The sequence below is a fragment of the Macrotis lagotis genome, chromosome 7, assembly GCF_037893015.1.
Source record: "Macrotis lagotis isolate mMagLag1 chromosome 7, bilby.v1.9.chrom.fasta, whole genome shotgun sequence".
NCBI lineage: Eukaryota > Metazoa > Chordata > Mammalia > Peramelemorphia > Peramelidae > Macrotis > Macrotis lagotis.
Window position 1 is genome coordinate 86584402 of NC_133664.1, and position 144179 is coordinate 86728580.

Here is a 144179-nt window from a genome sequence, read left to right on the forward strand (position 1 = left end):
ACTTCTCTTTACACAATTCCACTTATCATCTCTGGGCATTTTGTTGTTAGGGGTTTTTTGTTGTTTTTTTTTTAGGTTTTTGCAAGGCAAATGGGGTTAAGTGGCTTGCCCAAGGCCACACAGCCAGGTCATTATTAAGTGTCTGAGACCAGATTTGAACCCAGGTACTCCTGACTCCAAGGCCAGTGCTTTATCCACTACGCCACCTAGCTGCCCCCCCATCTCTGGGCATTTTGACCATTGTGCCCTTGGCCTAGAATTCTCTCTCAAGTGATCTTGGTCTTTTGACTTCCTTAGCTTCCTTCAAACCCTGCTAAAACCTCATCTTCCACAAGGCTTTTCCCAGTCCCCCTTAATGCTGGTGCCTTCCCTCTGCTGATTATCTCCAATCTATCCTTGACACATCTTTGTATATGGTTATTTGTACCTTGTCTCCCCCATTAGACTATGAGCTCCTCAAGAGCATGGATTGCCTTCTGCCTTTCTTTGTATCTGCAGTGTTTAGCATATTGACTAGTGCACAGTAAGTTTTTTAATAAATATTTATTGACTGACAGTTCAAACTGAAAGGTTCAGGAGTGGAAGTAATAATACTGTGAAGCTGGGAAGATGGCTTGGGGCTTACAAATGGTCTTCCACATGAAAGGGAACACAATTGTAGTCTACAGGCAATGGAGTTGAGAGACCTTAAGTCCCGTTGCGCTCACTTACAGGCTGTATGACTTCCTGTAGTCTATTAACCCTTCTGGAGCCTCAATTCACACATCTGTAAGATTCACAGAACACTTTTGTTACCTCCTTCCATAGGGTTGTGAGGAAAGGATTTTGAGTAAGATTGTCCCCCCTCATCTTTTCCCTTCTTTCCTTTAGACCCAAGATTGGGGTGACTCTTTTGCCCATTGACAACATGGGAGGCTTCCTAGGGAAAGGGAATGTATATTCTCCATATTTAGTATATGTCAGAATTAAAAAGAACAGGTGTTTTATGCATGTTTGTTGAGTGAATCCACAGTTCTCTTAGACTCCAAAGTATTTCCAGAAATTTTATTTCAAGCATCTGTGAAATGAGTACTCCCATAAGTCTTGACTAAGGGTAGAGAATGATACTACCAGAGGAGGCCCAATATATGGGTGCTCTAGTTTACCAGAGTATCACTATGGAAGCAAAACAACTCTGCCCAACAGATCCTTAGTTATTTACCAATATATTTTCTGAACTGACTAGAAGACATGATTACACCTCTTTAACCCAACAGGTGTTAAAAGAAAACATAAAGGGCAGCTAGGTGGTACAGTGGATAGAGCACCAGCCCTGGAGTCATGAGGCTCTGAGTTCAAATCTGACCTCAGACACTTTAAAAAAAAGTACCTAGACATATGACCTTGGCCAAGTCACTTAATCCCATTACCTTGCAAGAAAAAGGAGACAATATTTTTAGTGGTCTAGAAAAGAGCTTGGAAATAGTTTTTCCTGACAGAGTTTGGGTAAAAGGAAGATAAAGGGGGCAGTGCCAAAGGCCAATCTAATCAATGACTAGAAATCACTTAAACTGTGATCAAAGATCTGATTGAGGTTCTCTGCAAAATACCCATTTCTACACTTTTGAGGACATGTTTTCCTTCTCAGTCTCATTTTTTTTTAAAGTTCCAAAATTTATAAAATAACTACGTTTTACGGGAAAATAGCTTTGAAATACTTCATACCCCTGATCATTTCAGGATTCCAGAAAAATGATGATGAAACATACTTCCCACCTATTGTCAAAGAGGTGCCAGACTAGGGTGAAGGTTGAGACAAACATTTTCTGAAAAGATCAACGTATGAATCTATTTTGCTTGACTATACTTGTTACAAGGAAGAAGATTTTCTTAATTTTAATTTTAGTGAGAGAAGTAAATAGGGGTGTCAGGAATCAGAAAAGATATTAATGAGACATTATAAACTACTTGGATGAGAGCCAAAGGAAGTTCAGAAATAAGATAAATAGAATAGTGTTCGAATTTCAATATGTTAAATTTATTACATACTTCTCAAGGGCTATACATAATAGAGATGTGTAGCTTCCTAACCAATTTTTTTCCTGTCATTTGAAAATGGAAATGATTATGCTTGTTGGCTTCTGTCAAGGTCATTTTAAGAGAGAAAAGCCTCTTTCAATTTTGCCTCAATGGAAATGGAAAAGAAAAGGGATTTTTCCCATACCTTCATCAGCAGAGATGGGGAAACAAGTGAGACTAGACTTGCTTGAGAATCCAGACATGGAGAAAACCCCCAGAAGGGCTAGATCTTTTTTTTTTGTGGGTGGATTTCAAGGCAATGGGTTTAAGTGACTTGCCCAAGGTCACACAGCTAGGATATTTTTATTAAGTGTATGAGGCATTCTGGTGCTCTATCCACTGTGCCACCTAGCTGCCCAAAGGACTAGATCTTTACCCCCTCCAATGCCTAAACCATATTCTTCCCGGCATGCTCCTTTAATCAATGACAGAAAACCACAGAGAGGAGAGTTGAGCCAGAGCTCCAAGAGTCTCATTTCAGATCATTTCATGAATGCATTGACTTCATTCAATCCATCCATTAGAAACTCCTAATAGGCAGGGACAATATTATATCTGTTATTACATTTCTGGTATTTCTAACACAGAAAGGTTGTAATAATAAACGCTTGCTAAATTAAATTGAAATTCCTGCTTCCCTGAGTTTTTTTGACCACCTCCCACTCTTCATCCCTATCAGGGTTCCCACATCAGCTGGAAAAAAACATATCCTTAGCTGCCCCATTCATTATTATTTTGCACTAACATTCTTCTACAGCTGCTCTCTTCCCTGATTTAATCCTCTCTGGTCTTCCAGTCCCACCATCTGCTTAGCTATATAATCACTGGTCCGGCACGGCTCCAATTGGGCCCCTAGCCTTTGATACCAGTTGCTATTTTATCCTCTGATCTCGCGGTTTCCTCTGTCTGCAAGCTGCATCTTTCATCTCCTCTCTTCACACCCACCCACTCCTAGCTAGTCTCTCCTCTGTCTTCTCCCTAGTCTTAGCTACTCTGCTTGGGTCTAGTCCCTGTTAGCACAGCTTTATTATCTATTCTCCCCATCACCCAGCAAAAACAAAATTAACACAGAAAATGTGCACTGATGTTTCATCTTTAGTGAACAACACCAGGGTGTTGGAAACTGGAATAGATCACAGCATCAGGGCTGAACTTTTAGCTCTTTCTATTTGTAAGTTTTCATTCTTTCGATCAGAGGTTCATAACCTTTTTTTGCTCTTTTACAGACCCCTTTGGCAGTCTAGACAACCCCTGCTCAGAAAGAGACAAAGAAAATGTTTTAAATATTGACTCCCTCTTGGAAAGACTTGCCTGAATTGAGGCTGAGTGAAGTGAGCAGAACCAGAACACTGTACACACTAAGAGCAACACTGGGTGAAGATCAACTATGATGGACTTAGATCTTCTCAACAATAGTGACAAAGACAATTCCAAAATCTGGAAAAATGCCATCCCTATTCAGAGAAAGAACTATGGAATCTGAATGCTAACTTTAAAAATTTTGTTTCTTTCTCAACAACTTTTTTCCTTTTTTAAAAATTCCTTTTCACATTACTAATATGGAAATGTTTTAAAATATTCCTCCCCTGAAATTTATCCGTTAACCCCAGGTTAAGAACTACTACTTTAGAGGATGTTTAAGGGTAAAACTACTATTTCCCAGAGAATGCCTAAAATGGGTATCTAAAGTGTCCCTCTGGCTCTCAACAGTCCTTATTTAGGGTTAAGGCTACATCCTCAGTACATATCTGGGAATTCTGTCATTAACACAATGAGATCAGAAAAGGTTTCCTATATATGGTGTCATGAGTTAATCCTTGAAAGAAGGGGGTTTGGGGGCGGCCCTGGATCCCACCTGACACTTAATAATTACCTAGCTGTGTGGCCTTGGGCAAGCCACTTAACCCCATTTGCCTTGCAAAAATATTAAAAAAGAAAAAAAAGAATAGCTTGGAGGCAGAGGTCTTGGAGTGGAGGAGAGCTAGGAACTGAAAAGTCAGGGGATGTTAAAGACTGAGATTCAGGCATTGAACTTAAGGGGAAACTGAAGAGTGACCTAGAGATTCACAAATGTTATCAATGAGGATGTATTAACACCTTGTATTAGGGAGCATGAGAAGATTTCCAGACTTGGAAAGGTTCGAGAGATTTGATGTCTCCAGGGAAAAATTAGGTTTTAATGATAATCAGAAGATGGAAGAAACATAGAGATCTAGAATGAAAGGGAGTTGATGGGATTCTGGGGGCACAGTGGAAAGGTAAGGCAAAGAATTATAGCTACTCAGAGATGACCAAAAGGGAGGAGTGTGTATGTGGAGAGATAGCAGGGGGAAGAAAAAGGTTTATCCACTCCCTCTGATAACCATAGATAAAAGATGTCAGCAATGAGAACAATGCCTCAGTTGTCCTACCCTAGTCATAGATTGGGTTAGCAAAGTTGTCAAAACCAGCTGTCAGTGTCATTTATACTCAACATTTTCCTTGTGAAATGAGGAAGATGTTTGCTTTGTTTCTGGGACTTATTCCAGTGCCTACCTCATCCCTACCCCCCCACCCCAATAAAGTATCCCTGTATTTTTTATACTAACAATTGAAAATGCTGTCAGATCCACTTGGAACACCGATTTCTCCAATGTCCCTCTTCCACCCATCCCTTCTCCCCCAAAAAGACAAAACAATGAAGAGAACTGCTTTTATTTTTAAATATTAGTAACACAGCACAAACAATTTAGTGGTACTTATATCAAGTGACCGACAGAAGGGCTATGCTAAAATCTTAATGTTTCACATATGTAGTACCTAAAATATCCTGCATGTGAAGTAAAGAAATCTTAATGTTTATTACGGTTACAGTTTTCATGATAAGCATAAATACTACGTCACCCCAGGGTTCTAAATTAACCTAACCTTCCCCTCCCACCCCCCACCCCCCCAAATGAAAGGCCCTTTGAAACATGATTTTTAACAATCATTTCATACAAGCAGAGACTACATTTGTATTCTGGCTTCTGAAGCTCCGTCTGTTGTTACAGCACACAGAATGGGCTGCATTTTACCAAAGAGAGCTGAGCCTTCACCAGGGGTTAGGTGGAAGCTGCTGGCTCCGGCCCCACCCCAGTCACATTAAAGGTTTCACAATGACTACATCTCTCGAAGACACAAAAGAACAAACCAGTGTGACCCAGAGGCCCTGGTGTTAAGAAGGAAAGAGGAATTCACTGCCAAGGAACATGCAAGGAATCAAGTTAAGGCAATACAAGGATTCTAGTCAGTGCTCAAAGGAAAAAAAAAAAGGTTAAGGAGCAATAAGGTCATGCAAATGAAATAATTACAGGAAGCTGGAAACTGATCCTGCCAGATTCAAAAGAAATGATTTTTTTTTTAGATGAAGAGAACGTTTGCAAACTGAAAGTCAGCTCGGCCTATTCATTCAGGATAGCAGATGTCGCTTTAAACTAGCTTATTCCTTCCCCTCATCATGACCCGACATGAGAAGAGTCAAACTATCACTGTGGAACAAGGATTATTGGGGCAGAAACCTGTACATTCACTGAAAGAGAATCTCATAAATACAATAAAATAAAGAAGAGATTCTCTATCACCACTACCCCCAGAAGGACAGAATTTTAAAAATAGAATTTGGAAGGTTTGGAGAGTTTAGGAATTAAAGTCATAATGAATGTAAGGAATGAATGATTTTACCTCTGAGGTGATTCACTACTCATCTGGCAGTACCTAGGAGAAGACAAAGCCAGGCCCAGCAATATCCAGGCCCAGGCCTGGTTATCTTCTACAGAAGAGGAAGTACCTTCATCATGATTCAATGTCCAACTCACAGTATTATAGTTTTCTTAAATTATGCAATCTTTAATTATCTCACTAAGTAAGTAGCATATTTTCTACCTCCGTTAGGAAAAAAGGGTCACTTGGCAGATCCTTCAAGAGCCCATACCTGCCACTGGTTAGGTTCATCAGGACCTGGGCTAGCAGGGTTCTGGTGCAGCCATCTGTATGAGAATTGTATGGATGAAAAGAATGAGATGGACATGTAACAGGAGGACTCCGAGGAAAACCCTGGCGAGGGTGGCACTTTGCCCCCCTCGGGGGAAGGACACAAGGTAAAAACATCTACAATCTTCCAAATCGCCAACACATCACACATCACCAAACCACCAATCACTAACCTGGCAGTCTTCTCACCTGCCTAATACCTGACAACCCGTTATGAAAATGTCTGTAGTCTCAAGAGAAACCGTGATAGTGCAATTTTAGTACAATATTAAAACACGAGCTGTCTTCTGCCTAACAATGTGTACAACCAAAACAATACACACACACAGAGATGTGTTCAAATGTTATAGGATCAGGTGATGAGAAGGTACTGGTGCGTCTGACAAGTCCGATCTAATGGTTCCCTTTGGTCGACTTCTTCTTCTTCTGCTCTTCTCTTTGTTTCTGTTTCTTCCTCTTGCCACCTTCTTTGTGTCCTGAGGAGATATGGCTTGTCAAACACTGTTCAGATATTAACTGCATTTCCTCTTTAAGAGGCAAATAAGTTCTATAAACCCCACTTAAAACACACATACAAATGGGCATCTTTGCTTGCAAAATGACCACCTTTAAAACCTATGGACACTGGGGTGATCTGGGGAAGCCCCTGTGGAGGGGTGTGGGGAGGATGAGCTAGGACCCTTTGACTCTGCAGGGAAGGATGCATGCACTGGCCCCTTGCTGGGTCCTTATGTCTGCATGACCAGGGGATATGAATGAGTCCCTCCCAATGGAGTCAGAGCCCATATACCGGGCAGCAGACCAGGAGGTTCCCTTGATCAATCCAACTGCATCTAAAGCAAACCTAATTCAGATTTTTTAAAAAAAATATAGATTGAAGAAAACCTCTTAACATCCAGAAGAAACCATGCAGAGATCTTCAAAGTCCTTCAGTATTTGACAAAGAGGCTACCTATTAATCCATCTCTATCTCCTATCAATTCTCCTATCCTCTTCTTCAAATCTGGGGAACTTCAACCACCTCCCTGGTAACCTGATATGTTATTTCTCCAAGGTTTGCAGAAGACCAAACTGATTTTGTGGCCTTAGGATGTTTTCCATTAGAGCTAGAATCCTTCACTTTCCTAGTCTACCATGTTCCAAGTCAGGAGCTGCCTGCCTACAAGCCAAAGAAGAGATGTTTTGGTTCTGGACAACATGGTCACATGCACTTATTCTAGTCAAAGGGTCAAGGCACACTGGCCTGCATCCTGTGGTCACTCTGGAAGATGGAAAATGTGCAGAGGTTGAAAAATAGGGTTTGGCAAATGGATAGGACTCATGCTAAAGAGCAATAATTCCATCTGAATTTCTCGTAGACATGTAAAACCAGTATTAACACAGAGCCACTACAAGCCTGCACTTTACAAAGCAAAGGTCTCTGGATCCACTGATATATAACACAAAAACAGAAGTAACCCCCCATTAAAATGTAATAAATACTAGATTCCAGATGGCTGAAGTCGATGGACCATCAATTTTCACAACCAACCTCTAAAAGTGGAATGATACAGAATGTCTTGAGAATGAATGCTCAATTAAGAGTGATCCTATATCACTTAACTTTTGGTTCGTTTTAGTTTGGGGGGCGGGAATGAGGCTGCAGAGACCCCCCCATCTCACAACCTAAGGCTGAGGCATCTTTCTTATGACTAAAGACCAACACAGGACATCCACCTAATTATTTCTGCACCACAGCTTGCTGAAGTTGGCTTTTCCAGGTTAAATACAAGTTATCTATCCACTTGGCTTACAGCCTTGGTTGAGGTTTAAGTTTTTTACTTAAGACCAACCAGTAGCCTCCTAAATAGTCAGCTTATCCGGGGCTCAACATTCCGAATTATTGATTATACTTCCTTCACTCTCCACATTGGGGTTAGTCTTCAGAAGCGATACTCTAAGTATAAAACAACAATCTTCAGGACAGGATCTACTCCCATCCAATTTTATGCTGTTGCCGTACCTTATTTTATTGGGGCCACTTAGAATTCTGAAAAAAATTCAAAACTCTCCACATGGTCCTTTCCACAGCACAATGAAAAGATGGCTCGAAAAATATTCTGACTATTCAATAGGCCAAGGGGTTTCTTTGGAGATCCCCATGAGTCTGAAAATGAAGGGAATTTTCTTTCCACTTCCCTACCAAGATCCCACCATTGCTTGGTCAGGAGTAGATGGAGACTAAATGCCAAAGCTTTGCCTGCAGTTGGTTCATTCCAAGATTGAGAGCCGATCTGGGTTGATCTCCTCCCACAAATAAGGATGGACGGCAGAACTAGCTGAGGCAGAGAGCTTGTTTGGGAAAGAAAGCGTTGGTCCCTCAGCTCGTCCTATGTGGGCCATGGAAATGGAGTGGAGACGGATGATTCCAGTCCTCTTAAATTTACATCCCAGTCATTCCAGAAGCACGTTATGAAGCGGACATCATAGCATGAAGCAAGTTTTGCCTAATTCACTTACCATCATGACAGAGAACAAATTTTTGCTTTGGTTTAGCTCCCCTGCTCAACCAATCTAAGAAGTCCTTCCTTGTGGCAGCCTCTCCCACCCTTTGGGGGTTTCTACCTGAAAGTCCTAAGAAGTCTACACTAGACTTCAAAACTGTTTTAGTACTGTTACTCCTTTCAGCTCCCTTATGTGTATAGTCTTCTCCAATTGGAAAGAACATAAGATCCCTGAGGCAGGGACTGTCTTTTGTTTTCATATCCCCAAATGGCCTGACACTGGGTAGGCACAGAACAAATAATTTTTTTCTTCATTTCTGGTCTAGCTTTAACCTAATTCAGGAACCCAGGGTCCTGATTCCAGTCCTGACTTTTCTTCTTCTGTGACCATGATCAAGTCACACTCTCTTTGAGCCTCAGTTATATCAAAAAAGGGGATTTGTTAATAATTTTACTACTTATTCTCCACATTGTTGTTTTCATAAAAGTGACCTTAAAAGTATCCAAGGACATTATCATCTAAGGTGGTCTGGGAACCCCAAGTTATCTCAAACTTACCCTGGTTCTGGGATATGTGGGAATTAGATCAGTTGGGGTGATGGGGGGGAAGAGAAGGGCAAGAAAAGATACAGTTCAAGTAGCAAAAATCATCAGTTGAGTACCAAATGTGCAAATGCTGAATGTACGTAAATTCAGCTTGAACCTTTCTATTTTTTCCCCTTAGGCTTCTGGGGGGGGGGGCGACAAAATCTTACTAGATATTAGGTCCTGGATTCTTACTGGGGGGAAAAAATACCAATGAACTAAAGGCCCTCAAGGGTGTAAACTAGGCCCTTTAATGGATATAGAAAATGTTTATTTAAAATGGTTAGTACCTGTGGAAAGGAGCTGTCATCAAGGGAGGCACATTTGGGGGTATTAGTTTAGAGTCTTAATCTGTCACTTTGTTCTGGGTCATGAAACATGAAGAAATGAAATTTATCAAAACGACAAGCTAAGGATACAAAGGACTTCTAATAGATTAGAGTAAAAAATCCTACACATAGTTAACTAGGGGCTCAATGAATTAAGGCTAATATCAAGAAACAGAAGAGAAATGGAGATGTTAAATGACTGCATCCCTTGGCTTTCTGACTTATTTTGGCTCCAATTTAAAGGGGAAAAAGATGGAAATGAGGATGGCTTTACTCCAGCAGATTCAAATTTACATACAATGGCAAAAACAAAACAAGCAAACAAAAAATGCAACTACTTAATCTACCATTAATTGACAGATTCTCAAGAAATTTCATTTATTTTTCACTAAGGTTGTGGCACTTGGAGCTTCAAGGAAATTAAAACAAAAAAAAATACTCCTATATCATCCCAGTGACTAGGAAAGGAGGCATAATGCCTCAGTCATCCACTACCTTCAGTTGTCAATTCTCAATGCAAATATGACAACTAAATGGTTGGAGAAGGCTTGGCAGACATTGGAAGCAAAACTGGCATCAAGTGAATTAACCTCCATGAAAAAGGCCATGGGGCCATTTGCATCCAAGTGGGGGCAAAACTTGAAGGGTCGGGGAAAGAGCTGGCAGGAAGCTAGGAAAAAAAGAAAAATGGCATCTATCAAGTAGGTAGAAGATCACTTGCAAAAAGGGGGCAGGTCTCCATTTGGAGTTTTCTTGGTAGAGATGCTGAAGTGGTTTGCCATTTTCTTCTCCAACTAATTTTACAGATGAGAAACCTAAAGCAAATAACTATGCCCAGGGTCACAATTAATATCTGAGGATATAGCTGAACTCAGATCTTCCTGAGTCCAAGTCACTTGTATCCACTGTACCCCACCTAGCTCCCCCATATTGTTAAGGGGAGGATTTCAGATACTAGAACACTAGGAACTTTAAAGGATCATAGATCAAGGGCTAGAAGAAATCTACATTATCAAATCCCATCATTTTATAGATGAGTAAACTGAGGCTCAGGGAGTTGAATCAACTTGCTCACAGTCACATTAGGAAGTTGGTATCAGAAATGAGACACCAACCTAAGCTCTCCCCAGACTCTCTTCACTGTACCAGCCCTTCAGGTTGGCATTACTAGCTTGTATGGCATCACTAGCTTCTCACTCCCTTCACAAGCACATAATCTACACATAGCCAACAAAAAGAAGCTGGAAAAATGTACTACTGGGGCATTTCCACCCCTCCTCCCATACATTCACATCTTGTTCACATTCTGCTCAGTCTAAGTTTTCTCTTCAATTGCTTAAAAGAATAAAACTTATTGCATACATTAAACCACCTCTGTAATCTGAGTTTATAACAACCAAATCCCACTATAAAGTTTTTACATTCCACCCCTTTCAAACTCCACTGGAGTATTTTAAAGGACACAGAGAAAAGAGACTACAAACCCAGGTCTTCTACCACCATGATGCCTTGGGAGAAGCCAGCTTAAACACTTACTGATAAAAGGTTATCTTCCCTAAGGTTTAGTTTGGCACACTTTCTCTACCTTGTGGAGGGTCAAGAGAGAGGTAGAGGAAGCAGGAGGAGAGGCTTAAATTGCAAACTGTACCCATAATACTCTAATGCTCTAATTAAAATTTTTTTTAACAAACTAGTAAGGGATCCAGCTTTCATGGAAGTTTTCTTTGTGGATTTTTTAAAGGCTTTAACTCTTAGCTGAAAACTAGAAATAATCAAATTCACAGATGTTAATCTAGTTGTATTAAGAGGAATGGTTTTGAGGAAGACAAGCTGAAAGTGAGGTTAACTATGAATGATTAGTTTGACAAGCTCCATGCTAAATGCAGTGTTGATCATCACAATAACAGAAAACACTCAGCAGCATTCATGGGCAAGTTAAGTGGTTTCTTTAAAAAATAAAAATAAAAATAAAAAAAGCACACAACCCTTTTCAATATGAAAACTTCTCAACCACATTCATTTTCCAAAGGACTCAAGAGACTTCCTTTATAAGGTTCTCTTTTCCTCCAAAGACCTGAAACATAGTTGGGATTTGTCAGAATCCAATGAAGCCAAAGTTCATTCCTCTCCATGATATGTGCTCTGTGAAATGAATTCCCTTTCCAAGATAAGCTATTAAGTTTTAAGTAACACAATCACTTTGGCCATTTGGAACAATGCAGCTGAATTTTAAAGTTTCAAATGGAGATTAAATGTAAAATAATATAGTCGGCAACAAGGCAAAGGACCAATGGGTCAAAACTACACTGGGCTGTATCATTCTATCATCTTTACAACATAGTCCATACTATTGGCACAATAAAATTCTCCCTTCAACCAGAAGCCAAAGCAGGACTTACAAAAGAATTCTTTATAAGAGTCCTTTGATTTTCATCCTCGAGGAAATTAACTGGTACTAGCTAAACTGTGATTTTTCATGAGAACACAGCAACATTTAAAACACAGAATAATGGATCACAAGTGAGAGACTTTTACGAGTGCATATTATACATACATACATACATACATACATGTGCTGAATAGTTAAATGATTTCACAGTCAGATTTCTGGGTATCCTATTAGGCTGGGTGATATGAACTCTGATATCAAAGTTGTCTTGCTTAACTCCTAGTCATCAAATTGCTGAAGCATGAACATACCTGTACTTTTCTCTTAGGGAATTCTTTAGACCCCTCTTACATCACTTTTCAGGACCTAATATCTAAGTTTTAACAAATTTCAGGTCTCTATATAAAAAAAAGCTCCCTTCAAAGGCATACTCTTTCCCCAATGAGATTTTCACAATGGAAAACGAAATACTTCCCAAGAAATTGTTTGATCAAGTGAGAACAAATTAATATGAAATTGAAATAAAGTATTTCTTAAACACCCTCCACTAAAGTCCTTTTTTGAGTCTTTGATGTGATATGGAGAACCCAAGGGTTTTCAAGGTCTTATCAACTGAGCACAAGTTGTAGGCAGAGAGGCCACAAAAGATCTTCACCCCAAGGCTGGTTATAATAGGGGAATTTTGAGGTGGGGAGGTCATTACCCATCAATTAAAGTGTCATCTTAATTGGTAGAGGAAAGAGACACATCAAGGGCACCCCCCCCTTCTCCCTGCCCATGGAAAGCTAAGAGTTGGAAAACAAAGCATTGCCATCTCACTCAACAAGGAAAAGACTGATCAGGAGAGGATTTAAAATGATGAGAAAACCAACACACTGGAGGGAGGGGATTAAACTTGTACGTTCAACACTACTGTACTACCAATGGCAGAATTTTGAAAAAGCAATGAAATCAAGAAGGAAATGGTTATTTAACCTATTTCTGCCCCATTGGTGACTGAGGGTTCAGACAGCTGATGGCATAGTGAATACAGAACTAGACCTGAAGTCAGGAAGATCCAAAATTCAAGTTCCTCCTCAGAAGCCTATTGGCCATAGGACCCTGGACAAATCTCAGTCTCAAGTTTCCTCAACTGTAAAACAGGGACAATAGATCAGAGTTTGTTGTGAGGATTAAATGAGATAATCTTTGTAAAATAGCGTCAGATGCGCCTGGCTCTCATTTTGTAAATGCACAGTCCCTTTCTAGTGTAGCAGATACTTTTATTAAAGATTAACTCCTTTCTGACCAGAGGCCTGCCTAAGTGAGGCAGTTCTTCAAATTATTAAAGAGAACTTCAGAGTGTACACCAAATTCTCCATAGGATCTGGCTAGTCAATGACCAAAGGTATTTGCTCCAGATCCCCATGCCTTTGTCCAGTATGCCCATGCTACACAATTTCAGCCCAGCTTCCAAAAACATCACCTCCTCCTTCTTCCCGAACCCTCCCCAGCCAGTTACCAACTCGGGAAAGTTTCTAAACCCATTCAATTTAGAACTGAATTTATTCTGCATTCACACATGCTCCCCAATTGCCTCGATTTTTCATCCAATTACACAGGAAAGGGCTGATGCCTCTAAATTACCCATCTGCTTTTGCTGGCAACTCTCCATCTAGAAGCTAGTTTGGTTTGTGCATTGCCGTTGGTGGTTGCGCCCAACCCGATGAAAGCTTCATTAGAGAACTCTTGACTCCAGGTGGAGGAAGTGGGTCACAGGACCAGGGAATTTAAATTTCCTGAAGGGCTCATCTAGGCCTTTTTTACAGATGAGGAAACAAAGTGACTGGCCCAAGGTCACCCAAATAACATTTGCAGAGTGGGGTCCACCTCCTTTGTTCTCATTCTTTTTGTTTTTAACCAGGCCAGAGCATGACTGGGATCATTTACTATCTTTTCGTTTGAATTAGAGGGTCTAAAATCATAGGTTTGGAGACAGAAAAGACCTTCATCAGTTAACTAAGCCCATAGGTGAGAAAACAGAGGTAAGTTCAATGGCTTGTCCAAGGTTGGCCTTGTAATTAGAAGGTGAGCCAGTAATGGAATGCAGGGCTCTTCTCCCATTTGTCCATCATGTTGTTTTCCCATTTCATAAACATCAAAGTATGGTACCCTGTTTTATCATGGGGGCATGAGAACCTCAAGAGACTTAAGGTTCTTTATAAAATGAAGTCCTCCAAACAGCAGGGACAAGAACATAATCCCTTGTTTCCCAGATCAGAGCTTTTGATCGTTTCCTTTTAAAAAGTAGAAGATCTTCCCCTCAAATTCTTACTATTGAACACTGGGGGACTGGAGGAGAAGGGGAATAAATCTGGAAAAAGATTCTCCCACAAGACATGTTAATGCTTCTTTTTTTCTGTGAGCAAAGTCTGAGCTCCCACCTTAAGCAAACTGAACAGAGGGCATTTTATCAGCATACCTCCACAATAGACTCGTGTGGCCATGTGATCTCAAGATGACTAACTCTCTCACTTACCTAAATTTATGAACAAAGGGCAAGAAGAGGCGTGGACAATGCAAAATGATCATTTATGCTCAGTTTTGGGAATACTGAGATTCAGTTGGTTGGTGACACACCCTTATGCACACATGCACACCAAGCCTATGTCTGCATCTAGACCCCATCAACTCCTAATGGGTTAGCGGTGGAGGGATAAAGGTAGAGGCAGCTGTCGTTAACCATGACTATAATTGGCCAAGATGGAACCAATTTGCCCTCTCCATGGACAGCTTTGAAATTCTAAATCTTAGATCACAAATTCCTCCTTAATTGATGATTAGGAGATCCCAGGACTGGATCTGGAAGGAGCCCTAAGAGGCCCGATTATTTGACTCCTTCATTTTACAGATGACTAAACTGGGGCCAGGGAAGGTTAAGTGAGTTGTCCCAGGTCACACAGGCTAAAAAAGAGCAAAGTTAAAACAAGGACCCACGTCTGACTTCACATCTAGCTCTCTTACTACTAGACCATTTTTGGTGATATTCTGTTGGCCATCCTTTCTGGCTTCCAAAGTACACGTGTCCAGGGATGGGGAGGTGCTGTGCACCTGAGGGGGGTTGAAGGGGCAAGTGGGTTCAGTAACAGCTGCAGACTTCAACTGGGACACACACACACATACACAGACATACAGACAGCCACATACACAATCTCAGGCTTCATGTTCACTCATGAAAGAGCATTCAGCTTAGCACAATCCTTTCTGCAGGGGAGTGTGGGGAACTGAGGGGAAAGATGGGGTTGAAGAGAACAGGATGACTGCTACAGCGACCGTGGAGAGGAAATAGATGCAACACATCTTTGGCACTTAAGAGACTTCCCACTTTACTAGGGCACGAGGGTATGTATCCTCTAGCTTATTACTAACACCAGGAAAAGGCACGAGAGTGTTTTTTCGTATTTACAGAGTTCTCTACCTGCTCTACCTGTATGGAGCCCACCAGACCTTCAATGTGAAACATGCCTGAAACACAAGAATCCTCTTCCATTTCCATAGTTCTGGGTTATGGGCCCAGCATGTGTATCAGGGATGAGTTAGTCAGAACCAGAGAATTCAGTTATTATTAGCTGTTGTAGGCTGGGGCTGGGGTGTTTAAAAGGAAGCAGCCCCTTGCCATTATATCTAGCACCTTCTGTCCTGGAGGCACAATACACTTCACACACACAAAAGGAACCATACAGCACCCCCCTGGTTTAGAAGGGGTGGGGGGAACTTGGAGGTTGGGAGATTAGGAGTTACTTGAAAGGATGTCTGTCTCCTGAGTTGGAAACCTAAAGCCTGCCACCTAGTACTCTGCTGCTTTGCCCATGGGGGCATCTCCCCTAAAATCCCCCCAAGCCCCAGGCATGCTCTGCCAGCTCAGGTCAGAACACAGCAGCACTTGGTGTCATCCTTATCCTTGTCCTTGTCCTTGTCGTTTTGGTCTGACCGAGGGTTTTCCTCTTTTGGGGGAGGCTCTATGCCAGCCTTTTTCTCATTTTCACAGGTAGGGGACTCTGGGAGGATGGTCTGCTTCTTACCAGTAACAGTGGTAGGTTGTTTTGGTTTGGGGGAAGGAAGAGAAGGGGCTTTCTTATCAACCTCTTTTTCCACACCTGCTATGAGTACGGGGGACTCCCAGGTGCTGACCCGAGGTTTATCCTGCTCCTCATCCTCAGAAATGCTTTGAGGTTTGGAGGAAGCAGGCCGATTCATCTTCTGAGACCGGGCACTGTTCTGGAAAGGCAGGGCAGTCTGTCCTCTGCGGCTGCACTCCTCTGCAAAGGCAGCTTCATCTTCCACACCTGAAAGAGGGTACAAATGCAAAAGGGACATAAGCAAGGTATTTTAGAAAATGGCAGCCAAGAGCATGCTACATGGTTCACCCTTTAATCCCAAGAAAGAACAAGATACCTAATGTTTGCTTTGAAAATTTTGAAGCAAAAAGCTTGGCCATGGCCCTTTCCAATTAGAAATTAGAAAGAGCTATCTTTCATTATTCACAATCCCATCGACTTCTCATTTCGGTTCAGGAAGAAGTACGACGTGGATGTGCCATGAAAACTCAATCCTGGACATTCCTGTCACTGATTTGTCTAATGGTCTCGCTACTGCAAGTTCAACAGACCAAACCATTCTCTAGAGCGATCTTGTTCAAGATTTTTAAAGAATCCTAAGTGACCAGACTTCAGAAAAGCCTAAAAAAACTTGCATGAACTGATGCTGAGTGAAGTGTACACAGTAACACCAACATCATGAGATGATGAGGATGGATGAAGACCCTCTCAGCAGTTCAGTGACCAAGGTAATCTTGTGAAATCTGTTCTGGAAAATGCCACCAACATCCAAAGAAAAACCTTTGATGAAGAGCAAAGTATATTATATTTACATTTTTAAAAAGTTTTTTTTATTTTTTTTTCTTTCTTTCTCACGTTCTAATTCTTCTTTTACAACACGGCTAATATGGAAATACGTCACATGCAATTGTAAAATACAATCTAATCTAAAAAAAAAAAGTTAAGAAAAACCTTGTTTCTGAGGCAGACTGCCCTAAACAAATTCAACCCTCACCATGCAGGGAAAAAAGAAAAGGCAAGAGATTGAGTTAAAGATTTCATTTCCAGAAAGCTTTTTCCTCTAGAATCAGTGCAAGAAGCTGCTGAGGCCTGAAGGTACTTGCCACCAACAATCCCTCACCTAACATGAAGCTATACCGTGATAGAGATGGTGACCTAATGGAACAGTTAACAAAATTCCACCATCTCCTTCCTGAATGATTCCAAAAGGGAAGCAGTGTTTTTTCAGAGATTCCAACCGTATTTGCACTGAACATCTGAGTCTCTCTGCCACCTCCTCCCTTGGAATATGAAGACTTATCATTCAGGAAGTAGACATTTCTGACTTATTTTGCTAAGTTGTGTCTTTTTTTTTAAAATAGTTTTTCTAAAATGAGAGTGGGGGAAAAAACTTTGAATGCTGGGTGGTTAGTAAAAACAAAATATGGGACTGACTGTGAGTAGTTGCAGAATGATTTCAATTTAAATTCTCCCAAACTGCTTAGACTGGACTTTTGTCAGATGACAGAGGCATAAATGAGATCTGGAAGAAATCCATTCATAATTTAATAATCCAATAATTCACTGTGTTGCTCCATTGTCCAACTGAGCATATTCTGTAGCTGTCCACGCTTGGAATGCTTTCCCCCCGCTTCATCTCCTTCTCTTCCATCAAGTCTCAGCTAAAAATCCCAACTTTTGCTAGTCCTTTAATCCTCCTTAATTTTTGATGCCTTCCCCCTGAGACTGCCCCCCCCTTTGTCCCAACTACATTTTGTGTATATAAAGTTGTTTGCTTGTTGTCTCATCCCTCCATTAAGATTGTGACCTCCTTGAAAGCAGGAACTTTTTGGCATTCCCTGTATCTCTTAGCATAGTGCTGAGCCATACCGGGCTTAATAAATAAAATAAATTTTAGAAGGGTCATCTCTAGTCGTCCTGATCTATGACCCAGATGGCACTAGAGGAGAAAGTGAGGCTGGTGCCCCTCCCACCATCCATGTGCTTGTCATGGCATCACCTCCCTGATGTCATGGTCTTCTAAAAGACAAACAAGGTCAGGATACTTAGGAGTACAAAGCTTGGCATAGTCACTCATCACTGTATCACAAGATAAATACCAACGGACCACGGAGTGTGATTTTATGGGATTACAACGTGTTCTAAGAAGCATTCCCGACTATGTTCCCCTGCAAGATCAATCACCCCCTTGTCATCCTGACCATTGTGCTGTCGTCCATCCTTGGTTCCAGAAGCTAATAAAAAGAAGATATTTTGAGTTTCCATGATGGGACTCACATGGATAAGAAGTCTTTAGTTTTTTGTCCTTCACCATTGAATCTAGGTATAAAGACTTGGGTTTAAAATTTTAAGTTCTAAATTTACAGGCCTTTGGAAAAGACTGTCTTTCCATTTTCATCAAGATTCCTGAGTTGGATGGGATTTCAGAGGCCAACAAGTTCTCTGAAACATGACTAAAATATAATTGGCTAGGGGCGGCTAGGTGGTGCAGTGGATGGAGCACCGGCCCTGGAGTCATCAGGAGGACCTGAGTTCAAATCCGGCCTCAGACACTTAATAATTACCTAGCTGTGTGGCCTTGGGCAAGCCATTTAACCCCATTGCCTTGCAAAAAAATCTAAAAAAAATCATTGGCTAAATTTATGCTAGTTTTTTTTTTTGCCAACAAGAGTTCTGATGAACTATCCTGTAGCAAATAATAATAATAAATGAAATCTGGTAATAACAAAATGTTTTCTGGACTTTCTCATTTCCCATAGTGGGGAATGGTTGAAAGTCTCTTCCCTCTGGTATCAGAGATAAATGAGTATAGGCTATAATGAATCTTCTGGGATTTTATGAAATGATTTCATCACTAAGCTGAAATTTAGGAATTTTAGCCTCAAATTTGATTGTGAGGACAGTGAGGATGGGCATGCAATTCTTTTTTCACTTAAGGGAATTCCAGGTCTAGTCATCACCTAGTCACTCCCCTTCATTCATCTCCTTTATAAAATCCCTCTAAACAGACAATAATTTAAGTCAATAATACCGGTTTGTTTACACAGCACTTCCTAAGATGGTGATTTCACAAGCGCAGTCTCAAGATTTCATTTTGTATTCTTTATGTGAGACAGCCTCCACATACCCCTATCTTCCCACCCAAGCTCTCCTCTTCTCCCAAAAGACATAGAACTGTTACTCTTGTAGGTATGAATACTGGAGTCCTTTGGCTCTGCAACTGCCCTATCCATACACCAAGAGGCCAGACAGGAGCAATTGGGCAATCAATTCTCCCATTCATAGCATGTGATTACAAATTGAAACATGAAAATTTTTGATTTTAAAAATCACAGAGTCTGTGATACAAAGCTGGAAGGAACCTGCGAAGTCATCTAATCAAAACTCCTTTTTCAAGGAGGTTGTGATATGCTCACAATCATACAAGGTGGAATGTGAAATCCCAGCCCTTTAAATCTACATTTATTACATTTGCTACAGGATAGTTCATCAGAATTCTTGTTGGCAAAAACCAACCTAGCATAATGCCCTTTCCGCTGTGAATATTACAACATTTAGGGCTGGAAGGACAGTAGAGATTAGCCTCGGATAGTCTAATGTCCCATTCGCTGTAGTGATGAGGAAATCAAATCCCAGAGGAAAGAAATGACTTCCCTAATGGACTCACTACTAGTTAGTGACAGTCCTGCTCCTGGAACCCAGATCTAACTCCCAGTCCAATATGCACCTAGTAAACTAAGAAAACTTTTGATTTGACTTAAAGTAGTAAGACTGATTTCTGATAAGAGTAGATTCTACCTAATAAAAGAAGAATCACTTCATTCTCAGGTCCTTAATTTCCATGTTTCTAAAACAAGATGGTCTCTTCTACCTCTCAAATTCTTAGATTCTGTATAATTACAGGTTAAAAAAACAAAACGAAGCAAAGGCCTGATAATAGGACTAGTCAATGGCTTCAAAGAAATATGGCAGAAATTTGAATCTTTGACAAGACAAAACCTAACTGGGTTAAGGGAAAAACTGGTCAGAGCTCAGAATCTCCAAATGATTCAGCCGAAGGAGGAGTTTCCCCCACTAAAGCTGAGCTGGCAACTAGAAACTGGTTTTCCCTCCTCTGGGGTTTCTGTGGTATGATGCAGCAAGCTGTAAAATTCCAAAATGTTCTGCCTGCAGGGTGAGGTAAAGTCTAATATTGAACACAGACAGCAAACAAAAGTGCTAACCTGGATTTCTTGTCTACTTCCTTGTGAAAGGGAGTGGGGAAAATATACAGAAAAGGATGATGGTACATTAGGCACATCCTGGTGAAAAAACCCTCAAAAAACCCCTCATTGTGAAACTGAACCAGAGACAAGGTAGGAAGGGGATTTTGGTGACCAGGTTTCTGCAGGCTCACCTGGCTGAGTCCTTTGATCTATGTGGTTTACCTGAAATGAGTCCGTTGCCAGTCAACATAACAGAACAGAGTTGCTAATCACAGACACCCAAAGACAAACCCCCTTTGGCTTCAAACATGTAACCCCTAGCCAACCATTTAGCTTCTTTCTACCTTGGTAAGGAAAAGGTTTTCCCACTTCAAAAAAAAAAATATATAGGGTATGGATCCTGGAACTGGAATGTTTGAAAATTAACTAGTCTACCTTCCTGCCTTTGGGCAGAACCACACCCAAGCCAAGTCAGACATGTGAGGAGCTCATGGACTCACGTAAGTACATAAATTTAAAATATACTTATTAATGTGTAAGATTTAGCAGTTTTTAAAGCTTTTCGCTATGTGACATTTTGCCTTTTGAGAGTAATACAGAGAAAGTATTTCAAGATACTTTCAGTACTAGGAAACAGAAGCAATGTTCTCCACGAGGCTGACTGCAGAATTGGGTTGACACAGCCACAAGAACCGGCACCATAGTCAAGGGTATTTCTACTCACTATGCTGTGTCACCCTGAGATCAACCAGTGGAGGAAAATGAATGAAGGATGGGAAATCAGAGGGCTTGGAGTCTGGTCAATTCATTTTACTTAATTCTAAGACTGTCTCCTTAGCTTTCACCGATCATTTTTTTTTTGCAAGGTTTTGAGTTTTATATTTTTCCCTCCCTCCCTCCCTTCTCCCCCCCATACAAAGCATTCTTATGTGGTTTATATGTATAACCATAACTAAACATAGATCAATATTGATTGTGTGAAAGAATCAAATCCAAATGGAAGAAAAAACATTATAGGAAAAAATGACAATACATAAGAACTTTTAAAAATTGAAAACAGTAAACTTTGGTCTGCATTTAACCTCCAAAGTTCCTTCTCGGATATGGATGGTTCTCTTTGATTATTGTTCAGTCTCCTTATTTAAAATAAGAAAGCTGGATAAAATGACCTTTAGGACCCCTTCTTGCTCCAAATCTACAATACTAAGAGGGTGAACCCATAGTCATTGTTAAAAAAAAAAGCATTTTGAATGTGACTTTCAGTACATATATCACTAAATGTTTCTAAGCTGTCACTTCTGCATGAAATCTTTTTTCCCTTCACTTTTAGTTTTTAATTTATTATTTACTTTTAATACTTTTTTTTAAATTATGAGTTTCAAACTCTCTCCTCCAGTCCCTCCCCTACCCAATGAAAAGGTGAGCTATACATATATCAATTATACACCCACATAAAATCTTAGAGAGCTAAAAAGTGATCTCAAAGGCAATCTAATCCAACCCCTATTCAAATCATGAAGCATCTTATACTGCAATCACTAAAAGCGATACCTGAACAACACCTAAAGTTGATCTGGAAATCACTACAACTAGTCAGACCACCCCACTGTCAGATTTTCTTTAATTATCTGCAAGTCTTTCTTTTCTTTATGCTGACTCAAAGAAACTACTTCCTATAATTTCTAATGACTGATCCCGGTCCTGTCCTTTATAGTTAAATAGAATAAATAAATCTAATCCCCCCCCCCATTAAAATCCTTCAAATACCTGAAGACTGAGTATCTTTTCTCCTTTAAAGTATCTCTTCTTCAGGCAAAATATTTCCATTTCCTTTGAATGAGCTTCTTATGATATGGTTTCTAGACACCATCTTGGTCACTCCTTCTCTCCATGTGCTTCAATTTATCACTAATCCCATTAAAAGTGATTTTCAGATTTGGACACAATATTTCCAGACAGTCTGGACTGGAAGGGTTCAGCAAGGTTATCATGACTTCCTTCATTCTAGATAAAGTACACCTATTAATCCAAGATTACTCTGGTTTTTTTGGATTGCCTACAATTAACTATGTTGTAGCCACCACACTAGAAATCCCACTACTGACTTCTTCACATGGATTGTTTCCTGATATCCTTCTTCCTTACACTCCCACCTATGTGCCACAGCCTCTTTAAAATTTTCATTATCATTTCCAGCCCAATAAGCATTAAGAAGATGAGTTTTGAATTTCTCTCATCTACCATACTAGCCATCAATGTATGGTATGCACCAGTAATATCCTTCCATAGTTTTTTTTTTTTTCAGAATTTTTTTCTGTAAGGGTCTTCCCTACTATTTGTTTCAGCAGATACTTCAAACAGTTTGTTGAATTCAGAAGCAGACTTAATATTCAACTAAGCAAAACCACATTCCATGGGACAGTTGGGTGGTGCAGTGGACAACACCCAGCCCTAGAGTCAGGAGGACTTGAGTTCAAATCTGACCTCAGAAACTTAATAATTGCCTAAGTGTGTGGGCAAGTCATTTAACCCCATTGCCTTAAATAAAATTTAAAATAAAAAAATACACATTCCACCTTGAACACATTCTACCTTTTGGGGCTTTCCTATTGAACCTGCATTAATTTTTTTCACTTTACTATGTCTGTTGGGCTCTGATTCACAAATATTATATAGGTAAAACTTTTTATCACATTTAACTCCTAGTATCCTGTAGAAAATCAAGGACAAATCACCAATCTCACTTCATTATCCATTCAACATTTCCAAACTATGTTTACTGGGCTGGCAGGATGGACAAACCTAAGGAAGGAAATGGAAGGCAACTGAAAAATGAGGATTAAGAATCCAAAATGCTTTGTTACTATTGAAAATTGCATTTTATTACTCTGCTCTGATCTGGATAAAAGGAATGATTTCCCAAGTAAAATTAGGGTCTGATGAAAAAAAGTTAAGAGCAGAAAAAAAAAAACTTTTTGAAAGAAAATAAAAATACATGCCCCATCATTAGAAATCATTATTACAAAACTACAATACCTAATTCACAGATGGACTGTGAAGTAAAACAGAATGAGTTCTAAATTTGGAGACTAAAAAGTCAGATTTGAATATAATTTCTACCATTTACTAGATACCTTAATTTATACAAGCCAATTAGCCAATCTGAGCTTTGGTTTCCTGATGTGGTATTAACATTTGTAATGGTTTAGCTCACAGTAAGATGATTATGGGAAGATCTGTGTAAACTTAAAAGCACTATCCAAATAGAAGCTATTATCATTCATGCCAATATCCAGTAGGTAGCACTGGGGACAAAGTCAATAAGCACTTAATAAACATGTTCCTTTTAACTTTTTTTCCAGCATTTTCTTTTTTTTAAATGTATTTTATTTTTTCCAATTACATGCAAAGATAAGCTTTCAACTTTCATCTTTAAGTTTTTTGTCAACTCAAATTTTTATTATCCTCTCAATTTTTAGTCTTCTTCGAGAGATTATCCATTTGAGTGGTCTTGCATCCCATCTCCCCACATCCCAGCAGAGAGTAAGTACCTTAAAAGATGGGACTATTTTAATCATGTCTTTGTATTCCCTATGCCTAAAGTACTGCCTTGAACATAGACAGCACAGTGGGCAGAACACTGAACTAGTTGTCAGGAAGTCCTGAGTTCAAATCCTGTTGCAGATGCTTTCTAGGTATGCAACCCTTAGGTAAGCCACTTATTCACCCACAATCCCAATTTCCTCATCTGTAAAATGGAGATAACATTTGTAAAGCCCTTTACAAACTTTAAAATGTTATATATAAAGTGTACAGTATTGCTCCTGTTAATGTGTATGTTAAATTGAATCACTAGACCCTGAGAACCAAATCAAACAAGAAAACAACTTCTGCCTTCAAAAAGATGATACTCTCAAAATATAACATATACCCTCATAGACAGGATAATATGAAGAAGAGCATGCTAATCAATCAATCAATCAATCAAGAATTGCCCTGGTTAGTCAGGGGCTAGATACTTTCTCTAAAAACCTATCAAGTCAGGTTTCTTGGGAAGGTGGTACCTGGATGCTGCCTTAGAGGATTCTGAGAAGCAAATTCAAGGGAAAATGTTCATTCCAGGGTCAAGTGAGGTTCTACAATGCCGACAGCCCCACAAAAGTCCAGGACACAGTCTCTAAGCCCACCCCAGGAGTTTCAGCCACTGGACAGGTCTATGACTTGATGACCTTTTAGCCAACAGATGGATGGGGGCTGGGCCAGAGGGGCATCTAAGAACGTGAACACTATAAATTTGTTTTTAATGAGTGTGATGTGGCTACCCACTAATCGTTCCCCACCTGCTGCCACCCACTCTCGAGGAAGCTTTTCGTTTGGACCACTTTCTGACACAGTGAAAGCATCTGTGTTTTGAGTCACAGAGCCACAGGCCCTGGCCATCTGCCACACTACAGGCTCAGAAGAGCCCGGCCCATTCCCAATTCCCCATGACTGCGGATTGCTTCCAATGCTTCCTGAAACCTTACAGGGGAAGGAAAGGGAATCAGGGTGAGGGAATGTGATCTGAGGGGATCGGGGGAACATTTCATTACTTTTGTCCTCTGGTTTTTGAGGGGTTGGGGGTGTTGGACTAGAATCTCTAAGGCTCGTCTCATTTTCAAAAGAAGCAACTGATTGTGTCAGGACCACAAGCACCAAAATTTCCCAAATTATCAACAACTCTTGAGACATTCAATAGTTGGGATGTGGGGAGGAAGGGTGGAAGGGCATGCAACCAAACCAGTCATTTTACGTGTGCAAGGAACCCTTATCAAGTAGAAGCCCTTACCCAATGAAGACCTGCTCTACAACAGCCCAGAGACCCACAGATAGTGTCAACTTGGGGTTGAACCCCAGATCTTACTAACTTGAGGCAATCCACTAACTAAACTGAGCCATCTTTCACCTGGACTGCTGTTGGAGATGATCAGTCCCGGAATGCCATTATATCCTGAAATGTGTAAATCCCCCATTTTTCAAATCTGGTCATTTTCTCTCATCTTTGGATAATCATAATAACAGTTGACATTTTTAAGTCACTTTAAGGCTTTGCAGACTTTATGAACTCACTTGATCCTCACAAAAACCCTTTGAAATCTATATTATCATCCCCTTCTACAGCTGAGGAAAATGAGACTGAGAAAGGGGCACACAGTCAGTAAAAAGAAACCTCTTTAGGACATGGAAAGAAGAGCTTAGATTTTTAAAGGGAGCTTTAGAGAAGTCCGGCTAGCTGGCCAGCCCCTGAGTCAGGGCTGAAATTACTTTCTCTCACAGAAGCATTTACTTCAAAGTCCACAGGTGAAGCCTATGTATTACAGATTTTTTTGAAGCTTGGGAAGCAAAGACTCAGAGGTGAGTGACAAAGGGATCTGGGTAAACCCACCCAGGGTTCTCCTGTAACTTCATTTTCTCTCTCCAAAAAAAGTGATGGCCACGGAAGGACCGACTTTGGGTATGACCCTGAAATGACTCAGCAAACTCCACATAGAGGGACTGGACTCAGAAACACGGATGGCCAAGGTTAAGTTATTCCCCATCTTGGCATTGCCTAAGGCTGCTTCTGTCCTCCCAAACCTGTTCTTCAGTTCTGAAAAGGTCAAAGACCAGACTGGAGGTGGGGAAGACAGATTGGTAAGAGAGTTAAGGGAAGCTATTCTGCATGGTTGAAACTAGAGCACAACCAAGCCCTTCTCTCACCTTTATTTCTCCAGCCTGGAAAATTAATGTGGATGGGGAGGTAGGGGACTTTGATCTAGAAGTGACCTTAGAGCTTATCTGGTGCAACCCTGCATTTTATAAATGAGGAAACTGAGGCATCTGAGGTATTTAGCAACTGGTTGGTTACTGGGAAGAGAAAATGTGTCTTAAAAGTAAAAAAAAAATGTCCTGTGAACCCTCTGTCCACCGGCTCCAGATTTGTAAAAACAAACCCACACAACAGCAAGGCTGGAGACCGGTGCCTGGCCTGCCCCGTGGAGCTGCCATCTGATACACGAGGACCATGCATCAGGCTCTTGGCTGGGCAGACCAGTTCCTCAATGCCCTTCCAGTCCTCTCACAGAATCACTTATAGACTCGATCTCCTTTTGGGAAAAGCAGTAATGGGCATAAAACCATTTTAAGTACACAGGTAATGGTTATATTGGACACTTAACTGAATATTAGCTTTCTAATCTATTATGTGGGAGTAGTGGAGTATAATGCACAATTACAGAACAAATTATTTACCTCTGGACTCTCAATCTGCCCAGATCCATATAGCCTGAACCTAACAAAAGTCACCAGCAAGATACCCTGGGCTAAGAAGTTCCAAAATGAAGAGATACAGGCATGTGTTCTCCCAAGGATGGCCATGCAGGTTGACAAGGTAAAGTAAGGCATCAACTGGGAACAAGGCGGGGGCCCCTTTTGCCACTCCCACACTTAACGAAAGGATGAACTGCAAAAGTAATATTCAAATTGGAACTCAGCTTTGCTTATAGCCATCAACTCTCATGCTAGATAATGGAGCAGGGTTTGCCCCAAATCCCCAGTGGAGAAGGGAGTCTCATGCCAGAAGTGCTTCTTCTTTTGTTTAAGCCCAGGGGTTGGCTGTTCCATCTCATCCACTTTCAGGCTTTGGGGGAAATGAAAATTAGGCTTTCCCAATCCGATCAGAAGGAAGATGGGAAGGGGCAGAAAACGGACCACTGCCCAACAGCAGAGATATTAAATAGGTTTCAGAGGGCAACTGAACCAGATTAAAAAGTAATTTAGAAATAGTTGACAAAAATAAATGAAAACGGCGGTGGCTGCACTTATACCAGAATTTCACAACACAAAGCTGAAGTATGTATGGCACTAAAAATTCACTTTAAAAAAGCTCTGGAGATATTTTTTTTTGGTTGGGGGAAGGGTGGCACGGAGGAGGAAGAGGAGTGGATTTCTCCTCCAGTGAAGAATGGAGGAAAAAAAAACTATCCTGTACACTATTTTTCCGAGTTATTTACCAGCAGAGGGCAATCTTGTATATGAAGAGCTCAAAGCAAGTAAAACTGCTCCCAATATTGCTAAGGAGTATTCTTTTCAAGATGTTTGTTGGCTGTTAGAGACTTCACCTGTTTGCAGTAGCTTAGACAAAATGCTTAACAAAACAGGTCCAGGAATCTGATGAAGAGCTTCTTGTAAAACTGCATCTACAAGGGGGAGATCCTGGTCTACCTTTTTTGGCCAACTCTTGCAGAGGTGACTAAATGCAATCTTTTTTTTTTTTCTGACTACATGAAAAACAGTTTTAAAACCTAGAATGCCATGGCCTGGGAAGGTACTTGCTCCTCCTGTCTACCCATCCCTGCTGCTGTTAGCATGGACTCTCTATGGGAAGAAGGCAATGTTTCACTCTTTGCATCCCAAGTGTCTAACATCCTGCCTTTATGGCCATACTCTCCTTGACCTTCAATGAGAGGGTTACAGGGCAGCTACTTTTAAGGCCCAATGACAGACTGGAAAGATTTTGTTGAATATTTTCTTAAAACTCAACCCACTCTCTCTCTCTGTGGCCCTCAGGGCAAAGTTGTGGCTATCAGAGGAAGGAAAAGAGTCTGTATAGTTCTCTTTCCACAGAAACTCCTCATTTAACTGCCAAATAAGACTTTGTTCTTTACTTTTCTCTGTATTCAAAGACACCAGCAGATTTATGCCATTTTAGGCCGATTAAATTTATCACCCTCCTGTGTTGAAAACCAGTTTTAAAAGAGTCAAAGTTTAATGGTAAGAGAGGAAGTAGACTGCAAATGGATGTTTGAAATTTCCAGAAAACACTAGCAAAAAGGGAAAATACAAAATATTCAAATTGGAACCCACCTATATATTTATAAAGCTCTCATGTGCTCTAATAGGTCTTTTGTACAATAGGGTTGTTATAAAAAAAATCAAACATGAGAACTTGTATAGTGATTTGCAAACCTTAAATATGTATATGTATATATATATATTTGTATGTGTATGTATAGGCTAGCTATTATGTGAATATGATTGAACCTTGAACCATAAAGTCTAAATAGAGTCATAGTTTTCCTAGTAAAGGAGATGAACTTTGCCTCTATCTAGCCACATACTTCACCAGTTGTCCTTGGGACCGGAAGTATACATTTATTAGGCAGTTAGAGAAATGAATGGGGAAGAGAACCCAGGAGATGTCTTCAGTGATCCAAGTTAATAATTAACAATTCCATCTTTTATATAGCTTATTAGAGATTTTATTTCTGCCTAGCAAAATATACATGGTTCATTTCTGCATGTCTGAAATTGCAATGTGTGGTAGAAGAGGTTAAAGGAAAGATTAATATTTTCAGAACAGAAGAGTTATATTTATATAGAGGCAGCAACATTAGTTGGTACAATGCCAGACTTAAACATATACTTGTTACAGATATGGTTAACAGTTTGAATCACTCTCCCCAAAACATAACTCTAAGTAGCAACAAATATTTAGCCTTGAAAGAGGTTTAGGACTGTACCCCTACCCTCAGCATTATAATCGAGGACACCCTCCAACCATTTCTCTTCTCTGCTCACCATGTAAAGTGACTTCAGTATTGGAACCCTTTAATCCTGGAAAGTTTGGGCTTTTGACAGCAGTTTTTTGCCTTGAGATAATTCACAACCTTCTTTCAAGAATTTAACCTCAAAACAGACATTCAGGTTGTAAGTTCACCTTCTCTGGAGCAGAGGTTCCGTTTTTATACTCGGTAACAATAAGATGTGCCACTTAGATCAACCATAAAAATTAGCAGAGGCCTGAATGTTGGGGGGGGGGGGGAAGGAAGGGGGAATGGTGGAAAAAATGAGCTCTAATAAAAACTGACAACCTACCACAGGTTGAGGACAAACACAAACATTTGTGTAATGATAGAGGTTTAGCAAGGTTAAAGAACAATTTAGTACCATTAACAATCAAACACTCCTAGAGAATGGGGAAATAAATAGCCTTTTTTAAATGAGTGACAGTGCCCTTTTAAAGATAGATCGCCTCTGCAAATAGGCATCTAGAGTAAGTAGAGTTGGTCAAAATTAGGAGTGGTCAAAGGTTTACTGGACCTGATATATAAAATGCTAGGTTTAACCAGCTAAAGTTCACCCCCCCCCAAATAAAGAGGAAGGTCAACTATCAAATATTCATGGAATTCTACTTTTTGTGCTAGTCCAAGAACTGAAAACAAAGTCAGTGTAAAACAACCGGGGAATAATTGAATGAACTGGGGTCCATGAAACACAACGGAATATTTTTTTGTAAAATAGGAATGAGGTAGCCCAGTGGCCCAACAGACAAAGCCAGTGGACTTCCGAGCCAGTAAGACTCGAGACTGAACCCTGCCTCAGATACTATAAGACCAAGCAAGTCACAATGTGCCTCAATCCTCATCTGTAAAATGGGAATAATAGTAGCAACCACTTCACAAGTTTGTTGTGAGGATCAAATTACTTAACATATAAAAAGCATTTTGCAGACCTCATAAAAATATGTAAAACATCTCATCTACAGAACAAACAGCTACACAAATGCTATTATTATTATTAGTTATTATTCAAAGAAATAGGACATAAGTATGAACTCATGAAGAGGGTAATCAATCAACAAGCAGTTACTAATATGAGAGAGGCATTGTACTAGGCGCTGGGGCTGCAAAAAGATAAAAACGACGAGCAGAATCAGAACCACACTGAAACAAGCTCAACTTAAAAAGTGAGAAACCAAGAATAGACCAGGGGAAGAGATGGAGGGGACAACTAGAACAAAATGCTGTGCACACAGGCAGGTTGCATTCACTTGTCAGTTGTTTTTGTTACACATATTCATTAATTTTGGGGCTAAGAGAGTACATCTCCAGAAATCATTTTGATATAAAAACAAAACAACTAAAAAAAAAGTATGGAAGGGAAATTAGTTTGTCACTTGCTAAGAATTAGATTTTGTGGATTTATTTTGGAATTCATGACCATATTAAGCTTTTAAGCAACAGAATACTATCTATTAAGCCTTTGAGGGATGTGCTAATCCCATGATGACTAATGTTCTGGCTTTTTCCAGCATTTCCTTAAATATTAGTCACCTTCATGCATCGATGCAAGGAAAAGTTAATTTCAAATCCATTATATAACAGTGTATTTATTTAACACATTTAACTTTTCAAAGGCCAGTAAAAGTTCTGGGAGGTAGGAGAGCTTTGCTCACTATTAATAGACTCAAAACTGCTGTTTCAAATACCATAAGTTGGCAAAGACACACTATCAAACAGAATTTTCTTGGTTTAATTTAAGGATGGTAAAAAAAGCTAAGATTGATCTAATGCAACCTGCAAAATGTTATATCATTTCATTAAAAAAAATCACCATGATAATCATTACAGTCTTATAACATATCACCAACTACTATCATCCCCATTGTATATGTAAACTGAGTCAGAAAGGGATGATGCAACTTATTCAGTCATATTACTAGAAGGTGGCAGAATTAAAGAATCAATCATTTATTTCATTAAAAAAAATCACCATGATAATCATTAGTCTTATAACATATCACCAACTACTATCATCCCCATTGTATATGTAAACTGAGTCACAAAGGGATGATGCAACTTTTTCAGTCACATTACTAGAAGGTGGCAGAATTAAAGAATCAAACCCAATCCTGGCTCCAAATATAATATTCAGAATTCAAATATGTATAGGATCATCAATTCATAAAATCAGAGATCTCAGAAGTCTGGTTCAACTCTTTCATTTTTACAGATGAGTTAATCAGACCAGAGAGATTAAGTTGATCTGCTCAAAATTACAGGTCTGAAGAGGCAGAACTGGAATTTGAACCCAGGTTCTATGAAGGCAGAATTTGGTTAATGCTACATAATTATCTGAATAGATTTGGACTTTCATTTGGTTTAGTTTAATGAAAACAATTTAGAACCACTTTCTCATAATCCTAAAAAAGCACACAACAGCAGTTTCACCAAATTAGGATAAGCTTCAGTAAGTCCCCAGTAGTCTTGCTTATGAACCAAAAGGCAGATGACTATCGTTAAATCCTGGGCATCTCCATATAAGCAATTCCAAACATTTCAAAAATGTTTTAGTTCTCAAATACTGCATTTCTGATGAGGACTCTTACTACCAAATGAATCCACCAACACCGCAAAACTCCACAGAGAATCAAGTTATTAAGCTTCACAAATCCAAGCTGTCCCAATTTTCTTAGACTCAAAAAGAACATCAAATGTTCTTGAATTTTGTTAAAAAATGCCAACTTTGCAAACTTGGATAAAAATTAGTCAAGCACCTTTCCGGATGGCTAACCCTAAAGAAGCAACATCGAAATAAAAGGTCAAATAATTTAAAAAAAATAAAACAAGACCAAAATCTGCCAGTATCCTCTTGGGCTAAAAAAGACTGAAATCATTCAGAAGCTATTCTTGGAATGTAATGGCAGCTGTTACACTTACACCATCAACTCACATGCCTCTGTTCTTTCCCAAACTGGAGAAGTCCTCAGGCCATGAAGGAGCTCAGTTGATAAAACACAAATCAAAACATGAACCCAACTGCTCTTTTCCTTAAATACAAATTGAGTAGCTTTGACCAAATATGAACCGCTTCCCAAGGAATGTGGAGAAGACTGCTCTCTTGTTCCACACTAGTTCCAGCATCGCCTGCCACCTGAACACCAATTTTCATGACCGCTCCATTCCAGGGTATTTGCCCACGGAGATTTCACTAAGTGTTTGACCAGTCTTTGGTGGGACCTCATCGGGTGGGTAGGAGACATATACTCATCCCCATTAGCCAGGGCACAAACCCAAATGGTGACGCTAATCATTGCCATTCTTAGAGCTTTGGCTCTCATCTAGGCCAATCTCTCCTTTTCACAGATGAAAATATGGAGGCTCCAATGGTTCATGAAGTAACTTGGAGAGGCATTATAGTACAAGAATGTTTTCCAAGCATGCAAAGACCTATGTTTAAATGGGCAAATCATCTAAATTCCCTGGGCTTGGTTGTTTGACTATAAACTAAGACTCCTTGCACCTCATGGGGTTGTTGGTTAGAAAGCAACATCAACTACAAAATGCTAAAAGAGCCACAGAGGATCACCTAAAGTCACAGAACTCCTGCCAGAGCTGGGATTCAAACTCCCATCTCTGGACATCTAGGAGGGCTCTTTTCTCTATTCCACACAGGCCGATTCTTTACAAATCCCTTTCTAAAACTAAAGTCCAATGGAAAACCAAGGTTTTAACTCAAGCCAAAAGAGAAAAACCAAGTTTTCCCTTTGGTGACTGCACTATCCATGCAATACAAGAGACCAAAAATACCAAAGACTCAACAACATTGAGCTATCCAGGCCAGGCTTGGGGAGAGGGGAGCAGCTACCATTTGACAGGTTCTCTAACAAACACTTAGAGCATCATAGGAACAAACATTTATAGCCAGAAGGGACCTGAGAAGCCTTCTACCGCAACCCCTTAATTTTACAGTTGATGTATAATCAATGTTTTTTTACTAAGTGTCTGAGGTCAGATACTCCTGACTCTAGGGCTGGTACTTTATCCACTGTACCACTAAGCTGCCCCTGTATAATCAATATGAAAATTGTTTGCTTTCTTAATGGGGTGAGGGGGACAGGGAGAAAGGGAGAAAATTTGGAACTGTTTTAAAACAAACATTAAGAATTGTTTTTACATGTAACTAGGGGAAAAAATTAAAAACAAATTTTGCAGCTGAGGAAACTGACACAAGGGAAGGTTCAGTGACTCCCCTGAGGTCAGGCTTCCGCGGCAGAATTCCAACTTGGGTCTTCAGATCGTACTCAGTTTAGCTACACATCCCTTAAAGGGGTTGAGAGCAAATATCTCTGGCCAAGGCACCAGTGGGGAGGATCAAGAGGGGACAGAATCCCTCAAAAAATACCAAAGTAGACAAATAGTAAACTGAGGTTTATGATCTTGGGCAAGTCACTTTACCCAGCCCTGCCTGAAATGTGTTTTCTCCCCCGCCACACTCTCAAATTAGAAAGTTGATCTAAATGCTCTTAAGGTCTGTTCTCTAAAGGAGAGCCAGAGTTGGTTTGAAGAAGCCCGTTGTTCTCTCACTCAGACCTCCGGAAATGATATGCCCGCAGGGAACTGAGACTTTTCATCTGGCTTACTAGTGGCTTTCAACACATTACAGCACAGCCCTTTGCCAGCACTGCCAGTTCACCCTGTTCCTCCCCTTCTTACAAGTTAATTTTGTCTGGTGATTCAGTTGCCACCCATTAGGACTTGGGCAGTTCAGGGTGGAAAACGGAGGCTGGAAGGGAAGAAATGCCAACCTCAGCAACAGCCCTGCCCTTCTACCTACCCTCCCCGGAGGACTACTTCATGGGATAGGGCCTGGCTGTGCAGACTGACTGGGGTGGGGGTGAACAATTTGGCTATTTGAACTCCAGGTTCTTCAAATGTGGATCCAGAGGAATGATTCACGCCAAAACAAATCTCTGCAAATAAAAGCACATATTGACGATAACTAAAAATAGATATGTAAACCTATTCACCCCAAATTAGCTCACAGGGCCTCCTGCTCCATCAGTCCTCTGCTATCATGCTGGAAACCAAACTGGTGATTTAACTATGAGATGCTGTAATGCTGTGCACAAGAGTGGTTTTCATAATTTTTAAAAGAAATTATGAGACAGCTGAAACAAATCTGTAAAAGATACTGTACAGGCTAATAACAAAACTAAGCAGGGACATTTTAAAGTTTCATTTCTTCAAGTGTTAGCTGCTCTGTCAGCATGGATGTTGCCCACAGAGGCTGGTTCTTTTTTTTGGGTTTATGAGATCGACCTTTCATTCAAGATCTATCCCCGCGCAGGAAACTCTGGACAAATTAACCCAAAGCAAGAAAACATCAGCATGCCCCTCAAAGAACACAAAAAGGGTACTTTCAAAGGTTACTTGTGGGGACAAACATTGCACATTAAATGCTCATTGCTGATTCATTTTCATAAGGGGAGAAATACTACCACACCTACTACATTGGGTCATTTGAAGGGAATGAATGCCTCCTGGAAACTAAAGGCTATCTGCTAAAGATTTTCCTTGGATTAGCAGGGAGGCAATTATGTTTAGAAGATACAATGAAAAATCTGCAGCCGGTGTTCTCTCCAGAGGCTTGTCACCATGGAAAAAGTGTGTGTGTATGTGTGTGTGTCTATGTGTAAGGGGTTGGGGGGGAACTGGGGACCTGCTCCTCCTGATATTAAGAAGCTCATAGTCCCAAGATAACTAAAGCAATTTCAGGATCCCAGTCCAACTACTGCTGTTGCTCCATATCGATATATCGTCTACTTGCATGAGATCTGAGTTGTGTTCTTAAAGGTCCCTTGACTGTGGATTGAAACTCAAAAATAATCCAGAAAAAACATCTAACCACGTAAAGGTTTTTTTCACTTGATGTTACAATAACTTCAAAGGGACTAACTGGGAAACCATGGAAGTATATGGATGCCACAATAAACATCATAGATGATTAAAAATTGCTCACAACTATCAATGAATCCTATTTTACATCAAACACTTTTTTGTGCTGTCACTGGTTTGTTTTGGTAGGATACTAAATGGTGTCCTATTCATGATTCTTTTTCTAAGGGAGTTTCAACTCAAAAGTTAGGATAGGTCACGTGCAAACTCTTTTTTTTGAAGGGGGTGGTAATAAAAGAGAGGTTTGGAGAGAGCTGTTGGTGGGTTTTTCTATTCATTTGATTTTCCTATGATAAAAGTTAAGACAGCATTAATCTACTCAGGAACCACATTGATTTGATTTTTCCTGGAAAAAAAAATAGCAATCTCTCTCTTTTAACACAATCAGAAGCAACTTAAGTTTTATTGTTTGGCCTTAGTTAAGCATCTCCCCCAGGGGGAGATCTAGATACCATTGTTTCTTAGTGAGGGGGGAGCAAGACTCAGGCAGAGTGTAAATGCCAATTCAAACTGGAAAGGCTTCCAGTCCCGATGGTGATGGTACTTTCATTAGAGAACCAGGCTAAAATCACCAAGGTTACCCCCAGGTTGGCTGTGAGGTGATGAATTTTTCAATCACAGCAATTCTCAAAGATCACCTACTGAATGATAAGAGAAGGGCTACAGCTCTACATTTGTGCACACTCCTACACATACTGCAGATCCAAACAAAGCACAATCCATTGGGCCATGTGTCTAAAAAACATCATTGGTCAACTCATACATTTCTGTATTTCATGCCTGGAAATATGGTAACTGATGTGTTAAAAATGTTTTCTTCAAGTTTAACCAGTGCTTGAGAAATTTCATTTGAATCTTTCAGTCTTGTGAATCCAATGGGTATATTCTCCCCCATTTTCCGGATGAGGAAAATGAAGCCAAGAAAGTGACTTGCCCATGATCACAGTTATTAAGGATCAGAGGAAGAATATGAACACAGATCTTCCTGTCCAGTTCAGCATTCCATTCAATGTTAACACAATGCACATGTTGGCTTAACTCTTAGCACATTAGAAAGTAAGAACTGGGGAAAGCTAGGTGGTGCAGTGGATAGAGTGGATAGCACCAACCCTGAAGTCAAATCCGGCCTCAGATACTTATTAATTACCTAGCTGTATGACTTTGGGCAAGTCACTTCATCCCATTGCCATGCCAAACACAAACACACAAGATAAATAAAGATAGGGGTTGAATACAATACTTTTATTAAAAAACACTAGAAAGTATAGGAATAAAATGGAGCTTTCCTTAAAAAATCTGTGACGTGGATAAACTAGAACCTTTTCCAATAAAAGTAGACATGAAAACAGGGTGTCCATTGTCATTATTATTCAATATTGTACTAGAAGTATTAGCTATAACAAAAACAAGTTAAAGGAATAAACATGGAGAAACAAAAGTATTACTCTGCAGAAGATGATGAACCCCAGAGAGTCAATTAAAAAAGCTAATCAAAACAATGAACTTCAGTAAATTGTAAAATAATAAACCACAAAACCCATCAATTTCTGCAAGAGACTTAAAATAACCACACACTACAGAATACTTGAGCAACTACCTGCGAAGACACAAGAAGTCAATAAACAATTAAAAAATAAGCTTCACAAAAAAGAAAAATCTAAAGTATCAGAGAAATAGCAATTGCTCACAGGTAGACAAAGCCAATATAATAATATTAATACTGTCTAAATGATTACTTTATTCAGTACCATACCAATCAAGCTACCAAAGAATTACTTTATGGAACTAGAAAAAATAACAAAATTCATCTAGAAGGAACAGGATCAAGGGAATTAAAAAAAAAGTGAAGGGAGTCTAGCAATACCAGATCTCAAACCATACTTCCAAGCAATAATCATTAAAACAATTAGATACTGGATAAGAAAGAGTTCCTGTTTTCAATGGAACCAAATTAGGTTCAAATTATACTTAAGTAAATATGATCACAAAGATGCAAGCTATTGGACAAAAACCACTGGGAAATCTGAACATGATAGAAACTAGGCAAAGACAATCAAAATCTCAAACCATAACTCAAAAGACAAAAACATCACAAATTAGGTAGCATAGAAAAATTACCTGTCAGATCCTAAGGTTAGGAAAAGAATTCATGACCAAATAAAAGATAATAAAGAGGTTCATAGGAGGCAAAATGGACAATTTTGATTAAATAAAATTTCAAAAGCTTTCTTTAAAAACCAATGCAACGGGGTGGCTAAGTGGCATAGTGGATAAAGCACAGGCCCTGGAGTCAGGACTACCTGGGTTCAAATCCGGTCTCAGACACTTATTAATTACCTAGCTGTGTGGCCTTGGGCAAGCCACTTCAGGGCAAGCCACTGTTTGCCCTGAAAAAAAAATGCAACCAAAATTAGAAGAAAACAGGAAAGAAGCAAGAGGATCATTTTTGCAGCAAGTTTCTGATAAAGGTCTCACTTCTCATTCAAATTTATAGGGAACTGAGGCAAATTTAATAGAATGAGTCATTCCAATTGATAAGTAATCAAGGGATTTGAACAGCTTTCAGAGGAAGAAATCAAAGCTATCAATAGTCATATGAAAAATGCTCTGAATCACTAATAATTAGAATAACACAAATTAAAACAACTCTTGAGGTGTACTACCTCAAACCTATCATACTGGCTAAGATGACAGAAAAGGAAAATTTAAAAAGTTGGAGGGGATGTGGGGAAAAATACGTACATTAATGCACTCTGATTGGAATTGTGGTCTGGTCCAATCATTCTGAAGAACAATTTGGAAATATGTAGCAAAAGCTGTAAAATTATGCATAACCTTTGACTCAGCAATACCACTACTAGACCAATACTCCAAAAAAGATCAAAGGAAAAGGAAACCTAAGTACAAAAGGATTGATAGCAGGTTTTTAGAAGCAGCAAAGAATTGGAAACTATGGGGATGTCCATCAATTGGAGAATGGCTAAATATTAATGCCATAAAATTGTGGTGGGAGTAGTAAATGTGCTGTGAGATTAATGCAGAAAAACCTAGAAAGACCTGTATGAACTGATTCAAAGTGAAGTAAGCAGAAGCAAGAGAACAACTTATATAGTAACAGCAATATCATACAGATGAACAATTGTGAAAAACCACAATTCAAAAGGATTCATAATGGAAAATGTCATCCACCTTCAAATAGGGAACTGATAAGACTTAGGATAAAGACTAAAGCATTCCCCCCCCCCCCCCACTTTCTGTTTCTTGTTTGTTTTTCTGGAACATGACTAATACAGAAATGTTCTGAATGACTTCACTTGTATAACAGGTATAGTAAATCTCATCTTTATGAGTGGGAGGGCAGAAGGGCTAGAGAATTCGAAATTGAAAACAAAAAGTGAATTTGTATTTTTACGAAAGTTTTCTTAAGAACCATTTGGAATCATAAAATTAAATATAAAAATTCTCAAAAACAGATTATTAGAGTCCCTTAACAAGGTGGCTCAGAGAATAATTTTGGCCTGGAGTCAAGACCCGAGTTTAAAATCTTCCTCCATTATTTTAACTTCTGAGCAGCCTTGTGGCAAAGTTGGTTAATCATTGTCTGGCTTTGTTTTCTCAAACGTCGTTCATTTTTTTAAATTTTTATTTACTTAAAGTAATGGGGCTAAGTGACTTGCACAAGGCCACACAAGTAATTACTCAAGTCCTCCTGACTCTGGGGCCAGTGCTCTATGCACTGCACCACCTAGCTGTCCCTTTCTCAAATGTCTAAAGGAAATCCTAATTTTACCTACCTGGCAGGGTTGTCCTGAAACAGCCTGATACATGTTAGGTGCTTAACACTTGCTCACTTTCCCTTCCCCTCTTCACCTGCAAACTGTGAGACAGTTGGTCAATCATTTAGTTTCTTAATTCTAAATTTCTTCATAGGTCAGTGAGTATGGACTAAGTATTGTATTTATAATTTCAGTTTGGAGAATCTTCTAATGAAGAAAATCCATTTCCCATTGGAAGTCTGAACTTTCTCAGAAACTTGCCTGAAGTCACACATTAGATAAAATTTGATTCTTCCCAGCTGCAAAGCTAGTTCTAGCCACCACACCCCACACTTCCTCTCTAAAATGAAGACATGAATTACATCACCAGATTTATGGTAAAGGTACATAAAATGCCAATCCATTTTTTAAAGGTGAAAAGGTCCCTAAGTTATTATTCCTAAAGTTACTGGTTATTTGTAAGAAATAGTCAAAGGATTAGGCAGAGAATAAAATTGAGTGTTGATGGGCTGATGATGGTCAAGGAACATCAATCCTGACCTTGTATATGTAATGAGACATTACCTTTCCCTGGCAATGTCCCATCCTTGGTTCCTCTACCCCAGAAGTGTTAAACACAAACTCAATAGTGTTGGCAGTGCTCCAGTGTTTCCAAACCAGATTAAAATGTAATTGGCAAATATATAACAAAATAAATCAAAATGCATTTTTGACACCACTGTCAAGGAAAAATCCTAACCTCTTCACACTTCTAGTACATACATTATATATTTTTTTCAAGTCACTTTCACACATTATCTGGACCAACTTCCACAATAATCCTATCTGCTCTAAAACAAGACAGTAATTAGGATGAGACTAAAGCATTTTCCACTACTTAGCATTCCAAAATCTTAGGCAAAGCAACTTCTGAAGTCTCTAATACCATCATCATAGCAAATGCTAACATTTGGAGGATTAAAGTTTGCAAAAGCACTTTAAATCTCTCATGCTATCCTCAAAACCACCCTGTTATAGGGATTACTCAACTTGCTCAAGGTCACTTGGCTGGTATCTGAGGTCAGTTTTGAACTTGGGTCTTCCTCACCCAGGACCAGCATCCTACCCCCTGGGACTCTAGCTACCTTAGTTACTTTGGTCCAGGGCTGAGCTTTGCTACACTTAACTCAAAAGATTATTCCCTACTTCCTGGGGCAAAATGATTAAATCACTTTCCAAAGAAAGAGAATCTGCCCTCAGGCATACATAACAATCTGAATTTAAAACACATGCAAAATTTAACTAGATCAATACACACACACACACACATACACACACACCATGGAAACAATGTAAAGACTAACAAGACTGCCTTGGGGGGGGGGGAGAATGAAGTGAGATTTGGGGAAAATTGTTGCAAAATTCAAAATAAATAATTAAATCATACTCATCCTCTAAGACCCAGCGCAAACCTTACCTTTTCCTCTTTAAACTTTCCCTAAAAACTACCAATAATTTCACCATTTCAAAAGTTTGTATGGTACGTCACATACTTTCCTATTCATATTTTTAGACATCATTTACCCAATTACACAGTAATCTTCCAAAGGGTAGAATTTTTTAAACTGTAGAGGAATGGAAGAATTTGGTTAAGTGTCAGATAAAAAAGGAGGGAAGATCATGTAACTTGCTGAAATTATTAAAGATTTCCTTGAAAAACAATCTATAAAACTCCAAAACAGGTATCGCTAATAGAATGCTTCCAAAAATGTTGCTGAAAATATCAAAAATTTCTTGTTTTATTGCCATTTTATGATGGATACCATGCTATCTGCCAGCAAGTAAGGAGACCACAAACAAGAGTACAGCAAGTGAAAAACATCATGTAATGGAAAGCATGTAATTTGGCAGCTAAAGAGCTAGGTTCAAATCTTGTCTCAAAACATTTTATCTAATAGCTCCGAGACTACAGAAAATTCATAACTGCTCAAAAGTCCTTTCCGTGCCTGTAAAATGTAGATGATCCTTGCACTACCTATGAAAGGAAACTTCCATTATCTGAATCACATGATCATAGTAGGAAGTTATATATGTAACAGCAGAATACAAATTTGAATTAATCATCTAAATGGGAGGTGGAAAAAGGGTAGGTTAAATTGTTTTTCAAACATCTTGAGGCTCAGAAAAGATTGCCTTCTTTGAGTGACAGCTCAATCCCTGAAGGAGAAAGGGATTTTGAATTTTATCTCAAAAGGCTGAGTCTTGGGAGCTTTCAAGGAGGATTACAAAGGACCTGAAAGGCAATGAGCAATAGAAGCATTTTAATCATTTAGCTACAAAATAAATGGTCTGAAATGTTTGAAGAGGATTGTCCAGAAAATATTGTGAAATAGATATTGAAAATACCTAGATTTGTCATATTGAGAAGAGTAGATTATAGGTAATTGAATAAATGTCTTTGCTAATCATTCTGAGTCAAGAAATTCTTCCATGACTTGGCTAATCAAGGTTTATCACAAAGTTCCTCTTATTAAGGATTTGTTTTTATGCCATGTTTCTTTTCCCTCTGATTTAAGTGAGACTTTATTTTTACTCCCATATACCCCAGATGGATCTTTTCTTACCCCAACTGACGTTTTATAATTTCAAGTAAGGGGGAAATAACTTCAACAAACTTACAAACAACCCTTAACACCCTGAGCAAGTCACAATGCCTTTTTAATTTCAAGCTTTTTCATCTGTAAAATGAGAGAGCTGAATTAGATGATCTGGCTGGTCAGTTTTTTAAGTTACTAAATTCCTTGGCCACTTCAGTCTTAATTGTTCCAGACAACTGTTGTCAGAAAAGTTATTATGGTCTTTGGGCACTAATTAAAAGCATACATGCTGATTAAAAAGACACCAAACAGACTGCTGCAATGGGAATTCTCAATGACTCCCCAGCAGCAGAGTTAGAAGTAGTCACTCAGGTTACTTATTCTCAAGGGTCAAGGAAAAAGTATGACTAAACAGGGCTCACTGAAGAGCACCAGAGAAGTAGCTGTCACTTCTAGGAGTAGAATCCAGCGAAGCAGACTCTTAACTTAGGTTTTGTTTTTGCAAGGCAATGGGGTTAAGTGACTTGTCCAAGGTCACACAGCTAGATAATTATTAAGTGTCTGAGGTCAAATTTAAACTCAGGTTCTCCTGACTCCAGGGCCAGTGCTCTATCCACTGCACCACCTGGGTGCCTGACACTTTACTTCTTAGAACAATTCAATTCACCTCCCATCATTCAGAACCCTTCTTCCTTTTGGTTAAACAAGGAATCCAGCCTACAGAATAACTAGCATCTTCTCCAGCTATAAAATCCAAACAGTATAAGAATCAATTAATGTAATATTTCCTATCCAACTTTCCTTCCTAACAATGTATCTTTTAATTAGGCTGTATTTCACAAGGAACATATGCAATCCAGAACTCATCCTCTTCCTAAAACTCACCTCTCTAATTTCTACAGATTAATAAATTTTTTCCAGGCTCCCGGGTCCAAAGCCTTTCACGTCATGTTGGATGCAACTCTTGATTCACTCCAGTTTCTATAATGTACAACCTTCTCTCCACTGCCATCTCCATACTTCAAGTCCTTATCTCCTCTTACCCAGTCTACAGTATCAGAGCTTTGTAACTGCTCTCCCAGTGCCAATTTTCACATTCTGCCACTGATTTTCCTTAAGGACAAGCTTACTTTATGACTCCCTATGGTAAGGCCCATCATTTAAAACTCTTACAACCCCAGGTCCAACCTACCTTTCCATCCTCAATATGCAAAATTCCAGTCAATCTGGCTTCTTTGCTGTTCCTCAAACATGAAAATTCATTTCTCAATTACATATCTGTGCATGGTCACCCTTATGCCACTTTCGACACACATTTGGACCCTCCTTACCTCAGTCTCATTAACTAGAAATTTTCTCCAACCCCTAAGTGTTCTTTCTCCAACACTGCTCTTTAAGATCCTTACATACCAACATGCTTTCTTTCACTGCAGGGGAAGCTCCTCACTTGAGGACAGGGAATTGTTTTTTTGTATGGCAGTACAGAGCATGATTGACACAGAAGAATTTATGTTTGCTGATTAGTGGAATCAGAACTGGGATCTGGGTCAAGTTTTTCTACTGACTAATTTGAATGACCTATGTCAACAACTTCATCCCACTGACCATCAATTCCTCACACCTACAAAGAGCCAGTATTAAACTAGATCTCTAAAGGTGCCTCCTCCTACTTCTAAAATTCTACAGTCTAACAATGTGCTGTCATAATGACTTGGCGATAGCCAAGTCACATAATCTCTCAGCTCACCAACTGATTCTCTAAGAAGTATATCAAAGTTGGTAGTATTTGCTCCTTATACTAATGAAATCAAACATAAAAGAATTCTTTTTTTCAAAATAAAGAGGGTTATGACTCAGTATCAAACTATATGACACAACCATAAAAATCTAAAATCAGCTATGGGTAGTCCAAGCACGATTAAGTGGAAATTAATGCATAAATCATGACATAAAAAACACTAATCATTTGCCTCAAATTTAATTTTCTGGGGAAAAAAATTGATCCTCCACAAAATTCATTTTATTCCTCAATGGTCTCCAATACTATATAAAAAAACATTTCTTATTTTCAAGAGACTTTGTATTGTAGACTTTTAATCTTTGGCAACATTTTCAGTTATACTATTGAAGTATTTCTTGCCCTCTTTCTTGTATGGATTTAGTATTTCAAAGAAATTGTCTCTATTTCCAGAAATGCAGACTTAGTATACTTAGAATTTGGAGGTCGGTTTTAAAAGAACTTCTGAAATAATAAAGTGCACTGTTTATTCTAAAGATCTTATGCTATCACAATAGTTCAAATTCAAAGAGATAATAGAGAAGCGGGACTGAAAGAGCCTCTGTTTTATTAACTTTTCCACTAAAGTCTTTTGACTCCCAAAACATTTTACATGAACATACAAGACATGTCAGCAAACATGAAGCATACTGACACTTAATTCTCCCACTTAATAGTAGTGAAATCTATAAATAAACCAGAACAATTTTAGGTGATAAGCGCCAAACTCAAAGAACCTTCTGTATGTACCATATAACCATTGAATATTTGATCTCAGTAGTGAGTTTTTAAAATGTACCAATGTGAACATAACTATCATGACTCTCACCTACCTTTCCATTCAAAATTTAACATTACTGCCCTTCACACTCTCCATTCCATTTTGTTCCCCTCAAAATAACATGGACATACACTTTCTACAAGAAGCCTGTCTTAATACTGGGACTTGCCTTCCCAATTCTCATTTCTTTCTCTCTCAAAATTATTCCTGACATGACATTTATCAGTGGTCCTAGGATGGAGTGCTTAATAAATGCTAATAAAAGTTTAACTCTTGGGAGTTAATGAATGTCCCCCTTTAAAGGGGACATCCCTGGGAGGGGATAAGTTTACTCACAGCTCAATATACATTCAGACCTTTGTAATCAGCTTCACAAAAAAGTTCCTTACATTGCTTTAGGTAGAGGCTATTTTTGACTAGCAAAATCTTAACAATCACCACCAACCTTACTTATGAGGTTTGGTTCCAAAAAACAAAAAAAAAATAAAAAATCCACCAACCCCTCCATGAAAAAAATGTCACTATAGAAGAGACTAAAAGGAATTATGTGGAAGAACTAAAAGCATTTCCACAAAAGCAGCTGTGAAAACATGCTAGATACTAATTGCTGGTTAAGTATATAATTTTGAATTCTAGAACAATTCCTTCAGAAAAAATACTTAGCTACACACATAATTTTGTTAAAGATTTTTTAAGTCATTATTTTATAATCACTTTTCTGATAAGAGATAAATCTATATACAGAAGTAGTATTCCTTTTCTTTCTGGATTTTCTTCCCCTACATTGGGGGGAAAAATTTATTTATCAGAAAAAATGTTATGCAAAGATACAAGACCCAAAATAGATCTGTGCTTCTCCCATCTTTCCTTTGATCTAATTCAACAATTATTATATTAAATACCTTCAGGAGATTAAAAAAAAGGGTAATATTTTATTCACCTTATTCCAAGAAGGAACTTACGATGGAAGGAACTTAGAAATTAGATGAGAAAGGAGAAGGCAGAGGAAAGCAATAATATAGCAAGACAGAAATGACCAGATAATGAAAGGTGTATACTTCATGCTCGTAAGACCAGCTTGTATCAGATTTATCTTCTTAGCAAAAATTTAACGCAAAAAAGCTGAACCCTAATCTCTAAAACAGAGTCAAGAAAACTGAAGCACACTTAAAGCAATTTGTTCCCATTTTAAAAGAAATATAGGATACATCTATTTTTAAAGATGGTGGAAAAAAGGGAAATTTTTAAAATTCTCCTAATCTACATCTTCCCTAATTATGCTGAGGGTACTGCCATCCTTGCAATTACCCAGGTTTACAAACTTGAGAGTCATTTTCACCTCCTCCCATTCCTTCACCTAAATATGCCATTTATTCAGTAGCTGTCTTGTCAAATTCAAATCATCTCTCATGTCTGTCCTGTTCTCTCCAATCATAGGACCCACCATACCTTAGTGCAAGATCTCAGTGCCTGGACTACTGTAAAAACATGACCTCCTAATTAATTAGCTAAGCCTGCCCTCTCACCAATATTCCCCCACTCAAAATTCTTCCAACTACCTTTAGAATAAAACAAAACTCATTTCACAATTAAGGATTTAAATCTACCTTTCTTATCTTAAAATCTACTAATCCATATTTCTTTACTATAGTTTTCTCCTCCTTCAGGCACTTAAGTCCAGCCAAATTGGCCTTCTTGAAAATCTTCATATAGAACATATTCACACAATTTTCATCTGTGCCTTTGCCAGGCAATCATATCCTCATTTCTTCATCAGAATCCTTACCTTCCTTCAAAAATACATCTTTTATTTCCCTTCTAAATATTTTCCTGACTCTCCCAGTTCTGCCTATTCAAAAATAAAATTACTTTGGACTTATTTTGTACACATTCCACATACGAAGTAGAAAAAAAAATTTTTATTCCTAGTACAACATAGTCCCTCCATAAATGCTTAAACTTAATTGAGCTATACATATAATCCTCAAGTTCTGCTAACTCCAATTTTTAGTACTGAACTGACTATATATTAAGTAATCAGTTTTGTCAGCTTGCTTCCAGATACTTTGATGATCTTCAAACGTCATCCATATTACCTTTCTCCCCCATGTCGTCTCATCTCATACAATTTTTGCTTGAGTTCCAACTCCTGGCCAATCCTCACTGGGGTATTTACTCTAGATCTCATGGCTATTACTGGAGCACATGGTCCAAGTACCAACCCCTCCTCAACACTTCAATGAATTAAGTATTTGTTGAACCCTTACAAAGCACTACACACTACATGTCTAGGACAGAAAAAGAAAATAGTCCCCTGCTATCAAGCAACTCATGTTAATGGAGGAAACAACCCATAAAGAAGATTTCTGCACCACATGAGATGGAAAGATCTCACAGTTCACAAGGTGGAACAAAGCAGATACTAACAACATCTCTTCTTTGATGTCATTTCCTAAGGTAAAAATACTATCAATTACAATGCTGAAACATATGACAGTGCCAAGGGCTTTAGGGACAAAACTTTCTTTTGGGGGAATCTTCAAAACTGTGGTTGTAATATCTTTGAAGTTTCAAGGCTGTATCTCCAAGGGCTTGTTAACCAGGTTGATGGCAGAGGACCAAAGGCTCTTTGAGATAAGAGTCTGGGGTATGACTTTATTAAGTCTTAAATGAGATAGTGGTAGCCAAGGTGGCTGTAGTGGTTCAACATGCCAGAACCAATGAAAGGGTTTTTTTTTTAATAGCTGCTTTTTATGAACAATTTATTGCTTCTTCTGAATAAATGTTAGTATCAGACTGCAGCATACTTCTTTCTACCATCTGCTTCTTCAGTGACTGTGTTATTTCCTTGTCACTATCATAGAACATCGCTATGGGGGAAAAAGGGTTTTGGGGGGTTTTGTTCACCAGTCTTTTGTTTCACACAGATGTCAGCAGTCCCTAAACATACTGCACAAATAACTAAAGCCCACACTTCAATTCTAAGACTAGCTGGTGATTTGCAATGTCTGTCCAAGAAGTATCTATTACAATTGGTGTAGTTCTACGGGCTATCCACTTCCTCACTGCTTAGTTAAGACAAATTCATTTGAATGATTATGGAACTTTGGAAAGAGAGGGGGAATGGCTGGTGAGCATTAGTACAATGGCATCCATAAACAATCATCTGAAGGATTTCCTCAACCAAGTCGCAATCATTTGGAATCTACACTGGATTTTTCCCATGACTTATGCCTGGTTTTGACAGAATCACCCGGGCTGGATGCCAAACAAAATCCAATATTGCTGATTTTTTCAAACAATTTGGTCTTTGAGAGATGTATTCATGGAAAAGCTCTCTTTCTTTTGCATTTTTTCATTCAACTGACTACCGAAGATAAAACCTATTATAGAATAATACCATTTTCAAAAGTTCCCCATTCTCCTACCTTCATCATACATGTCCTGAAAGAAATGCAGATAGGAATTTGTAGAAGTGAGAAAGGAGACAAGAATTTTGTGGATTGCTCATATTTTTGGCATCATACTGTGGCATCTTATTCAGGACGGGCCTGTTTTGTATATGATCCTCTTCGTGTCCTTTTCTTTCATGCCAGTTTTCATTTTTCATGTGGCAAACTACAAATGTGGCAACTTTCTTACATCATAACAAATTTTAACATCCCCATCTCTCCCTAACTACTTGACTAATAAATATTGCTGAACTTATTCTTTTAGTTTAATATGGGATAATTGTAAAGACAGACAAGAGGGGAAATACAAGGAGAAAACTAGCTAATATCAAAATAATTGTTAATTAAAATCTATTTTTAAAAAACTATTTTGGTAAATCATTTGAATTTTTAGAAACACAGATATCAAATTAGTTTTCCTATGTAACAAAAGTAACCAAATTCTAACTTCTGAGAGGCAGTTTGTAAGGTTTATAAATTTTACGCTTCCTTAGACTGAAATCAAGAACTTTCCCAGTCAACCATGGCAAGCTATTTTCACTCTCATCCCTTAATTTTCCCTTCATTTATTATTCAAAGATGATACTATAGAGTTAGTGCTGTACTTGTAATCAGTGAAACAAGTTCAAATCCTACACCCAAATATTTTTTAGCTTACTATGTGGATCATGGGCAAAGCAACTCCTCAGCCTCAGTTCCTTCACCTGTGGTATAGGGATTATAGTATTGCCCTCAGGATTTTTGAGGAGCTTAAAAGACTACATAAGGGGCAGCTAGGTGGTGCGGTGGCCCTAGAGTCAGGAGGACCAAGAGTTCAAATCTGACCTCAGACACTTAACCAAGAGAAAGTCTAAGTCTAAGTGGAAAGATTATAGAGAAGGTTCCACTTTAAATGATAAAAAGAAAAAAAGACATTTAAAAAACCCCTAATCCTATAAGATAAATAAACCACTATCTACCCAAACCCCTCCACATCTATCTTTTAATGCAACAGGAATGAAAGTAATTACTGTGTAGTATTTTAGTATCTGCAAAGCACTTGTTCCATTGTTTGCTCATTGAAACTACCTCTGCAAAAAGGTTTTAATATGACAACAAATTTTATAGATAAGGAAACCAAAGTCAAGACAGGATGAGTGACTTGACAGGGCCTCCAAGATGCTTTTTCAGAAGTATTTGAACTCAGGACCTACCTGACTCCAAGTTCAACTTTACTCACTCCTCCATCTAGCTCCCATTTAGAAGACTCCTTTCAAGAATTCCAATCAATCCATCCCTAGCTATCCCTTTTCCTTGTAAATTAACTATAGAAGTACACTCAACATTACACTCAACATTACAGAAGTCTTTTCTCTCATTGTCAAGATTGCTTTGGTGAAAGAAATAGCTGTCTACAGGCTATTTTATTTCTGACTCATAGATTGGGGAACATAGAGAAATCAAAGATTTGGAAAAATCATAGATGGTCCAATTCTTATTTGACAGATGAGAAAACCGAGGTTCAGGGGAATATCCACAATGACAAGTTAGAGTCATGATGTGAGCATGGACTTTTTTCTTTTGAGGAGAGGGAATAGACTAGGGGGCTAAAGAGGACTAACGTCACACAACTGAACCAGTACCTTCGATGGTTTTGAATAAACTCCAACTATCAGTACAGATAGGCATCCCTACTCTCAAAATTACACAGTTAAATTTACAAGTGATCTGCTTTAAGTCACAGTCAGGGGAAGCTAGGTGGAATAGCAGACAGATCACTGGCCCTGGAGTCAAGAGGACCTGGGTTCAAATTCAGCCAGACACTTAATACTGTATGACCTTGGGCAAGTCACTTAACCACAGTGCCTTGCCAAAAAAAAAAACCCACAGTCAATTCCAAGAGACAAGAATGAAGTCCAGGTCTCCCTGACTGACTCGGTTTTATACTTTGTCACATGCAGCCATACCTCAGGAGCTCAATTTGGAACCTATGACTAATCCATCTTTCCCTTTCAAAACAATCATTTCATTTCTGATGATATAACTTTACACCATTTCTCCTGAAAATGTTCTCATTTATGTGTGGCAACCTACTCATAACCTTTGATTAACATTTCTCTTCAATTATTTGAAAACTACAAAATGCTGCCTCATATCACCATAAGAGTTACGGTATTAAAAAATACAGATTGACTGGTAGTCTAGACAACAGATAAGAAAAAAAGCCAAGTGGATGAAGCCTATGTGGATATTAAATTTTTAATGAAAGTCTTCACAATGTTCTAGAAGTTGATAAAAATAGACCTATCTGTAGTAGTTAAAGAGACACAGTCTTTAAAGTGACAACCTGCTCTGCCAAATCAAGTTTTCTTTTTAGTTGTGCTAAAATTAAGCAGTTTAATTACCTATATCATTCAGACAACTGTGTATAAACCTGGTAATTCACACTTACAGTTAGGATGCAATGATATAGATTCTCATAAAATTTTTGTAGATATTAAAAAAGTAGGTATAACAGCCAGTAGTCAATTTCTGAATAAGGTTCAAAATTTCCATACTACAGGTGACATGAGAATCAATGCTTCTAACCCCTCAAAAACACTACCTTCCAGCCATACTTTCATATGTATTTGAACTAGTCCAACAACTTCTATTTAACAGTTGCTTTTCCTCAACTTTTAGCTTCAAAATACAGTACATTCAGGACACAAATATGGTAGGTCCAGTTGACACTGACTTTAGTGGTCAAAAATTTGCAACAAAAATCTCAGCTAAAATCTTTAAAAACTCCAAGGGATTTAAATTGTCAGCTTAGTCTCCTGTGACAATCTCTAAATGTCACTGCTTTCACTGGTTTGATGTTTTATTAAGTACATCTGCCCATACTCTTCTATATTCTACTGATTTCAGAGAAGTGCATATTTTAAACAAGTAAAGTTTGGCTGCTACATCTTTCTGCTTTGACAAGAGGATCAAGTATTTACTCATAGATAATTTCTAGGATATTATAGTCTCCTCTCTATGGCAACTGATTCATACCAATTAAATTTCCTTAGAAAAATGGAAGTAGGATATTTCAATGTACATTCTTCATTCATTTCTCACTTCAGTATCCAAGATAAATTCAGATTAACATCATATTTTTATTACTTTGTCTTGCAATAATTTGCTCTTAACAAGTTAATGTATCAAACATTCAGTTGACTAGGGAACAACTCCCACATTACTTATGAGTCATGTCATATCTCTTAAAACACGATTGATTTCCTTTGTATTTTGGTGCTCCCCATGGCTAATGCCTCCCACTTCTGTTCTCAAAATGATTTTCCATGATAAAATGTTGTGAGGCTTCTATGTAATTCAAGTCTTTGGCCTTTCTGACTGCTTAATCCTCTACCATAGTTTCCAACTTGGGGGGAATTCTCTTCCCTATGCACTCAAGTCATAAAGAATCAAGACAATATGCTGATTTAACTTGGAGATCTATACCTCTTTTTCCTTTGAGAAAGCTATAGTAATGTATATTTTCATTCATAGCAAGACTTTCGCCAAAAAAAAAAAAGTAACATTAATTCTAGAATGAAATGACCAAATATCACTTTAAGTTTTCTAGCTGGTTTTTGGACATGTTAATAAAACCAATTCAAGCCAACTCCTTTTATTTCCCTAAAAACCTATACAATATCCTTCTATTAAGCTTTAAACTTCACTCCTCCTAAGTTGCATTCATGCCTCACTTTTTTTTTAGTAGAATGTCCATTTATAGGTCATTAGACAAGGATTTCATCAATATACAAAGAGCAAAACTGATTTTCTTAGTACACTGTGCCTCTGGCATTCTGACATACCATCACTGCAGGAAAAAGTTGATATGGGACTGAGGATCATTTTTTATTTTTTCACTATTATTCTTCTAGGACTAATGAAATATTTTCTTTAACAAGCTATAGTTGTGACTGTATATAAGTATCTAATTGTTACGATCTATCCATAGTATCTCATTAATTCTATTTTTATTTGCATTTAAATATATTTTAACATGTTTCTTCTTATTTGGAACACACAAATAGAAAACCATTCGTGATGCATATAGTACCCAAGTGATCTATAAAACACTGAACTATTATTCCTTAATTTTTAAACATATTTTCCAATTTCCCCCCCTTAATACCACCTTTACAATGACAACACCAAGTACCATTATGTTAATTTCGCTAAGTATCAATATGTTAATTTATCTTGAGTGGCTTTATCAAGTTCACCCTAGGTTTTTTTTAACCTCATATCATTTTTACAACCAATATTGGGGTCTGTAGCCCATAATTATTTTTAGCAAGGGTCATTTACAATATGTACTTCAATTGACCAATAAAATGCTTCTTGTTCCTACTGGATATGGGATAAAATTATCTCCGCCAATTTCTTTGTTACTCCAAGAAGAGCTTATTAGTCATTTAATTACAACTTTCCTTTCACTTTTAGCTTCATTTACATCAGGAAAAATGATATACAATTACACAAAAAGGAGGTCTACTTCTTGGTCATTGAACAAGGGTCTCAATTTGGAATGCTATCAGTCAACAATGTTAATAAGAGAGCTTAGAAATTATGTAATGCTTATTACTTCCTTCTTTCTAGCCCTTTCTGCCTCTTTATAAATAATGAGATGGGGCAGAGGGTAAGATTGGAGGTTATTTTTATAAGCCTCTTCATATTTAACCTCCACTTAATCCTAGGAATGCATATATCATCTTTAACTAGGAGCATATTCAAAGCCCAAGGCATAAGAAACCTCACAGTTTGTGTCCCACTTACATACACAACCTTTTGAGAAGCCAGGGACAACCTCTTCTCACAATGAGAGACTGTAGGACAATTTGGGGTAGGGGTGGAACTGGGAGGAAGGGAGGAAAAAATTAGAAAAAAAGAACAGAGGAAAAAGAAGAGGATGTTAGTGATGAGTGTTTCACAAAATCATCTTTGACATCAACTACTTCTAAAATAATGAAAATTGTTTTGAATTCCTTCAGTTGAGAAACCACAAGAATTTGATAAAACAAATAAAATGAACAAAACTTAATGCAAAATTTTTCAGGTTTTAGTTTACCAAGTTTCATACATTTTACATTCATGATAATTTCTTTGGTTCTCAACAGAAAATGCACATTTAGTCCTGTTAGGGTAAAGTCTATATTTGGAAAACAAGACTACCTTGTAGAATATATTTATACATCATAATTCAGAATGTGCCTATTTCTTTCTAGTAAAGCTGTAAGAATTTCCTGAAAATTTCATTATCGGAGATCTTCTTTATTCATGTTTCTTACAAACAGCAACAGATTCACAAATTCAACATCTACCATGTTGTTGGCTCCTTTGAACTGCCTTTCAAGTAGATATATTCTCTTCTGCCATGAGTGGCAGAATACAGATTTCTCCAGAAAATCTATCCTGCCTCCCTCATCATGTTCATTCGTTGATACCAACTCCTCCTCCTTTTAAGTGCAGATCTGACTGCAAGCCCCCGTCTAAACAGGTAATATGGTTTCCACCTAACAACAAAAACCATACTTTCAATACAGTCTTCTTTCTAACTATCCTTTGTCTTCCCTTCTTTGAACATATTGGCCTTCCATGTTATATGTCCAATGACACCATCTGTCTTCTCCATTTTGATCACTTCTTTGACTTGCTCAGATAAAGAAACAAGTTATCAACAAGAGTCCTAATTTCATATCTATAACTCATCAATTCCCCCATGTGATGATAATCTGTTATTCCATCTTTCCTATTGACTTATTTCTCCAAAGCTCATTATAAATATCAAATGAAATTCTACTTGCTATTAGGTTTATGGTTTTCCCAAAACTGAATATACCTATCTGGCTTCCTAATTCAACTTCCTTAACCACCATGAATTGCATCTTTCCTCAACCTCAGCCAATCAAAACAATGGATTCAAATTATCACTTAAAATTATGCTAACTACATAGTCTTGAACTATGAAATTCACCACTCTAATCATAACACTTCCCTCTCATCCCTACCTAACTCAATCTCATGAAGCTCTTACCGTCATAAATTAGAATCTTTTCATGAACCAAGTCTAAATCTTCTCTTCTTGACCTTTGACAGACTCAGCTTACAGTTTCAATTTGGCTCTAACCATTACAGATCTTTTCCATATAAGTCCTAAAACTCTCAGCAGAACATGTCATATAATTAATTGTGAAAACAGACTACTTTTTAATGTGTACTCTCCCTCCTTTCAGGAGCTTTTCTCCTTAAACATTCCATTTCTATAGTTTAATCTCCTGATGCAATGACTTCTTTCCTGCAGTTGGCAAACAAATCCGAGACCTCCCACATCCCTAAAGTTCTCTATTTGACCCTGTCATCACTCACTGGAGATGTTTATTTTTTTCTTTCACCTCCTACTCACTGTTCAATGCCTTATAATTTAAAATCTCTTGATTGCTAAATCTAATTTTACTTGACTGTTCTATAGTTAAGATTCTAGGTCAATGCTATGCTCGAATTCTGCTTCCTATTCTGTCTAATCCTACATATTTTATCTCTTTTTCCTGAATGATCTGCTTACTAAGCATAAGTAGTTATTTTTAAAAATTGCTCTGGGGTAGCTAGGTGGAGTCAGGAGGACTTCAAGTTCAAATCCAACCTCAGACAGTAAATAATTACCTAGCTAAGTAACCTTAGGCAAGTCACTTAACAAGAAATTGCTCCTAGGCCATTTCTTCTTTCCTCTGTATAATCAGGGACCTCATCAGCTCTCATGGGTCCCATTTACCAGTTCTATCCAGTTTGATTCCCAAATCGTGTGTGTATGTATGTATGTATGTATGTATGTATATATACACACACACACACACACACACACACACACACACACACACAACTATAATCATTCTCAATTCCAGTCTTACATTATCTATCTGCTGGGCAACTCCATCAGGATTTTCTAATAAGGAACTACTACTTTATATTATCTCTACTGTTACTAAGTCCACCAGATGGCTATGAAGAAGAAAGTGGGAGTAATGACTTAAATCCAACTCACTTGCATGTCATGGCATTACCTTTCTGATGTCATAGTGGTCTTTCAGAACAAACAACAGAATTCTTCAAAGCATTCATTTGCAACAACAGAATCTAAGACTTTCCCTTCTTCCTCATTCACAAAAAAAAAAAACCTAATCATTCTGTCTTCAACATCTTTATAGTCGCCTCAAAAATGTCACATCACAAGTTCAGGAGCTGAATGGAATTAACATTCAGCATAATAAAAGAGATTCCAAACTGGTTTCCCCAGTGGGATAGAAAAAGCAAGGAGGACACAGTCCATTCCCCTTTGGTGCTTCTCTGGGTATAAGGGTTTCTCCTTCCATCAGACCTCAAGTTTATCTCTCTGCAACTTCTTCCACTTGCAAGCCCTCTGGGCAATGCATCTCATACATGACAGTTCTCAGATACTTAGACACATATAAAGACAGTTGTCAGGTCTCCCGATTATTTTCCCCTCAAAGTTAAACCATCCCTTCACCTAGTCACCTACTTTCAACAGGATTATCTTTCTTTCCAATATTCTCCCTGAAGTTTTCAGCTGTGGTACACAAAGAGGAGACAAACTTCCAAACCGTAAATGGAAGTTGTTTAGCTTCACAATGCACACGCAAAAATCACACAATCACACAATTTCTTTCCCTGCAACAGCAAACAGATTCTGGGCCGATACTGAGGTTCCGGTTTTCTAACACAGTCAAATCTTTAGGAGGTAAACATATTTAATCCTACCTCACCCATCTCCTACTGCTGAAGGTGACGTTTTTGGGATCAACTGCTAAAATGACAGTTTTCCCCTATGTTTGATGATGATGATGATGTTGATGATGATGGATGATGAGGAAGATGGCAGTATTAAGGATCAATGCCACAGTTCACATTTATAGAAAGCACTCTGTGGGTTAAGCACTGTGCCACAACAACCTACAAGTTAGGTGATGTTACCATCCCCATTCTAAAGTGGAGGACTCTGAAGCAAACCTGACTTCAGTGATCTGACTCTGATCCTCCTGACTTGCTCAGGCTATGGAGTCAGAACATTTCATATTTGAAATCAATTTCAGGGCCTACCTGCCCTTTTATCAATGAAGCTTTCTCTCCCAGCTGTGGTCACCTGAAATTTGGATAAGCATTTCTCACTTTGTCTATTTCTCAGTCAAGTATTTGAAGTCCTTGATAATATGGTTCTCACTTATTCTGAAAGGCTACCCATCTCTAACTCCCTCACCTCAATCTCTTTCTTAGAAACTGTCCCTGATTTCACATTTAAGAACCAGCTTCTATAGGAAGCCCTCTCCTGAGCTCCATGGGTCTTAGTGATCTTATTTTTGATGTTGCTTAATATTTACTTATATTTTGTGTTTTATTTCCCTTCCCAAGAGAATATAAACTCTTTGAGGATTACTGTTTTTACCTTTCTGGGGTCCAAATTCTCCCAAGTACCTAAGCAGGTGCTAAAGAAAAAAACACTTGAACTGAGTTGTTCTCATTTAATTTCTGTAAAAATAATAACTATATATCAATACTATATTAAGCACAATGTTTACCACTCTAATGAGTGTATATACCATATACAAAATCTTAATTCTTATCATGAAGATAAATAAGTTTTAAGATTAGGTTAGTCTTAAAAGTTAAATATTTAATTGGGTCCTGCTTATGGATGAAAAAATAACCAAGCTCAGAGGAGATACTTCAGTTTAGGTAACTATTTTAAAATAATTTGAAAGAGATGCAATTTATCACCATCTCAAGGAATATTTTAGCTCTTAATGAACTAGGTTCTTCCAAGTTTAATGGCATCATTTTACCTGATGTCATCATTTTGTCAATTAAAGACACAATGCATTTCACTAACCAGTTAATAGTAGATTTTGGTGTTATGCTATTTTACTTCTATTAAGTACAAGAAAAAATAAATTATTTAAATATAAGACAAAGCTTGAAATTAAACCTCACCATAATATCTTACCATTTAACAAATGGTGAGAGACATAAAACAAAAGATATGACACGTTTATATCAAGCTTTATTTCTCTAAAGAAATTATCAAACTTGGAAAGATAATCCCAACACTTGTTCAAACCATGACTGCTAGTAAATTTCATTAAGGCCTTTCGTTTTTATCATACAAGAGTCATAAAACCTATAATCATGCTATCGTAATATCCAAGTTCATAAAATCTAAAGGTATTTTAAAGCCTAACAAAACAAGAAAACTGTATCTCATATCTATGCTAACAGAATTTTTTTTAAATGACTTAAGAAAATCAAATATTTACTTTGGTTGAAAAGTTTACTCAGATGGTATACAGCTGCTAATATATAAAGGAAGGACATGAGGAAACATGCCCCCCCCCCAGATTATGCTATAATAAGTTTATGAGTGTAATTTTAGTTAATAAAAGATTTCCAAGTTCTCTTTCTGTTTTGAAATTCATTAACATTTGGCCTTGCTATGGAATTATTTTTCCTGTGGCAATTATGCTACACAGAGAGCCAAGAACAAAAATAATGGAAATAAAAGTCAGACCATATTGCAAGGCTAAGTTAATCTTGGAAGTGACTATACTAAACAACTGATTTAATAAATCTTCTATAGCCAGAATTTGCCAGGGATATCTATATCACAATAATGTAACAAACATTCAAAATTATCTAAGAATGAAAATATAACTCAGACAAGTGACTTAATGAAATTTGAGACCTTACTTGACTAATAAGCTTTTTTTTAAAGATTTTTTGCAAGGCAATGGGGTTAAGTGTCTTGCCCAAGGCCACACAGCTAGGTAATTATTAAGTGTCTGAGGCCTAATAAGCTTTTAATGAATATATAAAGCAACTGACAAGATTTTCTTGAACATGTCACTTGGAAAGTAATAAAAGAGGAATGAGAAACAGGTTGAAGAAAATTGTACTATAACATAGACCATGAACCAAAGTAAGAATGTAGCTGTGATATTTATGAAACAACAACCAAGAATATAAGCAATCAATCATTATTAGAAAGGCAAGTTAAGAAAAAGTAAAATTACTCAAATATACATTAAGAAATTCAACTTTGTGATATTTCCTCACAAAACTTTAAATCTAATAAATTTAACCTAGAGTTAACAGAGCAAGTTAACTGTTATGAAATAAATTACAAAAAATAATCAAAATTCAATCATCAATATTGTTCAAAAATGTTTAAAATAAGTATTTTAATAAATTTGTGTTCTTAAATTATGAGACCCCATGTTTTCTCTTTAGAATATATTTCAATTAAGAAAATACCTCACCAAAGAATGAGTTGAAACCAAAAATCTTAACTTTCCTGACTTCCTCACTAACATATTCATTTCATCAGTGTATGTATAAAACTTTAGGTTCAAAGGACAAGACCAAATTTAAAGTACTTATATAAATGAGTAACTCTTTAAATCTGTATTATCTAAACTGATATATATCACTCTGGCTACAAAAATGACCAAGATTTACAATTTCTGACTGAAATTAGTTCTAAAAAGTTGCTTTTCCATCACTAAGAGACACTTACCTTCTTTCTGAAAATGAAGGATGCTGAAATGCTATTCTTACAAAAACATATGTATAGAATATCATGCAACAAAAATGTATTAAAAACATTTTGCTTTAGTTTAACCATTTTTGAGAACAAGATGTCTTCCAACACCTAACTGTAAACTTAATAACATATTTACACAGATGCCTTGTCAATCACTTTAACTATATTATGTTTCAATAAAATTTTATCTATCATATTTTCAAGTATTCAAAAAATGTAATCTAAAAATAGCATTAAAAAAGACGCTAGGTTTAAGTAATTGAAGTCAGCTCCTATTTTTTCCAGCTACTTACAGTGTGCCTGGGTTAGTTTTTTTATTTTTTTTCATCATGTATCAAGATTAGTTTAGCTTGGGGAAGTTTCATTTATTTGGACATTCCCTAACATTTCACAAAATAATTTAAAGTAGATTATGGTAGTTTAGGTGCAATAAAAATTCTGGTAGTTTATAATCCTGCTTTATGTAAAAATATTACCAAGATTGATAACTTAATATAACTTTACAAATCACTTTACCCATTTTCAAATCATCCCCAAGGACTTAACCATGCAAAGTGTCTTTAATTGTGTGCTTTCACAACAATTTTTTATTTCATAAAGCACACACATGCATGCACACGTGTCCGCGCACATACACGCACACAATTACACACACACTCTCTCTCTCTCTGTGCCATAAAATCAATCTTTCTCTTGAAAAAAGATATATGACAATTGAAATGTTTACTGAAGTGCTAAGAGTTACCCTACAAAGGTATGGGAAACTACATATATTTTGCAATGGTAAAAAGAAAATATATGCATATATAAGAAAGATCCATATATCCACCAACAAAAAGAAATTGAAATACTAATAAAGCAAAACTGGCTCCCCAGGTACCCAAAACACACACAGACACAAGAAGGCTACAAATCCCATTCATGAAAGAATGCACCACAAACATTAGCATTTATTCATTTTCTTTTTTTTTTTTAGCAAATGACAAAGACCCAGTTTACCAGATTTACTTTTTTTTTTGCCTAGGCTTAACATTACATATTTAAACAATTGTCAAAACTTACTAAGTTTTGCAGCATTCATGCACAACTAGAAAACATCCTTAATTTATTTCAAACCAGAAATGTATTACCATTAACGTATTAATACCTTTTACTACTAAATACTTTTAAAAAAATTGAAATTAAAAAAAAAAAGATTCATCCTGGAAATGTTAACTTCACAGCAGACTTAAACTACTACTTGGCTCACATTTCAAACAAAATGGAAAAGCAAGATTCATGCTGGTGTTAGTGTACATTTTGCCCTAGCACTACTGAAGGATCACTGTTCACCTTGGATTAATTTTAATAAAAAGCAAAGTGCATACAGAAATTTACAACAATTTTTAAAGACAAAAAAATGGTCCTATTAATGTGGTCCCAACAATAAACTCAAAAGTCTATGACAAATAGGTGCTTCGATGAGCCGTTTATAAATACTTTAGATTAAGTACAATTATACTGAAAGAGTTCTTTTGAAATCTTCAAAAAAATGTTCCTGTTAATCCTCAAATGGTGCTTGTAATAGCTTAATATTTCTGTTAAATGCGTGCGTTGAATTACTTGTTATCCAAGCGTAGCAGCTGCTCCTTACCATTTATTGTTAAGGACTTTAACTGGCCATCTTCTTCAACTTCTACTCTTTCTTGACCATTCTCAACAGTTCTGTAGGACAAAATTCATTTAAAAACCTTTTTGGAGTATGTTTATTAATGGATATAACTACAACATAAAAACATATAAGAAAACTAATCCCCATCCTCATGTGACTGCATACAAGCTGAAGGAACAACAATTGGAAGCCAAGCTTTCTGCCATGAAGTTTGTTAGCTATCTCCTTTACCTATTTGACTCAACTAAACTCAACTAAACAAGCACCTACAAAGATAATCTCAATCAAAAGAGATCAGTAATTTTACCTTTCTAAAAAGTATAGAAATTATTCCACAAATTAAGTACAAGAGATTCAAACTACAGTAAATCACATCAAGAAAATACTTTTAAAAAGGGAAAAAAGCCCTTAATAATTATGAACCTTTTCAAAAAAACATAGGAACTCAAAGCCAACCAATTTTTATGGTTTGAGACTTAATCCAAAAATTTTTATTTTTCATTTTGAAAATGAACGTCTGTACACAAATCTAACAAAATAGCAACAAATCATTTGTCATTCAATCCACAAGATAGTATTTAAAATACCACTGTACCTCTTTGTAGTGATCTTTCTGCCATTTACTATTTTAGTTGTAGTTGATATGGATTTGAAGTTACCCATCCCACTACCACCAAATGATGTAGAAGAGAACGAAGTAAGGCCTCCATGGCCCACAGAACCGAATGAAGTAAATCCTGTATTTAAAAAAAAAGGTATTAGTACAAATTTAAAATGCTATTTCTAGTAAATATTTTAACAACTCAAAAGTCAAAATGAGAATTATATAAAATTCAATGCACCCCATGTAAAAGGACTGAACTAAGTCATTTAACAATATAGCTGTCTTTTTGATTATTAAAAATAGAGAACCAACTGTGCTAGTCAAAATCATGTGATTAGGACATAGGGTTGAAAGGAATCTGAGAATATGGGTCATATTTTTACTTATAAAAAGTATTTTACAAGTTTGACATCTGGATGAGTGGAAAGGTTCCCAACTGATAGGTTCCGGGAGTATATTCTGGGTTGTGAATCAGCACCATCATCATTTTCTTCTCCCTACACATTAGGCTATAATCCTAACTAATTTTGTCCAAATATTTCAGGTATCATTGAAAAAGATATTCAGAAAATCTATGTGTAAATTACACTTTTTATAACTCATATGGTTCTGTTAGCTCTAACTATAACTATTAAGGTAAGGAGATTGTGCTTCAATTCTTATTCAGCTCAAAATATACAAAGGAATGAACAAATTAATAATTTTAGAATTTTTCAGTTTATTCTTGGACACTTAATTCAAACTGTTAATATGAAAACTATCATCATCATTTTCCTTCCATGACTTTACAAGTTTCTAGAAATCACTTTTCAGGAGAAAATGTCCAAAATTTTCAATCTTCACTATCAAAACCTATACCAGGATAGGTCTCCTCTTGTCTAATTCCAAGGGCAAGGTTCACACTATTACTATTGTACACCAGTTATATAAACATTAACAAGATTTTATTATCTCAAGACAACGGAAAAATTTATTGACTTTAGTCAAGACACAAAAAATGTTTTGTAAAAAAGAAAAATTTGCATTCTAAACCTACATTATTCTATTAACATGTAGACTCTAGGAGCATCTTAAAAGATCAAAGAATAGGCAGGAATAATAGGCAAAAGAATACAAAAGTACTAACAGCCAGATCAAATCAATCAGAGTTTAGGATGAAAGGTTTAAACAGGAAACTGAGTAAACTTGGAGGCAAAGTGGAAAGTAAGGGACCTTGATTTTTTTTTCTTTTCACAAAACTAAGCAAAAAAGATCAGTTTTCTTGTTTGGTATGGGTCATGCATAATTCTACTCCCCCCCAAAAAATAGGGACCAAAATTCTATCATCCCAGAGAACATGATAAGCAAGCTGATCAACAAAAATAATCATCCTTGAAATATACTTTGTAAATTGTTTTTTAGAGCATTACTTAAGTGTTTCTAAGATTGTAAATACCTGTATCAAATGATGAAAGTCCACTTCCAAAACCTGGAAATCCACCAAAGGCAGAAAAAAAGGGTCCTGCACCTCTGCTTCTGTTTCCACGAGTCCCTCTGCGACTTCCAAAAAAGTCCTCAAATGGGTCTTCTAGGAACAAATACATAGTTATTTAAAATCCATTTAAATCACCTGTTATATAAGATGAGCTAAAAAAGAAAAATGAGGCACTTTCAATTTCAATATAGTATTCTTTAACTGCTAAGGAAAAGGTGTTAGCAAAGGAAAAAACTTACCGATTATCAACAACAGCTATATTTTTAACTGAATTTCTAGAAAGTCTCTAGAATAATCTTTCCAAACAGCTCCTTTCTCTTACTGAGGATGAAAAATTCGGAAGTTAAAGCTTAAAAAGGCACTACAAATAAATATATTCAGTTTCTAATAAAAATGATTTCCTGATGCCCATTATCTCCTTGAAAAGGAACAAAACTTTCACTGTGAGTCATAACAATGAATTTTATATTTTCAAAACTAAAAACATTGAAATATTCATGATTAACATTTTTATAAAATAGATAATGTAACACATGGTATAGGCAAGCACAAGGTGCTATTATGATAATACCAAGGCCCCCAAAAATAATGCACCTCTTTAATAAGAAAAACAATCACCCATAGAGGAAAATCCAAATGGATAAAGAACATCTGTTTTAAACAAACTACAGCACTTTAAAGAATTCTAAAGAGAATGCATGTAGGGGGGTAGCTTAGGTGGCACAGTGGATAAAGCACAGGCCCTGGAGTCAGGAGTACCTGGGTTCAAATCCAGTCTCAGACACTTAATAATTACCTAGCTGTGTGGCCTTGGGCAAGCCATTTAGCCCCATTTGCCTTGCAAAAACTTAAAGAGAACACACACATCAAAAAATACATACTCATCATATAAATATCTCAAAATTCTTATTTGAATAATTTAGGTGCCTAAATTATTCAAATAAGAATTTTTGGACAACTTTTAACTTTAGTTAGGTAGATGTCACTAGTGATATAAAAGTGAGGAGGAGGATGGTTTCAGAAAAACCTGGAAAGATTTATATGAACTGAAGCGAAGCACTGCAAACAAAAGAATGTAGATAGTAAAATACTTTAAATGAATGACTTAGCTATTCTATTATTAGCAACACAATAATCCAAGACAATTTCGAAGGACCTGAGGGAAAAAATGCTCTCCTATTACAGAGAAAGAACAGATGGAGTTTGAATGCAAATTGAAACATGCTTTAAAAAAAAATTTCTCATTCGGGGGGGGGGGTCAGCCTTTGGTTTCTTTTGCTATATGGTTAATATATGGAAATGTTGTCCATTAGCCTTCTCAATAAAGGAGCATGGGAGAAAGAAACATTGGAACTTAAATTTTTAAAAAATAAAGTATTTTTACAAGTAATTGAAAAAAAGACAAGTTAAAAATTTGCAAGTAAATTTAGCAGTATGTTCAGGATATTCTCCATGAAAAGCTAGCTATTCACTTAATATCCATCATGTTCTCAGCACCATGTATAATAGGAAAAAATAAGGTGGTTCTATCTTATGGAGAGACAAAAGGGGAATGGAGAGAACAATGCAGGCAGATGTCAATATTAGTATACTGTTCAATGAAGACTGCACTTATTTAGTGTACATAATATATCAGTCTGGCAAACAATCAAGTTCAGTTCAGAAATAGTAGTAATTAAGGTTAATTATATAGGTGAGCTACATAGAAAAATTAATGAGACATATGGGCTCAGGTAGAAGAATTTATATGCAGTCAAAACCAAGAAGTCACTGGTTTCTGAGCAAAGGACTGATGTGGATGAGGGGTGGGGAAGGTGAGGATGGAGATGAGGTTTACACAGTCAGTGAAAATGTGTAACAATAATAACACTAATACTGAAGAGGGCCTGAGCAGGAGCATCATAAGAAATATAGCATGCGTGGAAGAATGGTGACTGCATAGTGACTAGTTGATGAAAATGAAGAGGAAGAATATAGTGAAACCATTGATAAAGATACTAGGTTTCTGAATTAGCATAGAAATTCAAGTAAAATACACACCCATCATTTGGAAATGGCTGAACCAACTCTAAATTATTAAAGTACTAAAAGATTATTTTCGGGGCGGCTACATGGCGCAGTGAATAGAGCACCAGCCTTGGAGTCAGAAGTACCTGGGTTCAAATCCATCCTCAGACACTTAATCGTTACCTAGCTGTGTGGCTGTGGGCAAGCTTCTTAACCCCATTGCCTTGCAAAAAAAAAAAAATTATTGGACCATAAGGAATTATCTGAAGAATTCAGGGAAACTTCTGAGATTTACATGAACAAAGAACAATCAAGGGAACAATTTATACAGTGATCACAAGGAAAACATTAATGAAAGAATGCATTAATCAATCAATTAGTCAATGCCCATTTGTAATTTGAGAGGATTTAATAATGAAGCAGGACTCCCATTAGTTACTGACAAAAAGGTAGTAGACAAAAAAAGGGGGGGGATTAAATACACATTTTTAAGAAGAGGTCAAGGTCATTTTCTTCACTTGCTACATTTGTTAAATGAGATTCTGGTTGGAGGGTGTGAGGAAGCAAATCACTGGGAAATAAGTGATGAGATAAAGACCAGCAGATCCAAAGAACAAAGCATTTGAAATACAAATAATATAAATCTTAGGGAACATAAAAGCTGAAATTTTGAATTTGAAGTTGTGAATTTATAAAGTAGATTTGATTCTTAGGAACACCCTAATGGTCTTTTTCAACTAGAATTCAATAAAGTGGTAGAATGCAAGTTTGTAGTAAGTTAAAGGAAAAGATGATGAAAATACAGAGGAAGTAAAATTAGCAAAAACTTCACGTTAGGCTGCTAGTGGGTTGGAGCAAGGGATTTTAATCAGGGTTAAGAAAGATGAGAATGGGTACAGCTAGGTGGCTCAGTGGACAGAACACCAGTCCTGGAGACAGGAGTAGCTGAGATCAAATGTGGCCCCAGACACTTAATTACCTAGTTGTGTGGCCTGGAGCAAGCCCCATTAACTTGCAAAAAAATGGAAAAAAAAAACAAGCAAAAAAAATTAAGAAAGATAAGAACGGAAAAAGAATAAGGGGGAAAGGATTTAATAGTGCAGTATATAATACAGTGTCGAACTGGTAACTATAGGGTAATAAGGAAAATAAAGTCAGAGGAAGCTGAAGGAGTAGGAGAATAGGGGAGAATTGAACTAAAGGACCGAGCAAGGAGAAATAATTTAAGTCTGAGGAAGTAGATGAAACAATGGAAGATACAATATAATCAGAGATAAGAATTTCAGAATTTAGTTTTGTAACAGATGGTGAGATCAAGGGTGAGTTCTTTTAGCTGGTTCAAGCAACCCATAAAAGTAAGATGAAAAGAAAATGTAGTGATAGTAGTTAATGAACTAGTTGGGGGGGGGGGGGGTCAGAGAAGCTTATTGATATGCATAAGTATAAGAGCAGGGAATGGAAGTGGGAGTAAGGCAGTCAGGTGCAGAACTCAAGTAAAAAGAAGGGGGGAAAGGGGAGTGACTCGTGAGTAACTAGTATAGAGACTTAAGAACTGAATTGAGTCCAGAATCTATTCTCTGGTACATACTACCCTTGTGTCCTTGGTTGGTTTCCTAGTTTGTAAAATGAGCTAAATTAAACCAGGTAATTTCTAGTTCTATTCATGCCATGAACCTTTATTTCTTACAACTAAATAAGCTCTAAAATGAAAATAAGGCTAAATTTATACAGGGTTTAAAATCTAAAAGGGAGAGGGGGAAGGGGAAAATTCGAGTTTCTAATCCTTTACCTAATCAAACAGAACTGAAATATAAGTTCATAATTAATAGAATTTGAAAATTTGGTTTTATACCTCATTTGCTGTTAAATCATCATTTCTAAGAAATTTTTTTTAGGTTTTTGCAAGGCAAATGGGGTTAAGTAGCTTTCCCAAGGCCACAAAGCTAGGTAATTATTAAGTGTCTGAGAACGGATTTGAACCCAGGTACTCCTGAATCCAAGGCCGGTGCTTTATCCACTACGCCACCTAGCTTCCCCAAGAAATCCTTTTAAAATTCATCAAAAATCACTAGAGAAAAAACCCATGATTTTAAGAGTTTAATATTAAATTGCTTCAGCAAGAAGTTAATTTTTAACTTAATTTTTTTTAAAAGTCTAAAACAGGAACCTCTAAGGGGTAAATTAGATATAATAAGCGTTACTTCCAAAAAAGCCAGGAACAGTTTATTTTTTCCCCTATTTGTATCTCCAGTGTATAGGACCCTATACACATTAAGCATTTAACAATCATTTACTGAATAGACTCATATTGTGACTAACTAAATTTTAAAATATTAACATAAAGACAATTGCAATTCTATACAATAAAACTCTAAGTATAATGAACCTTTCTTCCAAAATATTAAATATTTTTCAAAAGAGAAACTATTATTAGTAACATTACACGTGAATTTCAAAATCCTGCTGTTCTAAAATTCTGGTCTTATGAAGTCACCATTATTGAACATGTTAAGACAATGGATCTATTCTAATTCTATTACAACATTCATTGAACTCAATGTTCTGCCCCAGGGCAGCCTTTTTCACATTAAACAATTACATCTATGATTACTGCCATATTATTTACTAGTATGAAGAGTCCCACACACATCAATAAAGCTTTCATAGTTTAAAATTCTCATAGCCTTCTAATAAAGCAGAAACTAAGAGGATGAAATATAGGGAAAAGATCCAATCTGGCAACAATGAAAAGGCATAATTTGCAATGATTGGGAGTGACAACCTAAGACAACCAAAAATAAGCTTGGTTAGTAAATTTAACTCTTCTCTTCAATACCTGGCAAAAGTAACTGGTGAAAAAGCCATAGGATTTGTGGATAATAAATGTTTAAAACGAGCTCTAGTTGGCAAGGAAGAAGATAAAACTGAGTCTTTGTTAAATTTTCTAGTATTTTCTTATTCTTAATTCTATTAAGAATAACCTTTCAAGTTTTTGGATTTTCTTATACAATGACAGCATAAATGATAAGGAAAATTTTTTTCATAATTTTCACTTAAACTTTTTTTTAGCTCAGAAATCATTATTTAAAAGCTGTATCTTCTGCATTACTTTTTCTTGATTATGCAATTAATTCCTGGAATATGCCTTATTAATACTTGACACTAAGGAAACTGATACATTCTTTGAAAATACACAACAATATCAAATTAAAATACAATTCAAGAAAAGAAAAAATCACAATAAAAGATAAATTAAAATAAATCCAGTTAAAAATGAGTGTGAATATATATATAATGGCATAAAAACACATAACAAATTAAATAGTTTAGTTATGGATAGCTTAAGATAAATTTTTTTGCCTAAGGATACTTAATAAAACTATACCCATTCCTATGATGATTATTTTTTAAAATAAGGAAAAAGCTTAATAAGAAAAACTACTCTTTTAAATTTTAAGACAATTTTGCATGACCCAATCAAATTTTTAGCTATTTCAAGGTTTACTTAACTAACAAGAATTAAGACTCATGACCCTCAAAAAAGTTTATACAATCAAAAAACTTCAATAAATACAAAATTTATGTTAAATAAAAAGCAATGTTCCATGAAAAAATGAATCTGACTAATCCTGACTTCAAGGGACTAAGCAGCAGGTTTACTATCACTGGTCTTTCCAGAGTCTGATGGAGGAGAAATGAGTAAAGATATTATCTTCAGATATGACCAATAGCCCCTCTGTACTGTACATCTGTGAAATGTGAGACAGTCCCTGTCCTCAAAGGATTGAAATTCTACTGAGACAGATGATAACAAAGAAAACAGATAAGCAGAGAAAGAGAGAGGAGAGTGAGTCTGGGTGTGTATAAAATAAGTTAACTGTAGATTCCAAAAAAAAAAAAAAAAAAAAAAAAAAGCTTGAGCCCTGCAAGGAAGTAGGGCTAGCAATGGTAGAAGTTACCAGAGAAAAACATTAGAAGACTGGGGGAATAATAGCCTATTGAAAGTTTGGCCTAGAATTGAGAATTTTTATCTGACTAAAGATTTTAAAATGTTTTGGGGTTTTTTTTAACCCTCAAGGTAATGAGGAACCTAAAGGAAATCTGAAAAATTGGAGAATCTGAGTTAAAGGGAAGGATAAAAGGAGAGCCAAATTAGGAGGTTGTTCTAATCGTTGCATTCCAGATGTTCATTACCTAATGTACAACTATGGGGGGGGGGGGGGCGGGCGTGCAAGAGATGCTTGTGAAATTAATATCTAAGTTTTTTTAAAGCACCAAATAAATAAATAATAAAGAAAATATATCAGTAAAACTAAAAACAACCTCTGAGTTCATCGAGTCTAACTCTTATTTCACAAGGAAGAAAATGTGATGCAAAGATAATAAGTTATAATCTAGAGTAACCTATTTCTTAAAGTGACTCCTTAACAGGCTCCTAACTTCTAGGTCACTCCTAGTTCTACTACTTTACACTGCTGTCAAACAATACACTTACAGGATTAGAAATGAGCTATAAGTGGATAGTTTTGCCAGTTACCACCAAGATCAAATTGGTAAGTAACAACTCAAACATAATGCCAGTTCTAAGCTCTTCATTAATTTCTTGATAATTGCTAAATTGCTGATCCCAAAATCTATCACATTTGCCTTAAAACCTTCCAAATAGTATCAAAGAAGTGAAAAGCAAAACTTGGGGTTGTGATATTTAAACTTTAAATTACAATGAAAATGGTTAAGGAAAAAAATCTGATTCTAACTCCCAGATCCAATTTCACAAAAATATCTGCATGAATAAATCAGAGTAGATAAAAGAAAAATGAAAGGATATTTCTTAAAAAAAAATTCTACGATTAATGCAAGTTTATAGGAAAAGAACTGAATCAGAATAACAGAAGTCACCAAATGTACCAGTAGAAGAAATTATAATTACCTACTTTGTTAAATCAGTCAAAATGTAAGATGAAAATAAGAAATATCCTTTAAATGTTTTCCATAATATGCTAATTACCTATTTTTTCAAAGTGCATTAATATTCTTTACTTAAAAGTACTATTCCCCAATAAATTTTGAAAGAGGTACTATAAGATCCAAACTTTTGCCAATTAAATTAAAAATTAAAGGATTTAGACAAAGTTAAAATATTCAAACTACAAAATATATAATAATTCCCAGATGAGCAATAGCTTAAACTCAAAGACAGAACATAAAGATTATTTAATCCCTGTAGTGCAGTACATCAATTAATTTTTCTTTTATTAGAAAGCATGCTGAAATCATACTTTTACGGGCTGAAAAATAATTTTTAAAATCCTTAAGTCTTAGGTGTTTCTTGCAGATTTGCCAAGAATACTTTTAGAAAGGAAAGAATTAAATATTCATTTATGAATAATAAACATGAACTCTCTAATCGGGAAAGATTAGACAAGTAAACCAAAAGGAAATGTAGCAGAAAACTGGAACATGTTACCCATTTTAAATAATTATGACCATCAGGAAATAGCCCAAAAAAATTTTCTAAAAGAAATTGATTCTGCAATAAAATAAAACTCCTAATCCTTTATGAAAAGTATACTTAAATATCTATACAATAATTAAGTAAATAAACTTTTCATTCTCAGTGAGAATTACTATTTTTCATAGAAGGAACTTACTACTTGAAGGAATTACAATTCATCTTTCAGTTAAATGTTTATCTTGCTTCCTTTGCTTCCCAATTAACTTCATTCTTCTAGTTTCTAATTCAACTTCTTTCATTACCTTAAATATTATGTTTTTTATAAATCATTTTAGATATTTAAAATAATAAATGGTATACTAAGAGAAACATTTAATAAAAACCTAAATACTTATGACTATATCGCTTTTCATAATCGCTTGAACTTTTCAAGTTAATTATTTATGAGGTCAAGACCTGGAATTCTACAGGATTCACAACCATAGAAGTTTTGACACCAATAGGCAGTTGATCTAAGTCATTCAAGATTGCATATTAGTACAGTCTAAGCCAATATACCTATAGAAAAATATTCAGGTACAGTACATAAAGACCTAAGTACTCTCTCTGAGACCACTCTAATGAACTATTATTAAATAATTGCTCACTAACATCCATGTACTGCCATCATTTTAGAGGTTTATAGAGCTTTTTCCTGTTCCTGGGATGAGCTCTTAAATCTTCATGCAATCACTACACATTAAGCAAAAAGGACAGTTTTAGCAATTCTTAGTTATAAAATCCGAGATATTAAAAATTTTCAACTATGGTGCTAAGGCAACTTTAAAGTTCTCAAAATTTTTATTCACTACAAGGTTTAATGTAATAATATTAAAAGAGAGGAAGGAAATTAAGTATAAAAAGGGGGGTGTGGCAAGCTATAATAAGTGACAGATAAAATCACATCAATTCTAAATACCAGAGGGAGTTCTGCCTCTTAGATGCATTTAGAAAACTAATCTTTGTGCTGCATTTAATACTAACAGCATCAAATTTCTCACATAAGACCCATGGTTATCTTTGGAGAACAATTTCTGGACTATTCTTTTTTTCCCCTCCTCTTAAGAGATGTATTTCCATAAAGATTTCTTGATTTAAAAACAAATGTTGGAAAAACATATATGTAAACCACCTCCCCCACCAAGAGAATATTAGATTATATTCAGGTCAGGATTTAAAACTGGATATACTCTCTGAGAGGTAATCCAACTATCTGATTTTATAGAAAGGAAACAGAAGAGAAACATTAAAATGGCTTACAGTGCTTATTTTCCCAGCATCACTAGTAAATGAGCTGTTTCCTATATGTTAGGTTTACCATCATTTTATTTTAACCATTCCTGATGGATATTAAGTAGGTAGGTGAGAAAGAGGGAAAAGGGATTGAAGAGAAGAAAGAAAGAGAGGGAGGAGAGGAAAGGAGCAGTTCCCTCCATAAAAAAGGAAACTGAATCATCAAAAAAGATTAAATAATATTACTACCACCAGTACCAGTGACTATATTATACTGAAATGCAACAAAAAGCCCTGAGTTATTAATAAGTAATAAAAATGGCTCTTAACTGATTCTCTTTGAATCCTAGTAGGTACCTTAAAAAAAAAAAGCAAAACAAAAACCTTTCTTTGTTCTTCCCAGACATCACCTTTTATTGCAGCCATGGGGGTAGGCAGCCCCCCCACTCCCATTTCTAATCTGTGTACTAGACAACACAAACTAAACTAACAATATTAGAGTCTTTTCTTTTCTTTTTTAAAGGTTACTAATAAATAGTAAACTTCTTGAGCTTTAAATGCTTGGATTATGTGGCCTCTACTCTGGGTCCTCAAAGATCTTTCTTTGTTTTGCATATTTCCTGGTGTTCTTCTAATATTCAGGATAGATGAGGATGTCTATTTTGGCTACTAAATAAATGATAAATATTCTGCAAAACAAAATGAGTCACAGAACCCACATTTTCTTTTAATGTTTATTGTTAAACCAGTAGTGCCTCACGTTCCGCCTCACTATGTTCTTCCTCGCTGGGCAGTTCTTCATATTCTTCACTGAGTTCTTCAATATCCCCATAACAGGGAAGCCTTTCACTTGCTTCTTCTTCTTCACTAGATACAACTTCCAATTCCTCACTAAGCACTTCCCCTGGTCCATGACTGTTCACCTCACTTGGTGGTTCCTCTTCACTAGAGATAACATCCAGTTCCTCACTGGTCAAATCTTCAAAATACTGCTGTGGTCCTGAAACACAGAGTTCATCCTCACTGGACACCATATCCAATGCCTCACTGTTATCTTCACTGGGAGCTTCACCAAACCCATCACTTTTGTCCTCAAAACAAGACTGATCTAAGTCCTCATTAGATTCCAATTCTTCATTCATCAGCTCGTCACATTCTGGTAGGGTAGAATCACTCACCATGTTAGTATTTAAATCATGGCTCAAAAAATATAACATAAAACTATATTTTAGATTCATATATTGTGCTATCAAATGTAAGACCCTATTCTATTTCCCTTCTTTTGCTTCCTATTTTTCTCCAATTCTCTATTATCTTATTTGGTGTCAAAGCTAAAAATTAACATTAAGGGGAAATATTTAAGTAAAAAAGCCATTGCAAACACTTTTGACCTCAAATATTTTAGATCACAATGACTGCCAAAAATAGGGTAATATAACAAATTATATTCATCCCATCTCCAAGTCAGTTGTCATTTTATGAAATTTTTTTCTTTTAAATGGTGCCATCAGGGACATCATCATTATTAAAGTATTTAAGTGGCTCAATCATTCTAAACCAAGTTGTATAATACTTTAATACCAAAAATTTCTAATTAACACCATGGCAGGCAAAGGCATGGACACAATGTCAAGATTTTATTAATTGCAAAGAGGGGACTTCAGATGAGTAATCTAGTTTATCAACCTACCATAAAGGTAAGTACTAGTTTTCAAAGTTGATCTTCATGTCAAAAAATAAATCTCAAAGCTGCTCTAGGTACAGATATTCCTTTATCAACCTTAGTCAGAAAGTTCATCCTAATATCTAACCAAATTTTTTACTGCCATAATTTAAACCCTTTTATTTTGTATTGTCCTCAAAAGAATTGCCTACCACTACACTTACCATTTCCTTAAATATTACCTTCATCTTCAATCTTTCCCTGATCTTTCTACCAAAGTTCTATTCTAAAAACTATCAACCAAAAAAGAATTGTTTCTTTATCTATCTTGTTAATTTTCCACATTACTTATAATGCAGGGCACATAAAGAGGACATAGGACTCTAGGTGCTGATAGACTTATTTGAAAAATTCATAAAGGGCAGCTAGTTGGCACAGTGGATACAGCATGGGCCCTGGAGTCAGGAAGACCTGAATTCAAATCCAGCCTCAAACACTTAATAATTGCCTAGCTGTGTGACCTTGGGCAAGTTGCTCTTAACGTCATTGCCTTAAAGAAAATTTCAAAAGAAATTCCTAAGTGTGCCCTGGTATCATTATCACACACCAGAGCACTGAAATAAAAAAGGCTTCAAAAATTAATTTAAGGAATGAATTAGAACTAAAATTAAAGTTACCTCAAAGGAGAAAAAAAAAAATTTCCTGCACTGTGGAAATAAAAAAAATTTTTTAAGCTCAATTTGAAAATAAAGTTGAGAATCCCTAAATTCACGTAAATCTACACTAAACATACCACCAGCAGGACGGACAGTTACTTCATACACGTGGAAGCCATCAAGCATCTTTTCCCTTGCGTAAATCCTGAGTGACTGAAAGCCACCTAGAAGACCTATAAGAATGGATTGAAGAAGTGTCACTGCCAAACTAATAATAAATCATAAATATAAAAAGGGGGCAGGCAGTGGTAAAATAATAGAGCAATTTTTAAAATGAGACATTAGGAAGGAAATACCCAAAAAGGTATTTAGAAAAAGAGTGCCTATCTTACAATTTTAAAAATGGGCTTTTCTTCAAAGTCTTTGTTTAACATGCAATATAATTTCTCTTTACTACCAAGTACTTTTCTTATCGCTATAGCTTCATTCATTTTAACTGATAACTATTCATATGTATAAACACTATGCTTTCCTGACAACACCGTAATTTCAATTTTTGAAATAAATCAAAAAAATCATGAAATAATCTAAAAAATTTTCATCCTCAACAAAAGAAAATTAAGTAGTGAAGAAAAGTTAAGTTAGAAAGAAGCTTATTTTTACTATGTTGACCTATAAACTCTTTTTTTCTCCTAAATGGAAATCAGAAGATAGGGTTTGGGTTCAGCCAGATGGCCCAGTGGAGCAGCAGCCTTGAAGTCAGGAGGACCTGATTTCAATTCTGGGTCTCAGACACTTACTAATTGCCTAGTTGTGTGACCTTGGGCAAGTCACTTAACCTCATTGCCTTAAATAAAATAAAAATTAAAGACAGTTTTTTAAATTTTTTTAGTTTTTTTTTTTATGCAAGGCAAATGGGGTTAAGTGGCTTGCCCAAGGCCACACAGCTAGGCAATTAGTAAGTGTCTGAAACCGGATTTGAACCCAGGTACTCCTGACTCCAGGGCTGGTGCTTTATCCACTACGCCACCTAACCGCCCAAAAGACAGGGTTTTAAATGAAACCAGTCATTACTAAATGGTGCTCCTTACTCTTTTCATATCATCAAAAATGTACTATAATATTCAACCAACAGAGTATGACAGAATCAGAACTAAACAGGAATTTAGTCTAATTACCCTACCTCTGAGAGGGGGGAAAAAAAGAATTAAATTACCCCTTTCCCTCCTCTGGAGGACAAGTCAAAGTGTAGTTTCAAAGTTTTCATAAAAATTTGGCCTCTAGAAAGGGTCCCAAAAAATTGATAAAGATTCTCTGCCCTCATCCTCATTTTCCCTAATAAAAAAGAGTAGTTAAACTACTCTACTCTATATAACTAAAGATGGAAAGAAACATAAAAACTTACTGACAGAATAGCAAGTACTAGATTCTAGAGAACTACTTAAATTTCTACCATCTTTTTATTTTTAAATTATTAAATATTTCTTTGAACAAAACTTAATATAAAATTAAGATGCAATCATTAAGTTTCACATATTGGACATTTGGATATACTCAATCTTAATCAATATCCATGTAAATTTATGCTTGTAATCAAAACTAAAACATTACCATCCTTCAAAATAAAAGGATTAACAAGTTCCATATTATATATTAACTTGCTGTTGTCAGCCCCTTTAAGGAATGTAAGTGGTCTTCGGCTTTTACTTGTGTAAATGAAAACTGCTGTTATTCCCTTTTCCTATCACATTGTTTAAAAAGAGCAAAAAAAAGTGTGAGATCATGAGAGTAAATGATGGAATTTCTTTCCATCCCCACACTATAGTATGTTGTAGAGTTGCACCATAAATAAAACCTATTACCTACCCGAAGTGATGGTGATTTAATTCCTCTTCTGTGCCTAGGATGGGCAGGGGGCTCCACTTGTTTTCCCCTGTATTCTTTTGCAGACAGAATTGTTCCTCTTGTTTCCCTCCTTGGGGGGGGTTTCCAGATGGTGATCACTCTCTTCAATCAGGCTCCAGGGAAATGAGGGGTAAACACAGGATGTGTTTCCCCTTCAATGAGCCAGAAGACCAGAGTGGCTGTAGCAGCACATATTTCAACCTGACCTCCAACATAGGCAGTGCATGCACTGAACACTCTGACAGTTCAAACAACCAACTGGAAAAATGGGAAGAAGCACTGACAGCAAAATGCTGACTGACATCAGGTATCTGACAACCCTTGACAGCCAAAGTAAAGTTCTTTCCAAAATAGGCGCTTAGTAAATATTTCTATAATCTAATAATCCAGAGTATAAAGCAACAACAAATCTACTAGATCAGGAAGTCCATAGTCCTATCAAAGAAAAAGCAGCCTAATTAAACACTACTACTACAAAACTATCTTCTCACTTCAAAGAACATCTCCAGGATTTAGTGATATCTTTCCCACCCTCCTTTTCACAAAGATCACAGAACACCACACTAGAAAAAAGAGCATTATTTGTAGGTCAGACTAATAGTTCTTCTGCTTCTGAAGAAGAGTTAAGCTATCACTCAAGGTTTCTATACAGGGCAAACATACATATAACTTAATCCAAGAATCAGTTTTCCAAAAATGGGAAACAACATGTTTACACCAAACCTGAATGCTTAAATTTTCTCATTTACAAGTTGACAAATGAAATTTTAAATTAATATTTTAAATTCAATTTTCAACTAACTTAAAAAGATGACAACTTAAAAAAACTCAGAAACCTCTATAATACAGACAAAACTAAAATGACATTAAGAAATTTCCAATAAATTTTAAATAGGAAGGCTTAAAACACTGGTATAATTATAGCTAATGGAAAGAATCAGATTAAGAAATCTTAATGAACACTTAAATTGTGTAAAGTGCCATTATACTAGGGATACAATAACACAACCAGTAGCTTACCAAAGAAGTCAAATGAAAATGGGTCCCTTCCACCAAAAAATTCCCTGAAGACATCATCTGGGTTCCGGAATGTGAATCCATATTCAAATGTATTATCAAAATGACTTCCACCTGTACAAATGGTTTAAGAAAATTATGAGTTTATAGTTATCATTATATTTTATCTAAGAATTATTATTTGGTTTGGAAACACAAGGCACTGCTAAAGCCCTTCATGTAAGAGAATACTTAATAAATTCATAAATTTAGGTTTCTCTAGCTTGAAAAAGTTTAAAAAGATGCCCTCACAACAATAGAATTTACATTTCAAAGTAAAGGTAACAGACTATCACAATCATCCTGTTAACATCAGTAATCCATACAACTCTCAACACCATTTTTCAAATGCACTCAGGAGACTCAGTCACTACTAAAGTACTGAGCAAAAAAGAGACCAGATTTTCTATTCTATTCTTATAATATAACCAAGACCCTATTATGTTTCTGGTTTCGTCACTCTAAAATAGCATATATTTTACATGTTAATAGTGTTTATACAAGAACTGAGAGGGCATCATAGAATCAAGCAACTCTAGGCTTTATAAGCTATTGAGGTTTTAGCTTTCTTTCCTCCACTTACTTTTTAATATTTTGTTACAAGTGAAGGCTCCCTAGAGGAGTGATAACTAGTTGGAAATGAATTTCATGTAAAAACAAAATGTAACAAAAAAATTTTTAACTGACTATGGAGATCAATATTTCCAAAACCCATGAGTTTAAAACCATGGCACTTTATATTCTTCACAAAGTCAAAGTAACTCAATTTTACAAAATATCCTCTCAATTCTTTTTTAGGAGCAGTCTTGGTCATTGTTATGTAGACAGAGTACAGTTCTTGATTTGTTATTGTTGATTTTAGCTATGAAAGAACATGAACAATAAAATATAATAAATTATAAGATCTGGTTTTTGATTTTATATCCAATATCACTCAAAATAACAATATTCAAGATGGGAAAAAACACCCCTGTATTTTTGATGTGAAATGTTTACATACCTCCTCCACCTCCACCATTTAATCCTTCTTTTCCATATTTGTCATAGATGTCCCGTTTTTTGGCTAAATATAGGAGGGAAAAAAGATAATGTTGATATATAAACCCTTTTCTGTCAAAAATGTGGTAAGATTTCACATAGTGTTCTTAAGCACCAACTTTTTTTCAGTAACTGAGGTAAATATCAGGAAAAAGCAAGTAGTCAAAGGAACCATTTTCAAAAGAAAAAATAAATTATCTGCTATATATCAGAAATTGTATTTTGCAACAGATAAAGAGAAAAATGAAACCAGTCTTTGCCCTCAAATAGTTTCTATTGCCTCAAGGGAGAATACAAGTATAGGCATAATATATACACACACACACACACACACATCAAACACAAGTTTAACGGGAGGAAGAGGCACTAACCTTAATAAAATAAGGTTCAGAGAAGTTGTTAGTTACACAGGTCATAAGTCATATATTCCATATTCCATTCTTCCATTTTACCAACAACTGTTTCTCAAGCTAACAAAGGTTGGACACTAATGGCAAACATACCTCAAAGTAGGCAGAGATTTGAGAATGCTAATTCACAGCTGATAAAGCTGTTTACTGGTTCAGTCACTCTGAAAAAGATTCCATTATGACCATATCCCAAAGTAAATAATAGAAAATTATTCCCTATATATACAAGGGTATTCATATCACAACTTTCCTTGGGTGAAAAGCATTTAAAAATGCATAAAAGTATTGGTAATGTTTGATTAAACTATGCTAGCAATGTGCTCTGTCATGAATTATCCCTATTATGTATGACTTGAGCAAAAAATTAAGAAGTTTGAGAATAAACACTTAAATATAGTCAAAAAATGAAGACCAACAAAACTCTGGTCAATTTTATTTAAGAGCTTACTTTGTGCCTTATACAGTAACATAGTGCTCTGCTGGGACTACAAATAATTTACAAAATCAAAGAGATGATCCCTGCTATCTTCAAGAAATTTTTATTTTAACAGAAAGAATTGGAACAAATCTAAGTGATGGCCACAGAGGATCATTTAATTGGCCCTACTCCATAAGCACAATGGCAGCACTCCTTTATCTCAATAAACATTTTAGGGAAATATATCATGCAAAGTATTTATCTCAGGGGTTGTTGGGAAAATTGCTGTTTATTAAAAAAAGGTTTAAAATAATCTACAAAAAAGACATGTAGCAAAGGAATGATGTAATTCAAATGAGAAATATTGCAAAGATGTAAAAAATTCTGTTTTACCACATAAGTTAGTAAACTTAATTTATGCAATTCAAAGTTATATGTTTATCAAGTATCAATTAAACAAGTTCTCTTCTCTCAAACAGTTTTATGAGCTAATAGAAGAGACAAGACATAATCCAAAGTATAATAAAAACCTCAAAGCTAATAAAATCTACAAGAATTTGGGACCAAAGCATAATGTGAAGAACACAATAAAATGTTCCTTTTCTTTACTCTAGTAGGGGTATAGATACATTGGTCTTACTTAAATAGCTAACTACAATGAAAATGCAAAACCAATTGTGTTAAAGTAGGATTCAGGAATGACTAGGAGAACTAATTATTGGAGGGGTACGAGACACATGAAGCATATGAATGTTCAAAGAATTCAGACAAAAAGAAAAATTTAAATATGCAGTTTTCAAATAATGACAATTTATGAACTAAAGAAATGATCATTTATTGAATGCATTCTACTGCTTCAGTACTTCCTAGCAACAAAGAGCTAATTAAACCATCAATGATTTTGTGAATTGGCTTCAAGGCACTGAAAATAAGGTCAAATTTAATCAAGTCCTATTCAAGTTTCTCTTACCATCAATGACTCATTTTTCCCACTTCAAATTTCACATAGGATTTTTACATTTTCTTACCAATACTATAACAAGTTGTATTAAGAATTTTGGTACATTCTTCACATAGTATATATCGTGTATGAATTGTAGTCTCTGCTTTTCATGTTACCCTCAACCTCAGAAAACAAGATTCCCCTCCCCCAGAATAAGTTCATCACTTCTGAACTCTATCATGATATAACAAAGTCTTCTTTGACACCTCCCATACTTCCCTCTACAGCCTCTTTCAGTTCAAAAAGCACTAGGGAAGGCTGGGCCCAAAAACCAGCCTCCCCACTAGTGTTCAGATCCCTCAACCCTTTCCTGCCTCCTTGAGTACTGCCTTCCCCCCTTCTAGACTTTAAACACTTGAGGGCAGGGCCTATTTTTTTTAGCTTTTTTCCAGAACTTAGCACTGAGCCTGGGACATAATGGGACTTAATAAAAGTGTATTGGATTAGATCATACATTTTTTTTTCTATATAGAAGATAAATAATCTTCCAACAAGTCTTTATTAAGAGGCTGCTTTGTGACAAGCACTGTGGAAAACATTTACAATACTAAGAGCCAGGCACAATGGAAATAAAAAGGTAAAAATGGCTGATGAACTTAAGTGGATTATTACCAATGAAACCATTTCAGTGTTAATACTCCTAGTGCAGACCTCTCAGGGTTAAGAAATAAGAAAGAACAAATTATTATTCTTAAACTATTTCTAGAAGAAAGGCCTTTGTATTTCAAACAGGTGGCTGGCTCATTCTCCTAACTTTTAATAAGACTACTTTTAATGACTAGAAGGATAGTAGACTTTTCCCATGAGAAAACCTTACATTCCAAAGAAGCTCTTGTTTGATGATAAGACTATTTTTACTGACTAGGATATAGTAGAAGACCTTGCATGCTCAGACATTATTTCATTTTGATAGACATGGAATAGAATGTCATTAAAAGTCTTTTTGATGTTCTCACCAACTGGATGGTGAGGTAATATTTTATGAAAACCTTTCATTCCTTTCTTTGTTGCTGGGGTAGATTTTCCAGTAGAATGTAACACTGCAGACTAACCAATAAGTTAACAGAGAGAGGATAGGGAGAAGGGGATTGCATTGGGCCACATAATCTTGCTTGACTGTCAATTGGGGGCAGCTCCTTGATCTTCACTACCATTGTGAGACTTAGAGTGTTCCCTTCTCTCGAAAAGGGCCAAAATAAACATTTTTTTCTTTTTTTCAGTAGTGTGTGTATGTGTCTGTATGTATATATATTTTAAGTGGATTTTTTCCCCATACAAACTTACTTTCTAATGGCAGAGATAAGCATATAAATCTGCACATATGAAATACAGAGCAAAGAGAAGGTAATGCTAAAGGGGGAAAGCTGAAAAGTCTGGGGAAAAGCATTTTTCAGAAAGAAGCACTGAAACTTATCTTGAAGGAAACCTGGGATGATTCTAAAAAGTCGAGATGAGCAGAGAGCATTAGAAGTAAGGAGGATACAGAAACCAGAGATGGAGCAACATATGTGAGAAGCAGAAATGTAAAGTACTATTATGTAAAGCATTATTTATCTTAGGAACCATTAATCACATATGAAGCTTCTAATAAAGGAGACAATTATTCTTATATAAATTACATACAAATATGCATCTTAATATTCCAAATATAAAAATTAAGAATTTTCAATATATTTCATTTCTATTTCTAGGCTTTTTCATATATTAAAAAACAAATTCAAGGCTTTTTACTGAGGGGGGGTAACAAGAAAAAGAAAAAGGCAGTACAAAAACTGATTTCACTTCCCATTCAAACTGCAATTTATGGTGTTAAAAAAGTTGCCTGGGGATCAAATAGTCCCAGAGGTAGTTTAACAGTCAAAGACAAAATCCATCTCTTCCTCTCCATTCCACTCTACCATAAATATGCAGTTACTTCTTTCAGGACCACTGAAAAAGAAAGTCCTCTACAAATAAAATGAGAAAACTATTGCCATGCTAAATAATCAAATCTGTGACCTGTAATCTGAAAGAGGAAAGTTTGTAACTGTCCACTCTGAATAAAATTAGTTTCCAAGCTATTCATTATTTCATACCAATTGAGTAGGACTGCCAGCCTGTAGTTTTCCATTTAGAAGCTCACCCTGCAGATCTATAATACCATTTGTTTTATATCCCAAGACATACCACATCTCATCCACCCATTCTCAAAGATCCAGGCCAGTGGATTTAATTTTCAATGATAATAATCTCAATACCTAAGAACTAGCTGTATTGGGGTCTTGAATGAACACTTAAAACCAAAACTTAAAATCTTTTAATTCGATACCCTGAAGAGGTGATGAAAAGGGGTAAAAACATCACTTGTACAAAAATATTTGTAGCAGCCCTTTTTGTGGTGGCAAAGAATTGGAAATCAAGTAAATGTCCTTCAATTGGAGAATGGCTTAGCAAACTGTGGTATATGTATGTCATGGAACACTATTGTTCTATTAGAAACCAGGAGGGAAGGGAATTCAAGGACTGCATGAACTGATGCTGAGTGAGATGAGCAGAACCACCCTAACAGCAACATGGAAGTAATTATCAACCTTGAAGGACTTGCTCATTCATCAGTGCAACAATCAGGGGCAATTTGGGGCTGTCTACAATGAAGAATACCATCTATATCCAGATAAAGAACCATGGAGTTTGAACAAAGACCAAGGACGATTACCGTAAATTTAGAAGAAAAAAAAATTGATATCTTATTGTCTGATCTTGCTATCTCATACTTTGTGTTTCTTCCTTCAGTGATTTCTCTCATCACATTCAATTTGGATCAATATATGTCATAGAAACAATGTAAAGCCCGGCAAATTGCCTTCTGTGGGGGTAAGTAAGATTAGAGGGAAAAATTATAAAACTCAAAAAAAAAATCTTTAAAAAAGATAAAAAGAGTCAGTTCCTGCTTTGATGTATGTATGCATGCATGCATATGTATGTATGTGTTTGTGAATATGTGTATATATGTAGAAGTGAAATGAGTATATTCTGTTGGGAGGAGGAAACATTTCATTTCTATAAATTGCCTTCTGGGGGTGAGGGAAGTAAAATTAGGGGAAAAACTGTAAAACTCAAACTAAATAAAATCTTTAAGCAAAACAAGTCTTTGTACACTTGAAAAAAATTTTCAAAGAATTCTCATTCATTCATTATTACTAAACAGCAAAATGAAATATAAAAGGTTTATAAAATTTTGGTTAATCCAAAATAAAATAGCTAATTAAATTAGCTGATCCTATTAAAATTTATAGCTGTACTGTGTGCTGTAATGGAATAATCAAATCAGGTGATTATTAACTAAGGAGATCTACCAATTAGATGTAGTAAAGGTCACAATATAAACTACATCAAGTTTTAATATTATTCTTTTACATAGTAAAAAAAGACATAAAACCTGCTTCGTGACTACAGAAAATCAGTGTAAAGCATAATCTACACCATAAATGAGATTTATGAGCACATATAGGACAGCACTAAGTCTGGGCACAGCAACTGGAAAAGACCTAAGGAAAGATGTTAGGAAAGACCTAAGTTCTAATCATTTCCCTCAGTCAATCTTAAATTGTATCAACTATAAATGGGGCTAATAAGAGGCAGGACTGTTTTGAGGATCTAATCAGGTACCATTTGCAAAGTATTCAGCCCAAGTGTGTAGATAGATAGATAGGGATATATTTCTTCCTTTCCCTGTTTATAAACATCCATGTTAATACTCTACAACTGTTTCCTTGTTGGTAGCATGGTCCTTCCAAAAATACCCCAGTGTAGGGGGCAGCTAGGTGGCACAGTGGATAAGAGCATTTGCCTTGGAGTCAGGAGTGCCTGAGTTCAAATCTGGCCTCAGACACTTAATAATTACCTGTGTGGCCTTGGGCAAGCCACTTAACCCCATTGCCTTGAAAAATCTAAAAAAGGATAGTTAAGTACAGTACATTAAGCATAGTATATAGTATATTAAGAATAGTATATAGTATATTTAAGTATATATATTCTTTTTTAATTAACTGACTAGAAATTTAAAAACTTGTTTTAAAAAAAACACACAAGCAACATAACAATACAAGAAGTGTCTGCCTTCAAGAAGTTTACATTCCAATGGAGACAATGTGGCCATAAATAAGGCATGTATGTACAAGATAAGATTTACAAAGTACATACGGTGACATGGGACTTGGAGTGTGTGTGGCAGTGGATCACCATATAATAGGAAGAAAAACATTATTTTTATTGGATACAATCACCCACAAGGATATGCCTGGTGGGCATTGTACTATCTCAACTGCAGCCCTAGGACAGGCTGATCTGGTCTGTAATGTACTTTTAGAGTCACATTTACCACTGTTCTTTAAATATCAGAGCAGCCACTGAGCTTATCTTTTCTATCTCTTCAACAAGAGGTTCTTCTCATGGGGGGGGGGGGGTGACGCAGGAATTAATAATTATGGAGCATAAGATCAAGAACTTCCTTGGAAAATCTGCCAAGGATGATATAGCCAATTGCAGAAGAGGGTTCATGATGGCCTGGCTTGACTTGGCAAATACCTTTGGCTCTATCCTCCATTAATGTAGCTTTTAAGAGCCATTTGGATTTCAAGGGATTTTCTTTTAGACAGTATGAATTTGTAAGAACCGGAAAGAATATATTTCTTTGGACTATTGCAAATCTAATCAAAACCTAAAAAGAGGACTTTTAGGACATTACTGCCCCCCCACACACACACATATATACTCACACACCTATTTCCATTTGGAGAAAAGAAAATAGAGACTCAAAGAGGATAGGTGGCTTGTCCATGGTTACATAGCCAATAAATACTGGAATTAGAACTCTGATGTCCTGTTATAAAATCCAAATCTCTTTTCATTCAAATTAAGTCTACATAAATACTAGCACTACCATAAAACTGGAAAGTAAAAAAAATATGCAGCTAGAAATTTATTTAATCTCATGAAATCTAAAAAAAAAAACAAATAACCTACTTCTCGAGAAGTAAATCTATACCCAAATTTCTCCTGAATACTTTAAGATCAGCTACCACCAACAAGAATGATACCTAAAGTCTAGAAAAACCTAAGAAAAATATTTTAGATTTTCCTTTAAGGCTGTTTTCATCATTGATTTACCTTCTGCACTAAATAACAAGAGCCTTCTTAGATTAAAATTACCAAAAGCATCTATCATGAAATGATTGGTATTCACTATGGTGCAAAAGGTATGAAACAAATCTAAATAGAATTAACTGGTTTTGATCTGAGAAAAGTTCATCCTGAAGACTTATCACATACACCTTACTCTACCAGTCTCAGCAACAGATTTATGTAACTGATTAAAGTACTTAAACAGGGGTGGCTAGGTGGCACAGTGGATAAAGCACTGGCCCTGGAGTCAGGAGTATCTGAGTTAAAATCAGACCTCAGACAGTAATAATTACCTAGCTGTGTGGCCTTGGGCAAGCCACTTAAACCCATTTGCCTTGCAAAAAAAAAAAAAAAAGTACTTAAACAGCGTTTAACTTGCCAACAAAATGCTGAATAGTTAATATTAGTCACAAATAATAACCAAATAAAATTCTTTCAAAAACACGGAAAAAAAACCCAAAATTTCAATGGCACATATCTTCATCTCCTGTCTGCCTGAAATTGAAGTTTTAGAACTTTAGCAGTACTTTCCACCTATAGGTCAAAAATCTACACATAAAGGTAATTCATTTACATATTTTGCTTATACTTATATTATCCAATCAATGTACTATATATACTCCATAGTAATATAGTAATATTTACCATCTGATAAAACCTCATATGCCTCAGCTACTTGTTTGAATCTCCTTTCTGCTTCTTCTTTATTTTCAGGATTTTTATCAGGGTGCCACTTAAGTGCCAATTTACGATACCTAGAATAGAGAAAGGTATTTATTATTACATATAACTGTGTAAAATCAATTTGCCTTCAATGGCAGCTTAATGTGGTTTTTAAGAAATTATGCACTTCCGAAATGATCGTTAACTGGGTAGCTGCTACAATAATTTTTAAAACAAATATCCATCTGAAAGTCAGAAAACACTAAAAATGAAAGACCATCTAACATAGTGGAATATGGGGCTGACTGGCTTTGGATACAAAAAGATCTGGGTTTATATAATATATCTGGGGAACATGGGGCAAGTTACAAAGAGCTGCCACTTTGAATCAGTGAAGCAGTTCCTAAACTTTGAGATCCCATTTCCTTAAAACATTAAAATCCAAAAAAGAGAGGTGCCAACTCTATGTATCAAAATAGTGAAGTTCACTAATGTCAATCTGTCTGATCCATCAAGCTATTCTAGAAATAAAGCAAATATAAATAGGTATGGGGAATTAAATGCACAAAACAGTTCAAGAGATGAGCAAAATTCATGTTAAATCATGGAGAAAAAAGGTCTAGAGTCTCTAGAAACTACCCAATGGAATTCTTGTCTCATTAAATCCTAATTTCCTTTCATCATTAGTCTCCTGAAAATACCAAAGTATATACTCTTGTTCTAAGATTTAAAACCTTACACTTTTAATATTCAAAAATACAACATCATCTTTACTTGCACTGTCAGTAGAAAATAAATTCCATAGTAGATAGCATCCTTTAAAAAGTTTAAAATGTATAAAGCTAATGTCCAAGAGAAGAAATAACCTAAAATCTAAGATAACTCAACCAATTAAAAATAGAACTAACTATGGGGATGGAACTAACTATGGGGATGGAACACTTGATTTTTACTCAAGAATCAATTAATGAATCAATTATTTAGTGCTAATATAAAATGGTTTTTATTGAAATCTGTGTCAGAATCAGTATTATTTAATAATTCTTTTGAATGTAAATTAATCTTATAACTGCTGTGCCTGTAAATGTTCTGACAACTGTGCCCACCAAATTTCTTTTGACTCAATTTGATACTTACCTGTCAAAAAGCAATAGACAACTAGGACAATATAACCTAATTCCTTCTTTATTTTCTAAATTCCCAATGAAAAATCTTTTTATGTTTTTATTTATTATCTTCATATAAATATAGATAGATAAGATAGCCAGTCTCTACTTTTTTTGAGGTTCTTCATCTATTTCTAGTGTTGCAATGGTCCACAATCAATTATAAGGGTTATCCTATCAGCATACAGGGAACAAGATTAAAAAACAACAACAAACTACCCTGACTCACTCTAGTAACTGGGGCCTTGTCTTCTTCAATTATCTGACAAGATCCCAAGTCACATTAGGGGTAGACCCATGTAAACAATAAACTATAAAGCCAATCATCAGTACATTTTCTGAACCTATTCACGTAAGTTTACTTCAACCATAGGAGGCAATGGGCTGTATGCCCTTTGGCAAAGCTAGGTAATTTAAAAGAATTTTAAAACTAAATTAAATATACACCTAAAAAGACACTCTAATGAAACTATTTTAAGGTAATAAAAAGAATACTTACGCTTTTTTAATATCCTCAGGTGAGGCATGTCTCTGCACACCTAGAACTTCATAGTAATCCACCATGTTTTAATAGTTTGTTGGAACAAGTCCTGAAAATTAAAAATCTTTTGTAAATGATAGTATTATAATAATTTCTGAATTGGTGAGCTAAAGAGTCACTTTATCACAAAGTCTATCAGCCCATTTCCATTTTGAGGTTAGAAGTGGCCAACCTATACTGTCATCTATTAACCTTACATAAGGCTAAAATTTAGTCATAATATCAAAGGAAGCAAATTTCCAAGATTTATATTGTTTGCTACAATGTTCTAGACCCTGAACTAAGCTAATAAGTTAGGGAAATCCCATCCCCAAACTTAAACATAAACTGACACACCAATGTTCTCTGAGTCTTCCCAGATAGAGACAAGCTAGGCAGGATCCCAGAATCAATCACTAAGCACTTAGCCAGGTACTGTAATTGGAGGGGGGGGGGGAAGCAAAAAGACTCTCCCTGCTCTGAAGGAGACACAACATACAAGTAACTACAGAAATTATCCCTGCAATCTGAGGAGCTAATGGGGGGGTTGAAATGAGGGGTCCTCAGAGTAGGGGAGAGAGATATAGAAGGAGAACATTCCAAGTCTGGGGGTGAGTTGGTACAGAGGCAGAGTATGGGAAGAATGGCCAGGCCAGGAAGCCTGTACAGCAGACTCCTAGAGATTGTAAAGAGAATCAATCGTGTTGACAAATGGTCAAAGGATATGCAAAGGCAATTTACAGATGAGATCAAAGCAATCCAAAGCCACATGAAAAATTGCTCTAAATAATTACTTATTAGAAAAATGAAAATTAAGGCTTCTCTGAGGTACCACCTCACACCCCTCAGACTGGGCAATATGACCAGAAAGGATAATGATCATTATTGGAAGGGTTTGGGGAAATCTTGGACACTATTACATTGTTGTTGGAGCTGTGAACTCATCCAACCTTTCTTGGGGAGAATTTGGGAACTATGCCCAAAGGGCAACAAAAATATGCATACTCTTTGATCCAGCAATACCACTACTGGGTCTGTACCTGAAAAGATGATGAAAAAGGTAAAAACATCACTTGAACAAAAATATTCATGTTTGTGGTGGCAAAGAATTGGAAATCAAATAAATGTCCTTCAACTGGGGAATGGCTTAGCAAACTGTGGTATATGTATGTATGTCACTGGAACACTCTTGTTCTATTAGAAACCAGGAGGAACGGGATTTGCATGAGCTGATGCTGAGTAAGATGATCAGAACCAGCAAAACACTATACACCCTATAACAGCAACATGGGGGCAATGATCAGTCTTGATGGACTTGCTCATTCCATCAGTGCAACAATCAAGAGACAATTTGGGGCTGCTTACAATGGGGAATACCAAATACCATCTCTATCCAGAGAAACAACTGTGAAGTCTGAACAAAGACCAAGGACTATTACCTTTAATTTAGCAAAAAAAAAAAAAAAAAAAAAAAAACTGATATCTTATTGTCTGATCTTGCTATCTCTTTTACTTTGTTTCTTCCTTAAGGATATGATTTCTCATTACACTCAATTTGGAAACAATGTAAAGACTGACAGATTGCTCTCTGTGGGGGGTGGGGAGAGGGAAGTAAGATTAGGGGGAAAATTGTAAAACTTAAAATAAATAAAATCTTTAATTTAAAAAGTGAGAGAGAGAATCAATTGTGAGACTTCAAAGTTAAAAGGGAAAGGCTTTTGTATGTTATTCCATAGATACTTAGAAATCTATTGTTAAGAGTTGACTGAGGAAGGGGATGCCATGGTCAGATCTACACTTTAGGAAAATCACTCTATTAGATCTTAGTAGAAGCAGTTAGGCATTAAGCTAAATACGGAGAACAGAAAGACATGGGAAAAAAAGAGTCCCTGCCTTCCACAAGCTTTTCATCAAATGAAGGACAGCATTTTTGCAGTGAAGTATTTATTTAAACAAAAAAAAAATTGAAATAGGTCTTTTTAGAGAGGGTACACTAACAAACCAGGGGGAAAGGGTAGGTAGAGGTGACAGAAAATCAGAGACCTCTATAAAGAAACTGGTATTTGAAAAAAATTGGGATGCTAACAGATAGTAATGAAGATGAAGTGCATTCTAAGCATGGAGGTCAGCCAATGCAAAGGTCCAACAAAGAGTAGATAGAATGGGATGGAGTGATATGTGGTCTGAATGGTCAGAATAGCTAGATCTCAAGCAGCTGAGTTCCCAAGAGCCCTCACTTTTTACCCCAAATATATTCCCCCATCTAATTCTAATAAACCTATAATCCAATAAATAGAGAATCTAACACCAATGTCATGAAGTCTGAGAAAATCCAATTTGGGGGGAAAGAGAATGGATCACAAATTTTCTAAAGTTTCTAAATTTTCTTGATTCTAGGTCTCTTGGGTTTCTTAATCCAGATAGCTACCAAAAACTGATTTTCTTTTCAAAAACACTCTTACCCAAACACCTGTAACTAAGCATATTAGATCTCATGTGGTTTTTCAGAAGACCAAACAAAAAACTAACTTCTGCCATGCCTCTGTCTGTGGGACTGCTTTTTCCCCATCAGAAAATCAAGGACAGTCTTTACACTGCTGCCATTAATTTCTTCATTAAGGTGCTCAAGGCAAAGATGATAGGGTTAACCTCAAATTAATTATAAAAATTATTGTTCAGCATCTTTTCAAAAAATTTCCTATGAGATTTTTCCTATGGTCTAAAATTACTGCGGCTAATGTCACTTCTGTATATTTATTCTTTACTTTCAATTCCTTAGACTACATCCAATCTAATTTAATCTCCACTGAAGCAAAAACTAAATAACTTCAAAAACTTAGCATCTTGTACTAGTATCGGGTGGTTAACATGAGGCAGGCAAATAGAATCAAATTAAAATGTAATTGGGAAATATGTAAAAATACAACAAAACAATACTAATCTGTAGATTTCATATATAAAGTTTAGTGGTTTTCATTTCTATTTGACACTACAATATAAGGTAACTTATGAAGCATACTTGGCAAAAATTACTATTAATAAAAACTCTTAACATATTAGAAAAAAGCTAGGTGGCACAGTAAAGCCAAGAGAACAGAGTTCAAATTTGGCCTCAGGCACTTATCAATTACCTAGCTGGGTGTCCTGGGACCAGTCACCTAACCTCAACTGCCTTACAAAAAAACAAAAAAAACCATGAGGTACTATTGGTCTCTTCCTTACTAAGATTATTTGGGGGGGGGGGGGGTCCTTTTCGGTCAATACCCATTCTGTATCTCCAGGACCTAGTTGTATAAATCATCTCCCCATTCCCCATGCATCTTCAACCATTCCTTCAAAACTCTTCTACCATTCTATAAGTGTATATACAGGATTCCTAAATGAGGGGTAAAGGAGAGAAAAGAGGACACCATTTGAGAACAGGGCTGTTTCCCCTTTGTCTTCATATAACCACGCTCCAGGCAAAGTACCTAGCAGAAGGATAAAAAGCTATGGGACTGACTAAACAGACTCACCCACTCTACAGAAACCAAGCTCTAAAGAAGATTATGGCCTAATCACCAAGTCCAATGACCCATATCCATTTAATTTAGAGAATCTGGGCTCCAACTCCAGCCCAAGTGCCTTTATGAAGTCCCTGGGTCTCTTCCTGCAACTGCTAAAATGAAAGGGATTTTGGACTACCAAACCCTTCTAGCTCAGAGGATATTTTTCCCTTGACAGGCTTTTCCTTATGAATTTTCTATTCCTATTAATAGTGTCAGAGAGGATTACTTACCTTTCACTCAAATTTTAAAAAAAGTAAGTTCTATTGATTCTACTTATATAATCTCTCCAATTCATCTTCCTGTTTAACTTCAATTCCCTCTAGTAGAAGCCAGTCCTCAACACAACCCAAAGGGACTTATCAGAAAAGACTTCCTAACAGATCCTCTTTGACTGTGCTGCAAGACATCTTAATGCCTAATCTGATCATGCCATTCCTCAGCTCAAAATTGTTTATAGATGTGAACTGATCCAACCATTTGAGAACAATATGGAACTATGCCCAAAAAGCAATAAATTGTTTATACCCTTTGACTCAATAATTTCAATTCTAGGCCTATATCCAGAAGAAATCCTAAAAAATGGGGAAAATCCCACATGTTCTAGAATATTCATTTTGTTATTCTTTTGATAGTGGCAAAGTACCCATTAACTAGGGAATGGGTAAACAAATTATGGAATACTATTGTTCTATAAGAAACTACAATGAATCACAGGATCTGATACTGAGAGAAGAAGTAGAATCAAGAAACAATGTACACAGTGACATTTTGAGATGATCAACCCTGATGGATGCAGCTGCTAACCAGCAATTCAGAGCTAGAACACTAGAAAAACAAAACAAAAAAAAAAAATCCTTCAGAATCTAATGAACAGTATGTTCACTTTTTTAAAAATCTCATGTTTTTCTTTCCCTTCCCTTAATCCTAATTCCTCACACCAAAAGAATCTATAAACATGTTTAACACAAATGTATGTACATTAAACCTGACTGCCACTTGAGAAGAGGGAGGTCGGAAGGGAGGGTGGAAGGAAATATTTTTAACTTAAAATTATACAAAGGCATATGGACAAATGTTAAACTTTCATAACATGTATTTGGTAAAATATCAAAATTTTTAATTCTTTATTACCTAAAGTTAAAAGTACTTTTTTTAGTCTCAAAAGGTCACCACAACTGAACACAACAATATTTTTCCTAGCTTGATCTTCCTACCAGTATGACCACTCAAGATATTCTATATTCTAGTCAGCCCTAGTCTCTGCTCCTAAAAACCACCAGTACTATTCCACCTCCAGTTTCTCATACTAAATAATTATTACCATACCAGAAACATATTCCTAAAGCAAATTAAGGAAAATGCAACCTAAACTCTAAGACCTATGAATCCAACACATCCGTTTATTCCATTGTACTGTTTCTCTCATGCCCTAAAGTAACTATTATTAGACTTTATTTCTCCATATACAGAGACAATACTGTATCATTTAATATAAAACCTACCTAGAACCTAGGACAACTGTCATCAACAATCAATTATTGAACATAATCAAAGCATTTTAGATCCAGAATGGAGTTTTCATTAAATTCAATTTAACAAACACTTGACCCAGTCGTCCTTCATTTTGCAGATGATAAATGAAGTGTTAAACAGAGGAGCAACTATCTTTTGTTCTCAAAGAGAAATGGCTCCCTATTTAATAACTTTAGAATCAAATACAAATATCTTTTTTGTGGTACTTAAAGACCTTCACAATATGACTTCAACCTATCTTTACCAGTCTTACTATTGTTCCCCTGAACCACCTTCAGTGATCTCTGAAAAAAAAAATCAAACAAAAGAGGTATGCCTCAGGAGTGGAGATGGGCAAATGCAATCCCAATTTCTGGAAAGTAGATTCTTTAAATTAAGAGACAAATATTGACAGCCTTGGCAAAAATTCTAAAATTTTTTTAAACCTTCAAAGAACCCAAAGGGTTGTAAACACTAAGAGTCAGAATATATTTCAAAAACAAATATTATCCTTGTTGACAAGGATAATACAGGAAATGTCAAATTATGTTTAAACAATGACACTGCTAAAAAAAAAAAAAAGATGACCCTTCCTTTCTTGGCCAGTGATTTGTGTGACTACTATGAACCATCTCACAATTTTGTTTTAATGCATTGAATTCTGCCTGCAAAAATGTGCCCCTTGACAGGGATTAGATACATTTACTACACAAGATATACTAAATTGGACATTCTCTCTTCCTAAATCGGAAGGGAACTTTTTTTTTTTGTAGATCATAACCCTTTTGAATAATAAGAGTTTGAAAGGGACATAGTCATGTAGTCCAGCAGTATCATTTTGCATATTAAGAACACGCAGTATGACTTGCCCAAGGTCCAATAACTAAGTGGTATACTACAATTTGAGGTTTCCAAGTCCTAAAACATCAAATCCAGTGTTTATTCTAGTGAATCACATTAGTTGTTCTAACCTCCTAGTAGAGACTAAATGTCTAATAATGTCTCTCCTCTTTTGCAAAGATTTACCTAAGTGTTTTTATCAAAGACCATCCCCTAAGACTGTATTTAGAACAGCTTATTTAGCATGCATCTAAACAGGCTGCCTATCCTGAGACAAACTGTCATTTTCAAAATTAATGCATCTGTTATTCTTGGGAAAATTATGAGAAAGTATCCAATGCAAAATTCCTATTCAATTTAATAGCTAGCTATAGTTATAAAGCTACTAAAGATATATAGAATGTGTGCCAAAGTCACATCACTAACCAAAGGACCAACCTTGTGATCAAAACAAACTGGCAGCAAACCTAGATAGGCTATATTCTCTTAAAACCTGTGAAGTTAGTCTAAAGCAAAGAATTTACACTAAAACTAAGACTGCATATAAACTGTTCAATCTAAAAAATCTCTCTATAATGCAAATCATTTTCTAACCTCCACTACAATGACAAGATGACTTATAATATGCCTAGGAGAAACACTGGTAGCAGTGATGTCCCTCCATCATCCATATAGGTCTAGCCATACTAAATTCTTCAATAAACCCAACTTATATGAAATTTACAAGTCAATTTTTTTCACTTGTTAGTAGCATAGTGTTTAAAATCCTAAAAGTTACCACTTAAAAACTTTACTGATAAATGCTGGACAGTGACAAAGGAAGAATTCCTATGTCTCTTAAAATTATCTACCTACAAGACAGATATTTTTATGACATTTTATTACATTTAAGATAACTCTCCCAAGTATTGTGGGCAAGTTGGAATGATGAAAAAGACTCGGTAAAAGTAGCTTGGTAGATGAATAATTCAATGCAAAGAATAGCAATTAAGGGATCATCAAACACCATCTTTTTGAAAGTTAACATTTTACATGGATCCTGTTTGGCTCAACAGTTATCAATGATAAAAAGATATAAGCATAAAAACATGCTTACAAATTTTCTGATGTGAGGGAGAATAACAAACTTGATGACAGAATATCAAAATATTTTCTAAGATAAAACAATGAGCCAAATCTACTAAGATTTGTATCAAGGACATTCTTGGGATTTAAAATTCCCGAAAAAAATTAGATAAAACAATTTCCATGGGAACATTCAGTTCAGGAAAAGTTCCAATAAAAGTGGAAAGAGATAATCTCTGAATTCCTTTATAACTTTGTAAATCCTTATAAGATACAGACTAGTCACAAGTCCAAGTTCTAATCCATGTCCTACCACCACTGACTAGTTGACCTTGCAAATTACTTATCCTTTTTTATTATCCTTAATTATTAAAATGAGGACATTGGAATATTCCAGACTAGAGAGTTGATCCACTTCTTCCCAATACTAAGATCCTATGATTCCACCTAGTTACAAAATTAAGTTACAGTTAATTAAGTTATTTACATTAATTCTTAAGCATGGTCAGGCTTAAGAAATCAGATCTTATGCACAGTAGGTTCAAAAATTTTTTTTTAAAAACTCCCAAGATTTGTAACAGTCTACTTAAAAATACTACAGTTACTACTACCACAATACTGTAAAATTTTAAGATGACATTTATCTTATCAATATGTTTTTCAAAAAATATACTAGAGTTTTAAAACTTTTTTTTCAATAGGCCATTAAAACTGGCTTTGAGAGATCCTTTGATTATACATGAGCTATCTTGTTTCCTAGGTGCAGTTAGGCGGCACAAGATTCACAAAGACTCGAATTCAAATACTGCCTCAGACATTTACTTGCTATGTCACCCTGACCAAATGACTTGACCTCTCTCGAACTCCAGTACCTCCTCTGAAAAATGGGGATAACAGCATTAATCAAGCAATTTGCAAATGTAAAGTTTATAAAAATGTTAGTTATTTACTAATATTTCATCTTATTGATGCCCCAACATAAGTAAAAAAAATAGCTGCAGTTCAGCAGATTCCAGTCACTGAACTAATCTTACAGTGTTGGACAAAGAGCTGGCATTCAATAAATACGAATTCTCTTAAATAGACAGACTAATATGAGCAAACAAAACCATCCTATTAAAAATCTTCTATCTTCTACACTGAGGTTAAATTGCCTTTTTCTGGTATTTTCTCAAATGCTGTTAGGAAGAGAGGATTTATCTGCTACTTAAGCAGAAGGGCATTAACCATTCTAGATCTCAGTTTCCTCTTCTGTAAAGTGAGGGGAGTGGAATTAGATTACCTCTAAAGACTCTTCCTACTTTTAAATCTATCATCATTATGATCTCTCCTACAAAATACTTCAGATTCACACATCACTGGGATTTATGTGTAAATTAAACAAATGACTTTTTTCAGACCTCAGAAAGAAACCATCTCCATTTTAATAAACATTATGCACAAAAATAATTATCTCACTATTTTGGAAAGGAGAACTCACAAAATAAATATGCAAACATTGCGATACATTCCTTGCATTTGACTTAAGATAAAATACTTAGGAAAAAATGTAATCAAAGCTGTTGTCATTCTGACACTCCATAGTCAGTTTTGTTTATATAAATTATACAACACTTTCAGATTTTTCAAATTATGACGCTTTGTATAGACACACATGAAAACTTGTGTATTAAAACCAGTTTCAACACAGTATCACAGTGTGGGAATTCCCTTGTTAAAAAAAAATCTTTCTGATTCTACAGTATAATAGTTTAATACAACTGTGTAACTGGAGGCTGAGGGGGGGTATGGAGCAGTATCAATCTGGGAATGGGCTTATTATAAAGGTTATGAAACTATGTAAAAATCCAGAAGCCATCCATAGTTTAGAGAATGCAAAGGTTGCCATTTTCAAAACTTGGCTGACATAAAAATTCCTAATCAGCCTCTGCTTAAATACTTGAGACCAAGACAACTCCTACAAGAAATATCAAGTGTCCTAGCAGGCACTTTTTAAATAATGCAACAATGAAGCTCTTTAAAAGCACAAAAGGCTTTAAAAAGTAGTACAAAAGGCTGTGAAGAATTAAAATTATATTCAGTAATGGAATGGAATACTAAATGTTATCATAGTGTATATACTTGAACTATGAAAAATGGTAAGTCAAAGGAAATGATAAATTGGAATGAGCAAAGTACTTCTTGAATTTATTGATTCTATCTCTAAAACTTTTTTTGTCCTTTTAGAAGATTTTATTTAGAGTTTTACCATTTTTACCCCATTCTTGCATAACATTGGTTCCATGTTATGCATTGATCTCAGTTGGATGTGATGACAGAGAACCCATCTCCAAATTCTTAACAGAATTTAATTTGTAATAGAATAAAAATATTTTTATTATAAATTTAGGAACCATCAATGAGCATAAATGTTCAAATAGACACAAATTTTTAAAATGTTTGTTCATGGAAACATAAGCTTGTATATTATTCATTTAATAAATGTAAGTGCTATGTTTATGTCCCCTTAATTGTGTATATTTTGTTTTTAGGGGGGTTTTTTTTGCAAGGCAAATGGGGTTAAGTGGCTTGCCCAAAGCCACACAGCTAGGTCATTATTAAGTGTCTGAGGCCAGACTTGAACTCAGGTACTCTTGACTCCAAGGCCAATATTATATCCACTGCACCACCTAGCTGCCCCTATATTTTGATTTTATTGTTGTTGCTTAAAATGTATACTTTTAGTTCTCTCTCATTTAGCTTGACTTTTTATAAATCTCCCTTTATTTCTTTTTCTTTGTCATTTCTTATAGTAAAAGATTCCATTGCTTTGATGTAAATATGCCATCATAATCCACAGTTCAATTCTATAGTCTAGTTTTTATTTTGTTAGTTATTGGCTATCAATATTATGTTTTAAATTCCTTGAGGAAAGAAAACCATATCTTAATACCAATTATGCTTCAAGGAAGGTAGGGCACAAACTAAGTCAGATATGCTATGATGAGTATTCCTTTCATGTATGAAATCAGACTAGATTTTAACCTGGAATCTGTGAGGTTTCTTTTTTAAGACTTGTGATAAGAAAATAAAACCCTCCATTTAATATCCAGGCATATCCCAAGGCTACACTCCACTGAAGCTCATCATGCCCCAGAAACATCTCTATCCTGAAGATCATACCAGTGTGCCCTCTATCGTTCATCTAAGGAGAAATACAGGGCAGTCATCTCTTCAAGTTGCTTCCTCTGGAGTTCATCATGCCCCTTAGAACTTAGAACACTTTCCTTTCAGTTTTCTACTGAGTGTTGGCTTAATGTCTGCTACTTGAAGTTGGTCACTCTTTTTGCATGTATGTGTATTCTCAATGCTAAGCACAATGCTTGACATATAATAAGCATTTAATAAATGTTTGGTGACTAACATATTGAATCAAAGAGAACTGGTAAGAGGAATACCAACAGTAATAATAATATTAATTGCTGCTATTGCTGCTACTAACTACTGCTTACTACTAACCCCACCCATCCCTGTGCCACCACCCCCCCTACTACTTTGCCCCTAGCACAACCATTTTGGTGAACTTTTCAGGCTATATTATTCAAAGCTAGAATGAAAGCATTTTTATTTGCTGTTTATTACTTCCTTGAAGTTTATGGTGCCAGAGACATGATCAAATCTGCACTTCAGGAATATTACTTTGGCCTTAAGTAGAGAATGCATTGTGCCATCAGAGTGCTATCATTCAGGGGTGACTACCTTGTGAGTGGATATTGTAAGGGCAGACATTTTGATGAAATGAGATTTAGCAAGAGGGTGAGTATAAGAGAAGATAGTGGTGTCCTCATCAGCATTATGGAAGTTTGGAAGAGGACAGCTTGAGAGGGGCAAATAATGAGCACAGTTCTGGACAGATTTCATTTCTAAAGTGCAGGTTTGGCCAAGTCTCCACCATCAATCAAGTTGAGGGATTCCATCTTACTAACACATATTATAAAGACCCTCTCGTAGTCCCGCCCAGCTATTTCCCAAGCCTGGTCCTTGTGAGGCTATTTCAGGCTCCCACTTAATGATCTCTCTGCCTCAATCCCCAGGCCCTTCTGGCTCTAAAATCTGTGCTCAAGCAAGTACTTGTTGAGGACAAACTATGTGCAGGCACTATGAGAAGCACCCAAGTTACAGATAGAGTCATTTTCTTTTTTTTTCTTTTTTTCTTTTTTTCAACAACAGCCTTTACTATGAACACATAAAACTAAATACAAAATAAACACAAAACTCAGAAGTACCATTTACAGTTAAGCATTCATTGGTAATGAAATAAAATAACTTTTTAAAACCACTTTCTTCAAGTGTCAAGTATTTATTAATTTATTGTTGTGGTGGTGGGGCAGCTAACAGTCCTGGAGTCAGGAGAACCTGAGTTCAATTCTAGCTGCAGACACTGTGTGACCTTGGGCAAGTCACTTAATCCCATTGCCTTAAATAAAAATTTAAAATTTATTGTTGATTATTAGTGAATGGTGTAAAAGATGCCACTAGAACTGAACTTTTAAAGATTAAAAATTCCAAGAGTAATTGACTATAACAAAGTTTGAATCTATGAAGTGCTTTAAAAATGTCAAGCAGAATGTGTACTTCATGCTTCAAAATAATTAGATATATACTGTTGTTCCTGAAGAAGTAAAAAGAAAAATTAAAGCCAGAATAATAATCCATCAGTAAACATTTATCAAGTGCCTACTATATGCACCAAGCACTTCAAGCCCAAACCAGCAAATCTCTTAAGAAGACCCCTTGGATACATGAGATACTCCATCATCTGCTCAAGTGCTTTTCCTTGGATATAACCATTATCTATTGCTTAACAAAGATGACAAAGCCCTCCCTAGCTGTTATTTCTTATTGACCAGTAGCACAATTATCTCCACATGTATATTCCAGAGGAATCTCAAACTCTGACATATTTAAAACAAAACACTTTTTTCTCTTCTAACTTCCCTATTACTGTCAAGAAGACCAGCATTCTCCAACTCTTTTAGGTTCAAAACCCAGCAGTCATAGTTCACATTTGTTCTTAGCACCCCATTTTACAATTCTATTTGTATCTATCCCCTTCTCAAACCTAAAGACTTACATGAACTAATTCAAAGTGAAATAAGCAGAACCAGGAGAACACAGTAACAGTAATATTGGATGAAGATCAATTATTCTCAGCAATAAAATGATCAAAGACAAATCTCAAAAGATTTTTGATGAGGGTTGCCCATATCCAGAGAAACTACTGGTGGCATCTAACTGCAGAATAAAGATAACTTTTATTTTTCTTCGTATACTTATACTCAAATGAAAATGCATTTTGCATGACTATACATATACATATATAGTGCCTGTGTCAAACAGGGAGGAGAGGAAGGAGATTTGGAACTCAAAAAATTTGGGGAAAAAGCACACTAAAATCGTGTTTACTTGTAATTGGGGAAAAAATGTTAAATTTTTTTAAAATCTCTTCTCACTAAACGAAATCATCCTAGTACAATCGTAGTTTCAAATATTACAAGTCTTGCTTCTTCACTCCATAATCTACATAGATATCAAATTCCTAAAGCACAAGGCTTTCCTTACTTCAAAGGCTCTCCAATGCCTTTAGGACAGAACTCTAATTCCTCAGGCCCATATTTCATTTGCTCCATTCACAATCTTTTAGGCTTCCTATGTGCATTTTTGCCCTTCCCAAGGTCCAATCCCCAAAGGTATCTATCTCCCTTCCATGATGCCTTGAAAAATTCTATCTTCATAACTAAAACTCACCTTTTGGTTTCCTTTAAAATGCAGTTTCAATAACCACCCTCCCCGCCATACACAAACCCAACCATTTAAGATGCCCTTCCTAACTCCTAGAGTTATAAAATAAATCCAATAAGCACTCTTTATTTTGTGTATTTCTTGTATTTGACTCAATTGTGAATGGGAATGCAAATTCTTTAAAAGGTCAGAATGACTCATCTTTAGGTTTGTTTCCCTAGGACCTAACACAAAAATCATTGAATAAATGCTTATTTTTATTCTTCACTTAAATCCAACGTCTACAAAACTGGACTAGTAATTGTTTCAGAAATTGTACATTCTGGTCTTTTGCCTATTCAGACTCATATCTGGCCCCCAAGGTTGGAATGTACTTTCTCATCCATACATTCAATTCCATAAAGGGTGAATTCAAATGATGCCACTTCTCCTAGCCTTTCCTAATTCTTAACCCCTCCCCCTAAAGTTCCCTGTTCTTAAATTTTTTTTTTTTAGCAATCTTGTATCATTCTAGGACATTATATTTATGTACATATATCAGCTCCCTCCATATAACTCCACCCTCAAATGTTTACTTTCTTGAAACTAAGAACTGTATTGTATTACTATAGCTAACACAGTGCCTTAGAGAAAACTGCTTAATTAATGTCTGTGTAATTTATTTCTGTGTAATGTAACTCAAAAGGACACATTAATCAGATACTAGATGTTTTCCCTTTCCCCCATTCAGATTAAGCTCTTAAATCAATCCTTCTACTAGCACCTTCTTTGCCAGGAGACTGTCCCACAAACATACACTTTCTGTAGTCTCAATTTCTCCCAATCAACTCATTCCTTGTTATCTAAAGGGGAAAAAAGACAACACCCAGGTATCCTAATGCTTAAATATTAAAAATTTTCATAGGACCCTAAAGCTCTCACACTATAATTCTCTTTTTGTTCTGTGTGGGGTAAAATTACACTGAACAAAATCTTCAGGGGCTGGACTGAGCAAAAGAAAGTTTTTATTTGCTTTTCTCCAGAGAAAGACACTCCAAGTCTCACAAAGAGAGTGAAGATCGCTAGTCGGGAGCCAAGATGGCTACAAGAGAGGATCCTGTCTTAGGTGCTCTCTCATAAAACTTCTTAACTAAGGACTCTAACTAAATTTTCGAGACAGAACCCACAAAGGGACTCAGTGAGGCAGTTCTCCTACTCAAGGTAACCTGGAAAAGAGCAGAAAGGCTCTGCTCCCTGGGGTCAGAGGGGTGGCCCGCCAGAGGGAAAGAACTTCAGCCTCCCGGAGGCCCAGTAAACTGGGAGCCATGGCTCACAGCAGCAGGGAAATGCCCAGGGAGCACCAGGCAGAGTGGGGACCAGCGGGGGTACCTCTGCGGGGGTGGGGGACCATGAAGCCCAGCCCTCAGGGCACACAGGAGCAGCAAGGCAACTGAACCTTGAATGATCAGCTTACTAAGGGTAGAGGAGTGGAGAGACTGCCCAGCTCTGTCCTCTGCCCCAGAAACAGGACTCTGGGGCTCTGAACACATTCAGGCTGGGAAAATGAGCAAGCAGAGAAATAACACCATTGAGAAATATTTTGCATATGAGCCCAAGAAGGATCAAAACACTCAGTCTAAAGATGAGGAAGCACAAGCTCCTGCATCTAAAGACTCCAAGAAAAACATTGAAATTGGGCTCAGGCTATGACACAGCTCAAAAAAGACTTTGAAAATCAAATGAGGGAGTTAGAAGAAAAACTGGGAAAAGAAATGAGAGAGATGCAGGAAAAACATGCTTAGTCAAGGAAATCTAAAAAAATGCTGAAGAAAATAGCATGCTAAAAACCAGCTTAGGTCAAATGGATAAAACAGTTCAAAAAGTTATTGAGAAGAATGCTTTAAAAAGCAAAATTCACCAGATGGAAAGAGATAAGAAAGCTCTGAGAACAAATCCTTCAAAGAATGGAATTCAGGGAGACTGATGAATTTACAAGAAACCAGGACTCATTACTTCAAAACTAAAAAAAAATGAAAAATTAGAAGAAAATGTGAAACATCTCATTGAAAAAAAAACAACTGATATGGAAAACTGACTTAAGAAAGATAATTTAAAAATTATTGGAATACCTGAAAGTCATGATCAGGAAAAGAGCCTTGACATCATTTTCAAAGAATTACTACAGGAAAATTGCCCTGATATTCTAGAAGCAGAGGGCAAAATAGAAATGGAGAGAATCCACCAATCCCCCCGAGAAAGAGATCCCAAAAAACCAACCCCTAGGAATATTATAGTCAAATTCCAGAACTCCCAAGTCAAAGAGAAAATATTACAAGCAGCCAGAAGGACACAATTCAAATATCGTGGAGCTGCAGTCAGGATCACACAGGACTTAGCAGCAGCTACATTGGAAGCTCAAAGGGCTTGGAATATAATATACCAGAAGGCAAAAGAGATTGAAACGCAGCCAAGAATCAACTACCCAGCAAGGCTGAATGTCCTCTTCCAGGGAAAAAGATGGACTTTCAATGAACCAGGGGAATTTCAAATGTTCCTGCTGGAAAGGCCAGAGCTGAACAGAAGGTTTGATCTTCAGATACAGGACTCAGGTGAAGCATGGAGACTGGAGAAGGGGAAAATATGAAGGACTTGATGATGAGGAACTGCATGTATTCCTACATAGAAAAATGACACTGATAATACTCATATGAACCTTCTCAGTTAATAGAGCAGGTAGAGGGAGCTTTTATAGTTGATGCACAGAAGAAAGCTGAATTCGAAGATAAAATATGGTGTAAAAATGGAGTCAATAGAAAAAAAGGGAAATGGAATGGGAGAAAAAGGAGGAGGATAGTCTAAGATATTTCATATAATAAGATTTTTCTTTATTACAATGAGCTATTGCAATGATATGGAAGGGGGAGGCAAGGGGGAATGAGGGAACCTTTGCTCTCATCAGGTGTCTAAGAGAGGAAACAGCATATATACTCAATGGGGTATAGACATCTGGAGTAAGAAGGGGGGGACAGGGGGAAGGGGAAGATGTGAGTGACAGAGGAGAGGATGGACCATGGGGGGGGGGGGGGGGAGTGGTCAAATATAACACATTTTCTTTTTTACTTCTTGCAAGGGGCTGAGATTTGATGGCCTGTCCAGGACCAAAGGGCTGGGTGGATGTTGGGCCTAAGGGGTGGTGGGGGGCTCAGGGCCTCTTGGCCCCAGGACCAGGGATCTGTCTGCTGTGCCACTCAGCTCCCCTACAGCAGAGTCAGTGTGAAAGGAGAGAGAAAATATAGTACACGGTAGTGGAGAAATATGAAAGGAGGGAGCTGCAATCAGCAATGGCAACAGAAGAAAAATATGGAAGTAACTTTTGCCATGGACTTATCCTGATAGAGTTGGTGGTGTTGGAACACAGACTGAAGCACATTTTTTATTATTATTCCTGTTGCTCCTGGCTCCAGGGCTGGTACTCCATCCATTGCACCACCTGGCCATACCTACAATTACTATTTTTTTAATTTTAATTTTTTCTCTCCCTTTTACTTTATCGCTCAAGCAAGTCTATATTTATGGGGAGGGGGTATTTCACTTACTCTTAAACAAGAATATTTTATTAATGTATATAAAAAACCATTATTTGTATAAAATGAGAATATTAAAGAAAAAAAAAAGAGAGTGAAGATCAAGGAGCTTCCCTAATTGAGTCAAGTAGGATTACGTAGCCTAACTCAATCCCCTCCTCTCCTCCCTATCTTCTGTCAACTCATTGCTTCAGTTACATTCCACTCATCAAAATCTACCCCCAGAAAACAAAGAATGAAAAGTTTTTATAAAATATTATCCATATGGTTAAGAATAACCTTCAGGATTATAACTGTCTTATTGAAGTATTACAACTTTTCTTGGAACACAAGGTCTAGGAACAGTCTACTTATCCTCCCAGTTAGTAGAAATATCCTTATCGGAAAAAAAAAAAAAACAGGTGGCATTACAAGTCTCATTGGAATGCAAGGTCTTATTTCTAAGAATAATGGTTTGGTTTTGTTAATATTTCTTAACCCTGAGGACTTCACTAGGAATATTAACCCTAAGAAGATTTTATTGGGAATATTCCACTCACTTCTTTAAACAACCTGGAAACTATCACTGACTCATTCTACTTCTCCTTAACCGCTTTGCAATTAAGCACCAAACTTCATTTATCAATTCTCAAATTTCCACTCCCCATCTACAGCACTGCTGAGTTTCAACTCAAAGAACAAAGATGCCCTTCCCAAGATGAATTGATGACTTCTAATCTCAATCACCATGTTTGCTAATTCAAGCCTTGGCTACCCCTTTCCCTTAGCCTCTTATCCTCTCTGAATGGAAAGCCAGAGGGTGGAGGTTTTCTTGAGAGAGACAGAAATTAACCTTCCAGCTACCTCCATTCTCCATCTGCAGCTCTGAGAGGAATGAAACATTTAGCGGTCCATAAAAGGAAAAGAGGGAGATTCTTAGGGGGTAAAGTAGATGAGGGCAGAAACCACTTGAACACCCACATCCTGAAAATTCCAAGAAGGAAGATAGAAGCATGGAACAGGGGATATAAAAGGGAGGTGGTTTGCATGCACATTTTCTGTACATACTATGTATGTAAAGGAAGGGGGGACATAACAAGGAATACACACAATAGGTGTATTGGGAAGCTGTACCATATCATAGTAAATAGTACATAGTGGAGAGCTGAAGGAGGGACATGTCTGTCTTTGATAGCACATCCTCTTCTTGCAGTAATCTAAATTCTAGCTACTTCATTCACCCCTAAGCCCTTCTGTGATTATCTCAGAGAGCTTCAAACATTCTTGTGGGGCTGATTCGGGTTTCTGCATCAGAGAGGGAAGAGGCACACCCCACTATATCAGTGGTTTCATAGATCATGGGTGATAATCCTACCTGTTCCACTGCCTACAGCAACTAGGTGGAGCAGTGGATAGAGCACCAGCCCTGGAGTCAGGAGTTCAAATCCAGACTCAAGACACTTAATAATTACCTAGCTGTATGACCTTGGGCAAATCACTTAACCCCATTGCGTTGCCCCCCCCAAAAAAGAAAAGAAATTGCTAAGGAGTTAGAGGTTTCATTCTCATCAGAAATGGCTCAGAGAGGAAACAGCAGCAGGGGCAGCTAGGTGGCACATTGGATAGAGCACCACCCCTGGAATCAGGAGTACCTGGGTTCAAATCCAGCCTCAGACACTTAATAATTACCTAGCTGTGTGGCCTTGGGCAAGCCACTTAACCCCGTTGCCTTGCAAAACCCTAATAAAAAAAAGAGGAAACAGCATACACACTCAATAGGGGATATAAACAATCTAGAGGAAAAAGGAGAGAAGGGGGATGGGGAATGCAAATGTTAGAGGAGAAGGTAAATCACAGGAGAGGATAGTCAGATGTAACACATTTTCTTTTTTACTTTTTGAAAGGTGGTGGAATTGGCTAGTCTGTCCAGGACCAAGGGGTCTCGTGGCTGCTGGGTCTCTGGGGTGGGATGTGGGCTTGGGACCTCTTAGCCCCAGGGCCAGTGCTCTGTCTGCTGTGCCACTCAGTTACCCTATAGCACATTTTAGAAGAGGGACAGAGTGAAAGAAGGGAGAAAATATAATAGATGGTAGTGGGGTGGAATGGATGGAGGGAATTACAATCAACAGCAGCAACTGTGGAAAAACATGGAAGTAACTTCTGTGATGGACTTATGATAAAGAATGTGATCCATCCAAAACAGAGCTGATGGTTTCACACATTTTTTCCTCTTTCTTGCACTTTATTTCTCATGTGGTTTTATCTTTTTTGTGGGGGAGGGGGTATTATATGTACTCTTATACAAGAATATTTTAGTAATGTGTAAATAAAAATAAATATAAAAAATAGGTTCAAGCATGATACTAAGGATTCAGATTATTGAAATCACTGTCCAGTCAACTAAGTACAAAACAACCACAATGAGGTACTCAAGCACCCTTTCTCAAACTTGATAGAGCACAATAGCAACTCAGGCAAAGGAGATCTGTTCAGCTGCATCAATTGAAAATATTCTCTAGACATTTGCATGTATGTTTATACACACACACACACACACGTTGAATATTATTCTCCTTTTGTTAACTATATTGAATGCTTCAACTACTAAGAAACTGGTGTGATTAAGACTCAGTCAGAACTCCTTATAACTCCAAGTTTACAGAAAGAGAAAAAGCAAGTGAATTGTGATAAACAGACAAAAACAAGAGTTGGGAGGAGAATGGTATAATATTCTGTGATTAGAACACATCTGGAAGATTATTTTCAACTTTTTAGGTACCAAATTTTAGGAAAGATATCACATTAATGGACAAAAATGTTCCAATGATTTCAAATTCAAGTACAAACTAAAATCAAATTTAATCTGCAGATTTGAGAATGACTATGAATTCACAAATGATATAGCTGTAAAATATTGGAGACCAGCTATGCCACTCCCATTCAGAGAAGAAAAACAAAACCCAAAAAATCCCTACAGAATCAGAATGAACACTACATTCAATTTTTTTAAAGTTTCTCTTATGTATTTCTTGCCTATCTTCATAGTTTTCTTTCTTTTCCTTTGATCCTAATTCCTCATACCAAAATGAGTAATCTATAAACATGTAAAAACATATAAAACACAATTTTTTTAAAAAATTCTTACAAAGAACATATAGGGAAATATGAATAAGAAAAACAGAAAATGAGGACAGCTAGGTGGCACAGTGGATAAAGCACCAGCCCTGGAGTCAGGAGTACCTGGGTTCAAATCTGGTCTCAGACACTTAATAATGACCTAGCTGTGTGGCCTTGGGCAAGCCACTTAACCTCACTTGCCTTGCAAAAACCTAAAAAAACCCAGGAAAAACAGAAAATGGAAAAGCGAAGAGGTAACCTCTGCACCACAAAGTTCACCTATACCAATGAGACAAAAATTGAATTAAGTAAATAATATGGAAATGTTTTTGAACGACTGAAAATGGATAACCTAAATAAAATTGCTTACTGTTTCAGGGAGTGAGGAGTGGAGAGAGAAAATTTGGAACTTTTTGGAAATTTTTTTAAATGATGCTAAAAATTATCTTTATGTGTAACTGGAGAAAAATATTTTTAAAAAAGAAATATTAAGTATGTCTTCAAAAACAGTTAAAGTACAATTTTAAAATAAAACTTTAGACTTCTACCTCTGGGTTAAGAAACAAAGTTTAAGAGAGTAAATCTGAAGTATTTATTCACACAATTAAGTTTTAGGTCATGGCTCAATTTAATCCTAAGGCTATTACTACTCAACATAGAAAGTTAATTTTGCTTCCTCTCCTTATAGCTATCACATTCTTACCTAGAAAAATAAAATCAAATATTTAACCATAAGAGGAACAGAACTACAAAATTCTTTCATAATTTAGATATTTCATATGTAGCAGTTGGTTAAAGTAGTTTTGGTATAATATACAAGCATTTCAAGACAAAAAGAAATACTATTCATAATCTCTGCCTTCAGGAGTTCATAATCTAATAGAAAGGGTAGAAGTATACAAACTGTATTATGTGTTATATATGATGTAAAATCATTAGTTTCTTTGGGAGTAACCCAAAAGAGGCAAGGAGGGAAGGATTCACTCCCAACTATAGTCCTAGGTAAGGTTTTATGTAAAAAAAAGCAGGAAAAAAAGGGGATAAAATGAAATCAAGAAACAGCTAAGTAGGTCCATTTGGGTATAGAGTACATGGAGTTTCAGAGAAGGAAATGAGACAGGAAAATAAGTAGGAGCTAAACTGCAGAAAATTTTGAATGATGGGCTATATAGTAGTTTAAGGTAGAGGCAATAGATCTCTGAATTAAGTATGGGTATATCATTCCAATGTGTTTTTTTATTACTTTGATAATAATGATCAATTAAGTGAATGAGATTATTGGGAATTTAAATGGAAAATAAAAATGAATTAATATTAGGAGGTAGAATTAATTAGGCTTTGACTACTGATTAGAGGAGAAATGAGAAAAATATAGTATGAGTAAAAAAATAACTTAAAAGTTCCAAGCCTGGAAAACTGAAGGCTGACAATATTATTTATTAACAAAATACTTCAAATTAGCTGAATGAGACTAGTTTTGGAGGGGAAATAAACCCCACTCCTTCATAGGTGATTTAAAAAAAAAAGCCTGCCAATTGATAACTTAAAAAAAGTTTTGAATTTCCTCCATTTAAGGAAAAAGAACAGGACAGATATCTCCGACATTCCTAAACAGAAGCAATCACTTTGGACCTATATGACTTCTCCAGCATGCCCCAAGTAAACTCATCATTGCCTTTCATTGAGAAATCACATCATCTTGCAAGATCCAATAAATCTTTTGTTTCTCATACCTTATCAGTACCTTCTGACCTCAGATTGGAGGGTGAAAGGAGGATTTAAATATAAGGGATTTATTTTTCTCACCCTGTCTCTTCAGAACTTCTATGATTTCTCTGGCAATCCTTTCCTTGGATTTGACTTCTTCACCATTTCCCCCCAAGTCTCTTAACTATGAATTGTCTTCCCATTAAGATCCTTGAAGTCAAAGGGTTCTTTCTTTTTGTTCTTTGTATCCCCAGTTCATAGCATATTAACTAGGCATTTAATATTTACTGACTATTAAAATAAGTGCTTCTTATAAAGTTTCAAATATATAACAAGATTCTACAAAGTTGTGGGTCAAGATATTAGATTTCCCACTCCATGTCTTACTAGCATTTTCATATTTTATGTCAAAAACTAAGAATTAAGATTCTCTGCTCAATGAATTAGTCACTTCAGAATCTAAATTCTGGTACTTCTCTTGAATAATGCAAAACAGATGTTATAAACATGTATACATAGAACCCAGTATTTCCCATCAGTATGGGGATCTGATCTACCCAAGTATTTTAAATGGCAAGTTCTGCTTTTCCAAAATAAACACTTTCCCAAAGGAGTGAATATTCCACAAACAAATTTTCTCCTATAAAACTCATAATACTCCCTTTCATCTCTAGGATTTGAATCTTCAGTAACTGATACACATGCACCATTAGCAACTCCTCCCTTCTCTTTCATTTTTCTTATTTCAACAGTGAGAATATTCTTTTTTCAAATACCAATGCTGATAACAATTATGGAGCAAAGCTGCTTCTATAACAGTCAAATGAATTCAAAGCACCTAAATTTGGTCAAGGAAAATTACACTTAAAAAAGTATGCAATAGCAAGATACAGCAGGAAGAGCTAGAAAGAAATCCCATTCAACGTAACCTCAGACAATATAAAATACCTGGGAGTCTATTTGCCAAGACAGACTCGGAAACTTTTTTGAAAACAATTATAAAACACTTCTCACACAAATTAGATTTAAATAACTGGGCATACATCAACTGCTCATGGATAGGTAGAGCTAATATAATAAAAAATGACAATTCTACCAAAACTAAACTACCTGTTTAGTACCCTACCAATCAAAATTCCAAAAAATTACTTTAATGAGTTAGAAAAAATTGTAAGTAAATTCATATGGAGAAATAAAAAGTCAAGAATTTCCAGGAGCTTAATGAAAAAAAGTGCAAAAGAAGGTGGCTTAGCCCTACCTAATCTAAAATTATAGTATAAAGCATCAGTCATCAAAATTGTTTGATACTGGCTAAGAAATAAGAGTGGTGGATCAGTGGAATAGACTAGGTGCAAAAGCAGGAAATGATTATAGTAATCTGCTGTTTGATAAACACAAAGAGTCCAGCTATTGGGATAAAAATTCCCTCTTTGATAAAAACTGCTGGGATAATTGGTATGAAGAAACTTAGATTAGACCAACACCTAACACCCTTTTACCAAGGTAAGATCCAAATGGTTACAGGACTTAGACATAAAAAAAAACAATACTATAAGCAAATTAGAAGATCAAGGACTAGTCTACCTGTCAGATCTATGGAAAAGGGGAGCAGAGTTAGCAAGCATCACCAAAAACCAACTAGATGATTCCGACTACATTAAATTAAAAGGCTTTTGCACAGATAAAACCACTGTAACCAAGATCAAAAGAAATGTAGTAAATTGGGAAACAATCTTTAAAACTAATGTTTCAGACAAAGGACTCATTTCTAAAATATACAGAGAACTGAGTCATTTTTAAAACAAAAAGCCATTCCTCAACTGACAAATGATCAAAGGATATGCAAAGGCAATTTACAGATGAGGAGATCAAAGCAATCCATAGCCATATGAAAAATTGCTCTAAATCATTACTTATTAGAAAAATACAAATTAAAGCTTCCCTGAGGTACCACCTCACACCTCTCAGATTGGCCAATATGACCAGAAAGGATAACGATCACTGTTGGAAGGGTTGTGGGAAATCTGGGACACTATTACACTGTTGGTGGAGCTGTGAACTCATCTAACCTTTCTGGAGAGCTATTTGGAACTATGCCCAAAGGGCAACAAAAATGTGCATACCCTTTGACCCAGCAATACCACTACCAGGTCTATACCCTGAAGAGATTTTGAAAAAGGGTAAAAACATCACTTGTACAAAAATATTTATAGCAGCCCTGTTTGTAGTGGCAAAGAATTGGAAATCAAGTAAATGCCCTTCAACTGGAGAATGGCTTAGCAAACTGTGGTATATGTATATTTATGGAACACTATTAGAAACCAGGAGGGTCGGAATTCAGGGAAGCCTGGAGGGATCTGCATGAACTGATGCTGAGTGAGATGAACAGAACCAGAAAAACACTGTACACGTGAACAGCAACATGGGGGCAATGATCGACCTTGAAGGACTCACTCATTCCATCAGTGCAATTTTGGGCTGTCTGCAAAGGAGAGTGCCATCTGTATCCAGATAAGGAGCTGTGAAGTTTGAACAAAGTTCAAGGACTATTACCTTTAATTTAGGAAAAAAACATCTTATTGTCTGATCTTGTTACCTTCTTGTCTCTTCCTTAAGGAGATGATTTCTCTCATCACCTCATCACTCAGTTTGGATCAAGGTAAGACATGGAAACAAAGTAAAGACTGACAGAGTGCTTTCAGTGGAGGGGGAAGTAAGACTGGGGGGAAAATTGTAAAACTCAAATAATATCTTTAATAAAAAAAAATTTTTTTTAAAAAGTATGCAATAAGCTTAGCCTAAGAGTACCAACAACATTGGTTTTGTGGAATTCAACAAATAACTTCAATAAAAATACAATGTCATTAAGACAATTCTTAAGAAACATTAAATACCATATTACATTTCATATTCAAATACCAGCAATAATCCTAACAAAATTACTTTTAGATAGCCAGTTATTGTCACTAATGATGCATTCTTTAAATGGCACATTTGCTGTTGAGTCCTTTTTCAGGCATGTCTGACTCTTCCTGACCCCAACTGGGATTTTCTTACAGATTTCATCTTACAGATGAGGAAAATGAGGCAAACAGGGTTAAATGACATGCCAGGCTCCCACAGCTAGTATGAAGACTGACTCCAGACCCAGTTCTTTATCCACTGTGCAAGTCTACCTGCGTTATCTGACTACTCAACTGTAAGTACTATGGTCTTCTAAATAACTCTCCCCCAAATGTAGTGAACCCCTTTTCATTAGTAATTTCAATTAAAAATAATAACTGTTGGGGCAGCTAGGTGGTGCAGCAGATAAGAGCACCAGTCCCAGAATCAGGAGGACCTGAGTTCAAATCCAGTCTCAGACACTTAATAATTACCTAGCTGTGTGACCTTGCCCACTTAACCCCATTGCCTTGCCAAAAAAAAAAATAGCAATAATAACTTGCTCAAACATGCACTAATCTAAGATTTGCAAAGCATTTTATATATATCACTGGATTTTTACAGCCATTCTGAGAGGTAAATTTACTAGTGAACTCTGTTTACAAGACTCAGTGAAACAGGTTCAGAGGTAAGGGGTGGTGCCCACAGTCAGATGATTAGCAAATTGTCAAATGTGGGCTAGTTTGCTAGTATAGTAGAAAGAGGATGAGACTTAAAAGCCAGGAAAACCAAGGTCTGAATCCTCTTAAACAATGGCCCCAATTTCTTTATCTATGACAACTGCATGACTTACCTCACACATTACAAACCTTACAATTCTATGTGAGCAGTTATTAGAAACAAAAGATTTTTTAATTATACTGTCAGGCTCCCCCCCCCCCCCCTTTGCAATAGAATATCTCTCTATGAGAGGGAGAAAAGAAGTTTATGCACTGGAAAATATAAAATTAAAATTTTGTCAAAAAGGAAATTAAAAAAATTTTCTAACATCTGAAAAGTCAAAGATTTTCTCCAATTTTTTCCTAGTGCCAATTCTTTTAGTTATCAGAATCTTTTCAGGGTGCAACAGTCAATTTTAATATCTCAGAATTAATTTGTTCAATGTTCTTCCCTAATAAATATTTCCATCATAAGTACAAATCTCAATTTTATTAAGCCTATACAAGTTCCAATATTTGTGACACCTCTACCGACAAATTATTGACCTCAAAATATAAATCCATTCTTTAGGATCTGATTTTAAGGGAGCAACAAGGAAATAGCCTGAAGTTTTAAAAATATAGATCCAAAATGAATTCTGAAGCCTTTATGAACTCTGAAAGCTGGCTATTAGAGCAGTTCAGTTATAAACACTATAGTGTTTGACTTGGTATTCCAGATGTGAAGTAAACAAAAGTTGGAAAAAATATTATCATTCCTTTCTACAAGTTTCTTCAAATCTCAACACAATAAACAATGAGGTGGTGGCCAGAACACCTCAATTACATAACTACAAAACCATTTGCTTCATTAAAATAATTGTTTAGTCAAAGGTATTTGGCCATTTTAAAAGCCAAAATTCATTTGCTGTAACCTTGAACAAGTCATTTAACCTCTCAGTGTCCAAGGAAACCAATATTACAGAACTTTTGCTGATATGCACTGGAACAGACAGATTTGTAAACTAATAAAATTACAATCTGATCACCCCAAAATTATTTCAAACCATGATTTCTTGAAACATTTACCTTAAAAGCACTTTTGGAAAAGTGCACTTATTTCCAAGCTACAAAATGTTTAATGATTTCTAGGCAACAAATGTTTATTGAGTAACTAGGTAAAGTAACTAGGAAGTAACTAGGAAGACACCAAGTAAAAAACACAAGCCTCTCTTGTCCAAGGTTTTATAGCCTAAGAGAATGAAATCCCCAATAATTAACTCATCATAATACATGAGTAAATACAGATGTAATAAAGTCTTATATGAAACCCAACAAAGAAATATTATCCAAGAGGGATCAGAAGAGACATTCCTGGAAGAGACAGCATTTGAATAAATATTTCCCATCCCTCCCCCCTCTCTGAACTATCAACCTTTCTTAGGCTCTACCCATAGAAACCCTCTCATTTCCTTTCAATGCAGTATCTTAGCAGGAAATTCTCAATTTTTTCAGATCCTCCCCAAGTCTTATTCCCTAACTCTTATGTTTATTCTGTATATACTAACATATAAACATGTAGTCCTCTCCCAAGAACAAAATTCCTTGAGGACAGATGTGCCAGGAGGTAGAAATGTTAGTCCCCAAGGCTTCAGGACTCAAGAAGAGCACGATCCCAGATATAAAAGCACAGGATTTGTACCAAACAATTAGACATTAACTTAAGGTGATGGCACTTGAGCTGTACTTTTAAGGAAAAAACAGAAGTAGAAAGAAACCAATCCATGCATAGGGATGGGAATAGCTTTTAGACAGGTCCCTATTTCCTAAACACTTTTAATTGTGATGAAAAGGAGAGTGGTTAAAGTCACATATACCATTTAATATTTATTGCAATCATAAAATCTCCTATGTGGCCCTTGACAAGCTTTTGTTGGACAATGTGGTCCAGAAGAACTAAAGTTTGGAAAGTCCTACATTAGACCCACAGTATTTTTTGGTGTTACAATGAGTATATAATTTGCACAACCCAGATTAAACACTGTTTGGTCCAGTGTGAGGTATCTAAGATTTTTTTCCCCATACTAACTGGCAGAGACCTTTTGTGCTTAAGTTCTTAAATCAGCTTTTTGAGTTTTTCTTACTCCCTCACAGATATTTTCTCCTTGCATTTTTGGGATGTGCATTTCTCTATAAATTGTTGCACATTTGAAAAAATTTTGAAAAGCCTATTTGAACTATGTTTAAAGTCTGAGTCAATAAACTCAGCATTAGGAAGCTTGAATATTTATCTTATGAGTCAAGTATACAAACTTAGAGCAGTCCACTCAACTTACATATTATATATTAAATATTGCAATATGATATATAATTCAAAAGAGAAAATGTCATCTTGATACCTATTTAATAATTTATAAACTGGTCCAAAAGAGAAAATATCATCTTGATACCTGTTACTTTAATAGTTTATAAATTGGTCCATTACTAGAATCTCCTAATCCACTTCTTTTTACAAAGTTAATAGAATATTCTTTAAATATGATTTTCATAATCTCCACTCCCAGAACAAAGGCTCCATACCATTTAGATATAAAATGGTATCCTTAATTTACTAATTCAGGCCCTGAGCTAAGAACTTAAACATATTTCTAGATTAGAAATTCCCCCTTACAGCCTCTCAATCTAACCCAATTAATTTGCTTGCTAATCCAGCAAGGACTGATTGATTCCTTCCTCTAGGTGTTTGTATGTCATTTCCAAATGAGATGCCCTTTTCAAGGTTCATTACCCTCCAAGAAGTCTTCCATGATGATCTTTTCTTCACTGATATAATTATTATGAATTTACTTGTTTTCAAATAAATGAGGCATTTATTAAGCAAAGATGAAACTCTAGAAGCTTATCCAAGTCAAATAATAGATGACTGAAGCACTGAAATGAATTCAAGAGACTAGGTTCAGGTCTATCTCACTCTCAAGTATGCCCTAATCCAAAAGTAGAGCCTAAAGGGCTGGATGATAACATAATAATTTCTTCAAAAACTCAGGAAAGAAATCAAAAGAAGGGTATGGCTTTCTTTTACCTGGGAGCAAAGATTAGTTTATTTCTTTTCAGGAAGCAGAAAGTTGCCAAAAGATATTAGACAAGTTTACAGCTTTCTCCAAGTCAAATTTTGACAGTATGATTTTTACAGTCTGGTTTCTAATATTCTAAATTCACAGATCAGACAAATCCATATTCAATTAAGTAGGAAATGTTCTAAAGCCAAACAACATTGTTATCATAAGTCATATTATTTTGCACTTAATAAGCTTATTTGTTAGTGCTTATATTAGATATACATAAAAGGAACTTACCTGCTCAAATGATTTTAAAGTTTAAGGTCAGAGACTGAAGTCTTATTTTTTTTAAATCTAACTCTATGACAATATCTAATACACATCTGTAATTCATTAATAAATAATTGAGTGAGGGACAATGTACTGCCTCAAGAATCAGGCCTCTGATACCTATCAGGAGGCCCCTGCACAAGTTGCTTAGGCTATAAACTCAAGTCTAAATATTTATTAAGTATCTACTATGTGCCAGATACTCTGTTAAGCAGTGAGGACACAAAGGCAAGATATTACTTGCTCTCAAGAACTAGACACCAAACAAACCATATCCCAAAAAAACTATGTACAAAATAAATTGGAAATAATCAACAGAGAGATTATAGACTCAAAGGGCATTGGTAAAGGTTTTCTGTATTAGATGGGATTTTAAATGAAACTAAAAGTAAGTCAAAGGTAGTCAGGAGACAAGAGATGGGGGGGGGGGGGGGGAGAAAGAGAGCATTATAGGCATGAGATAAGGGTCAGTGAAAATACCCAGTGTAGGGAGATGGGAGTGTTTTGTTCCAGAAATAGCAAGGAGGCTAGTGTTACTGGTGTTTGGTAAAAGAAGTTTCCTCAACAGGAATTCCCAATACTAATGAACTTGAATGTAAAAGGTTAAAAAAAACCCCAATAAATTCCTGTCTTATAGTTTTAAAAAAAAGACATTTCTACAACTTGAGTCACAGAATTATATCCTGTTTTCAGTTTCCTGACTGCATTCCCTAAACCAACTGCATATCTTTGATATATGAATTGTTACTTTTACAGGTTTAAATCATCTCAGTAGTGCATCTTCCATCTATCCATCTTTCTTCTGAATCAAACTGAGCTCCAAAGCAAACAACAGTTAGCGAACCCACTACTTTCAGATGTAAAACTAAGATGATAAATATTTAGAGGAAATGGGAAAGAGTCCATTGAAATTCTCATTCCTCTCCTTTTAAAGAGAAGGCTGAAATTCAAAAGGCAAGAGAGTGCACCAAGGTCATTTAGCTAGCAAACCACAGTGTGGTAACTTGAACCTCAAAAATGAGTATTAAATGGAAGCTTCTATGTAATAAATGTAACCTCATATCCTTAATTTCTAGACAACTTTACAAATAAAGGCTTAATTTTACAAATTGGCATAACTCAACAAGTAAAAGAATAAATATAAATAAGGTGGTTAGATAGTTATGTTGGACATATAAGTTTAAAAAAGAAAGAAAAGCAAACTGGGAGCTCTTTCCAAATAAGACTACTTACTTACTCAACCTTATAGTCCCCTAACCATACAGTCCCAGAAAAGTCATTAATCACTTTCAAATTCAAATTTGAATTTTCCCCCATTTTCTAAGTTCTCCCTTTTTAAAATGCTCATATACCAGTTTAAAAAAGAAACAACACACCACTATAAACAGCTAGGGAAATTATAAACCAAGATAATGATACCTTTACACTGGCTCCACATAGTCCAACAAATACTTCACCCTAACCAGTGATGTTAAATAAAAGATTAGCAGATCAAGCAAAAACTCTTTAACAAAGAAATTCTGAAAGCCTGTTTCACCTTTAGATAGTCTTAATAATTTCAAAAGCAACCCTACAATATCACCCTATGGCTGACAGTATAGTAGTTTAAAGTTTTAGCTCTAAAGAGCATTTATGACTTATTGCTCCATTTAAAACAAAAAACAGAAAAACAACTTTTTCCCTATAACCATGTAATCTGAAAGAAAAATATTTCCTCTTACAGAACAGCTACAGAAAAAGTGTACTCAGTAGCTGTAATCAATCTACAAGGACATAAAGCTAATTTAAGTCCCTAAGAATTTATAAGAAGTCTAGCTTTCAATTTGAGCTGTCAGTTTTTATATCTCACATTTCATCATATCCATCACTATCTCTGTAACCCACATTTGTTTCCATTACTATCTCTGTACCAAATTTTTTTCTTTCTTCATTATGTTCAGTTTTTTCAAACACAAAAGAAATTATCTTTATTTCCATTTCCAGACTTAAGTACTATATATTCTCCATTAGCTATAACTTATCTGATCCCAAGTTAGGAAACCAGACAAAAGTCTTGCCATATTTCTCCACTAGGTGGAGCTTCTATGTGAATTTAAAAGAACCTCAGAATTTGGGGTGTAGCAAATCTTTTCTTTCAGGTACTGAGGACAAAATTTCCATGAGAACATATTTTCAATATTGTGATAAAAATTTAAAAAAAAGTTTTACAAGTTGCAGATTCAGGAGTATACTAAATATTCTTAAGATCTATTTAAATTTATCTTTCTTAAATTTTTAATCTCCCACACTTATATTTGCTGGAATTCCATGATACATTTTTTAAAAGGCAATTGCCAAAGTGCTTGCTCGTGCTCTCTCTCTCTATATATATATATGTGTGTGTATATATATATATATATATATATATATATATATATATATACACACACACACACACACATACACATACATATATGCATATATAGTCAAATTTTTCTATTTCTCCTTTCAAACTGTAAAGATTTCTGGTTCAGGTTTGGTGAAGAACTTAACCAAAGACTAATTTAGATAGGCATAGAGTATTCACAGAAGAGTTGGCTTTTTTGCAGGTACATCAATTCTTTAAATCAGATGTTCTTAAGTGGTTGGGAAGGTGTCATACCATTTTGTTTTGGGTTTTTTAATTTGATGGCAACTGTTATTTCAATGTAATTAATGCATTGTAAAACATTCTGGTAAGAGGACCTTAATAGTTTCAACAGTTGAACAGAAAGGTCCATGCCACAAGAGTTTGGGAATACCTATATTAAACTAATCCAGTAAAAAACAATGTAAAAAGTAACAGACTGCCTTCTGCGGGGGTGTGGGGGGAGGGAAGCAAGATTAGGGGAATATTGTAAAATTCAAAATACATAAAAATCTTTCTTTTATAATAAAAAAACTATCCACTAAATCAATAGAAAGATTGCAATCAGTCCAAGTATATCCAAACCTATGAAACAGATTCATTTGAGACATTTAAAAAGAATTGAGATCTATTTAATGTTTCATAAAGTATATTTAATGAAATGTTCTAAGGAGTTTTAGAAATTTAAAACCTAGTTTAGAGCTAAAACTTCAATTCTTTCATATTACAGATAAACAAATACAATATTTCTCAAAGTCACAAAGTTGGCTGGTAGTTAAAGAGGACTAGATACATTCCCGGCTTTCAGACTAATGCATTCTAGACTACTACATAGGCAATTCTCCCTAGAACCAACTCTTCCTAAATCATTAATTTATAAGGTAGATAGGAGAATTAGTATCAGAAAACTGATTTTGAAATCAAGAAGAATTTAATTTCAATTCTAACTGGAATATTGATAGCTATTTTAATTTCATGTCCCAAGCAACAATTTGAGACCCCAAATTGTATAAGTTGCTGATAAGCATTGGAAGTTCCTCCTTGACGGAATTCCCTAAACTCTTCAGACTTCTTTGCTATGAGTTACTTTTAATCAGCTCAGGAGTACTAATTAGATTGGCATCCATCTTTCTCCTTGGATACTCTGACCTTCAGGGAAAAAAAAAGATGTAAAACTATGAAGATCAACATTTGAAGAAGTGAGGGATGGGTCAACTCAAAATCTCAAACACAGTGGCACCTGTTCAATCACATCCCCCCTCACACCACCTTATTGACTCTTAGCAGTCAACCTCTAATTTCAAATTCTACAATAAAACAGCAAACAGAACACAGCGTTAAGACTCAAAAAAAGAGTAATGAGATCATCCATTTGCATTTTCCAAAACAAAACAAATATGGCACATCTAGAGAAGTTAACACTATTATATATTCCAGAAAGAAATTCAGCATAGAAGGGAAAGGATTGATGATGTGCCTGATCCCGTGCTAAGTGGTTGACAAATTTCTCATTTGATTGTCTCAACAACCTGGGGAGGCAGGTGACATTGTCCCCATTTTACAGATGAGACATGTAGAAGCAACTACATGCATGTAGAAGCTAACTGCCCAGGACTCCACAACTGGGCAAGGGGTCTGAAGCCAAATCTGAATTAATGATTTCCAGGAATTTGGTTTGGCTGCTTCTGACCAATGCCAATTTCTTTGGAGCACCAGATTTGACAACCGGATCACATCAGGCGTAAGCAGCCATAAACTGCTCACATCAGGGAAAAGCAGAGGGAACAAATTTGACAGTGGTTTATGGTTTTCCCTCTCCTTTTAAACTTTCTTGGAAATTAACATCACTTCACCAAAATTTACTCTTTATTTATTAACTAGGAAATGAACTACAAGTGACTTTTTACTAATAAGGAGTTTTGAAATGAGCTGGATCTTAAGGGAAGAAGAAATGTGCCTTCATCACTTTGGAGGGGTGTGAACCTGAGTTTCCTCATCTGAAAAAAATGGAGAGTGTAGATATTACCTATGTCCCAAGGTGGTGGCGAGGATTAAAGGAGCTACTATTAGTTTAAGTTCTGGCAGACTAAAAAGTAACCGATTCAACAGACCAGCTGCTACTGTTATTATTACTGCTATTGTGATTATTTCCTCCCACTCCTGTCTTTAAACGAAGTTTATGCTAAAAAAAAATCTGAATTTCCTCCAGTTGTTACCTTTATTCTAATAAAAAGTTCACCACAAGGTTTAAAGAAGGGCGGAACTAGGTACAAGGCAGCCGTGCCCTCCGCCCGCCCGGGTCCGCAGCATCCTCCGAGGGGGCTTGGACGCGGAGCTCGGCCGCCCCTTGGGTCCGTCCGTCCACCCCGCGGCCCGTCCGGCCTCGCGGCCCGCCCCACCCCCACCCGCGGCCCCGCGTACGGCAGAGATGGCGCGATGGGCGCCGGTCCGGCGGGGCCAGCCGCAGGCCGGGGGCGGCCAGGCCGGGACGCGCCCCCTCACAGGCGGAACGGAGAGGCGCCGCGGGGCGACCCCCGCCCGGCCGCGAGGCCCGCCGCGCCGGCTGGCCGGGCGGGGCCCCCGCCGCGCCGTTGCCAAGGCGCCGGGCCGAGTCGGCCGCCGCGGCTCCGCCGGGCCCGGCCCCCTCCTCCCCGCGCCCCCGGGGCCGGCGGCGACACCCCCCTTACCCGAAGGGGTGGGCGGCTGGCGGCGAAGAGGAGGCGAGGCTGGGCGGCGAGGCCCGCGGTCTCCCCGGGCTCCGGCGATGCTGGTGGTGCTGGCGGCGGCGGCGGCGCTGGTGGTGGCGGCGGCGGCGGCGGCTCGCGCTTTCCTTTCTCTCCGTTTCTCCAACAACAAACAGGAAGTGCGTCAGACGTCGGAGCCACGCAGCGGCGCGCCGCTTCCGGCCACCATTAAACGCGCCGCAGCGACCGCGCCTGCGCCCCTGCGCCGCCTTCCCGAAGGTTCTGGGCGCCGCCGCACTGCCGCGCCGTCCGCCGGTGGCCGTTGGCGCCATCTGCCGGCCGCCCGGCCCAGGGAGGCGGGGAGACGCCGCGGCGCCCGCGGCCCCCCAGTCCGAGTCGGGCTCGGTGGGGGCAGCAGAGCCGGCCCCCCCATCTGCGTGCGCACGCGGCGGCGGCGGGGTCTCCCCCCTCCCCGCGACCCCCTCCTCCCTGGAGCCCTCCGCGCTTCCCTAGCCTCAGGGGTCCTTAATGTGGACATGGCGGCGGATGCAGCTGGAGCTTGGGGTGCGCAGGCTTTAAATGGGACTTTCCTGTCCATCTCACTGTGTGTGCAATTACTCGTTATTCCACAAATTGCCTAAATTCTGTTTGCCTCGGTTTCCTCATCTGTAAAATGGAGATCATGACGGCACCTACTTCCTAGTGCTCGTTAGGATTAAACGAGTTAATAATTGTAAAGCCCTGTATTACTTCAGATCTATCAACCTCACTCGTGAGCTCATCATCGATTATCTCTAGGCCCTTTCCAACAGAGACTAAACCCTTAGGCGCTCCAAACTCAACAACTTATCTTTAATAGTATAATATTTTTATTTTTCAAACTTATTTTTCCCCTTTTATTTGCCCTTCCCAAGGATCTCCCACTGAGTAATTTTTTTTAAAGCTGGAAAACGAATCCCCCAATACATGGTTTTGTAGTCCGACAAAATGAATCCCCCCTTGAGCCAAATCCTGTTTCTGCAAATTAAATTCTTCACCTTTGTCAGGAATTGAGTGACCTGTTTTTACTTAATTTGGGATTTTGGGGTTTACCAGTGCATCTTTCTCTTTAAAATTCTGCCTCAAGGCGCTAGACAAAACAAATCCCTGCCCTTGCCTAAAAGGCATTTCACATGCAGAATCTCAAAGTTATTGCCTCCCCACTTGAAGACAACCAAAGCCATTCTTCTGGTATTTGCTGGATAATTTAAGGCAAAATTCCTTGGGAAGATTCATACCCACATCATTTGACATGACCCCAAAAGGGTAATAAATCTTTCAGCTTCTCACCTAGCTGTCTTTAATTACCTCATCTTTGTATTTTGAGCTACCACCATCCCCCACCCATGTATCCCTAATTAGCTCTTCTCTTTCTGAGCTGACCTAACATAGACACTGAGCTCCATCTCATTGTCTAAATTAGCAAAACTACCAGAGACCTACCTATTATGTTTTGCTATTCCCATGCCACAATTCAGAGCTATCTAAACTACTTGCACCTGGCCCCAGTACTCCCATCCCACAGTCTCCCTAATACCATTTGACAAAATCGACCCCTTGACCCCTTCCAACATACCCAATCTGTTTTTCCTATTCCTTAATTACTTCGCCAGTACCAACATACCTCTTGCCCAGTTCAGACTCAGTCTTGCCCTGATCTCTTGTCTTTGCTACTTAAGGAACTCCAGGAGCAGTTTCACAAGAAATCTAGTCCAGTTGCAACAACCTGTCAACTGTCCTTAATTTTCTCTTTGCTGCCCCCTTAGATAAACCCCTGCCCTTTTCCCAGGTGGCTGCTGGTTGCACCCACTTGCAGTCACCTTGCAGCTGTCACTAATTTGTTATGCTGCTCCATCTTGATCCTGCTTATTCCCTGCTGGCTGCTGCGGATCATCCTCTGTTTAATCCCTTTATTATCTTAACAGGATAAATCTCTGTCTCTAGATACTTCTGGTCAAGTCAGTCCTTTGAGGGAATTCCTTCACACATTCTCAGACCCTAGACTGTACCACCTCAACATTTTTTCCTTCAATTGTCTATCCTTTTGGATTTGTAGTAGGTGGTTGCATTGATAGTTTTAAATACTTCATAGTTGTTTCTCTTTAAGATATTATTGTATACATTGCTGTCCTGATTCTGATCATTTATTAACATATTCATACAGGTCTTCCCAGTCTTCTCTGGCATCATCCCTCTTGTCATTTCTTATGGTTCAAAAATACAACACTGCATTAAAATAGCACAACTTGTTCAACCAGACACTAGTTGCTAGGCACCACTTTGGCTTCCAGCTCTTTGTTTTTAATAAAAAGAACTTCCATAAATATTTTTTGACATGTCAATCCTTTTTCTCTTTGATTTCTTTGAAGTAAAAGCTTCATAGAGATATCACTAGGTGAAATATAATTTCATAAATCCTTGAGCTTAGTTTCAGATTACTTTGTATAAAATAAGTCACAGCTGCAAGTTATTTTCCCAAAATCCTTCCAACATATGCCATTTTCCTTTTTTCATCTTTGTCAACTTGATGGATATGAAGTGAAACCTCAGAGTTTATTTAATTTGTATTTCTCTATTAGTGATTTCTAGCATTTTTTTCATATGTTGATAGTTTTTTCCTTTGAAAACTGCCTGGCATATTCTTTAACCACTTCTCTATTGGGGAATGGCTCAGTTTTATAAATATAAATCAAATTTGTATATATCTTGTATATAAGATATGAAAGAAAACATTACAGGAAACAGTTTATGTATGAAACTGCCATCCCCTATCATGTTCAGCTTGCTATATGTATTTTTCAAACCTGTCATGTCTATGACTCCTACTGGCCTTCCTTTTGTTCTCTTCTGAAATTTTTTTTTGTCTCAATGACTTTCTTGTCTTCCTTTTTTTGACTTTTCCCTACCCAGTCCTCTCATCTCCACCCTTACACCCCCAATTAAAAAAAAAAACTTGTACCAAACATTAAGCCATTTCATCTCAATGCCCAATAAGGGCACAACCTCTTTATCTCATCTTCATCACTGAGGCAAATATATGTGCTTAACTAGAATCAGACAGAGAATCTCTCCTTGTGCTTGTATGAGTACAACACAAACACACACACACACACACACACACACAAACACACAGACACGATGATTTGAATTAAGACCTTTATAAAGTAGAAATTTATTCTCTCCCCGCCCCATGGAATCTGAATTAGCATTTCACATACAGAATCTCAAGGCTATTGCCTCCCCACTTGAAAACAACCGAAGCCATTCTTCTGGTATTTGCCAGATAATTTAAGGCAAAATTCCTTGGGAAGATTCATACCCACTTCACTTGACATGTATCTTTTAAAGTTCATTCTCTTTTGCTAAAACCAAACAAAATCTCCATCTTTCCCAATAACTTCACAGGTTTTCATCTGGGCTCCAATAACCTTTTATTAATTGACATAGATAAGACACTCCACATACCCTTTGTTAGCAAACCTTGAATTTATCAGGAAATTCCAGTTGTGTGGGGCAAATGCCACTTAAATAAATTTCGGAGATCTCTCAAGGTATGAAGAGAAGGCTTTATTCATTTCTTGAGAAAGGGGCCACAATCAATTAGAGAGACTGAGGAAAAAGAAAAAGGCCCAAGAATCACATTTATTCTAACTTGATCCACCCCCCCCCCACAACTGACCCACCCTCCTTAATTATTAAGTCCAATCTAAACATGAAAACTACCCTAGGGAAAGGGGCATAGAATTCAAACAAAGCAAACTAATCTAGGAAAAAGAGTATAAAATTCAAACTGAAACCAGATCATCTCTTTAGTCCCAGGAATTGAATGATTCTCCAGACATCATCAGATAAGATGAAGTCAGTTGACTCTTCAACAATATCCCAGAAGTTTGCTTTGTCAAGGGAGGAGGGGCACATAGCTAAGCAAATTCAATCTATAATATTTTGCTGAAATCTCAAAACTTTATCCCACACAATTACATACTATCATCCCCCTCAACCCACTTGCTGTGCTCAAAGATCCCAAGGCATACATGAGGTTTTTTTGGTTTCTTCATTCTCGAGTGAGAGAGTGCTGGGCTAAGTCGCTAGCTTCAGTTTCTCCTCCTGAACATCTGAGTCCAATGGCCAAGATATAAATCAACATGACTGAAGATAGCCCTGGATGAGAGGCAATGAGCTTAAATGACTTGCCCAAGGTCACACAGCTAGCTAGTGACTTTCAGCTGTTTGAGTCTGGATTCTAACTCCCTTCCTCCTGACTCTAGGGCCTGTGATCTATACACCATGCCATCTCCAGTTGCCCTGATTCATATCTGGCCACAGACCCAGAAGACTTTGGAGGAGAAAATGAGGCTGGTGACTTAGCACAGCCCCCCCTCACTCAAAGCCAATTAACATGCTTGGCATGATATCCTGATGTTGTGGTCTTCTTCAAAAATGAAGGACAAATATTAGCAGTGAAAAGAACTAACACCCTTTGAGTGGCAACTTATTTCCAAGATATAACTTTGGATATGGAACTAGCAAATAACATCTTGCTATTCACAACCATTCTCAAAATTCCTCTAGAGGAGGAACATTTATAACACATGTCAGAAATGTGTGGATATCTCTGTTTCTATCTTTCCTATAAATGGGAGAGGAGGAGAGTAGAAATCTAGGAAGACTTCATTAGAACTGCTACACCATCCTAATTCACATATGATTCAGAGGACCACAGCTTCCCAGTTTCATCTCCAGCCCTCCTAAGACCTCTGGGTGCTATACAGATATCCTTTAATAGTTTTTAGACACATTGTTTCCTCTGAACCTTTTCTTTTCCTAGTGTAGATAAGTTGCCATTTAATCAAGTATTTGGATATGTCTTTGATGGCAAAAGGTCAGAGTCCTCAAAGATGAATGTCTCTGATTTACCAAGGCTGTATAGAACTAAGTTTATGACAACTAACTTGCAACTTTGGTTGAAAGACAATAACTTAATTGGTAACATCAAGTTTTTACACTGCATTGTAGAAGTCCTGCACAGAATTCCTAGAAAGATAGTATAAGGGACGGGGCGGCTGCTAGGTGGCTCAGGGGATAAAGCACCGGCCCTGGAGTCAGGAGTACCTGAGTTCAAATCCAGTCTCAGACACTTAATAATTACCTAGCTGTGTGGCCTTGAGCAAGCCATTTAACCCCTTGCAAAAATCTAAAAAAAAAAAAAAAGTATGATGGTGAAGCAATGATGGTCTATCTTATGACCAACATCACAGGACATTAAAACCTAATCAAAAATGAACTCTAATTTAGATTAAGAAAAGAGTAGTTTTCCATGTTGGGGATCACAGATGTACCATAGCTTCAGTTGTTGAAGCAAGAGGAACAGCCAGGGTCCCAGTCAACAAACTAAAGTTGAAATGGAATTGATGGTGCTAAAAATATATATATTATTCCCCAACTCTAGTAAATCCCTCCCAAATCTGACTCCAGTCTATCTGTCCAGGCTGGTTGCCCACACTTTTCATTCCAATTACAAATGCTGTTCCCTTTGCATCTTCCTACCTTTGCACAAACTGAAATGCACTCCAGTCACTACTTTCAAGGTTAAGCCCAAGACCTTCCCTGATTTTCTCAAGGTTAGTTCTCTCCCCCTTCTTTGCTTGTGTTTACTTTGTAGATGTTACTTAGAGGTGTCACAATGGAGAATAAAGTTGACAGACTAGTATTCCTTTCTCCTCCAACTCCTCCTCCTCCTCCTCCTCTAGCACCTCCAACTTCTCCTTTGCTCAGGGGAAGGTTACATTAGAGAAACCATATATCTATCTCCTCCCACTGAGATAGCTAGAAACAGAACTTTCCCTTCTTTGTGTGGGCTTTGCCTCAGTCAAGCTGAGACAGGGAAAAACCTTAGCTTAAAAAGGTCAATGATCCCTATTTCATCAGGACCATCTCCAGCCATCCTGATTTATATCTTGCCTCTGGACCCAGATAGCTCCAGGAAAACTAGTGACTTTGCACAGCCCTCTCTCACATAAATTCACAACTTTTTCCCTATAGAGGACAAAAACTTTTTGCCTAAAGAAAAAAGGAATCCTTTACTTTTTTTTTTGTTTTGAACCTCTTTGACTCTATGATAAAATCTATGAACCCCTTTCTCTTCAGAAATTTTTTTGTCTAAATTCATAATTGAAGGGAATGCTAAATTTCAGTTGGGGATAATGAAAATGTAGCTGTAAATTTTTTCCTATCCAAGTTCACAGACCTTCCCCAAAAATCCATCCTTGTGCTCTCTCTACCTCCACTTAACTGTCAAGGGGTTCTAGACCAAGCTCCCTTCCCCTCCCCCACTATATTCTCAGGATTGTTATTTAGCCAAACCCATATTTGAACAGTATCAGTAGTGTAAAGGTAGAAACCCAAATTCAGTTTGGATTCTCCATATAGAAATTTCTAGAACTATTAATAAAACAAAATCACATCAAAGGAAACCCTGAACTATGAAGACAGAATGAAGTTTCAAATAAAAGTTTGGCCATTTGTACTTAACTGAATATTATCAACATATCAGGAAAAACACATTTCTGGATGTTCTATAATTTCATATGAAAAAAGAAAATGCTAATTATGAGAGTCATGCAGGAAAATTATGAAAAATTGACCAGAGAATCCAACAACTTTAAAAGGAAAATTAAAAGATAATTGAAGAAAATAAAAACTCTAAAAATTAGAACTGAACAAATAGAAACCAATGAAACTACAAGACTACAAGATTCCATCAAATGAAACAAAAAGGCTAAAAAAAATTGAAAACACAAAGTACCTTGTAGGGAAAACAAATGACCTGGAAAATAAATCCAGGAGAGTCAATCTACAAATCATCTGACTGCTAGAAAGCCTAGAATAAAAAAAGAACCTGGAAAACATCATGCAGGAAATTATTAGAGAAAACTGTCCAAATCTGCTAGAACAATAAGACAATATAACCATTAAAAGAATACATTAGAACCCCTCTGGAAAGAGACCCCAGGACAAAAACTCTAAGGGCTGTAATAGCCAATTTCCAGAATTCTCAAATAAAGAAGAGAATATTGCAAGCAGCAAAAAAAAAAAAAAAAATTGAAAATACAAAAGAAACACAGTCAGACTCACATAGGACATATCAGCCTCAACACTGAAGGACTGGAAGACCTAGAATAGTATCTATCAGAAAGTAAAGGATTTGGAATTACAACTCAGAATTTATTACCCTGAAAAATTCAGTATATACTATCAGGGGAAAATATGGATCTTCCACAGAATAGAAAATTTCCAGAATTTCCTGACACAAAGACTAGAACTGAACAGAAAATTCAATCACCAAATACTTGACTCAAGAAATACATAAAAAGGTAAATGAAGGAATGTGTTGGGGCAGAGCCAAGATGGCGACAACAAGGGATCAAGTCTTAGGAGCTCTCTGATAAAACTCATAAGCTAAGGACTCTGACTAAACTTTCGAGAGACAGAACCCACAAAGGGACCCAGTGAGGCAGTTCTCCTAGTCAAGGTAACCTGGAAAAGAGCAGAAAGGCTCTGCTCCCCAGGGTCAGAGGGGCGGCCACCAGAGGGGTGGCCCGCCTGAGTGAAAGAACTTCAGCCTCACAGAGGCAGCCCCAGGGCACTGGGAGCCAGCTCACAGCAGCGGGGGAATCTCCTGATCTGTACCCCAGGAGCACCGGGCACAAAGTGGGGGAACAGCAGGGGACCTCTGCCAGAGCTAGAAGGTGGAGCCCAGCCCTCAGGGCACACAGCCAGCAGCTTGGTCTTTCAGCAGCCCAGACCCTGAAACAGAAGCTGGTGGAGCCCGTAAGCAGGAGCCCCCAGGGTATGAGCCCATTGAACTGAGGGAGGGGAGTGAAGAAAGAGAGACTGCCTAACTCTGTCCTCTGCCCCTGGAACAGGACTCTGGGGCTCTGACCATATTCAGATCCTGATCACAGTCTAGGACCCCCATAGAACAGCAGGGCCCCCCCACCTAAGCCCCTTGGCAGAGGGGGGCGCATATGGTCATTAACAGACCAGGAGGGAGGACAGAGCCTCACACACTGAGACCCTAGTGGGAGTGTCCCAAAAGCTCAGGAAGCACCCCAAAACCAGGCCCAGGCTGGGAAAATGAGCAAGCAGAGAAACAAAAGGAAGACTATTGAGAAATATTTTGCAAATGAGCCCAAGAAGGATCAAAATACTCAGTCTGAAGATGAGGAAGCACAAGCTCCTGCATCTAAAGACTCCAAGAAAAACAGAAATTGTGCTCATGCTATGACAGCTCAAAAAAAGAATTTGAAAATCAAATGAGGGAGTTGGAAGAAAAACTGGGAAAAGAAAGGAGAGAGATGCAGGAAAAACATGAAAATGAAGTCAGCAGCTTAGTCAAGGAAATCCAAAAAAAGATGAAGAAAATAGCATGCTAAAAACCAGCTTAAGTCAAATGGATAAAACAGTTCAAAAAGTTATTGAGGAGACAAATGCTTTAAAAAGTAAAATTGGCCAGATGGAAAAAAAGAGATAAGAAAACTCTCTGAGGAGAACAAATCCTTCAGACAAAGAATAGAATTCAGGGAGATTGATGAATTTACAAGAAATCAGGAATCAATATTTCAAAACCAAGAAAATGAAAAATTAGAAGAAAATGTGAAATATCTCATTGAAAAAACAACTGATATGGAAAACAGACTTAGGAAAGATAATTTAAAGATTATTGGAATACCTGAAAGTCATGATCAGGAAAAGAGCCTTGACATCATTTTCAAAGAATTACTACAGGAAAATTGCCCTGATATTCTAGAAGCAGAGGGCAAAATAGAAATGGAGAGAATCCACTGATTCCCTCCCCCCCAGAAAGAGATCCCAAAAAACCACCCCCTAGGAATATTATAGCCAAGTTCCAGAACTCCCAAGTCAAAGAGAAAATATTACAAGCAGCCAGAAGGACACAGTTCAAATATCGTGGAGCTGCAGTCAGGATCACAAAGGACTTAGCAGCAACTACATTGGAATCTCCTAGGGCTTGGAATACAATATACTGGAAGGCAAAGGAGCTTAGAATGCAGCCAAGAATGAACTACCCAGCAAGGCTGAATGTCCTCTTCCAGGGAAAAAGATGGACTTTCAATGAACCAGGGGAATTTCAAATGTTCCTTTTGGAATGGCCAGAACTGAACAGAAGGTTTGATCTTCAGATACAGGACTCAGGTGACGCAGGGAGATTGGAGGAGAGGAGGTGAAATACGAGGGACTTAATGAGGATGAACTGCATGTATAGAAAAATGACACTGATAATATTCATATGAACCTCCTCAGTTATTAGAGCAGGTAGAGGGAGCTTTTATAGTTGAAGCACAGGAGAAAGCTGAATTCAAAGATAAAATATGGTGTAAAAATGGAGTCAATAGAAAAAAAGGGAAATGGAAAGGGAGAAAGAAAAAGGAGAGGGGGAATAGTCCAAGATATTTCACATAATAAGATCTTTTTATTACAATGAGCTATTGCAATGATATGGAAGTGGGGAGGCAATGGGGGAATGAGGGAACCTTTGTACTCATCAGAGATGGTAATGGGGTATAGACATCTGGAGTAAGAAGGAGGGGGGAGCAGGGGGAAGGGGTGGGGATGTGAATAAAGGAGGAGAGGATGGACCATGGGGGGAGAGTGGTCAGATATAACACATTTTCTTTTTTACTTCTTGCAAGGAGCTGGGATTGGAAGGCCTGCCCAGGACTATAGGGCCAGGTGGATTCTGGGCCTAAGGGGTGGTATGGGGGCTCAGGGCTTCTTGGCCCCAGGACCAAGGATCTGTCTGCTGTACCACTCAGCGACCCTACAGCAGAATCAGAGTGAAAGGAGAGAGAAAATATCGTACATGGTAGTGGAGAAATAAGTAAGGAGGGAGTTGTGGTCAGCAATGGCAATGTTGGAAAATATGGAAGTAACCCACCTGCGATAGAGTTGTTGGTGTTGGAACAAAGACTGAAGCACATTTTTTGTTATTATTATTTGGGGGAGGGTGCAGGGCAAATGGGGCTGGATGGCCTGCCTGGGGCCACATAGCAGGGTTATCTTTGGGTGTCTGGGGCTGGATTTGGACCCAGGTGCTCCTGGTTCAAGGGCCAATGCTCTGTCTGCCATCCAGCCACCCCTACTATTATTACTATTTTATTTTATTTTATTTTGGGTCTTTTTTTTTTCTTCTTTTTGGTTTTTGCAGGGCATTGGGGTTCCGGGTGGCTTGCATGTCACATGGCTGGGTGATTGTTGGGTTTACGGGGCTGGATATGGACTTGGGTGCTTGTGGCTCCAGGGCTGGTTCCTGTCCATTGTGCCACCTGGCCACACCTACAATTATTACTATTATTTTTTAATTTTAATTTTTTTCTCTCCCCTTTACTTTTTTCACCCAAGCAAGTCTATCTATATTCATGGGGGGGAGGGGTATTTTGTTTACTTGTAAACCAGAATATTTTATTAATGTAAAAAAAAGTGTACAAAATGAGAATAAAAATAAATTTATAAAAGGTAAATGAAAAGGGGAAGAAAAAGAAAACAAAACAAATGTAGGTCAAGAGATTGGACTTAAAGGATATGGGTATAGTTGCTTTATGTCTCTCCACTGAAGAAGTTCCAGATGATACCATTATGTTTGACACAAAAAGTCCTGATGAAAAGCAGGAGTGTTAACTCAAAACTTGAGTCTCATTATACTTTGACCCTCTTTAATTCTGCTGTGCTGACAAAGATTACCATTTTCTCTAATGAGGGCATCATAAATTGGGTGGTCCTGAGTCAGTATCTCCCATAACATACAGTCATTTCTAAAGTTCTCAAGTAATACCTCCAGAGTCTCCCAATACTTAGAACCCTTTAAGATTCTTGTAGTTAATTCCATTAGGATTTGAGTTAATCTTTACTTCACTTGTCAAGGGGGTTAAGGACACTGAGTGGGGACAGGAGGTAAAGTGTGAGAGAAAATAGACCTGAGGAGAGGGGCACAAATAGTTCAAGAAATGATTTGGCTTTGGATGATACTTTGATTCATGAGGATTGTGTGTCCTTAGAGGGAATTTGAAAAGGGAGTAAGGTAAAAAATGATTATAATTATAATTTGATGTAACTTAAGATAATGCTGCTTATCAAGCAATCAATCTGAGATGATACTTTGATAATATGAATTTATCAAGTAATCAAATAATCAAACTGATGATTCCTAATTAATAGTACTTGAGAGATAAATATGCCAGGTGAAGAAGCACAAAGATTTAGAATTTTAGAGGAAAAGAAGGGAGAGTTTTGAACACTGAGTAAACTTTATTCAATAGATTTGGTTCAGAGAGGGAATAAGATACATTCCCACTTCAGTTTAAACATCTATCCTTATCTACAGGGATGCAGGGGGGAGGGGGAGAAGATAAGGGAAGAAGGGACTGATAAAAAAAAGGGAAGGTGAAGGTATAAGTGAAAATAAACTGAAAGTTAAATTTTAAAAGAAAACTTAAAGGGGAAAGGGAGTAAAACTTTGGTAAGGAGGAATAAGAAGAAAGGAGAGGGAAAAATATAAATGGAGAACAATAGCATGGTGGGAATTACAGAATTAGTAATCTTAACTATAAATGGGAATGGGATGAGCTGTCCCATAAAATGAAAGTGGATAGGAGAATGGATTAAAACCAGAATTCTACAATATGTTGTTTACAAGAAACACATCTGAAGCAGACATACAGGGTAAAGGTAAAGGTTGGAGGAAAAATATATTATGCCTCAGTTGAAGCAAAAAAATCAGGGATAGCAATCCTGATCTTAAAGTAAAAGCAAAAATCAATCTCATTAAATGGGATAAGGAAAGAAACTACATCTTCTTAAAAGGCGCCATTGAAATTGAAGCTATATCATTACTGAACATGTATGCATCTATGGGTATAGCACTCAAATTCCTAGAGGAAAAGCTGACTTACAAGGAGACATAGACAGCAAAACTTTAATAATGGGGGACCTCAACCTCCTTCTCTCAGAACTTGATAAATCTAACCACAAAATAAATAAGAAAGAAGTTAAGATGAATGAAATCTTAGAAAACTTAGATGATAGGCCTCTTGAGAAAATTTAATGGGGACAGAAAATAATATACCTTTTTTCCAGGCAGTAAATGTCTTGACCCTCTTTGTTTGACCCTCTTTAATTCTGCTGTGCTGACAAAGATTAACACTTTCTCTAATGAGGCCATCATAAAGCTGGGTGGTCCTGAGTCAATGTCTCCCATAACCTATACCAAAATTAACCACATACAAGGGCATAAAAATCTACATGTAATAAAGGACCATGGAAAGATAAATCAAAAACTAATTGGAAACTAAGTAACTTAGTGGATCAAACAGAAAATAATAGAAATGATAATTATATCCAAGAGAATTATACTTATGAGACCTCATACTAAAATTTATGGGATACAGCCAAGGCAGTTTTGAGGGGAAATGTTATATCTCTAAATGCCCATATGAATGAAATAGAGAAAGAGGAGATCAATGAATTGGACATGCAATTAAAAAAACTAGAAAAAGAATAAATTCAAGACCCATAGTTAATACTAATTTAGAAATTCTGAAAAATCAAGGGACAGATTTAAAAAATTGAAAGCAAGAAAACCATTCATCTCATAAATAAAACAAAGAGTTGGTTTTATGAAAAAAACAATGAAAAAGACAAACATTTGGTAATCTGATTTAAAAAAAGAAAGAAGACAACCAAATTACCAATATCAAAAAATGAAAAGGGTGAACTAACCACCAATAAGGAGGAAATTAAAGGAGCTACTTTCCTAAACTGTATGCCAATAACCTGAGTGAAATGGATGAATATTTACAAAAATACAAACTGCCCTGATTAACAGGAGATAAAATAGTTAAATAACCCCATTTCAAAAAAAGAAATTAAAGCAACCATCAATAGAGTCCCTAAGAAAAAATCTCCAGGTCTGGATGGATTTACAAGTGAATTCTATCAAACATTTAAGGAACAATTAATTTCTATTTTACATTTATTTTAAAAAATAGAAGGAGGAGGTCTGAATTCCTTTCATGACATCAGCAGGATACTGATAACCTAAACCAGGAAGAACCAAAACAGACAAAGAAAATTATAGACTAGTCTCCCTAATGAATATCGATGCAAAAATCTTAAATAAAATTTTATCAAGGATGACTTATACCAGGTAGGCAGGGATGGTTCATTATTAGGAAAACACTCAACATAATTGAACATATCAATAGCAAAACCAACAGAAATCATATGATTATCTCAATAGATGCTGAAAAAGTCTTTGATAAAATATATCATTCCTACTAAAAACACTAGAAAGTCTAGGAATAAATGGAGTATTCCATAAAATAATAAATAGTATTTATCTAAAGCCATCAAGAAATATTATATGAAAAAAAGAAATATATATAATGGGAATAAACTTGGAGCATTTCCAATAAAATCAGGGGTGAAACAAAAATGCCCATTATCACCATTACTATTCAATATAATATTAGAAATGCTAGGTATAGCAATTAAAGAAGAAAAAGAAATTGAAGGAATCAGGGTTGGCAATGAGGAAGCAAAGCTTTTACTCTGCAGATGATATGATGACATGTTTAAAGAACCCAAGAAAATCATCTTTAAAAACTCCTTGAGGGGGGCAGAGCCAAGATGGCAATAGGAGAGCAACATCTCTTAGAAGCTCTCTCATAAAACTTTGATACTAAGGACTCTAACTAAACTTTTGAGAGACAGAACCCACAGAGGGACCCAGTGAGGCAGTTCTCCTAGTCAAGGTAACCTGGAAAAGAACAGAAAGGCTCTGCTCCCTGGGGTCTGAAGGGCGGCCCACCAGAGGGGTAGCCCACCAGAGGGGTGACCCGCCTGAGTGAAAGAACTTCAGCGTCCCAGAGGCAGCCCTAGGGCACTGGGAGCCATGGCTCACAGCAGCGGGGGAGTCTCCTGAACTGCACCCCAGGGAGCACCAGACACAAACAGGTGGAACAGCTGAGGACCTCTACCAGAGTGAGCACATGAAGCACAGCCCTCAAGGCACACAGCTAGCAATGTGGTCTTTCTCCAGCCCAGATCCAGGAACAGAAGCAGGCGGAGCCGGTAAACAGGAGCCCCCAGGGCATGAGACCATTGAACCTAAGGAAGGGAGTGGAGAGAGAGAGAGAGAGAGAGAGAGACTGCAGAGTTCTGTCCTCTGCCCCTGGAACAGGACTCTGAGACTCTGACCACATTCGGATCCTGATCCCAGTCTAGGCCCACCATAGAACAGCAGGCCCCCTCCCAACCATAGCCCCATGGCAAAGGGGGGCACATATGGTCATTCACAGACCAGGAGGGAGGACAGAGCCTCACACACTGAGATCCTTGTGGGACTGTCCCAAAAGCTCAGGAAGCACCCCCAAAACAGGCTCAGGCTGGGAAAATGAGCAAGCAGAGAATTAAGAGGAACACCACTGAGAAATATTTTGCAAATGAGCCCAGGAAGGATCAAAATACTCAGTCTGAAGATGAGGAAGCACAAGCTCCTCCATCTAAAGACTTCAAGAAAAACAGAAATTGGTCTCAGGCTATGACAGAGCTCAAAAAAGACTTTGAAAATCAAATGAGGGAGTTAGAAGAAAAACTGGGAAAAGAAATGAGAGAGATACAGGAAAAACATGAAAATGAAGTCAGCAGCTTAGTCAAGGAAATCCAAAAAAAAGCGCTGAAGAAAATAGCATGCTAATAAGCAGCTTAGGTCAAATGGATAAAACAGTTCAAAAAAGTTATTGAGAAGAAGAATGCTTTAAAAAGCAAAATTGACCAGATGGAAAAAAGAGATAAGAAAACTCTGAGGAGAACAAATCCTTAAGACAAAGAATAGAATTCAGGGAGATTGATGAATTTATGAGAAACCAGGATTCATTACTTCAAAACCAAAAAAATGAAAAATTAGAAGAAAATGTGAAATATCTCATTGAAAAAACAACTGATATGGAAAACAGACTTAGGAAAGATAATTTAAAAATTATTGGAATACCTGAAAGTCATGATCAGGAAACTAACCCTAACCCTAACCCTAGGGGTCATGATCAGGAAAAAGAACCTTGACATCATTTTCAAAGAATTACTACAGGAAAATTGCCCTGATATTCTAGAAGCAGAGGGCAAAATAGAAATGGAGAGAATCCACTGATCCCCCCCAAGAGAGAGATCCCAAAAAACCACCCCCTAGGAATATTGTAGTCAAATTCCAGAACTCCCAAGTCAAAGAGAAAATATTACAAGCAGCCAGAAGGAAACAGTTCAAATATCGTGGAGCTGCAGTCAGGATCGCACAGGACTTAGCAGCAGCCACATTGGAAGCTCATAGGGCTTGCAATATAATATACCGGAAGGCAAAAGAACTTGAAATGCAACCAAGAATCAACTACCCAGCAAGGCTGAATGTCCTCTTCCAGGGAAAAAGATGGACTTTCTTTTTTTTTAGGGTTTTTTTTTTTGCAAGGCAAATGGGGTTAAGTGGCTTGTCCAAGGCCACACAGCCAGGTAATTATTAAGTGTCTGAGACCAGATTTGAACCCAGATACTCCTGACTCCAAGGCCGGTGCTTTATCCACTACGCCACCTAGGCGCCCCTCAAAATGCCACCTAGCCTCCCCTCAAAACACTACCTAGCCGTCCCTCAAAATGCCACCTAGCCACCCCTAAAAGATGGACTTTCAATGAACCAGGGGAAATTCAAATATTCCTGTTGGAATGGCCAGAGCTGAACAGAAGGTTTGATCTTCAGATACAGGCCTCAGGTGAAGCATGGAGATTGGAAGAGAGGGGGGAAATATAAGGGACTTAATGATGATGAACTGCATGTATTCCTGCATAGAAAAATGACACTGATAATACTCATCTGAACTTTCTCAGTTAATAGAGCAGGTAGAGGGAGCTTTTATAGTTGAAGCACAGGAGAAAGCTGAATTTGAAGATAAACTATAGTGTAAAAAATGGAGTCAATAGAATAAAAAGGTAAGTGTGATGGGAGAAAGAAAAAAGAGAGGGGGAATAGGCTAAGATATCTCATATAATAAGATTTTTCTTTATTACAATGAGCTATTGCAATGATATGGAAGGGGGGGAAGGCAAGGGGGAATGAGGGAATCTTTGCTCTAATCAAAGGTGGCTAGGAGAGGAAACAGCATATATACTCAATGGGGTATAGCCATCTGAAGTAAGAAGAAAAGGGAGGGACAGGGGGGAAGGGGGGGGATGTGAGTGATGGAGGAGAGGATGGACCATGTGGGGAGAGTGTTCAGATATAATACATTTTCCTTTTTTACTTCTAGCAAGGGTCTAGGATTGGATGCCCTGTCCGGGACCATAGGGCCAGGTGGATGCTGGGCCTAAGGGGTGGTAGGGGGAGCTCGGTGCCTCTTGGCCCCAGGACCAGGGATCTGTCTGCTGCGCCACTCAGCAACCCTACAGCAGAGTCAGAGTGAAAGGAGAGAGAAAATATAGTACATGGTAGTGGAGAAATAAGAAAGGAGGGAGTTGCGATCAGCAATGGCAATGTTGGAAAAATATGGAAGTAACTTTTTCGATGGACTTGTCATAAAGAATGAGATCTACCCGTGACAGAGTTGTTGGTGTTGGAACAAAGACTGAAGCACATTTTTTATTATTATTATTATTTTTGGGGGGATGTGGGGCAAATGGGGCTGGGTGGCCTGCCTGGGGCCACATAGCAGGGTGATCTTTGGGTGTCTGAGGCTGGAATCGGACCTGGGTGCTCCTGGCTCAAGGGCCAATGCTGTGTCTGCCACCCAGCCACCCAGCTACTATTATTATTACTATTTTATTTTATTTTGGGTCTTTTTTTCTTCTTTTTTTGTTTTTTGCAGGGCATTGGGGTTGGGGTGGCTTGCATGACACACAGCTGGGTGATTGTTGGGTGTATGGGGCCAGATATGGGCTCAGGTACTACTAGCTGCAGGGCTGGGGCTCCATCCATTGCATCACCTGGCCATACCTACAATTATTACTATTATTTTTTAATTTTAATTTTTTTCTCTCCCCTTTACTTTATGGCTCAAGCGAGTCTATATTTTGTGGGGGAGGGGTATTCTGTGTACTCTTAAACAAGAATATTTTATTAATGTATAAAAAACATTATTTGTACAAAAAGAGAATAAATAAATATAAAATAAAAATAAAAAGATAACATTATAGAGAAAAATAACCTTGAGAGGCTTAAGAACTCTAATCAAAGCTATACCTAAACATGTCTCCAGATGACCTATTGATGAACTGTTCTCCCTTCCTCTTGATAGAGAAGTGATAAACTTCAATATACAGAAAGAGTCATACATTTTTGGACAGTTACTTTGTCAATTTTTTTGTTTGACAATGCTTAGTTTCAAAGGGTTTTTTGGCCCTTCTGTTTTTATTTGAGGAGACAAAAAAATGAATTTTTTAAAATTCATAGAGGAAAAGAGAAGGAAATTCAGAGGGAAGCACAGATGAGCTGGACAGTGTTGAAAGTAAGGTGTAGGGGTGGCTAGGTGGTACAATTGGATAAAGCACCAGCCTTTGGAGTCAGGAGTACCTGGGTTCAAATTCAGTCTCAGACACTTAATAATTACCTAGCTGTGTGGCCTTGGGCAAGCCACTTAACCCCATTTGCCTTGCAAAAACCTAAAAAACAACAACAAAAAAAGAAAGGTACAATTCATTGCATAATCTTTTAACAGAGAGCATTATGAAATGGAGACAGTTTCATATATAATACTCTTTGGTGTTTTGAGTGTGTGTGTGTGTGTGTGTGTGTGTGTGTGTGTGTGTGTGTGTGCGTGTGTGTGTGTGTGTCTGAGAAAATGCTTATTATGTATGTGTTCAAATTCAGATTTAAAAAAAATTAAAAGCAAGGAGAGAAAAACCAACCATCATAGTATGAAAGGAGCAACATTTATTTTCTTATTGCAGTTTTTCTGATGGTTCTAGTTTCCTGACTCAGATTTCTGATGTGGGTGCTTATAAGGTTCAGCCACATTAAGTCATCTCTAACTTAGTGGGTACTTGAAACAAATCCATTTCTCATCCTTTCTAGTGGTATAATTGTAGGCAAGTCACTTATTCTATTTATGCCTTAAGCAATTAACTGTTACTTACCTACTAATATACAGAAACAAGAGGTAAAATCTGTATTGATGATAAAAGTTCTCTCCATGGAATTTTTACCTGAATTTTCTGTAGAGGATGACTATGAGTATGAAAATTTCTATTTTTATCACCTAGTCTGATATGTTTGGGTAGATAGAGTGCTAGGCCTGGAGTCAGAAATACCTGAGTTTACAGTGTGTGACCCTGGGCAAGTCACTTAACATTGCTCACCTCAGCTTCCTCGTATGTAAAATGAATTGAAAATAAAATGGCAAACGACAAAAAAAAAAACTCCTTGAAATAATTAACAAAATCAGTAAAATGTTGCGATATAAAATAAACCCACATTAGTTATTTCTATATATGAACACAATAAAGCCCAAGAGCAAGAGATAGAAAGAAAAATTCCATTTAAAGTAAATATAGACATTAAATACTTGGGAATCTACCTCCCAAGACAAACCCAGAAACTGTATGAACACAATTATAAAACACTTCTCACTAAAAGTCAGCTCTAAATGTCAATTGCTCATGATTAGGTAGAGCTAATATAATAAAAAATGACAATTCCACCCAAATTAAATTACTTATTCAGTATTCTATCACTTAAACTACCAAATACCAAATTTTAATAGAGCTATAAAAATAGTACCAAAATTCATCTGAACAACAAAACGGTCAAGAATAACAAGAGAACTGATGGAAAAAAATATAAAGGAAGGTGGCCTAGCTCTATCAGATCTAAAACTATACTATAAAGCAGGAGTCATCAAAACTGGTACTGGTTAAGAAATAGAGTAATGAATCAGTGGATTAGAATAGGTTCAAAAGAAACTACAGTAATGACTACAGAAATCTATTGTTTGGCAAACCCAAGGGCATCAGGTTCTGGGATAAGAACTCACTATTTGACAAAAATTGTTGGGAAAACTGGAAAATAATATGGCCAAAAACTAGGCATAGACCTACATCTCACACCCTTTACCAAATGAGTACAGGATTTAGACATAAAGAGTGACACTATAGATAAATTAATCGACTAAGAAATACTCTATCAGATCTATGGAAAGAGGACAAATTTATGACAAAATAACAATACATTATACTGCAAAATGAATGATTTTTACTATATTAAATTAAAAAGGTTTTTCACTAATAAAATCAATGCTGGGAAACAATCTGCACAACTAGGAGTTATAATAAAGGTCTCATTTCTAAAATATATAGAGAATTGAACCAAATTTATAAGGTCATAAGTCATTCCCCAATTGATAAATGGTCAAAGGATATGAATAGACAGTTTTCAAATGAAAAAATTAAAGTTTTATATATAATCATATGGAAAAACACTCCAAATCATTATTGATTAGAGAAATGTAAATTATAACAACTATGAAGTATCACCTCATACCTATCATATTAGCTAAAATGACAAAAATGGAAAATAATCAATATTGGAGAGGCTGTAGGGGGATTGAGACATTAATGCATTGCTGGTGGAGTTGCAAAATGATCCATCTGTTCTGAAGAGCAACATGGAACTATGCCCAAAGAGCAATAAAATTGTTCATACCCTTTGCCCCAACAATTCCAATTCTAGGCCTATATCCAGAAGAAATAATAAAAAATGGGGAAAGTCCCACATGTTCCAAAATATTCATAGCATTTTTGTTGTGGCAAAGAAAAGGAAATTGAGGGGATACCCATAATTGGAGAATGGCTAAACAAGTTATGGTACATGAATACTGTGAAACCATAAATGGGCAGACTCTAGAGAAGTATGGAATGACTTACAGGATCTTATGCTAAGAGAAGGGAGTAGAACCTAGAGAATGATGTACACATTAACAACAACATTGTGAGATGATGGAAGCAGCCCCTCTCAGCAGTTCAGAGAGCAACCATATTAGACCAGCTATGGACAATGCTATCCCCATCCGAAGGAAGAAAAACAAAACAAAACAAAACCTTCAGAATCTAATGAACACTTTATAAAAATTATCTTTTTTGTATCTCCTTCCCTTAATCCTAATTCCTAATACTGAAAATGACTAATCTATCAACATGTTTATCAAAAATTTGAATGTATAATGCTAACTTCACTATTCACTGCTGAGGGGAAGGGGTTGTGAGGATGGAAGGAAATTTTATAACTTAAAAATATATATGTGCTTATGGATGAATGTTAAAAAAATTTTTTTTAAAGTATAAGGCAAGGGGGCTGAAGGAAAAGAAAAGAAAGCAGCTAGAAGACCTGACTGGGCTGAGACTCAAGGCCATAAGTTTGAGGATAGGGTGAGCAACAGTTTTAGACAAGACTGTCTGGGGTGGGGGAGAGGGAGGGAGGGAGGGAGAGAGAGAGAGGTTTAGTACCTGTCTCCAGATATTCTCCAATACTTGCACCACAGGGGTGGTCCTCCAAGGAGAGGCCAAGACAGTGACAGTCTACACATTAGTCTTTCCTATCCCAAAGGATGTGACCTTTAAGTACAAGTCATTTCCTGTGGCTCAAGCTGATTGATGCTGCTACATAAGCTTAACACATCACTGATAGCATGGTCAAAGTCAAAAGTGAAGGTTAAGAGGAAGTACAGAACTTAGAAGGAACAGTGCAAAAAAAATTACAAAATTTGTTTCCAATTACAGTATTTCCTATGTCCATAATTCCCTGCATCAAATGCAATTCCAAGTATGATATTCTCATATTTTAAAACTTGTTATATATTTTCTTATTATTTTTTGCCTTTAGTTATGATTCTTCTTTCACAACAGGACTAATATGGAAATATATTACACATGATTGTACATATATAACCTGTATCAGATTATTTGCTGTTGTGGGAACAGAGGAGAGGGAAGTAGAAAAATGTAGAACTCAAAATCTTACAGAAAAGTTCAATGTTGTAAACTATCTTTTTTTTTTAAAGTTTTTTTCAAGGCAATGGGGTTAAGTGGCTTGCCCGAGGTCACACAGGTAATTATTAAGTGTCTGAGGCCGGATTTGAACTCAAGTACTCCTGACTGCAGGGCTAGTGCTCTATCTACTGTGCCACCTAGCTGCCCAAAAACTATCTTTGCATATAATTGGAAAAAATAAAATGACATTTATGAAATAAAAATAAAAAAAATTCACAGAGCTGATATATTTTAATACTCTACCACTCCGTGTAAATCCAAACTCCTTAGTTAAGTAATTTCTTCCTCCACCGACTCTGGGAGAAACTTGTCTGAAGTTTAAGCTTTTCTAATTTCTCTATTTTCTTCTATTATGAATTGAATCTCAGCCTTTGTATAGCCTATCTTCTTCACCCGCACTTCACCTCCAACCTCCTCATTAAAATGTCTACCAATAGAGATTGACCAACCATCAACTAGGGAGGTCTAAATTGAGGTACTGTCAGAGCAGAAGATAGACACACCCTATCAAGACTGTGTCAACCCTCACTCAGGGTCTTTGGATATTGAAGGAGACCATAGAACTAATTTATTAATACATTAATCATACTCAGATCATTGTCTCTCAGTTTAATTTTCAAATGTAACACTAGTAAGAAGTCTAGTTTTCTTGTTATAAAGCTGAATATGAAGGTAGGTGACTGCCAGAATGAACTTTTAAAGCAAAATTCTAAGTCCTAGTAGTCCTCTGGTTTTCCTGCCACCAATAAGATTCTCAGCCTCATCTTCCTTCATATTAGATGTTTTCCCCTAAAGTTCCAGTTACTTTTATAATCTCCTGTTGTATTGGGTTCAGGTTTGCAACTTTCCAGTTTCCTTGACTGTAGTAACGTTACCCCAGCTTACTTATGCCATATTTCCATTACTTTCTTCCAAGAGATTGTTATTCAAGACAAAGGAATGTCTACACTACAAACTGCAGAGATTCATAAAGCTAGTCCGTGAAGATTTAGAAGGCTACCAAAATCTAACTATAAAAGGTACACACACATATACACACACACACACGTACATTTACATATGCATATATGCTTCCCTGACCATCAGGACTCAACTCAAATATTGCCTTCTGTAGGAAACCTCACCCTATCTGCTTAGAGTCTTTCTTATTTGGTACTGGGTTGATTCTTCTTAAAGAAAATAATCAGAAGACTCAGACCCAAGAACAAAAAAGGAGATTATTTGCTCTTTTCACGAAGAGGTTACAACCTCAGTAACATGAGTTAAAGCCCTAGGAGGAGTGCAAAGTGCCAAGGTGTTCAAGCCCCTTTTATTCCTAGTACTTTATGTAGTCCCAATCCCCCTGGCCTGCTGCCTATTGGCTAGGCAGCTGGGCTAACAATCTTTCCTTGAGTATCTAGCCAATTGGTGCAAAGCAATTTCAAGCCCCATTTGCATAATTATTCAGATTTAGTTTTACCCTTTCAAAGAGAGATAATTCATTTTACAGTATCAGAGCCGCTGTATTCTTCCATATCTGGGGTCAATCAGCACAGTGTTGTATAATCTTTGTTACCACCTGACCTTGGGGCAGCAGGAACTTTGCAACTCTTGCCGAAGGAAATATTGTAATTGGAAACAAATTTTGTAAGGAAGACTCATTGAAACCATCAGGGAGTCTTTACTTAGTTATAGTCCACTCATTCTGAATTTATCTTTTTTTACATTGTATATATCTTAAACACAGTTATTAGTGTATTGTCTCCCCCCCATTACAATGTGAAATTTTTGAAGAAAGGGACTATATTTTTGCATATCTATATATTCCCTGCACTTAGCACAATGTCTAGTTCAGTAAAAACTGAATTAAGACTTTTTGATAATTTCTCCTCAATAGAATAGAAGTTCCTTGAAGGGAAGAACCATTTTTATTTTTATTCAGGTACATATATAATGGGTCCATGAATGAATGAAAGGAAGTTGAAATGACCTATTGAAACTGGTCTTCCTCTCTAATGCTTAGGAAAAAAATTTTCTACTACCTCAGTTTCTCCATAGCTATTTTGTGTTTCCCATAAAAAGTAAAAAAATAGAAGCTCTATAAAAATGTAAAATGTTGTAGAAATACTATTGTTGAGCCACAATGGAAGTTATAACCACATTCCTAACTAGTTCAACATTTATTGAATTCCCTCTCATGTAAAACGTGAGATCTATTAATAAAAATAATTTTATTAACAACATTTTAAATATTTATTATAGCATATTAGTCATTTCAAACTAAGAACTTGAGTTCATACTATCAGTAGTCATAGTGGATTCTCCTACTTCAAAACAATTTAAAAGATTACTTTTTATTCTGCATTAGCTTCATTTTCATTAAAACTTTATTATGGAGATGGAGCCAAGATGGCAACAAGAAAGGATCGAACCTTAGGCGCTCTCTGATAAAACTTATAAACTAAGGACTCTGAACTTTCGAGGGACGGAGCCCACAGAGGGATCCAGGGAGGCAGTTCTCCTACTCAAGGTAACCTGGAAAAGACCAGAAAGGCTCTGCTCCCCAGGGTCAGAGCCAAAGAACTTCAGCCTCCTGGAGGCAGCCCCAGGGCGCTTGGAGCCCCAGCTAACAGCAGCAGGGGAGTCTCCAAAGCTACACCCCTGGGAGCAACAGGCACAAAGTGGGGGAACAGCAGGGGACCTCTGACAGAGGGAGCACATGGAGCCCAGCCCTCAGGGCACACAGTCTTTGGCAGCCCAGATCCAGGAACAGAAGCAGGCAGAGCCGGTAAACAGGAGCCCCCAGGGCATGAGACCATTGAACCTAAGGAGGGGAGTGAAGAGAGAAAGAGAGACTGCAGAGCTCTGTCCTCTGCCCCTGGAACAGGACTCTGGGGCTCTGACCACATTCAGATCCTGATCACAGTCTAGGATCCCCATAGAACAGCAGGGCCCCCCCACCTCTCAGCCCCTTGGCAGAGGGGGGAGTATATGGTCATTCACAGACTAGGAGGGAAGACAGAGCCTCACACACTGAGACCCTAGTGGGAGTGTCCAAAAAGCTCAGGAAGCACCCCAAAACCAGGCCCAGGCTGGGAAAATGAGCAAGCAGAGAAATAAGAGGAACACCATTGAGAAATATTTTGAAAATGAGCCCAGGAAGGATCAAAATACTCAGTCTGAAGATGAGGAAGCACAAGCTCCTCCATCTAAAGACTCCAAGAAAAACAGAAATTGAGCTCAGGCTATGACAGAGCTCAAAAAAGACTTTGAAAATCAAATGAGGGAGTTAGAAGAAAAATTGGGGAAAAAAATGAGCGAGATGCAGGAAAAACATGAAAATGAAGTCAGCAGCTTAGTCAAGGAAATCCAAAAAAATGCTAAACAAAATAGCATGCTAAAAACCAGTTTAGGTCAAATGGATAAAACAGTTCAAGAAGTTATTGAGGAGAAGAATGCTTTAAAAAGCAAAATTGGCCAGATGGAAAAAGAGATAAGAAAACTCTCTGAGGAGAATAAATCCTTCAGACAAAGAATAGAATTCAGGGAGATTTACGAATTACCAGAAATCAGGAATCAATACTTGAAAACCAAAAAAAATGAAAAATTGGAAGAAAATGTGAAATATCTCATTGAAAAATCAACTGATATGGAAAACAGACTTAGGAAAGATAGTTTAGAAATTATTGGAATACCTGAAGGTCATTATCAGGAAAGGAGCCTTGACATCATTTTCAAAGAATTACTACAGGAAAATTACCCTGATGTTCTAGAGGCAGAGGCCAAAATGGAGATGGAGAGAATCCACCAATGCCCCCAAAAAAGAGATCCCAAAAAACCAACCCCTAGGAATATTGTAGCCAAGTTACAAAACTCCCAAGTCAAAGAGAGAGTATTGCAGGCAGCCAGAAGGACATGGTTCAGGTGTTGTAGAGCTGCAGTTAGGATCACACAGGACTTAGCAGCAACTACATTGGAAGCTCCTAGGGCTTGTAATATAATATACCGGAAGGCAAAAGAGCTTAGAATGCAGCCAAGAATGAACTACCCAGTAAGGCTGAATGTCCTCTTCCAGGGAAAAAGATGGATTTTCAATGAACCAGGGGAAT

The 144179-nt window shown here is 36.9% G+C and overlaps 1 protein-coding gene across 8 annotated transcripts; it reads right to left on the bottom strand.

Annotated features, from left to right (window-relative positions):
* Positions 1-6309: 6309 nt before the first annotated feature.
* DNAJB6 (DnaJ heat shock protein family (Hsp40) member B6) lies at positions 6310-119139 on the bottom strand. 8 transcript variants are annotated; one of them, XM_074193258.1, is made up of 10 exons: positions 118960-119139; positions 85784-85874; positions 84101-84210; positions 76424-76486; positions 75388-75498; positions 61371-61499; positions 59927-60068; positions 59314-59384; positions 15917-16180; positions 6310-6545 (listed from the first exon to the last, which is right to left on the bottom strand). In XM_074193258.1, the coding sequence occupies exons 2-10, from the start codon at positions 85846-85848 to the stop codon at positions 6463-6465; spliced, it is 1038 nt and encodes a 345-aa protein (XP_074049359.1). In that variant the 5' UTR covers positions 85849-85874; positions 118960-119139; the 3' UTR covers positions 6310-6462. The 8 variants fall into 8 exon arrangements, with proteins under 8 accessions (XP_074049359.1, XP_074049360.1, XP_074049356.1 ...); XM_074193259.1 differs by having other exon boundaries at positions 15992-16180; positions 61371-61502; positions 118960-119138; XM_074193255.1 differs by having other exon boundaries at positions 61371-61502; positions 118960-119138.
* Between the last annotated feature and the right edge of the window lie 25040 nt (positions 119140-144179).

Bases quoted from the DNA above. Each gene is read 5' to 3' on its own strand.
- DNAJB6 (XM_074193255.1), bottom strand. From the start codon at position 85,848: ATGGTGGATTACTATGAAGTTCTAGGTGTGCAGAGACATGCCTCACCT. The intron at 60,069-61,370 runs GTATTTACAATC...TTTTAAATACAG, and splicing joins ACTTTCATCATTTGATACAG to GATTTACTTCATTCGGTTCT. The intron at 6,546-15,916 runs GTAAGAAGCAGA...ATATCTCCTCAG, and splicing joins ACAACCTACCACTGTTACTG to GACACAAAGAAGGTGGCAAG.